This window comes from Sturnira hondurensis, unplaced genomic scaffold (genome assembly GCF_014824575.4).
Source record: "Sturnira hondurensis isolate 20B ecotype Veracruz unplaced genomic scaffold, ASM1482457v3 Scaffold0001304, whole genome shotgun sequence".
In the NCBI taxonomy this organism is placed as follows: domain Eukaryota; kingdom Metazoa; phylum Chordata; class Mammalia; order Chiroptera; family Phyllostomidae; genus Sturnira; species Sturnira hondurensis.
Window position 1 is genome coordinate 3,480,570 of NW_028073935.1, and position 144,179 is coordinate 3,624,748.

Here is a 144,179-nt window from a genome sequence, read left to right on the forward strand (position 1 = left end):
TTTGACTCCCAGTTTCCTTTCCATCACTATTGGTTTCCTGTGCCTTCCTGTCCCTTTATTTCAATTAGTTTAGCCTCCATATGTTCCTCTAATTTGTGGCTAAAATCAACAAGTTCTGTGTGTATCCTGATCCCCAGTGTTTTGACCTGTGCGTCTGAGAGGTTCGCTATTTCTTTTTTGCTTAGAGTTATCGGCTCTCGGGCTTTGATTTCTTCTTGAGCCATATTTTGGACTGTTCCTGCCTGTTATGTATGAGGAGCGTAGCCCTAGGTGTTCACCAGGGCAGGGCAACTCAGTCGCTGGGTTGTGATGCTGTATGTGGGGAGGGAGTCAAAGGAAAGCAATGGCAGTCCCCTTGCTGCCGCCGTGGCCCCACGAGGTCCGTCCCACTGCGCATGACTGTGCAACCATGGTCAGCCCACTGCCTTGCGTCCTCGCTGGTTTCGCCGCTGGGGCCTGCGCGGTCTGACTCATTGCTCACTCCTCTGCTGGCTTATCTGTGTGTGAATGTGTGACCGCCGCCAGCCTGCCACCCTGCGCCTTCACTGGGTCTGCCTCACGCTACCCCAGATGCCTGGGTGCCTGGGGTCTGGGGAATATTTCCTGCCTGTCCCTGCTCTGCTGCTGGCTCCACCCCTCTTACCTGTCCAGTTGAATGGTTGGTTGTTGTTGGACATCCGTATAGTTCAATTTTGTGTTCTTTGGCTGCGTCTATGTTTACTAAACCTTTGTTGTATTCAAACTTGGTTGTGGGAGAAGGCACAGTGTTTCCACCTATGCCTCCATCTTGGCATAAGTCCCAAGTGTCTTGTCTTGGCTCATTCTTCAGATTTTCCTAAATCCTCTCTAACAAGCAGCTTCTGGCTTCAACAAACCACATACAACTTTCTAAGTTGTGCCAGATCCAGTACTAGTATCAGCTGGCTTCCATTCACAGCTTGGCCTCACTTGGGCACCACCAAGGCCAGCATGAGTAGCAACCATCTGCAGATCACTGTAGCTTATGCTGGGTGGCCCCAGACAGAACACAGGTGGTGGCTGATCTTAGACTGCACCTCCTGGGATCCAGTGACCCCACTGGCTACCTATAAATAATGTTGCCGCACCACCACCCAACCACTTCCACAAGTGACAGACTGAAAGGGTATACTCAGCATGTACCAGAGCCTTGCTGAAGTAAGTCCTGTTCTGTGGAATGGGCTATTGTGGAGCTGACCATCCACAGTGGTCAGAGGTGGGTGGTTAGTGGTCACAGACAGTTCTTGCAGTTGTTCAGCATGGAAAATCCCTCCCGTTGACCTGGCAACAGCAATCAAGTCTTAACAACAAGAGGAGGGTGTTCACAGCCCACATGGGTATACCTCAAGTACCCTGATTGGGTAATAGGGGAGGCTGTGCAACTGGATTTTACAGGACATCTACTACATTAGGTCACTCTACCAAGGCAGAGAGTCATAGTAACTCCACCTAATATGTAGAAACAAACACAGGGAGGCTGCCCAAATGGGGAGACAAAGAAACAAGGCCCAAATGAACAGAATACAACTTCAGAAAAAGAACTAAACAAAATGGAGACAAGCAATCTACTAGATGCAGAATTTAAATCATTGGTTACAGGGATGCTCAATGAACTTAGGGGAAGAACAGATGAACTTAGAAGTAACTTCAACAGCATAAAAAAGAACATGGAAACTATATAAGAGAACCAGTTTGAAATAAATTAACCTAATTGAAATGAAGAACAATTTACAGGGAATAAACAGTACAATATATGAAGCCAAGAAGAAAATCAGTGATTTGGAATAAAGGGAAGATAAAACACACAATCAGAACAAGAAGAAGAAAAAAGAATCCCCCAAAATGAGGATACATGTAAGGAGCCTTTGGAACAACTTCAAGCATAGCAACATTTACATCATGAGGGTGCCAGAAAGAGAAGAGAGCAAGAAATAGAATTATGAGGAAGTGATGTTGCAGAAATAATATATAAGAATATAGTAGAAGCCCTGGGTGGTGTAGCTCAGTGGATTGAGCATGGGCTGAGAACCAGAGGGTCACCAGTTTGACAACCAGTAGGGCACATGCCTGGATTGCAGGCCAGGTCCCCACTAGTGGGGGCGTGAGAAGGAACCACACGTTGATATTTCTCTTCCTCTCTTTCTCCTTCTCTTCCCCTCTGTCTAAAAGTACAGTAAATAAAGAAAAAAATGTCCTGGCTGGTGTAGATCAGTGGATTGAGTGCAGGCTTGTGAACCAAAGTGTCACTGGTTTGATCCCCAGCCAGGGCACATGCCTGAGCTGAAGGCCAGGCCCTCAGTAGAGGGTACGCAAGAGGCAACCATACATGTTTCATTTCCCCTCTGCCTCCCTCCCTTCCCCCCTCTCTAAATATAAATGAATAAAATCTTTAAGATATAATATAGCAGAAACAATTGTATGCTAAGGAATAAGATAACAGATGAAATGGATCAATTCTTACAAAGACAAAAATTCCAACCCTTCAGAAGAAACAGAAAATCAAAAGACAAAAAATCTCCACAAAGAAAATCCCTGGCTGGTGTGGTGCAGTTGATTGCAGTGTTATCCCATAACCAAAAGGTTGCAGGTTTGATTTCTGCTCAGAGAATATACCTAGGCTACAGGTTTGATCCCTGGTTTGGGCACAGGTGAGTGTGACCCCTCGTCCAGGTGTACATGAGAAGTAACCAATTGATGGTTCTTTCTCTCTCACATTGGTATTTCTCTCTCACATCAATGTTTCTCTCTCATTTCCTCTCTCTCTAAAAGCAAGGAAAAAAATGTCTTTGTGTGAGGACTTAAAAAGAAAAAGAAAAGGAAAAGGAAATACCAGGACCACATGGTTTTATTGGTGAGTTTTAAGAATGTTAAGTTTTAAAAAACTATATGGCAATAAATCAGACAATCTGTAGGAAATTCCTAGAAACGTACAATTTTCCAAAACTGAATCAAGAAGAAACTGAAAATCTCAACAGAACAATTACAGTTAATGAATTCAAAGCAATAATAGATAAGTAAAAAGTAAATTCCCACCAAACAAAAGTCCTGGACCAGGTGGCTTCACAGGTGAATTTTATTAAAAATTCAAAGAAAAATGAACATCTATTCTTCTCAAATTATTACAAACAAATTAAGAGGGGAAAAGACTCCTATGCCCATTGGATAAGGACAACATTATTCTTATGCAAAAAAAACCAGATAAAGACAGTACAAAGAAAGAAAATTATAGGTCAAAATCCTTGTGCACATAGATGCAAATATCCTCAAAATATTAGGAAACTAAATTTAGCAACACATTACAAAAATCATACACCATGGTCAANGAAAAATGAACATCTATTCTTCTCAAATTATTACAAACAAATTAAGAGGGGAAAAGACTCCCATGCCCATTGGATAAGGACAACATTATTCTTATGCAAAAAAAAAACAGATAAAGACAGTACAAAGAAAGAAAATTATAGGTCAAAATCCTTGTGCACATAGATGCAAATATCCTCAAAATATTAGGAAACTAAATTTAGCAACACATTACAAAAATCATACACCATGGTCAAGAGGGGTTTATTCTTGGAATCCAAGGTTGGGACAATATGTACAAATCAATTAAGTGATACATCACATAAACATAATAAATAAAAATGATATCAAATTGAGTTGAAGAAAAAACATTTGAAATGATAAAACCCATTTATAATAAAACTCTCAGTAAAAGGGAAATAGATGCATCATACCTCAACACAATAAAAGCCATATACAAGAAACTCAAAGCTAACATCATCCTAGATGGGGAAAAAATAAAACTTTTTCCCTTATCAGAAATGACAGAAATGCTCACTTTCACTACTCTAAGTCAACATAGTAGTAGAAGTCCTAGCAACAGCAATCAAACCAGAAGACATAAAAGGAGTCTAAATTGGAATGGAAGAAGCAAAACTGTCATTATGTGCGGGTGGTGTAATATTGAATATAGGGAACCCTGAAGATTCCACTAGAAAATTATTGGAACTGACAAATGAATTCAGTAAAGTAGCAGGATACAAAATACATATCCAGAAATCTGTTGCATTTATACACCAAAAATAAATTGTCAGAAAGGAAAGGCAAAAAAGAAATCTTATTTATAATTGCACCAAACCATAAAATACCTAGGAACAAATTTAACCGAAGAGGTAAGACACCTGGAATCAGACGATAATAAGGCACTGAAGGAAGAAGTTGAGGAATACACAAATAAATGAAAGAATATACTTGTATTTATGGATAGGAACAAAATAGCATCATTAAAATGTCCATGATACCCAAAGCAATATAAAAATTTGATTTGATTTTTATGAAAATATCAATGGCATATTTCACAGGACTAGAACAAGTAACCCACAATTTTATTTATGTTTTAAAGTATACTTTATTGATTATGCTATTACTGTTGTCCCACTTTTTCTCCCCTTTATTCACCTCTATCTGCACTCCCAGACACTATTCTTCTCCCCCTTAGTTCATGTCCAAGGGTTGTATATATATGTTTGTTGGCCTCCATTTCCTATACTATTCTTAACCTCCCCCTGTATATTTTGCACCTATGACTTATGCTTCTTATTCCCTGTACCTTTTCCCCTTCTCTCCCCTCCCTATTCCCCCACTGATAACCCTCCATGTGATCTCCATTTCTGTGATGCTATTCCTGTTCTACTTGTCTGATTAGGGTTTTTTGTTTGTTTGTTTTTGTTTAGGTTCAGATGTTGAGAGTTGTGTTTGTTGTTATTTTACTGTTCATATTTTTTAATCATTTTTTCTCTTAAAATTTTAGATTTATTTAATTATTGCTCAAGTACAGTTTTCTGTCTTATATTCCCAGCCCTGCCCACAACCCCCAGTGCTCCCCACCTCCCTCCCATTTCCACCCCCCACCTTAGTTATTGTCCATGTGTCCTTTATACTTCTTCATGTGAATCCTTCCCCTTTTCCCCTGTGATTCTCTCCACTCTCCCCTCTGGTCCCTGTCAGCCTGTTCTGTATTTCAGTGTCTTTGGTCATATTTTGCTTGCTTGTTTGTTTTGTTGTTTACATTCCTGTGAAACGTGAGATCATACGGTATTTGTCTTTCACTGCCTGGCTTATTTCACTAAGCATAATGCTTTCCAGTTCTCTCCATGATGTTGCAAAGGGTAGGAGCTCCTTCTTTCTTTCTGCTGCATAGAATTCCATTATGTAAACTATGTACCATAGTTTTGGGATCCATTCACTTACTGATGGGCAATTAGGTTGCTTCTAGCACTTGGCTAGTCTAAATTGTGCTGCTATGAACATCGGGGTGCATAGGATTGGTGTGCATAGGATATCCTATGCATCCTATGATATCCTATGCATCGGGGTGCATAGGATAGGATTCTTTTGGATTGGTGTTTCAGGGTTCTTAGGATATAATCCTAACAGTGGAATTGCTGCATCAAAAGGCATGTTCATTTTTAGTTTTCTTAGAAAATTCCATACTGTTTTCCATAGTGGTTGTACCAGTCTGCAATCCCACCAACAGTGGACCAAAGTCCCCTTTTCCCCACACCCTCTCTAACATTTGTTGTGTATTGCTTTGTTTATGATAGCCATTCTCACTGGTGTAAAGTGGTATCTCATTGTGGTTTTAATTTGCATCTCTCTGATAGCTAGCAATATTGAGCATCTCTTCATGTGTCTCTGGACCCTCTGTATGTCCTCCTTGCAGAAGTGTATGTTCAAGTCCTTTCCCCATTTTTTAATTGGGTTAGTTGTCTTCTTAGAGTGAAGTCGTGTCAGTTCTTTGTATATTTTGGAGATTAAACCTTTGTCTGAGGTATCATTGGCAAATGTGTTTTCCCGTACAGGTGGTTGTCTTTTTATTTAAATGCGGGTTTCTTTAGCCATGCAGAAGCTTTTTATTTTGATGAGATTCCATTTGTTTATTCTTTCTTTATATTCCTTGCTCTGGGGGACATATCAGTAAAAATGTTGCTGTGTGAAATATCTGATATATTCCTGACAGTGTTCTCCTCTAGGACTTTAATGCTGTCACGGTTTACATTTAAGTCTTTTATCCACCTTGAATTTATTTTGGTGTTATGATGTAAGTTGGTGCTTGAGTTTCATTTTTTTACATGTATCTGTCCAGTTCTCCCAATACCATTTGTTGAAGAGGATATCTTTACCCCATTTTATGTTACTGCCCCCTTTGTCAAATGTTAATTGACTGTAGAGACATAGGTTTATTTCTGGGTTCTCTATTCTGTTCCATTGGTCTCTGTGTCTGTTTTTATGCCAGTACCAGGCTGTTTTGATTACAGTGGCCTTGTAATACACTTTGGTATCAGGTATTGTGATCCCTCCTCCTTTGTTCTTCTTTCTCAACATTGCAGCTGCTATTTGGGGGTCTCTTAGGGTTCCATATAAATTTTTGAAGTGTTTGTTCTATGTCTGTGAAATATGCCATTGGTACTTTTTTAAAAATATATTTTATTGATTATACCATTACAGTTGTTCTATTCCCCCCTTCATTCCCCTCCACCCGCACACTCCCTCCCCCACCATTCTCCCCCCCTTAGTTTATAAACACGTGTCTCAAGTTCTTTAGATTCTATATTTCCCCTACTATTCTCACCCTCCCCCCTATCTATTTTCTACCTACCATCTATGCTATTTTCTGTGCCTTCTCCCCCCTTCTCCTCCTCCCACCCCCCTGTTTCTAACCCTCCATGTGTTCTTCATTTCTATGGTTCCACTCCTGATCTAGCTGTCCTCTTGGTTTGCTTTTGTTTTAGGTGTGGTTGTTAATAACTGTGTGTTTGCTGTCCTTTCACTGTTCACATTTTTCATCTTCTTTTTCTTATATAAGTCCCTTTAGCATTTCATATAATAAGGGCTTGGTCATGATGAACTCCTTGAACTTGACCTTATCTGAGAAGCACTTTATCTGTCCTTCCATTCTAAATGAAAGTTTTGCTGGATAAAGCAATCTTGGCTGTAGGTCTTTGGATTTCATGACTTGGAATACTTCTTTCCAGCCCAGAAGGGGCATTTCTTCACTCACTTTATTAGGCCACCATTACTTCAATATGAAACTATACAAAGGTACTACAAGAAAAGAAACTACACGTGAAAATCCTTTCTGAATATAGATGCAAATACTTAATAAAATACTAGTAAATCACACTGAGCAATATATCAAAAGGACTATCACATGACCAAGTGGGATTTATTCGTAGAATGGAAGGATGATTCAAAATACTAAAATTAATAAATGTAGTAAATCATATTAGTAAAGGGAAAGAATAAAACCACACAATCACCCAAATGGTAAGGAAGCAGCCTTTCCAAACCCTAAATATAAAAACACTCAATAAACCAGGACTTATAGGGAAATTCTTTAACACAATAAAAAAAGCATGTATGAAAAATCCACAGCTAACATGATACTCAGTGGTGAAAGGCTAAGCATTTTTCTTTTTTTTAAAAAAGATTTTATTTATTTATCTTAGAGGGAAAGGGAAGGAGAGAGAGAGAGAAATATCAATATGTGGTTGCCTCTCGTGCGTCCCCTACTGGGAACTGGCCTGCAACCCAGGCATGTGCCCTGACTGGGAATCAAACCGACATTGTGTGGTTCGCAGGCCTGTGCTCAATCCACTGAGCTACACCAGCCAGGGCTAGGCTAAGCTTTTCTTGTAAGATTAGCAATAAGGCAACAATGCCAGTTTTCACTATTGCTATTCCACATAGTTCTGGATTTTCAAACCACAACAATTAGGCAAGAAAAAGAAATAAAAGGCATCCAAACTGGAAAGGAAGAAGTAAAGTTATCTTTGAATACAGATGACACGATCTAATATGTAAAATCACACATGTTTCCACAAAAAACTGTTAGAGCTACCAATGAATTCAGCAAATCTGTAGGATTCAAAATCATTGCACAGAAATCAGCTGTATTTCTGTACATTTGCAATAAACAATTCAAAGGAAATTTTAAAAAATTGCCATTTACTTCCAGTCAATATGTCAGTGTAGGTAAATGTGGTAATTGAATCCTTATACAACCACATCAAAATTGCAGCAAAACTACGGAATACGCATCATTCAGAACCTTCTGAAATCTAGCTTAATGGAAGTCATGCAACTAATCATTTAAATAAGAAGCCACACTGAACCTGCTTCAAGAAGGGTCAGAGAAGTGGAATAAGCTGATCCCAAACTTATGTGCGGAAGAATTTTGGGAGGGATATCTCAACTGGGGTCCCTGCTTGGGAATGAAGGGTCTCAGCCCCCGTACTAGGATTCCCAGGTCATGGTTTCAGTGCTGGGAAGAAAGCCCACACAACTTCTGTGTGTGTAAGACCCCAAGGACTGAGGCTGAGGGAAATGGAGGCTTCTAGTGTCCCTAGGTAATTCTAAAGGATCAGCATGGACTTACTTGGACTTACTCTCTCTGACTTCCAGTACTGAGGTAGTAGTTTGAAAGGCACCAGGGACATATGGGGAGTAACTGGCCTGCCTGGCATCAAGATGAGAGCCAGGAGGCAGTTTTCTCCCAGAGAGAAGTGCTGGCAGAGGCAATTACTCCTTTTCTGAGCCCCCCTCACACAGAACTGGCAAGTGGATGCCATGTCTGAGTCTCCATCAACCTGACTCACATGGGCTTGCCCTGCTTTGATAATTCTTTGAGACCTTGCCCCTCACAATATTTGGACCCACCCAAGCCATTTCCAGTGGCTTTTCCATACAACTAGGCTCTTTTGCTTCATGCTTCAAACTTACCTAAAATCTCTCAAACAAGCAGTGTCTGGCCTCTGTGTACCCCACACCTCTTGCTAAGTGGCCCCAGGTCCAGTACTAGCAGCAGCCTACCTTGGTTTGTTGTGGGGAACTACATACTGTGGAGCCCTCCCATCCAGCAGCAGGTGAGAGTAAGTTGTCCTGGACCCTAACTGTTGTTCCAGCAGGAAAGAGGGTGGCAATTCCCTCTAGTGGAGAATGCGTGGAGAATGCCTGGAGCCCTCCTCCAAAATGGCTTTTATTAGGATTGGTACACGCAGAGGTATACAGCATGCATGCCTAGCTCATCAATCAATACCCAAAGGCTATAGTTAATAGAAAACATATTATCTATCAATAACAATGGAAGGAACAGAGAGATCTGCCTCAAGTTAGGGTCTGTTAGACGTGCGGACACCAGATAGTCATTGAGGCTTGTTTTATGAGATAAGGAGTTCACTCCTTATGCTTATCTGGTTTATGTCAATAGGGCTATACACAGCAAATCATGCTTCAAAGGGTACAATGCATTCTTTAGGCCTGATTTCCCATAGGAACTCTTGGCGTTAGTATCAGGTCGTTCCTGCCTCCTGCATTCCCAGCATTCTGGTCGAGACTTACAGGCCTCTCTCAAGGCTCATGTGGGTCTACAGTCTCTGATGTCACACAAAGTGGTCCCAACAGTCCACAGCTAGCTCTCTCCTAGGCAACTTCAAGCCTAGCACAAGTAGCAGCCATCTGTAGATTGCTCTGTAGCTCATGCTGCATGGCTCCATGCTGGGCACAGGTGGTGGCTGACCTTGTACCTTCCAGGAGGGTCCAAGAACCAGTGCACCCAGTGGATAGCCTCAGACACCACTGGATTGTTGGGGAGCAAGAGGCGTGCACTCGGAGTGCTCAGTGTGTATGACTAGGAGGCTGCATTACTGAGCCCTACAAAATACCTACTAAACAAGGCCTGTCTACCAAGTCTGGGAGATGCAAAAGCTCTACCTAATACACAGAAGAAAACACAAGGAAGCAGTCAAAATGCAGAGAAAGAGACAAAAAAAAAAAAAGGCCCCAAATGAAGAACAGGGTAAATCTCCAGGAAAAGAACTAAATAAAATGGAGGCAAGCAAATTACCAGATACAGAGGTAAAAAAATGGTTGTAAGAATGTTCAAAGAACTTAGTGAGAAGATCCACAGCACGCAAAAAGACACAGAAACCATAAAAAAAGAACTAGTGAGAAATGAAGGAAACACTAACTGAAATAAATAATTTAGAGGGAATCAACAACAGCAGATGAAGCCAAGAATCAAATCAGCAATTTGGAATACAAGAAAGCAAAACAAAAACAAAAACAAAAAAACAACATCCCCCCTCCAAATATATAAACAAAAAACAAAAAACACACATTCAAACAGAATAGCAAAAAGGAAAAAGAATTCAAAAATATAAAGACAGTGTAAGGAATCTCTGGGACAATTTCAAATGTACCAACATTAACGTCATGGGGTTGTTGGAAGAAGAGAGAGAACAGGAAACTGAAAGTCTGTTTGAAAAATGCCAGAAAACTTCCTTAATCTGCTGAAGGAAATAGATGTACAAGCCCAGGATGCATAAAGAGCCTCAAAAGATATAAACCCAAAAAGGTATACTCTAAGACACAGAATAATTAAAATTGAAATGGTTAAAGACAAAGACAGAATCTTACAAGCAGCAAGAGAAAAGAAATTCTTTACCTACAAGGAGGTCCCATAAGACTTCCAGCTGATTTCTCAACCGAAACTTTGCAGGACAGAAGGGAGTGGCAAAAAATATTCAAAGTGATGAAAAGCAAGGACCTACAATCAAGATTACTCTACCCAGGGATGCTATTATTTAAAATCAAAAGACAGATAAAAAGCTTCCCAGACAAGAAAACGCTAAATGAGTTCAAGCCAATATTACATGAAATGTTAAAGGTTCTTCTTTAAGAATAAACAAATATAAAGATATAAACATTAAAATGGCAGTAAGTACTTATCTATCAACAAGTGAATCTAAAAAAAGCAAAATAAATGAACAAGTAGAAAAGAAACAGATTCATAGATACAGAGATTTTGACAATTGCCAGATGGGAGGGATATTGGGGGGGTGAGTGAAACAGGTGAATAGATTAAGAAGTACAAATTGGCCCTGGCTAGTGTAGCTCAGTGGATTGAGCACGGGCCTGCGAACCACATGATCGCGGTTCGATTCCCAGTCAAGGCACATGCCTGGGTTACAGGCCAGTTCCCGGTTCCTGGCAGGGGATGCACGAGAGGCAACCATACATTGATATTTCTCTCTCTCTCTCCTTCCCTTTCCCTCTAAGATAAATAAATAAAATCTTAAAAAAAAGAAGTACAAATTGGTTGTTGCAGAGTAGTCATGGGGATATAAAGTACAGCATTGGGAATATAGTTGATAATATTGTAATAACTATGTATGGTGTCAGATGGGTATGAGATTTATCAGGATGATTACTAAGTAAGTTATATAATGTTTAATCACTGGAGTGTATACCTGAAAGTAATGTACTATTGTACATCAATTGTAATTAAAAAATAAAAATAATTTAAAAATAACCTGAAAAACAATTCTATTTACAATAGCATAAAAAATAATAATATATTTGGTAATGTAAAATTGTACAGCTGCAATGGAAAATAGTTTGGTGGTTTTCTTTCTCAGAAAACTATACACAAAATTATCACAATTTAGAAAGTTTACTCATATATGCAAAGGAACTAAAACCAGGTAAACAGATAATTATGTGCCAACTATTAATTATAGCATTTTTATAATAGCAAAAAAATATTAACAATTCAAGTGCCACTTAGTTGATAAATGAACAAAATAAAATGTGATATATACATATAAGTAATTTAAAAAAAAGATTTTATTTACTTTAAGAGAGAAAGGAAGCGAGAAAGAGAGAGAAACATTAATATACAGTTTCCTCTCACGTGCCCCCAGCTGGGAACCTGGCCTGCAACTCAGGCATGTGCTCTGACTGAAATTTGAACCCGTGACCTTTTGGTTTACAGGCCGGTGCTCAATTCACTAAGCCACACCAGCCAGGGTACATATAAGTCATTTATTCAGAGAAAAGAGGGAATGAAGTTTTCATTCATGCTACAACCTGGATGAATGTGTAAAAGCTTATGCAAAGTGAAATAATCCAGACACAAAATGACAAATATTGCATGAATCCATTTATGTGTTACCTAAAACAGGCAAATCCATAGAGACAGAAAATGTTTAGAGATTACCAGGGACTGGTTTAGGGAGAATGAAGAATTAATGCTCAATGATTATAAAAGAGTAATAAAAACATTTTGGAAATAGATGATGGTGATATTTGCATAATTTAATGTCATGGAATTGTATCCTTAAAATGGTTAAAATGGCATATTTTGTTATATATTTACTATAATTTGAAAGATTAATAATGTAATATGTAAACATTGAATTATACACTTTAAATAGGTGAATCATATTGAATGTAAATTATATTTCAGTTAAACTGTTTCAAAATAAATAATAAATACTATATTTAAACAATCAATTGTATCTGTATAGTAGTAATGAACATACAAAAAAATGAAGCTAGCCCTGGCCAGTGTGGTTCAGTTGGTTGAAGCATTGTTCCATACACAAAACAGTTAAGGGGGTTTGATTTTTTGGTTAAGGGCGCCTATTTAGGTTGTAAGTTTGACCCCTGGTTGGGTGTGTATGGGAGGGAACCAATATATGTTTCTCTCTCACATCAATATTTCTTTCTCGGGCCTGCGAACCAGAGGATTGCGGTTCGATTCCCAGTCAGGGCACATGCCTGGGTTGCAGGCAGGTTCCCTGCAGGCCAACTCCCAGCAGGGGACCCACGAAAGGCAACCATACATTAATGTTTCTCTCCGTCTCCTTCCCCTCTAAAGATAAATAAATAAGTAAATAAAATAAAAAAAATATTTCTTTTTCTTTCTTCCTCTCTCTTTAAAATCACCAAACCATTATCATATGAAATGTGAAATTATTTAATAAAAAGATCAAAACTATTAACAATAAAATGGCAATAAATATGTATCAACAATGAAATCTAAAAATCAAACTAAGCAAACAAGAAGAACAGAGAAAAAATCATGGATATGGAAAGCATTTTGATGGTTGCCAGATGGGAGTGGGATGTGAGGGAATGGATGAAGAGATGAGGGGATTAAGAAGTACAAGTACAGAATAGCCAAGGGGATATTAAGTACAGTATAGGAAATGGAGTAGCCAAAAACATATATTCATGACCCATGGACATAAACAATGGTGTGGAGATTGTCTGAGGGAGTGGGCGTGGCTGGGTGGAGGGTGACAAAGTGGGAAAAGTTGGGAACAACTGTAATAGCATAATCAATAAATTATAATTAAAAAAATAAATTTAGCCCTGGCTGGTGTAGCTCAGTGGATTGAGCGTGGGCCTGCGAACCAAAGGATCGAGGTTCAATTCCCAGTCAGGGCACATGCCTGGGTTGCGGGCCACTTCCCAGCAGGGGACACATGAGAGGCAACCATATATTGATATTTCTCCCCCTCTCTCCCTTCCCCTCTAAAGATAAATAAATAAAATCTAAAAAAATAAATAAATTTAAAATGAAAGAAACTATTCCATTTACACTAGCATCAAAGTAATAAAAGTTAGGAATGAGTTTAACAAAAAACTTTTACTGTGAATAATACAGAACACGGTTGAAAGAGATTAAATTAGCACTAAATTAATAGAAAGACAAGCTATGATCATGATCAGAATACTGTAAGGTGGCAAAATGTCCCAAATATGTCTATAGACTCTACCTTCCAAATTTCCAATGACTGTTTTTGCAGAAATTGACAGGCAGATCCTAAAATTCACCTGAAAATATAAGAAACCGAGAACAGCTAAAATAACCTTGAATAATAATAACAAAATGCCCAATTTCACAGCTTCAGAGTTTCACCAGATAAGACATTGTGGTAGTGGGCATAAGCTAGACATAGATGACTAGAATAGAACTGAGAGTTCACAAGTTAAGCTTTCCTATACACAACTAACAAACACATGGTCAACAAATTTGCCAGGGCAATTCAATGCTGAAAAAAGTCATTTCAACAAACGGTTATCGGAAAATTGGCTAGTCCCATGCAAATGAGTACAGTTGGATCTTCACATCAGATAGAAAAATTAACTGAAAATAGATTAAACTCCTAAACTGGAGCTATAGTTATAGGGTACAGGGCTTGTTTTGGGGGTCATAAAGTATTTTAAAATTGAATGTGGTGATGGAGGCACAATTCTGAATTTATAAAAATCAAGTAGGCAAATGACATATTATGTGAATTATATCACAATATATCTTTTTAAAATGAGAGGTTGTAACTAGTGACCCCACACACATGAAAAGGATAATACAGAAAAACTATAAACAATTTCATGCCCAGAAGTTTAATAACTTGAATAAAATAGTCAAATTCCTTGAAAGACAGAAAACTACCAAAGCTCACATGAGATAGACAATCCAAATAGACTTACATTTATTTTTTTCTAAAGTAAAAATTCAGTTTGTTCATCTGTTTACGACACAGTACACAAGAGGCAGTGTTTCACATCATAGATTTAACTTCCAACTCCTGGGAATGTTCATTTCTTTGGCTAAAAGGAGAGACTAGCTGGGAAAGCCAGGCAATGCTTGGGCAACTGAAATAAGGGGAGGCAGGAGCAATGCTAACATCACCCTCATGGGGATGAGCACGGGGGGCTATTAGTGGCAAGCAGATTTTCTAGAATCATTAGCTGGAAGCACAGGAGAACCACTCCTGGACATTTGAGCTGTCTCAGGCCTCAGTCATCCCCACCACACAGGTATAGCAGCGCTTTCTGGTAGTCACCCTTGGTGTCTTGTTGGATGTTATAGTACAGGAACTTGCCGTACTTCTTGAATTCAGGCCTGATTTTCAACATGTCCATCTTGCTGCACGAGATCATGATTCTCATCAAGACCTTATCGCGTGTCCCCTTGCCCTTCATTGAGTCATAGTCAGTCAACAAAATACAGGGACTTGTTCTGGATGCACTGCACCAGGTTCAGGAAAGCATTTCCAGGTCCCCCTTGACTTCCTTCTTGATGCTCTCCAACATGTCTTAAGGGCTGTAGCTCTTGTGCCTTTCAAATAGTTTCTGGAGGTGACACCCGCTCCGCTCAGTCATGATGCTGATCCACTTGGAAATGTCAGTTCCTTTCCTCTTCACTCCAGTGTCATAGAGATCCCGGACATCCTGGTCAATCAGTTCATAATCAATGGCAGAGCCATCTTCTGCTCTTCTACCCTTGACGAGGGAAACCATCAGCTTGCGGAAGTCACCAGATGTGTCAGAAATAATGTCCTTCTCCAGGACAGTCTTGTACATTTCCTTGTAGACTCTTAATTTCCTGCAGCTCCTGGTTGGTCCTTGAGCAGATGATCTTAATGAGAGAGTCCTCATCAGCCCCCAGCCCCTTCATGGAGGCCTTCAGCTAGGAAGCATCATACTGAGCAGGTGTTTTCAACAGGCCCAGAATCACCATCTCCAGGTGGCTGGACAAGGCTGACTTCAGTGCTGACGGAAGTTCCTTTCTGGTCCTTCTCTGGTAGGCAAAGGCAATATCCTGTCTCTACTCATTGCTGCAGTTGGTCAGAATGTTGACGATGGTGACCTCATCCACACCTTTGGTCTTGATGGTCGTTTCAATGTTCAGAGCATCCTGGTTGTCATCAAAGCTTTGACTGACCCACATGCATTTGCGGGTGTGGTGTGATCACCCTCCAAGCTGAGCTCTCTCAGAATTTTGCGAACAGTAGACATTTTGAAAGCAGCTGGGCCGGGTACTGAGAGCTGTGAGTGTCCCTAGAAGCAGGGCCGACTTATTTATTTTTAAATTGAATTGATAAACTTTCCAAAACAAAAAGTACTAGATCTAGATATTTTTCACTGCTGAATTTGACCAAATATTTAAGGGAGAAATTGTGCCAATTCCCTACAATCCCTTGTAGAAAATAGAAGTAGAGAGAACCATTTCTAACTCATTCTATGAGGCCAGCATTATCCTGACACTGAAAATAAAGACAAGAAAGAAAAAATGGAGGAATGTTGCTCATAAAATAGATACAACTAAATATTGGCAAACTGAATCTAACAATGGGTAAAAAAAGAATAATACACCATAAACAGTAGGATTTATTCCCATTGTTCTATAACAAAAAAATCAACAAATAAATTCTACCCTATCAACAAGCTAAAGAAAATGATCATATCAGTAATGCAGAAAAAGCACAGTACAAAATCTATCATAAATTCTACAATTAAAAACTCTCTTGCCCTGGCTGGTGTGGCTCAGTGGATTGAGTGTAGGCCTGCAAATCAAACGGTACCAGTTTGATTCCCACTCAGGCCACATGCCTGGGTTGCAGGCCAAGTCCCCACTAGGGGGTGTGTGAGAGGCAATCACACATTGATGTTTCTCTCATTCTCTTTCTCCCTCCCTTCCCCTCTAAAAATAAATAAATAAAATATCAAAAGACACTTTTGGTAAACTAGGAACAGAGAACTTTTTGAACTTCATGAAGAAAATCTTCCCAAAACCCTAATGCTAACATACTTAACGGTGAGAAATTGCACACTTTACCCCTAATATTGGGAATAAGGCAAATATATCCCCCTGTACCATTTCTATTCAACATTTTACTGGAGGGCCTACCTAGTACAATAATAAAGAAAAACAATAAAACTTGTACAGATTGGGAAAGAAGAAATAATGCTGTATTTGTTCACATACGGAATTACTGTTAATGTAGAAAGTTCCAAAGAATCAACAACAAAAACCACAGCCATATCACAGCATATAAAGCTAAGAGTTTATAATGTTGACTGCTTTCCCATTTACTGCCAGTGAAAAATTAGAATTTGAATTGAAATATGTTCAGAATGTATGAGGAAAACTGAAAAACTCTGATGAAAGTCGAAGATGTAAATAAATGGAGAAATAATCTATGTTCTTGGATTAGAACACAAACATTAAGATGTCAATTGTTTCCCAACTTGATCAATAGACTCTATGTAATGCTGGTTAAATTATAGTAAGCTATTATATATATATACACATATACAGATTCTAAATTTATATGAAAAGACAGAAGGCCTAGAATAGCCAACACAATAGTGAAGAAAAAAAGTTAGAGAACTGATACTACTAAAATTCAAGATTCACTATATAAAACTGCAGTAATCAAAACAGAGTGGTATTGGCAAAAGAATAAAGAAGTAGATTGATGGAAAAGAATAGAGAACGCAGAAACAAATATAGGCCCACAAAAATATAGAAAACTGACCTTTGACAAAGAAGCAGAGGCAATTTAATGGAGACTTTTCAATAAATGGTGCTAGACATCCACATGCCAAAAAAAAATCTTTTTTAAAAAATATTTTATTTATTTATCTTTAGAGGGGAAGGGAAGGAGAGAGGGAGAGAAATATCAATGTATGGTTGCCTTTGCCAAGGACACACAATGTATGGTTGCCTTTCCTGTGTCCCTTGCTAGGAACTGGCCTGCAACTCAGGCATGTGCCCTGACTGGGAATCGAACCACGATCCTCTGGTTTGCAGGCCCGTGCTCAATTCACTGAGCCACACCAGCCAGGGCTAAAAAAAAACAAAAAAAAAAAAACAACTTAACACAAACCTTACACTTCCAGAAAAATTACATTAAAATGATCCATTTTATAAAAAACAAAACTATAAAAAGCTTGTATCAAAACATAGGAGAAAATGTAGGTGATCGTGGGTTTGTTACAGTCATTAGACATAATTCAAATGCACAATCCATGAAAGAAAAAAAACTGATGTTGTAGTTTATTAAAAAAAAACAAACAAGAAACTTCTGCCCTGGCTGGTGCGGCTTGGTAGATTGAGTGCTGGCCTGCGAATCAAAGGGTCACTGGTTTGACTCCGAGTCGAGGATGTACGCCTGGGTTGTGGGCTGGATCCCTAAGTGGGGGGCACGTGGGAGGCAACCACATGTTGATGTTTCCCTCTCTCTAAAAAGTAAAATAAAATCTTAAAAAAAAACTTCTGCTTTTCAAAAGGCACTAAATAAAGGGAAAGATAAGCCACAGAATATAAGAAAATATTTACAAAACGCCCATCTGAACAAGACTGATAACCAAAATACACAAAGAACTCTCTTAAAACTGAATTGGAAAACAAACAACATAAATTAAAATATGGGCAAATATCTTAACAAATACCTCATCAAAAACAATATAAAAATGCTTAACATCATGTATCATTAAGGAACTACAAATGAAATCAATGAGATACTATTACACATCTACAAAATACATAAACTACAAAACACTGACGGCATTGAACATTGGGGAGGATGTAGAGCAACAGAAATTCTCATTTAGTGCTGGTGGGAATGTAAAATGATGCAGTCACTTTGGAAGACAGTTTCTTTTAATCTTATGAGCCAGCAATCACTTTCCTAGGTTTTTACCCAACTGATTTGAAGATTTATTTCCACGTAAGAACCTGCAAACAAATGTTTATAATAGCTACATTCACAATAGTCAATAATTGGAAGATGTCCTTTAATAGAGACACGAATAAACGAACTGTTGTATATTCTCACAACACACCACCATTCAGCAATGAAAAAAAATCAACTTATAATACATACAACAAATATCTGAATCTCAAATTATGTTGAGCATAAAAGCCAGACACAAATAAGTACAGACAGTTTAATTCCATTTATATAAGGTTCAACAACCAAGAAATCTGTAACAAATTGGTGTTTACTCTTGTAGGGGTAGAGGTATACTGACTACAAAAGGACACTCTGCAGTTATGGCAATGTTATGTCTCTTTATTCAGATGTTATATATATGTCAAAGTGCATAAAATTGTATAGTTAAGATTTGGGTATTTAATTTTATGTAAATATACTACAGTAAAATAGGTTATTTAAAAGGAGCCAAAGACTATTGGCTATTTTGGACGGATGTAGTGGGTTGTGATTGGGATGGCGCAATTGTGAGACTTCTGAGGTGCCTAGTGTTGGCCCGGAAAATGTACCTGCCAAAAAGGACACCTGTAGTTAATGGGCTTAAATTCCTAACCAGAGCCTAAGATCCCTCACAAATGCTGCATTTCAGGGAAAAGCCAGACTGGGCTGCCAAGCCTCCCGCATTGGGCTCCTGTCCTCTAAACTGACCCTCCTAAGAGAACTCCTAGATGAAATCTGACCAACAGAACTTGGACTTTCCTGTCCAATCAAAGTTGCACAGCTATATTCTCTTTTACATTCAATGGATTGGAGTAGCTTTATTTCTACAAATCAGGACAGTGCTATGTGGAATAATCAAGCTGGAAGATTTGTGGTCCTCATTTGTATAGGAACAGACCAACCTGGGATCTGATTGGGGGTGGAACCAGGGGAAGGCAGGCACATGTGCCACAAAAGTCAGAGAGGGGGAGCTGTTGGACCAAAGAATTCTGTCAATCTAGCCTGGGGAAAAGAAGGGATTATTTGGCGGGGAGGGGGTGGTGGACCCTTTTAGAACATGTGGAAGTTTGGGAAGTTAACTGAGCGTTCTGAAAAGCACCAGTTCCATCCCACCCCCCAAACTAATATAAACCCAAGGAACTCTCTTACCCACCTGGTGAAGATACTAGCTGGTGTATATGTGGGAACTTCTGGCCCCTAAAATCACATGGCTGATGGCAGTACAGGCCACACACACAGGTTCCAGAGGAGAACCTGAAGATGGACAGTATCTGGGAGCAAACTCAGCTGCCTTGAATGACTGCTCAGCAACCGCCTGCATTTCCCAAAGGATGGTACTTTAAATGTGAGAAGGAATTCTGGACACTGCCTTTAGTTTTTTTTGGTCTGGTTGAGGACAACTGGTCTTTCATCCAGTTTTCCAAAGGGATAGGCTTTGAGATGAGTCTGCCATTCTCCCAGATCATGCAGCACTTGAATAACCACCTCTTTCCTTTCTCACCAGCCTCTGCCTCTAGAATTTGCCTATTGGTGGAGACATCAGAGAAACTGCTTACTTGGGTTCTGTACCAGTTTTGCCAAACCCAGAAGGGACAGTATGGACACTGGGAAGTCCTAGAGAGCTTAGGTTTGGTTCCCAGCTGCCTGTGGCAGGCCAGCCCTGAGTGGGACTGCAGCGATTTCCCTATCTCAGGGAATTTCCCTGCACTCCTGTTCAAGGTGTCAGCCACTTGAAACACTTGGCTGATGAAAGGAAATGGTTCTTGGAATGATAGACTCTGAGTCAAACTGTCAGTCCTCTACCTTTGCCATTTGAGCTTTGTGCCACTGGGGTCCAGAGGGGACCATTTGGGCTTTTGTGCTACTGCATGCAGTAATGGTTGGCAGAAGAAAAGACAACTTGCTAGTGAGCATTCATTTGAAACAATGGAATTGTGGATTCAAATTTTGTTTATATGTCCCACTTTGCCTGGGGATTTGTTGTGGTTATAGTTCTGGGTTTGTACTTCTGTGCCATCAGAGGTTGTTCCGTTTTGACTCCTTACGGGAGCCCATTGGGCCAAATTTTCACAGATTGACCCATGTAGTCATTATCCAATGTCTAATGTCTAAGAAAGAATTTACTTTTTATTGTAAAACTGCATGGCCTCTCTATATATTTTAGCATGAGAAAAATGGCTCCTAAATGGTTCCCTAAATTACTACACCATCTGGCAACTGAAATTATTTTGCCAACAACCAGGGAAATGGGATGAAATTCCAATGTCCAGGCTGAAAGACACTATTCTAGTAATCACACTACACACTGGTGCCTAGTAAACAATCAGTATCTTTTAAAGTTGGCTCTATATCCCAATGAAACATTCTAGTGAAACAGCACATTATCCCAAGGACTTTAGCCAAGCTTTGTAGGTCTACGTGTCCTAATCAGAAGAAGGCTGGGGGCCAACTTTGCCTCTTTCTCCTCCAATCTTATACTAGGTGAGAGCTTAACATTCTAATTTAAGGAAGAAGACTGTCTCAGGTGAGCCAGTCTAAACAGAGCTAGTGCACCAGTCCCAAAGACCTGGTCAGAATTGGCACAGACTTTGTCTCAAATCTGTTTAAGTCAGGACAAGGAGAAGAGTGCCAGCCTCAAGTTGGCAACTGGAAACACATTTCTAGGAAGGAGACAAATACATTCTGCAAGAATATCCAGCCAGAAGAGAGAGACATGACTGCTTGTGCCCAGAGGAAGCAAAACTGGGCTATCTACCACTCCAGCAGGTTAATAGGAAGCAAGAGTAACCCCGTGAAGAAAACTCACAGTCCTGAGCACTTCACCCCATGACTGCAGCCTTAGTTGTTCTAAAACTTGACCATTTCTGCCCTGGCTGGTGGAGCTCAGTGGATTGAGGGTGGGCCTGTGAAGCAAAGGATGGTGGTTCGATTCCCAGTCAGGACACATGCCTAGGTTGCAGGCCAGTTCCCAGTTGGGGACACATGAGAGGCAACCACACATTGATATTTCTCTCCCTTTCCCTTCCCCCCTCTCTGAAAATAAATAAATAAAACATTAAAAAAAACTTGATCATTTCTAAATCTGAAATGGGATACAATATAGACTTGTATTTAAGCTAAACAAAAGCCACTGTGGCATCTTCAAAATATCAGCACAAGTGGAACTCTTCAGATAGAATAACAAAACTATAATAGAACAGACTCAGCAATGTGTAAGAAACTCCAGTAGGGTCGACACTCAAGTGATGTTCAGTATAGCAATGGGTAACTTTATAAAATGATGCAAACTGCTGATGTACGAAACTTCTTTGAGTCCTTTATTAAAATTTGGAGATGTGTGGTACATACAATGAACAGCATCACACCAGCTACAGAAGTACAGATGACCAAGGGTGTACTTCAGAACAAGGAACTCAGAGCAATTTATGGTGTTACATACTCTGAGCTTTCACAAAAACCCAACTTTTGATACACACAGGACAGACAATATAATAATTCCATTTTGAAATGGTTCTTAAAACTGACAATTGATAGTTTAAATCCTTTTTGAGTGTGAGATGTGTGCAGGTCTCTGGGTGCCATGGAACTGCTGAAAAAGGCCAGCTCTGGCTTACAGGTCAAAGAGTAGGAACCGATTGGGGTGAGAGGAGAGGTTTGACTTTCAGTGTACAGAGATAACAAGTAGTCCAGGTGGACACTTTCAGTCCAGGCTCAGTCTGGGTCCTAAAGGAATCCGTCAGATACAGTTTATAATCTGGAAAGCTGAAAAATTCCAGCCATCTTTTGTGTCTCTGATTCCAACTGGTAGACAATGATGCATCAGGATGTGTTTATGACACAGTAAACTTAAGAGGGATGTGCCTAAAATTCACTGTGACAGGTCATCTCTGATCCTCTTGGGACACTGGGTGCCATGGGTCCCTCTGCTTCCACATGTGAATTAAGGAACATTTTCTTTATTTCAACCCTCCATTTTGAAAATAACCAATATCCTCTCTCCACTCCCACCATCATTCTTCATAAATTGTGTTTCTAAAGTCCCAATTCTTGATGGTTCTAGACTTTTTCCTTTCGCTTCAATTTTGATACCTTCTTGACAGTTCCATTCTTATTCAGAAGCTTCAGGACACGATCTTTATGATCTAAAACCTTAAGCATGGAGTCTCTGGCCTCACTGATCTGATCCATCACAAGTTTACACCTCTGCATATTCCCCTGAAACAAAAGACGTCATTGTCAATCAGTGATCTTGAGAATAATTTGACTTTTAAGTAACTTCTCATCTTTAAATTGAGACCATTTTGGGGCTTTCACATAGAAAAACGTTTTAGTGTTTCTTGGTAATGCAGGCTGAAGTAAATAAAAGGTTTTATTAAAGATAATGGTAGATGAGAAAGGGAAAGGAAGAAGCAAGAATACAGTAAACGATTCCATAAAGTGGATGATCAGAAAGGAAAGGGCTCATTCAAACCTGTATTAGTTCATTTATTCGGTGTAGATCATCATCAGTTGCTGCTTTTTTCTTTGGGATAATTCCTTCCTGTAGGTTGGTGAGTCTTTCATAAACATCATGTTCTAGATTTGTCTGCAACACATAGTGGGGAGGCGAGCATTGTGACCTCAGAAATATGGTGGGTTTTTTTGGTCAACTTTAGGCAAATAAAGCCACCTGGAATCACCTTTCTAAATCAGTCTGAGAACAGTTTGAGTGATGAAATCTTTTCTCTCAATGACTAAACTGATCATTAACAAGTTATGTTACAATTTGCCATATGAGTAATTCAGAGTCCATCTTCAAGAATAATTTTTAAATACTGCCCTAAATTCAATTCCTCTGGAAAACAAGTCTGTAAGTTTCATAGAAACGTGCTTCTCTGTTAAGTACAGAACTAAACACAGTACTGTTTTTTTTTAAATATACTCATAACAGTATTCTTCATATCACAGCTACTTCGAAGATGGAAAAGTTTTTACTATTATCCCTTCACATCATTGGTGAAGGCAAGATTCCTGCCCTAGAGTTTTGGAGAGAGTTGAAAACGTAAGACTGACTGACACTGGACAGATGAGGTCGATAGCAGTTTACCAGTCAACATACTCACAGGCCAGGGGATGATGACACTGCACACTATGTCAGGCCACAGGGGCCATGATGGGGCTGTATTCAGGAACACAGTGAACAAGCAGGGTTTGAAGGAGGCAGGCTCTGTAGTGTCAAGAGGGAGAGGGACCCCATGGTTCCCACAGGAGGGTGTGACTGGCTTATCTGAATAATCTGCAAGCTGGCAGAGGACTAAAGCCCAATCTTCAGTGAAAAGTGGGAAACATGCCTGGTCCCCACGATAAAAAGCAGAGTGGGGAGGAGGGGCTTACACTGAGGCCATCTGAGGCTCCCTGTCATGGCAACACATAGTACTGAAGTTTAATTGTAGGTCTTACACCATAGGTGCTCAATATAGTTTGGTTCTGGATACCAGAACTAAGATATATTTAGGTCACAATTTTACCTATGAAACATATGATAATTATGTTATATAGCATACATAAAAATTCTATCATGACCCATGTTCATTGCAAATGTTTCAGAATTGCTCAAAAGAAAATGTTCTTTGACTAGACACCTCTAGTATGTGATAAGACTCGACCTACCAGCTGCAGCAACTGGGCGGCACAGAGGTGGACTTTCCAGCCTTGAGCACGACAGGACACTCCTTTCTGATTAGCTATTTCTTGTAGCATAGCTTTCTTCTCCTCTAGAATCATAAAAAAAGTATGCTTCAGTTGTAGAAAGTTAAAATCCTTAATGTTCAAGCCATGCAAGTGCTACTATTTTGTCAGTAATTTCTTCACTTAAGTATCTTTAAATATATCCTTTGTGTTGAAGTCACGAAGAAGTCACAACATAAATAAAAGGACTCTTTTTGCCCATCCCGTAAGAATGCTTTACAGACATGCTCTGCTAGTCTAGTGAGTTCAAAAGAAGGCAAGTTACTATTCTAATCTCTTTAAAGAAGGCAAATGGTCTTTAGTGGGTTGTAGCCTTGCTCATGTGTGCCCGTTGCAAGCATGTGGAGAGCTGGACCTGAAGTCTTAGAAGCTCTTCAGTATTACCTAGATCTTGAAGAAATCACAAGAATCAAATTTAAATAAATTTGGACAGTAAGATATAAATGAAATGTATCATTTGTGCTGGAGAGAGACAAACTAGGATTGAGGGGTGCTCATCAAAGGTGAGTTTAGCTATATCTGGGAATTTTTAATTACTGTGTAAGTAGGATTTAAAATATATTTACACATTATATGGATAATTAAAAATACTTTAAATTAAAAAACTTTATTTTAAAAATTACTCTTAAAAAAAAAAACCAATGTATGTATTTGTCAAAACCCAGAGAATGCACAACACCAACACTGAATCCTAACATAAACAATGGAATTTGGGTGGTTACATGATGGATCAGTATAGGACTATCAGTTGTAACAAATGTACCACTACAGTGGGGATGTTGGTAAGTGGTGAAGGCTGTACATATGGGTGGGGAGCGGGGTGTATGAGAAATCTCTGTGCCTCCTACTCAATTCTGTTGTGCACCTAAAACTGCTCTAAGAAGTTTGTCAATTAAAAAAAAATTGCTTACCTAGCAGGCAAATATTAGCATAAAAACGACTAAACAATTTTTAAACTTTTTGAGATAATTACAGACTCACTTGCAGTTGTACAAACTAATACAGAGAGATGCTGTGTAGTCTTTACCTAGTTTTCCCTAATAGTAGAGTCTTGCAAAACTAGAGTATAATACTACAACCTTGATATAGTGCACAGACCTTATTGTTTTCACATTTTAGATGTACTTGTGGATTTCATTATAAGCATTTAAAAAAACTTTTAAATTTCAAATAAAGATTCACAGTAAGTGACAAAGATGGTATGGAGATATACCTGATGGGGGACTTTTATCTAAAACACACGAAGAACTCTTAAAATTTATCTATTGATCTATCTGCCATTCAACTTTATTAGATCTTTTTTTTCCATCATCATTTATCTCCCCTATATGCTTTTCTACCTTCACCCATTATGGCTCCCATAATCATCACACTGTTGTCCATGTTCCTAAGTTATTTTTTTCTTTTTTGCTCAATCCCTCCAGAATAATTCTTAGAACTCAACAAGACAAACCAATTAAAAATGAAGGTCAAAGATTCCAAACAGACATCTCTCCAAAAGATACATGGATGGTCAACAAATACATGAAGACACTCAACATCTTTAGCATTAGGGAAATGCCAATGAAAACCACATTGAGAGTGACGTCAAAAGAATGGTGGTGTGAGAAATCACCTTGGTCTCTTACACTGAAATTTCAACAATCTGAGCAGCTATAACTCAACAAAGGATTCCCTGTTCAACTCACAGGCACAACTGAGAGATCCACACATTGAAGCATCTAAAAGTGGGCAAATGGGAACAAAAAGGACAGGTGAGAAGGGAGAAGGACTCAAGACTAGCAATGGAGCCAGGAGCTCAAAGTAGGGCTCAGCTCAGAGAGGAGAGGAAGTTGGCTGTGGCTGGCACTTCCTTCAGCTGGGAGGAACAGCGACACATGGTGGGCATTCCTGCGGGAGTGAGCAGTGTGAGCTGTGGCTGAGCTGAAAGACCCTGGCAAGGACACAGCATGATGTATGGCTACAGTTGTTGGGAAGTGGACATTCGAGAAAGAGAAACAAGGCCATGGAGCACTGCTGCCTTGTAGACTCCCAAAACTCACCTTCTGTTGCTCTTGGTATTGGGTTGAGAAGCACACTATTTGCAAACTGGAGAACTGTTACTGCAGAATAATTATTTTCCCTGAATAAAGGGTACATTCTGTGACTGATCCCTGATTAGGATGCATTGCTGGGGGACCCCTGTGGAAGTTTGAGATTGCCATTATAGAAAGGGCAAAACAAAGAAGGTAGCTGGGTTTCCCCAAACAATCCCACCTCCAAGCATCACAGCTACACTGAGGACAGTCAAGGGGTTAGCTCTGAGATTTCACAGAGCTAAAAAAAAAAAAAATGCCCTCCTGATTCAGTGCCACCTACTGGAAAATAATAAAAGATCTCTTTGCACTAAGTGTGACTCATAGATGCCTAGACAACGAAGGAAATCCTCAATACCATGAATAACCAAGGTAGCAAAACAGCTCAGAAGTCAATGAAAAACCTCTAGAAAACAAATCTAAAGACATGGAAATATGTGACATAAGTGACAGAGAATTCAAGAGTGCAATTCTGAAAAGAACTAAAGAAGCAAGAAAATACAGGCAATTTAATGAGCTCAGAAAACAAATCAATGGACAAAATGAGTATTTTACCAAAGAGATTCAAACTTTAAAAAGAATTTTATGTATGTATGTATGTATGTATGTATGTATGTATTTATAGAGGGGAGGTGAGAGAGGGAGAGAAATATCAATGTGTGGTTGCCTCTAATGCACCCCGTGCACTGGGAACTTGGTCCACAACCGAGGGATGTGCCCTGACTGGGAATTGAACCAGGAACCCTTTGGTCCTGAGCACAGGACAGTGCTCAATCCACTGAACCACACCAGCCAGGGTGAGATTGAAACTTTTAAAGAAGAACAAAACACATTCTGAAGATGAAAAATTCAATAAAAGAGATCAAGAATGAACTAGTGAGCATAGGACTATCTGGAGGAAAAAATAAGTGATACTGAAGACAGAAATCTAGAAATGACACAGAGGGAAGAAAAGAGACTGGAGCATAAAAAAAAATAAAAAGCTCTACGTGAACTATCTGACTTCATCAGAAAGAACAAGGCATATCAGAAGAAGAAAGAAAACAAAGAGCCTTTTCAAATAGTTAGGGACCTTCCCAAACACATAGAAAGAGTTAGATGCTTGAATCCAAGAAGCAAACAGAGCCTAGTTACCTCAATCCAACAAGGTTGTGTCCAAGGTACAGTGTATTAAAATTGTCAAAACTTAATGACAAAGAAAGAATTCTCAAGGCAGCCAAAGAGAAAAAGGAAGTAACCTACAAAAGAAAGCCCATTAGGTTATCTTCAGACTTTTAAGCAGAAACTCTACAGGCCAGTAAAGAATGGAACCAAATATTCAAACTACCAAAAGAGAGAAATTACCAGCTGAGAATAATATATCCATCATAGATATCCTTCAGATATAAAGGAGAAATAAAGACTTTTCCAGACACGCAGAAAATAAGGGAATTTATTACTAGAGGACCTCCACTGTAGGAAACACTCAAGATCACAACACTATGAGTAAGATCAACAAACCTAAAGAATAAAGAAGGGCAATTTATGATAACAAAAACATAAAAGGTCCAAATTTGCAATTTGGTGGATGAAGATCAGATGCACTTAAAAGATGAAAAAGTACTGTATTTATGATACTTTCTTTTTCATACACTAATGGTACCATACACACACACAAAACAGACGCAGAGCTTTACAAAGGGAGAAAAGAAGTATGGAATACCACTGGTACTTCTGGTCAAAATGGTGGCAAAGGCAAACATACCGTGCTTCCTTGCACAACAACATCAAAATTAAAATTAAATTATACAACAATCAATACTCAGAAACATCAGAAATCTAGTTGAATGTAAGTCTTGATAACAAAGGAATTAAAAAAAAACACATCCATCTAGACTAGTAGGAGGGGTGCAGATACAGAGTGGGCTGGTCCCACACCCATGTGTGGTGGATAAAAATTTGGATATCTTGGGAGTAAGGAGTCCCAGCCCCATACCAGGCCTCCCAGCCCAGGTTCCAGTGCCAGGAAGATAAGTCCCCATAACTCTAGCTGTAAAAACCAGCAGGGATTAAGTCAGTGGAACAAACTTCTGGAGTCCCAAGCAGTTTCTCTTAAAATCCATACACAATCTTACTCAGATTCACTCCTTCTGAGCTCCAGAACCAGGCCAGTAGCTTGAAAGGCACCAGAGGCATACTAGGCAAGTATGAACTACCTGGCATCAAGTCAAGAGCTGGGCAGCAACTTTTGCCCAAACAGAGAGGTGGGGAGATCCAAAGAGCGGACAGGCGGGCGCCATGTCTAAGACCCCATTGACCTTGCTAACCCTATTCACCCCATCCTGGAGATCCCCTGAGAATCTGTCCCACAAAACTTAGAGCTGTTAACAGTAGCTTTTCCATATGAATGACTGGTCTTGATTCATGATTTGTAACTTCCTAAATCCTTTCAAACAAGCAACAGCTGGCCTCAGTGACACCCCAGGCCCTGCACCTCTTGTGCTCAGTGCCCCCAGGCCCTATACTAGCAGCAGCCAGCCTAGATCACAGCTTGGCTTTGCCCAAGCACAAGTAGCAGCTGTCTCAGACTGGTCCAAAGCTCAGGAAGGGCAGCCCCAGGCAAAACATGGGTGGGGGCTGACCTTGGCCTGCACCATCCAGTGGATAGCTACAGAACATGTTGAAGTACCACCACTCTACTCCTGCACAGTTGATCCTCCATGGAGAACAGAGGTTGGTCGGTCAGTGGTCACAGCCAATCTTTGCGAATGACTGGCCTGGGTAAATTCCTCCCATTGATCTGTCAACAGCAACCAAGGCTCAACTACAAGAGGAGGGGGTACTCAGCCCACATGAAGAGCGTACCTCAAATACCCAGCTTGGGTGATGGGGAGGCTGTGCCACTGGACTCTATAGGACACCTCCTACATTAGGTCATGCTATCAAAACATGGAGTCATAGCAGTTCTGCCTAACACATAGAAACAAACACAGGGAGGCGGCCAAAATGAGGAGACAACTAAACATGGCCCAAATGAAAGAACAGATCAAAACTCCACAAAAAGAACTAAACAAAATGGAGATAAGCAATCTACCAGATGCAGAGTTCAAAACACTGGTTATAAGGACACTCAAGGAGCTTAGTGAGGACCTCAACAGCATAAAAAGGTCCAGTGAGAAATGAAGTACACACTAATCGAAATAAAGAACAATTTACAGGGAAACAACAGTAGAATGGATGAAGCTGAGAATCAAATCAATGATTTGGAACAAAAGGAATAAAAAAACAACCAATCATAAAAACAAAACAAAACAAGAATCCAAAATAAAGAGGGCGATGTGAGGAGCCTCTGGGAAAATTTGAAGTGTTCCAACATTTACATCAGAAAGGTGCCAGAAAAAAAGAAAGTGCAAGAAACTGGTAATCTATTTGAAAAAAATAATGAAAGAATACTTCCCTAATTTGGTGAAGGAAATAGACTTAAGTCCAAAAAGCACAGAGTCCCAAACAAGATGGATTTAAAGAGGCCCACTCCAAAGTACATCATAATTCAAATGCCAGTTGTTAAAGATAAAGAGAGAACCTTAAAAGCACAAACAGAGAAGTTAGTTACACACAGGGGTGTGCCCATAAGACTGGGAGCTGACTTCTGGAAAAAAAAAAAAAAAACTTTGCAGGTTAGAAGGGACTGGCTAGGAATATTCCAAGTCATGAAGAGCAGGAACCTACAGCCGAGATTGCTCTACCTAGAAAAGATATTTAGAATTGAAGGTCAGAGAAAGAACTTCCCAGATAAGAAAATATTAAAGGATTTAACCATCACCAAACTATTATTATATAAAATGTTAAAGGGACTTATTTAAGAAAAAGATAAAAACTATGAACAATAAAATGGCAATAAATATGTATCATTAATTGAATCTGAAAAACAAACGAAGCAAACAAGAACAGAGAAAGAATCATGGCCACAGAGATAATTTTGATGTATGCCAGACAGGAGGGGGGTGTAGGGGAAGGTGTGAGGAGGTGATGGGATTAAGAAGTAGAAATAGATAGTTACAGAATAGCCACGAGGATATAAAAGTACAGCATAGGAAATGGAGTGGTCAATGAACTTATACATATGACCTATGGACATTAATGAAGGTATGGGGACTGCCTGAGAAATGGGGTAGTGCTGGGTAGAGGGGGACAAAGGGGAAAATTGGGACAATAGTAATAGCATAATTAATAAAATATAATTTAAAAAAAGAAATATGGAATGCCACCAAAGAAAAACAACAGACAGAAACACAAAGGGAAAAAAACCAATGTAGGCACAGAGCTACTAGAAAACAAAATATAAAGCTGCCATTAAAAAGTCCTCACACAATAATTACCCTAAATGTAAATGGACTGAATTCACCAATAAAGAGGCACAGAGCAGCAGTTTGGATCAAATAAAACCCCACAGTATGCTGCCTTCAGGAGACACATCTAAGGTGCAAAAAGAGAGGTAGGTTCAAAGAGAGACGGTGGAAAATGATTCTCTAAGTAAACGACATATACAGAAAAGCAGGTATAGCCATATCTGACAAAGTAGATTTCAAGATAATAATGGTAACAAGAGACAAATATGGACACTTTATAATGATAAAGGGGACACTACACCAAGAAGACACAACATATTTTAATATATATACACCCAATCAGAGAATACCAAAATTTATAAAGCATTTACCAACAGAACTGAAGGGAGAAACAGACAAGAACATAATCATAGTTGGGGACTTTAATACTTGAGTGACACCTCCAGATACATCACCCAAACAGAAAATCGATGAAGAAATATCGGCATTAAATAATACTTTAGATCAAATGGACATGATTGACATTTATGGAGAACATCAAGTTATACATTCTTCTGCAGTGCACATGGAACAGTTTCAAGGGTTAAACCATATGTTAAATCACAAAACTAGCCTCAAAAAACCTATAATAAGCACAGTCTCTGACCATAATGCTTTAAAATTAGAAATCAACTGCAAAAAGGGAGTAAAGAAATCCACAAATATGTGGGGATTAAACAACATACTATTAAAAAATGACTGGGTCAAAGAAGAAATAAAGGTGAGATCAAAAGATATATAGAGACAAATGAGAATGATAATACAACGTATATCAAAACTTCTAGGATGCAGTGAAATAGTAAGAGGGAAGTTTATAGCAATATAGGCCTATCTCAAGAAATAAGAGAAACTGCAAGTAAACAATCTAACATTAAATCTTAACTAGAAAAGGAACAAAAGCAACCCAAAGTCAGCAAAAGAAAATAATAAAAATTAGAGTAGAACCAAATGAAATAGATAACAAAAAAAGACTATTCAGAAAATACAATGCAGAACTGGTTCTTTGACCAACCCATGGCTAAACTCATTAAGGAAAAAAGAGAAAAGAACTATATAAACGAAACCAGAGAAACTGCTACAGACCTCACAGAAATACAAAGGATCATAAGAGAATACTATGAAAGACTGTATGTCACCAAATTCGATAACCTAGAAGAAACAGATAATTTCCTAGAAATATATAACTTTCCTATACTGAATCACGAAGAAATGTTAAATCTAAATAGACTGTTCAGCAGTGAAGAAATTGAAACAAGCCAGTAAAAACCTCTCCAAAGCAAAAGTCTAGGACCAGATGACTTTACTAGTGGATTCCACTAAATGTTCAAATATTTGAAACCTGTAAGAAAAGACAAAACACTACCACTGCAACAACTTGGATGAAGCTCAAGAATATTATGTTGAGTGAAGTCAGTCAGCCAGAAAAAACACAGACATATGATTTCACTCATATGTGGATATAAAACTGAGTGTCATAGACACAGACAACAGTGTAGTGGTTACCAGAGGGAAGTGGGTAGAGAGGTTGTGGGGGGAGGTGGAGGGGGCCTAGTGTGTAGTGAGAGAAGATGGTCTGACTTTGGGTGATGAGCACACAGTGTAGGTTACAGATTTTTATAATGGAAATGTGCACCTGAAACCTGTATGTTTCTTTTGACCAATGTTGCCACAATTAATTAAAAACAAACAAAAAGCCAAACTGTGGTACCACTTCCCACCCACCAGCCTGCTATAATAAAAAAGTTAGTAAAATATGGTGAGGATGTTGAGAAACTGGAAGCATCACGCATTGCTGATAGGAAAGGAAAATGTATTTGCTTTGGAAAGCAGTCCAGCAGCCCTCAGAATGTTAGATACAGAGTTACCAAACAACCCAGAAACTCCATTCCTGGGTACATATCCAAGAGAAATGAAAACAGATAGCCACACAAAAATTTGCACAAACATTTGTAGCATCATTTTCATAATAACCAGAAAGTGCAAGCAGCTCAAATGCCCATCAAATGATGAATGGATAAAAGCTAGTATTGGGTAACCAGAATATTTGGCAAGAAAAAAGAATAAAGTATTGACACATGCTACAACATGGATGAATGTTAAAGACATGCTAAGTGAAATAAGCCAGTAACAGAATACTGCATATTATGATTCCATGCACATGAAAGAAAGACAGAAAGTAGATCAGAGTTTGACTAGGGCTGAGGCATATGGAGGAGTGAAGATGGCAGGATTGGAGGTGATGGCTAAGAAGTATGGAGTTTCTTATTGGAATAATGAAAAAATGTTAAACTAACTGCAGTGATAGATGTACAACTCTGTGAATACACTAGAAATCACTAAATTATACATTTTAATGTGTAAATTATCTCTCTCTAAACCTATTAAAGAAGCAGTAGAGAAAAATCATTTATCCCACTGATTACATCTTACATAACTACAGCACAATATCAAACCCAGGAAACTGCCATTGATGTAAAGTGTTAGCATAGTTCTATTCATTTTATCATGTGTGTAGATTTATGTGACCACTACCACAATCAAGATTCAGAACTAGTGCATCAACAGAAAGGTCTCTATCATGCTATATAATTATGATCACACCACCCCTCCCCATCATTAACCTCTAGCATTATTTGTATAATTTTGTCATTTTGAGAATGTTATATAGATGGGAATCACATGGTATGTATCCCTTTAAGAGGTACATGGAAGCTGCTGAATGCTCAATAGTTCCTTCCCTTTTAACCGTAAGTAGTATTTAATAGTACCAGTTTGTTCAACCATTTTCTCATTGACTATCATTTGCCTTGTTTCTAATTTGTGGCTATTACAAAAACAGTTGCTATGAAGATCTGTGTACAAATTTCTCTGTGGACATAGGTTTTCATTCTTTTGGGATAAACGTTCAGGAGTGCAACCGGTGGGTCATACAAATGTCTATTTCATTTTCATGAAATCGCATTTAGCGATTATTTCCTAGAGTAACTCAGTAATATGTAAGCATGCCCTGCTAACCTATTCCCTAGTGAGACTGGTGAAAAATTTTAAAATAACCATTTACAACTCTAAAAAGCTCCTAAGGGCAAACAGCAAATGCAGAAACATCTATTCAAGCACACCTACTAAAATGTGGTAAGAACATCAACCCTGTGGTATTTGAACAGAATGTTCCCTCTCCTTCTTCCCAGTTCAGTGAATGAGGCAGAGACTCCATTTCAGAATGCTGCAAGCTGAACTGTGTTCCCTTTCCTCCAGGTGAAGGGCTTTCTTCCTAAAAGGAGCAGCCACCACCATTTCTCATCCTGCTCTCTGCTATCTATTGCTGAGATTAAGTCACAGATAAGTACCATTGAGACATGGGGGCTCCCTTTTGTTCAACCCCCACTCATGGATAGACTGTATCTCAGGCAAGACATGCTGAGGACAACTGGGGTACTAGGGGCCCTTTTCTCAGCTTGTGAAGTGGGTAGGAAAGGCAAGCCAAGAGGATCTCAAGCTGCTTCTCTCTCTCTCTCTCCCTCTCTCCCCACAGAGTGCTCACCTCTTAAAGAACAGGGTGTTACTCAGAGAGAAAGTTACTAGTATCCCCACCACTATCCTCATAACCCTTGGCTAAGAGATTCTGCTCGGGGGGAGAAACAGTTCATAAAACAGGTAGCTTAATCTCATCCTAAAGGAACTGACTGCTATTTGTAAAAGGGTGAAGTTCAAACATAAAGGTGCTCCCAAGCATAGGGAGGTTGTAGTGAGCGGCAAGTGAGAAGAAATTTGTACATTAATAGAAATTAACAACCTAAAGTGTGAGCTGGTTAGCTTGCAGGAGAAAACAGAGAATGAAAGTCGGGAGAAGCTCTCCTGGTGGCAGAACAAATATCCAACACTGACCTCAGAAACTATTCTAACAAAGAGCTACAACTGGACTGGATTACTTTGCAGAGAAATTTACTTTGTGTTACAGGGCAAATTCCAGTATGTACTGTGTTATAGTAGAGCAAATGGCAAGCAATTCGTGGGGTTTAGCAGCTTGTATAATCAGGAAGAGTGAGAAGGAACCCTACCAAAGCTCTTCTTTCCAAGAATGACTGTGCATCCCTGAGGAGCAACAGCAAATGCTTCGCTCTTGGGGGATAGGATGGGGTGGATGTGGTTAGACTTCATTAAAACAATCCAGCCAATTATTATGCAAAGAAGCAAATAACAGTAACAAACTTGGGATGGAGGTACAATACTCAGAGGCGCTATAATATATATTATATAAGATGTCCAGTTTTCTACAAAAAATTATGAGTTATGCAAAAGAAACAGGAAGTATGAGTCACATACAAGGGATAAGAAGGCAAAAGAAATTGCTTGTGAGAATGATCAGATACAGACTTACTAGAAAAAGCTTTCAAAGTAGCCATTATAAATAAATTCACAGAATGAAAAGAAAGCATGAGCGAAGAAGTTAAAGAAGGTATGATGATCATGTCACATTAAGGGAAGAATGTCAAAGAAAAAAAAAAGAATTAGAAAGAACCAAGTACAAACTCTGGAGTTGAAAAGTGCAATAAATGAAAAGTTTGAAATCCAGTAGAGGGAATCAACAGTAGATCTGAAATGGTACAAAAGAGATTTTGTAAAGTTTAAGACAGATTGATAGAGATTATAGAAGCTGAAGAACTGAGAGAAAAAAAGGAGAAAAATGAACAGGGTGTCAGAAATGTGAGACACTTCATTAAGAGCACCAACATATATGGAACAAGAGTACAATGAAGAAAAGAGAAGAGCGAAAGAGGAATGATCATAAAAAAATGGTTGAACACTTCTCAAGTTTATTGAAAAAACAATAACCTATCTATACAGGAAGCTCAAGAAACTCCAAGCATGATAAATGCAAGGATACCCGCAAACAGATATATCATAGTAAAAATATTAGAAGTCAAAGTTGATAAAATCTTCAAAGTATCATTGCTATTGATATTGACCTTGATCACCTAACTGAGGTGGTGTTTGTCAAGTGTCTCCATTGTAAAATTACCCCTATACCCACATTCTTTTCACATATTACACTTTGGAAGAAAGTCTCTGTGCAGCCCATACTTAAGGATTACAATTCATGTTTCCTTGTACAATCATGTGTTCGTCATCCGTATATCCTCTTTGGGGGACTGCATCTTCATGCCTTTGTCCATTTTGTCAATGGATTATTGGTTTTATTTACTGTTCAGTATTAATGTCTCTTAACATATATGAGTCCTTTATAAGATACAAGGTTTGCTAATATTTCCTCCCAGTTTAAGTCTTGATTTTTCATTCTAACAGGATAATGAAAAACTTTTCACAGATGAAAAGTTTTTATGAGGCCCAATTTTTATTTTCTTTTATATATAAGTGCTTTTAGTGCCATGTGTAAGAACCGTTCACCATTCCTAAGCACAGAAAAATTTCTACCAGGTATTCTAAAAGTTTTATAGTTTTACATTCAAATTTAAATCTATTATCCCTTTTGAGTTAATTTTGTCTAAGGTATGAGAATTAGGTTAAGGCTCTGTGTGTGTTTGTGTTTTACTAATGAATGTCTAGCACTATTTGTTAAAAAGACTCACCTTCTTCCACTGAATTAATATTGCACTTTGGTCAAAAATCTGTTTAGCATAGTTGTGTGGATTTATTTGTTTTCTATTCTATTATAGTCATCTATAGGTCTATCCCTCCACAAATATATACCATTGTTATGATTACTGTAGCTAAATCATAGGCTTTAATATTGCTAAGAATGATTTCTCTTATTATTTTTCATGATTATTTTAGCTATTCTAGCTTCTATGCCTTTCCATATAATAAAGTTTAAAGTAAGCTTTACCATATCTACAAAAGCCTTTCTGTGATTTTGGTAGGAACTTTATCAAACCTAGTGATTAACCTAGGTAGAACTGACATGTTTATACTGAGTTTTATAATCCATGAACATTGTATGTATCTTTTCAGCTTTTGTAAATTCATTATAAGTATCTAAAATATAATGGATTTTTGTGTGTGAATATTGTATCCTGTGACTTTGCTGAACTCACTAGTTCCAGTTTTATTTCATTGAATTCCTTGAAATTTACTCTGTAGATAATGATGTCATCTGCAAATAGGGATAGGATAGTTTTATTTATTCCCAACCTGTATAACCTTGTATTTCTTTTTATTGCCTAAGTTGTGGTTAGATCTTCTATGTTGACTAAAAGTGGTGAAAGAGAACAGCCTTGTCTTTTTGCTAATCTCAGGTAGACAGCATTCAGTCCTTTTACTATTAAGTATAGTGTTAGCTGTAGGTTTTTGTAGACTTTGTTTTCTTAAGGATTTCACTTATTTATTTTTAGACAGAGGGGAGGGAGGGAGAAAGAGAGGGAGAGAACCATCAATGTGTGGTTGCCTCTCACACACCCTGCACTGGGGAACCTGGCCTGCAACCCAGGCTGTGCCCTGACTGGGAATTGAACTGGCGGCCCTTTGGTACACAGGCCGGTGCTTAATCCATAGCCATACAGGGCCAGGGATCTTTGCAGACTTTTTTTTTTTTTTAAATCAAGTTGAGGAAATCTCTTCCCCTATTTTTTAAGTTTTTCTAATAAGAAAGTGTTGAGTTTTGTTAATTTCCCTGCATCAATCAATATGATCATGTAATTTCTCTTTAGTTTTTGTTGTGTTCCCCCAAAAAAGATTAAGTTGAAGTCCTAACCCTTGGTACCTAGTATGTGATGCTATTTGAAAGTAGGGTCTTTGTAGATGTAATCAAGTTAAGAAGTAGTTACACTGAATTAAGGTGGGCCCTATAACCAATGACCAATATCTTATGAGAAGGGAAACAGTTAAGATACACAGGGAAGAACTAACTCTACGTGGATACGGAGGCAGAATTGGAGTGATGCAGTTGCAGGCCAAATGTTATCAAGGATTGCTGGCAACCTTCGCAGAGAGTATATGATCCTGCTGGTACCTTGATTTCAAACTTCTACTCTCCAGAACTATGAGAGATAAACTTCTATTGTTTTAAGCTCTCCAGTTTTTGGTACTTTGTTATGGCACCCCTAGAAAACTAACACAGCTTATTAATAATTGGTGAATTAATAAATTTTCAAGTATTAAATCAGACTTGTATAGCTATAATGAATCCCACTTATCAAGGTGTACAATTCTATTTATGTATTACTGGATTCAATTTACTAACATTTTGTTCAGTATTTTTGTTTCTATATTCATGAAGAATATTGATCTGTAGTTTTCTACATTTATGCTCTCTTTAGCTTTTGTCTTTGTATCAGGGAAAGACTGACTTCATAAAATGAATCTGAAAGTGTTCCATTCTGCATTTTGAAAGAGACTGTGAAGAATTTGTGTTGACTGTTCATATAAACATTTGGTAGAATTTCCCAGTAAATGTATCTTAGCCTAGAAATTTCTGTTTGGAAGCTATTAAATTATAATTTCAACTTACCTAATGGTGTAAGGACTGTTCAGATTGTCTGCTTATGGAGTATTTTGTTAGTTTATATTTTTGAAGGAATGGTTCCATTTTATCTGAGAGACTGACTTTATAAACATAAAGGTGTTCATAGTACTTTCTTATTTTTTTAAAGAAGATTTTATTTAGTTATTTTTAGAGAGAAGGCGGGAAGAAAGGGAAGGAAAGAAATATTGATGATGTTTCAGTCAGAAAAACACTAATCTATTGCCTCTCGCAAGCCCCCAATCAGGGACCTGACCTACAATCCTGGCTTGTGCCCTGACCAAGAATTGAACCTGCAGACCACTACAGGTTTGTGGGACTACTCCCAATCCATTGAGCCACACCAGTCAGGGAGTATTTTCTTTTGCTTTTAGTGGTTGCACAATATGTAATAATATGCTGTTTCATTCCTGATATTCATAATTTGCCTCTTTTATCTTTTTTAAGTCTTGCTAGAGACTTAATTTTATTGATCTTTTTTCAAAGAACCAACTTTTGTTTTATTGATTTTACTCAGTTTTCAATTTCACTGATATCTGCTATCTTTACTTCTTCCCTGTGTTTCCTTTGAGTTTATGCTGCTCTTTTTACAGCTTTGAGGTAGCACCTCTGAGTGAAATATTTCCTCTTTTCTAAAGCAAGCAATTAGTGCTAGAAACGTCTCTGCTGGCAAAAGCTTTATTTGCCTCACACATTTTGTTTTTTTATTTTCATTTTGATTCAGTTTACCTATTTAAAAAAATTCCTCGAGACTTCCTCTTTGACCCATTACATAGAAATGTGTTGTGTAATTTCCATGGTTTGGAGGGTTTTCTTTTTTTTTGTTATCTCTGTTATTGGTTTCTAATTTGATTTTATTATGGAAAATGAAGATACAATTCTTTTAAATCTGAGGTTTGCTTTGTGATCCAAGATACTGTCTGCCTTTACATGTTGTGTACATACTTGAGACAATATATATTTTCTGTTGGTGTTCCACGTGTTGTACAGATGTTTATCAGATGCTGGTTTGTGGTATCAAGTCCTGTATCCTTGCTGATGTTGACAAGCACTTCTATAACTGCTGAGAATGGGGTGTTGAAGCTCTCACTGTCACTGCATATTTGCCTATTTCTTCTTTCACCTCTATTCTTTTTACTTTGTATATTCTGAAGTTCTTGGTTTTTGTTGCCTCTATATTTTTTAACAGTAAGCAATGCCTTTCTTTATCTCTAGTAATGTTCTTTCCTCTGAAGTCTTTTATTTGATGTTAATATAGCTACTCTTTTTAAAATTTTTGCATTGCATATATTTTTCCATCTGTTAATCTACCTATGTCATTGTATTTGATGTGAGTTTCTTACAGATAGAATATAGGTGGATCTTTTTTGTCTATCCACTCATTCTGTGTTTTAATTGGTATGTTTAGACTATTCACATTTAAGGTAATTTAAAAAAAATCCTCACTGGAGGACATGTTCATTGATTTTAGAAAGAGAGGAAGGAAGGGAAAGAGGGGGAAGGAGACGGAGGAGGAAGAAGAGGATGGGAGAGAAAGACAGAAACGGAAAGAGAGAAATATGAATCAGTTGCCTCCAGTATGTACCCTAACTGGGGATCATACCTGCAACCTAGGTCTGTGCCCTGACCAGAATTTGACCCTAAGACCTTTTGGTGTGTGGGACAACACTAACCAACTGAGCCACCAGTCAAGGCTTAAGGTAATTATCTATACATAAGATTAAGTCTGCTGTGTCATTATTTGTTTTGTTTGTTTCCTGTGCCTCTTGATCCTACTTCTCTGTCCTTTCCTACTTGTGAATTACCAGGCCAATTTTTACTACTCCATGTTTATTTATTTTTATGAATAAGATTTTAAAAATTATGCAAAGCAGTTCAACTAAATCTTAATAGTCAAGAGCCTTGGTGCAAAAGTGATCAATATGTATGTATTCATATTCAATAGAAGACTTGAGGAGTCATTAATATTTTCAGCTGTCAAATTATCTTTCTTGATACAGTTACGAAGAGTAAATCCTTATAAACAATAACAATTTTTATGTCACCAGGGAAACCTTTAACTGTTTTACTACTATGATACAGAATCCTGTGGAATTAAGAGATGTTTAGTGAGTACATATCCTGCTTCCACCACAGGCCAGCACTCTCTGATCTTTGGAACTCTCCCACTTTTCAAACCTAAGGGTGTACTCCTGAGGAAGAAAGTTGAAAAGTGTCACCACCTCTGTACTCCCATTCTGAGATGAACTGTAAGGACCTTTACTGCTGCTCACAGAAGTCAGTACCACCTTCTGACTAATCTGGAGGTTACAAAAAAATGCTCAGAGAAGTTTCAAATAGAATTTATATGAAGGAATGGGAAATATGACCAACTCTTTGAAAATGTATACGTCTTTGTGCAATGACTGTATTTGAGATTAATGACAGTCTGCCAGTTCAAATATTTAAAAGTACTACAGCCATTTTTATCACATGTAGTTTTATCAAAATGTTAAGTTCCATCAACAACAAAAATATTTATTGAGGGTTTGCCTTGCACAATTCCAAGAGTTACACATATGTAAATAAAAGCAGTCTTTTGGAAAATAAAACTTCTTGGAGCTTATGCTGTAGGCACATTTGAGCATCCTAGGAGCTATTATGGATTATGTCAAACAATCTAGTACAGCTCCTTCCACAACTACTCTGAGGGCAAAGGAGGTAACTCAAGGAATTGAGTTACATGAATTTTACTTAAAAAAAAAAAGTCATTTATTCATTAGACTGTATTTCCAATAAAGTAGACACAGCTTTCTCAGGCAAAACATAATTTTCCAAATTTTATACTCAAATGTACATCTTGCCTAAGTTAAGCACTAAGTTTTTATTACAAAAATGTAGGGTATTTTAGCAAGGAAAAACTGTGATACTGTCTATTCTACTGTAATCGTCAATATAAGCAAGTAAAAGAACGATTTCATGCATTGACACTAAATGTTTCTTGGGGAAGCTAACCTTTGACCCGGACATCACTGTATCGCTGAAAGTGGTGGTAAGCAGCTTTCCAGGGATTCCGATAGTGACGGAGCAAAGTAATGGGAGGTCTTGGACGCACTGGGACATACCTCACACCTTCTTCATCTATTCAAAAGGAAAGAAAAGGAACATTAAATAGCTTATTATATATTTGCCACAATCCTCAAAGTATAATTCCAGTAAGTGAGCCATAAGTGAAACCTGACTACATAAACAGCTTTAAGGACTGGCCCCTGACTGAAGTGAGAAAGCTTCACATGATAATAGTTAACCCAAATAATCATTACCAATATACTCCTTGGGAGGAGACTTGCGCTTCTCAGCTTTCATCAGAAGACTCTTGGCAGTAGACTTTTCATCGTCAGTGCTATTTGTCTCCATCATATCCCCTTCTTCTGTAGAAATCACATGCTGTTGTTTTCGAGGCTTTTTCCTTGGGGAAGCACCAGGTGGTAGGTCACTGGTGGGCATGGACAGGTTGTTAGCCAGCAATGCAAGAGATGGTGACATAGTGCTGGCAGCCAGTGGAGGAACGGCTGTTGTAGGGAAAAGACCACACATGTGTATGAGAACCCAAGTATAATGGAAAACTTCCCGATTTCCTGAGATTCAATGAGAATGAGTAGGTAGAAAAGAGGAACATTTACGGAACTTTGTGCCCAGCACTGTGCTAAACACTAATTGTGGTGGAAACTGCCAACTGATTCCTAGTAACTCACACTTTCACTTTCCTTAGCACATGGGCCCACTTTTAATGGGCACATTGCCACTAAGCTCAAACATACTATTTACTAGGCTCCTTGACAGGTGTGGCCATATAAAATAAAAATAGAAGTGCTTCGTAGCACTTCTAAGAAGTTATCTTAAAAGAAGAAGGCATGGCTTTTGATTCCTTCTTATTGTGACACTGAAACTGAGATGTGATAGCTACAGTTCTAGCATCTATCTTGAATCAAATTGTATGAGTGGTTGGAACTTGGATCCCTAATGATTTTATGGACTGCCTTTCTCAGGATTTGCTACAAGGGAGACAATAAAATCTTACATGTCCACGCCACTATTTTTCAAGCCTTTGAGCATTAATTCCTAGAAGTTAACCTATTAAAACATATAATCTTAAAAATAATTTAAATTAGTAGGCACTATTTTATTATCCCCAATTTAAAGATGAGAAGATAAGACACAAATCATATAAGTCCAAAGTGGCAGAGCTATGTGAAGACAGGCAGTCTGGCTTCAGAGCTTGTACTATGTAACTATCCCAGCACACCGCCTCCAAATAAGTGGTGACAGAAATATTCATTTGGGCTTTATGCATCATACATCTGGGAACTTAAAAATCATGATAAAAGTTCATTCAACACTGATTTTCACTCTACCATGCCATACTTATGCCATCCTCTTCCTCAACCCTACATTAGCCATGCACTCCAAATACTATCATCTCATCTAAATTTTAAGTGTCAAATTCTCTAGCCAAAACCAACTATCTTTGCAAGTCACTTCTCTTAGAAACCAGTCTTTAACAACCCCTAGTCCCCTATCATTAGCCCTGCCTTTTTTTTTTTTTTTGCTGTCACTTATCCCTCTTCTATCACTGGGTTTTAATTCTACCACCAATTTAATTTACTTTTTCAGTCACTGTCCCTTCTCTCATCTTACTGTACTCAACAAAAGCAAAGGAAGTTAAACTCAACTCTCCAAGTATGCAACCATACAACTCATCTATGCAACTGAATGTTGCTAGAAGACACAAAGTAACACTGACTGTCCCATGCTAGCACGCTCACTAACCTTCCACAGGCACTTACTGCCGTAGGACAATCTTATCATAACTAAGTCCATTTTCTCTACACAGTGTCATTTCACCCTCTCCTCCATTCTAACACTTCCAGCATCTCCTTTACCAGCCTGACTCTAAGCTGATGACCTGGATTTCCATTTTACTTAAAAAAAAGAAAAGAAAGAAAAAAAAGAAGGAAAGGGAACAATTAGAAGAAAATGTCCATAAATTCCCACAACCTCATCTACCTACTTGTGACCATGTATCTCCTTTCTCCTTTCAGGTACATAATAGATCCCACCCACGCTCATCTCCTTAGACAATGCTCCAGGAATTCCCACCTCTTTCCTGCATCATCTATTCTTTCCTCTACTGGAATGATCCTCATGTGGGATCATTCCCACATGAAATTGTTATTTGTCCCATTTTAAAAATAACTTTCTTGGCATTATTTCCCTTCAGATACTGCCCTTCTTTTCTTTCTGTTTATAACAAATTCCTTAAGTATTGTTTCTCATTGTTTCCAATCCAATGCCTCTCTCCAAGCTTTCCTCTTGAACCCACTCCTAATCATACTTTGACCAATATCATTACATAAAAACTGCTCTTCTCAAGATTTCCACAACCTTTAGGTTGCTAAATCCAATGATCATTGCTCAAGTCCTTATTTTTACAGTTTATATTCAGTATTATTTTGTTTTAGTCTTAGGTGTACAACACAGTGGTTAGACAAGCATATACTTTACAAAGTGTTCCCACTGGTATTTCCAGTACTCAATTTACGCTGTGCACAGTTATTACAATATTATCAACTATATTTCCTATGTTGTAATTTATATTCCTGTGACTACTTTGTAACTTCCAATCTGTACTTCTCAGTCCTTTTGCATCCAGTCCCCCAACTCTTTCCCTCTGGCAACCATCAGTCTTTTCTCTCTGTATTTATGAAGCTGTTTCTCTTTTGTTTGTATTGTTCTTTGGATTAAACACTTAAGCAAAATCATACAATATCTGTCTTTCATTGACTTATTTCACTTAGTATAATACCTTCTATCTAGGTCAGAGGTGTCAAACTCGTTTTCACCAGGGGCCACATCAGCCTCACAGTTGCCTTCAAAGGGATGAATGTAATTTTAAGACTGCATAAATGTAACTATCCCATAACTAGGGGCAAGGAGCTCTACATTCGGCCCTCTGAAGGCAACCATGAGGCTGATGTGGCCCCTGGTGAAAATAAGTTTGACACCCTTGCTCTTCTAGGTCCATCCATGAATCATGTTTTTTGGCCTTTTTCTTTTTTTTTCTTGAGAGTGGGTAAGGAGGGAAGACAGGGAGAGAAACACAGATAAGTTGCCTCTCACATGCTCCCTGACCAGGGACCAAACTTGCAACCTAGGCATCTGCCCTTACTGGAAACTGAACCAGTGACCCTTTGTTCTCCAGGATGACGCCCAACCAACTTAAGCCATGCGGTCAGGGCATGATTCCATATCTTTTTTTAAAAGTATGTTTTTATTGATTAAGCTATTACAGTTGTCCCAATTTTTGTTTCTCCCCTTTCTCCCCCATCTGCCTTGCACCTCACCCTCCCACCACCATTCCCACCCCTCCTTAGTTCACGTCCATGGGTTGTAGGTGTAAGTTCTTTGGACTCTCTCTTCACTATATTATTATTAACCTTAATCTCCCCATCTATTTTATGCCTACCAATTATGCTTATTTCCCAAACCTTTCCCCCCTTTCTTTATCCTCCCCATGACCCTCCATGTGATCTCCATTTCTGTGATACTGCTGATATCCTAGTTTGCTTAGTTTTTTATTGTTCATAGTTTTTGATCTTCTATTTCTTAGATAAGTCCCTTTTAACATTTCATATAATAAGAGCTTGGTGATGATGAATTCCTTTAACTTGACTTTACCTGGGAAGCACTTTATCTGCCCTCCCATTCTAAATGATAGCTTTGCAGGATAGAGGAATCTTGGATGCACGTCCTTGCCTTTCATGACTTCAAAAACTTCTTTCAAGACCCTTCTTGCCTGTAAGGTTTCTTCTGAGAAATCAGCTGATAGTCTTATGGGAACTCCTTTGTAGGTAACTGTCTCCTTTCCTCTTGCTGCTTTATGATTCTCTCCTCTTTAATCTTGGGTAATGTGATTATGATGTGCCTTGGTATGTGCCTCGATGGGTACAACTTCTTTGGGACTCTAAACTTCCTGGACTTCCTGGAAGTCCATTTACTCTGCCAGATTGGGGAAGTTCTCCTTTTTTAAATATAGTAAGTTTCAATTTCTTCCTCTTCCTCTTTTCCTTCTGACATGCCTATGATTCAGATGTTTGGATGTTTAGTGTTGTCCCGGAGGATCCTAAGCCTCTCCTCATTTTTTTGAAGTCTTATTTTTTCATCCTGTTCCAGTTGAATGTTTATTTCTTCCTTCTGCTCCATATTATTGATTTGAGTATTGGTTTCCTTCCCATCACTGTTGGTTCTCTAAGTATTTCACTTTGGGTAGTCTTCATTTCTTACTTCATTTTTGTGACCTTGCTCAAGCAATTCTGTGAGCATCCTGATTACTAGTGTTTTGAACTCTGCATCAGACAGGTTGCCTCTCTCCTCATCATTTAGCTCTTTTTCTGGAGTTTTGGTCTGTTATTTCATTGGGGCCATATGTCTTTGTTTTAGAGTACCTGTTACCTTATCAGGGGCAGAGCCTTAGGTATTAACCAGGACAGGACAACCCTCTTTGCTGTGTTGTGATGCTGTCTGTCAGGGTGGTGTCAGAGAGGGAACAATGCGTTTCACTTGCTCCCTCTGTTCTAGCACTACTTTCTGTCATTTCCCTCACTTCCCAAAAGTGGACTGTGCCCTTTCGGGTGCTGATTCCCAGGTGAGTGGGGTTTTGTATGTTTTAGGATTCTGTAGGACTCTCCAACGAACTCTCCTTTGAGACTGGAAGCATCTTCAGCCTTTGCAACTCCAGACTTTTACAGCCAGAAGTTTTGGGTCTTTAGTTTCCTTGTCAGATGGCCCCCACCTCCTGCACCCGCATGATCTGCCCCGTTGCTGCAGATCCNGTGCCCTTTCGGGTGCTGATTCCCAGGTGAGTGGGTTTTGTATGTTTTAGGATTCTGTAGGACTCTCCAACGAACTCTCCTTTGAGACTGGAAGCATCTTCAGCCTTTGCAACTCCAGACTTTTACAGCCAGAAGTTTTGGGTCTTTAGTTTCCTTGTCAGATGGCCCCCACCTCCTGCACCCGCATGATCTGCCCCGTTGCTGCAGATCCTGTCCCACCAGCTGGCCATCTCTGCCCCTCCTCTCAGTCTGGATGAATGTTCTTTACATTGGTGGTTGGAGTTCCATGCAGTTTGATATTCTGGCAGTTCTGGCTGTTTGTTGTTTTTAAACTGGTTGTTGTATTTCTTTTAGTTGTGCAAGGAACCGAAGTATTTCTCCCTACACCACCATCTTGCCTAGAACTCATATGAGTCTTTATCTTAACTGAGCTTTCAACAGCATGTGATCCAGCTGATTACTCCCTTTCCCCTGAAATATTTTTGTCCTGGTTTTCCAGGACATACTCCACATTTTATTTTTACCTTTTATCATTCAGTCTCCTTTGCTTGGTTCTGTTTCCTGTCCATCCTCAGAAAGTGATCTTATCCAGGCCCATGGCTTTAAACATAATATGTATTATTAAATATAACATAAACATTAAGCGTAATTAATGACAACTCCTAATTTATGCCTGTAACTTCCATTTTCTATTCCCAAAGCAAGGCTCATAGATCCAACTACCTACCTGACATCTTCATCTGGAAGTCTAACAGATATCTCAAACTTACCATATCAAAAATGAATTCCTTCTATTGCCCTATAAAATGTGGTCTTCCTACAACTTTCTCTATCTCAGCTGATGGCAACTCCCGGCTTCCACTTACTAACCCCAAAGTGTTGTCATGGACCCTATGATATGCTGCTGTTCTCTCACACTCAACATCTAATCTTGAAAAAAATTCTCACAGTTGTATTTTAAAAACGTTATCTAAAAATTCAATCACTTCATGCCCTGGCTGGTGTGGCTCAGTGGATTGAGTGCAGGCCTGCGAACCAAAGGGTTAATTCAATTGCCAGTCAAGGCATATATCTGAGTTGCAGACCAGGCCCCCAATAGGGGCCACACAAGAGACAATCACAAACTCATGTTTCTCTTCTTCTGTTTCTCACTCCCTTCTTCCCTCAGTCTAAAAATAAATAATAAAATGTTTAAAAAAATAAAAGAAAATAAACCCCAACCAGTTCATATCACTTCTGCTGCGACTACCCTAGTTGAAGTCTTCTTGGTTCCTTGCAATTAATGCAATAGCCTCTAAGTTAGCCTCACCAATTACATCTTTGTTCCCACAGCTTTTTCTATACATAGCAGACAAAGTAATCTGTAAAAAATGAAAGTAACCCAAGTCCCTTGTTGGCTCAAAACCCTCCAACAGGTCCCAACAACGTCCACAAAGACCATGTTCTCACAATGGCCCATAAGCTCTCATAGTCTTGATCCTGTTTCTCTGACCCTATCTTCTACCACTTCCTCAGGCACTTACCTCCATCTTCTTGTGCCACTGCTATTCTTTGAGCACAGCAGGCACGCTGCTGTTTCAGGGTTCTTACTCTTGGTCTGAAATGCTCTTTTCCCCTTCCAAGAACTTACCTGTTTAATGTTTCTACTCAAAGATAACTTTCTTAGTAGGTCTTTCCTTTAGAAGTCTTTTAAAACTCACAGCTCCAGCCCTCACATTCCCTTATATTTTTGTCCCTGCTTTATTTTACTGTTCATTAGCCCTGCTGGAGTGTAACCTCCCAGATATTGGAATTGTACTTTTTCTACTTTGTATTTTATAAATTTCTGATACTGAATGTTACTTCTGTAGTTATAAAAATCAAGATCCACAATAAATTATTTTTAAAAAACCCTCCAAAGTGACCTGCCCCTCACAAATTGGAAGTTAACAGTCAAGAAGAGGAAAAGGAGTGAAGAATATTTTTATGATTTTACTAATCACATATAAGTTTATCAATAAGAGTATTTTCAGCAACATAAATCTTACTTTATCGCATAATAAAGTAACAAAAAGTGGGAAGGAATAAATTGTAAATAACCAGTACTTAGTTATGATTGTATCTTGACATTTCTTACATGGCAATATTTTCTGAATACAAAGCAGCTATATTAAAGGATATATAAATAGCCTTGGAGGAAAATTAATTTTGTTCATTATATTGGTAAGAAGTAAAATTAACAATAAAAATAAATGTTAACCTTTTGCATGATTTTGTAAAAATTTATTTATTTTTAGACAGAGGGGAAGTGAGGGTGAGAGAGAAACATCAATGTATGGTTGTCTCTCACATGTCCCCTACTGGGGACCTGGTCCACAACTCAGGCATGTACCCTGACTGGGAATTGAACTGGCCACTCTCTGGTTTGCAGGCTGTACTCAACACACTGAGCTATACCAGCCAGGGCACAACCTTTTGCTTGATTTTGATTAAGAAATAAAATTAATTGTAAAACCAGCAAAACAGTTTTAGTTTTCAAAAGGACCTTCCATTTATTAAAAAAGCTAATAAAATGCAAATTTAAAATGGCAATGGAGAAGTCAGTATTTCTCAGGAGAAACAGTTTTGGCTCTCAGGAGAGTTAAGAAAGAGGAAGAAGGAGCTGCCAATAAAAAGTATTTTGGTCCTGACTGGGTGGCTCAGTTGGCTGGGCATCATCTTGCAAAGCAAAAGGTTAGTGCTTGGTTTTCAGGTCAGGGCACATGCGTGGGTTGTGGATTTGATCCCTGGTAGGGGTGCACACAACAGGCAACCAATTGATGTTTCTCTCTTACATTGACATTTCTCTCCTTTCTCCTCCCTTCCCCTCTCTAAAAATCAATGAATGAATAAAAAAAATATCTATTAAGAAAAAAGAGTATTCTGTGAGTGAACTTACCAGAAACTGGCCTCATAATGTCCACTGGTTCCACTTCTTCTTTAACTTTTATCTCAGGCACAGGAGGAACCAAAATTGAGGAGGGACTGCCACCCACACCTGCTGATGGCAGAGTGGCAGCAGCAATGGTAGTGATGGGAGGAGTGATGGGAACTGCTCCAGGATTGGTTGAGAGGGCTACTGCTGGTTGTGATGGGGGACTAGCTGCAGCAATCATGGTTGGAATGGTTGGTGGAGGCTGCTGAGTTGTGGGAGGAACTGCAATGGTAGGCTGATCATTATTTTGATTGGACACAGTCTCCATGGACACAGTGGCTGGAGTGGCCATGGATACGTGGATTTCTGACTTAGGTTTGGCACTGAAACACAAAAGCAAAGATAATGTAGCAAACAACAGAAAACTGACTTAACCTGCAATACCTCAAAGGATAGGTATTTGTCCAATTCTTTCTGTAAAATATAGCAAAAGTAAAATAAGTATTTGTTGATTCTAAAAGTTGAATTTTTTTTAGAGGAACCTATATAAAGGATACATGGACAACAACTGAGAAGGGTGGAAATGGGAGGGAGGGGGGAGGATGGGGGGTGGGACGGGATGGGAGTAATAGACAGAAAACTGTACTTGAAAAATAATTAAATAAAAAAATTAAAAAAAAAAAAAAAAAAATAAAAGTTGAATTTTAAAGTTTTTTAAAAAATCATAATTTTTAAAATATGCCCTCCTTGGCGCTCTCCCTCTTAGGAGACCATGTGCTTAACTGTTTTCCCTATTCTTCCTCCCAGGTGTGTAACCTTCACCTTCCCTCTCCTAAGCTCCCAGGGCCCTTCTTTTGCTTCTGTAGCTTGTTTTCTGAGCACACATGGCCCAGCTGGCTCAAATGTATTGCCTTGTAATTTTCTAAATAAACTTTCTCTTATAATAAGAAAAAAATGCCCCCTTTGCCCCAACTCACCATGTTTTTATAAGCAGTAATAAAATTAATTTAGAAAACCAAGCATATTTTTTAAAAAATCAAAGTCACGTCATCAAAAAAAATCAATTTTCATTATGTTTTGCACTTTCCTTCCAGAATTCCTTAACACCTATGTTGTCTTAGGTTTTTTATTGACTACAACTGTATCCATATTTCATATGTAGTGTCTTTATACCTATTTGATGTAAAAGAGGAAACTCATGCACATGGCAAAGATACAAAAGGATACAAATGAAAAATAATTTCCCTCCACTTCCCACATCCAACCTACTAAACCAGCAACACCACCCCTGTAATTTTCCAGTATATTTTACAAGAGATACTTCTGGAATCTAAAGTAGCTACAAATGCAATGTTTACAAATGTGTATCCTTAGCCCTGGCTGGTGTGGCTCAGTGGACTGAGTGCCAGCCCGCAAACCAAAGGGCCACTGGTTCGATTCCTAGTCAGGGCCCTCGCCTGGGTTGCAGGCCAGGTCCCAAGTGGGAGCGTGTGAGGTGACCACACATTGATATTTCTCTCCCACTCCTTCTCCTTCCCTTCTTCTCTAAAAATAAATAAGTAAAATCTTAACAAAGATAACTTAAAAAAGAGAATGCTGTAAGATGAAAGTTGATGTCACCTAGAAAGCAAAAGAGATTTTCAACCTAAAATTCTCCTAGCCATTATATCATTTAAGAGTGTGGGTAGGACTTGTTTATAGAAAAAAATGGCATAGACATTTTTGCCTATTCCTCCTAAGTATAGCTAAAAATAGTGAGTACTGATTATGAGTACTATATATAAAACAAACAAATAAGCTGGGGAAAGATGAAGAGTAGACATACTTGGCTAGGAATCTCAGGACCCAAGGAATGATACAGAAGTAAGTTCCCTGTGTTTCTTTTCTGCCTCTTATGTCCCAGAATGTGTGCCAATAAGCTGGCAAACCAGAAATGTCAAAGGACACTGAGGAAATAAGCCTCAACAAAAGTCTTTTCTCTCTAGCCAAGGAGTCCAGAAAGATCATTAAGGTAAAAAATTTGTAGATAATAACTATTATACTCTAGTGAAACACCACACTGCCTTTGTAACCCCATCCCCATACCCTCTAGCTTTGAAGAATCAAGACCTTCACACTTGCCAGGTGGTAATGAGGGACTAAATCCTCTCTCCTCCATCCCACTACTAAAGAGGTATGAAAAGAGGCCAAGAAGGGAACCCGAACTTCAATCCCCAATTGGCAGTAAGAAGGCAATGTTCTCCCTTCCTCAGCTGGGTAGCTGAGTGTGGGACCACTCTCAAAAGGTATATAAATAAATTCCAGTCTCCTAATACTAAAATGTCCAGGTACAAATAGAAAATCACTCATCTAATCAAGAGTCAGAAAAAACACAACTTGAAGAAACCATGTAAGAATTAGCTGACCTGGACTTTAATGCAGATATCATAAAAAAGCTTCAATAAACAAGTATAAATTCACTTAATCTTAACAACAGTGAGAAAATAGATTGAAAAGGGTAAAATACATTTTTCTTATATAAGAAGTGTCAAATACTGGCACTGTAGTGCTTTTTCTTTGTTATGAAGGGTGCTCTAAAAAAGCAAGAAAGTAAGTCAAGAAAAACAAAGTGAATGGGCTCCAGGTGATTAGCTGAAGGGACATAGAGCATGATGAAGAAAGGAATCAGCAGGAATAGTAGCTGGGCATCAAGTCCGAAGCAACCAATGCAGAATGGAGTAGGGAGAAGAAAGGCTTCAAGGAGGAATCTCGTCCAGGAAAAAGAGATCTGATAAGGTCTGCCTGTATTTAGAATGCCATAGGTTTGGTGGTGTTTGAGAATAAATTAGTGATTGCCAGAGAAAACCTAAGCAAACATTAGCAGTAGCCTTGTAGAACTATGTAACTTCCTTTCAACTCAACTTTTAAATTTATCTTCACAGCTTTCGGATTCATTTTTCAAGTTCTCACCTGAGAATGTGCCTATATATGTGAAAGGGAAACACTGATTGGTTGCCCTGACAGGGGATCAAACCTGCCAACTTTTGATGTATGGGACAATGTTCTAACTAACTGAGCCACCCTGCCAGGGAAGATCCACTTTTTAATTTTAGTTTTCTGTTTAAAACACTTATCCTTTATTGCTTGTTTTGAATTAGTAATATTTTCACATTTCAAAAGATATACTAATAAGTCTCCTCCCCCCGTGAGCCTATCTACCACCAGCTCGACACAACACTACTCTATTTCCATATTTTACTGAATCTAAGTTGCCAGCATTATAGAACACACCAATATTTTGTGTACTAGTAAAGGATCCATTAGTTAATGACAGAATATTAACATGCTATCAATTTTAAATTATGTTGATTTCAGAGATGTTGGTATGTCTATGTTGATCTTGTATCATACTAAATTCTATATGGTTTTTATCTTTCTTTTTAAAATGTTCTTCACTGTTTTCATTTCTATCCTCTATGTCTACATTATTTTCTTTTTTAATTTTGGTTTAATTCTGTGATGGTTTCTTCTAGATCTTGAATGAACTGTGTCAACTCATATCTCTTTATGTTTTATGATTTCCTCTTGGTAGTTTTCTCATCTTTGTGTTTTCCCTCATTGGGCTGTGGTCATGTCAAACATTCTGTTACAGATTTCATCTGATCCATGTACACAATAAATATATTAGTACATTTCGTTGCTCTTTCTGGGGCGTGAGACAGACTGTGCAACCCAGGGTTCTAGTGTGGGGAAATAAAGCCTCAAAAGCTCTGACTTCAGGCAGTGGGAGAAACTCCCAGCCTCACAGGAGACTTCGATGCAGAAACCCACAGGGTCAAAGAATGTATACAAACCCATCCAGCTTGGAATCAGAACCAGAAAAGCCCAATTTACTTGTGCATAACAGGGGACTTGACTGAAAGCCAGCCAAGAGCCAAGCAAGTGGCACTGTTTCCTCTCTGACCCCTCCCCAACATACAGCAGCAACACCATGTAGCCAAGTGGGCTGCCCTGCCCTGGTGAATATCCAAGGCTCTGCCTCCTACTACGTAACAGGAAGGCCCAGACCAAAAAAAAAATGTAGCCCAAATGAACGAACAGAGCAGAGCTCTGAAAATACAACTAACCGATGAAGAGATAGCCAACCTATCAGACGCAGAGTTCAAAACACTGGTAATCAGGATGCTCACAGAAAGGTTAAGTATGGTCACAAAATAGAGGAAGAAGTGAAGGCTATGCAAAGTGAAATAAAGGAAAATGTATAGGGAACCAACAGTGAAGAGAAGGAAACCAGGACTCAAATAAACAATTTGGAGCAGAAGAAAGAAATTAACATTTAATCAGAACAGAATGAAGAAAGAAGAATTAAAAAAAATGAGGAGAGGCTTAGGGACCTCCAGAACATCTTTAAACATTCCAACATCCGAATTATAGGGGTGCCAGAAGGAGAAGTAGAAGAGCAAGAAATTGAACACTTATTTGAACCAATAATGGAGAAATTCCCTAATCTGGCAAAGAAAATAGACTTCTAGGAAGTCCGGGAAGCTCAGAGAGTCCCAAAAAAGTTGGACCCAAGAATGCACACACCCAGGATTAAAGAGAAGAGAATCTTGAAAGCTGCAAGAGAAAGGGAGACAGTTACCTACAAAGGAGTTCCCACAAGACTATCAGCAGATTTCTCAAAAGAGACCTTACAGGCAAGAAGGGGCTGAAAAGAAGTATTCAAAGGCAAGGATCTACATCCAAGATTACTCTATCCAGCAAAGGCTATCATTTAGAACCGAAGAGCAAATAGAGTGCTTCCCTGATAAGGTCAAGTTAAAGGAGTTGATCATCTACAAGCCCTTGTTATATGAAATGTCAAAGGGACTTATCTAAGGAAAAGAAGATGATCAAAAATATAATCAGTAAAATGAAAACAGACACATGATTATCAACAACTGAACCTAAAAACAAAACAAACTAAGCAAACCACTGGAACAGAATCACAGATGGAGATCACAGGGGGGGTTATCACTGGGGAAGTGGAGCAGGAGAATTAGGGGAAAAGGTACAGGGAATAAGTAGCATAAATGGTAGGCAAAATACAGACGGGGAGGTTAAGAATAGTATGGGAAATGGAGAAGGAAAGGATCTTGTATGTATGATCCATGGACATGAACTAAGTTAGGGGAATGCTGGTGGCAGGTGGGGTACAGGGCAAAGGAGAATGAAGGGGAGGAAAACAATGGGACAAGTGTAATAACATAATCAATAAACTATATTTTTAAAAGAGAAGCATCTAATGCTCAAATAAAGAAAAACAGAAACCTCTGGGATAACAACATCAAATGGTCTAACATTTACATCACAGGGATTCCAGAAACATTTTAAAAAAAGGAGGGCAGGGGCAGAAAACATATTTGAGAAAAATAAGGCTATAAACTTTTGCAGTCTGGGGAAGAGAACAGATATCCAGGTTCAATAAGCACAGAGAATTCCAAACAAGATGAACTCAAAGAGGCCCACACCAAGAAAGAAGAAATTAAAATGGCAAAGTTAAGGAAATAATCATAAAGGAAGCAAGAAAGAAACAAGTCACATACAAAGAAAACCCCATAAGGCCATGAGCTAATTTCTCAGCAGCAATTTTTCAGGCCAGTGGACAGTGGCAGGAAATATTTGAAATGCTGAAAGAAATGAACCTATAACCTAAAATATCCTACTTGGCAAGGTTATCATTCAGAACTGAAAAAGAGATGAAGTTTCCCAGACAAGAAAGAAATTAAGTTCACCATCACTAAACCAGCATTACAATAAAATGTCAAGAGGTCTTCTTTATGTAGAAAAGGACATAACCAGAAATAAGAAAATATAGGAAAATTTTTACTAGTAAAAGCAAATAAATATATAGTAAATAAGGTTAATCCAAAAGCTAATATGCAGGGATCAAGACAAAAGTAGCAAAGTTAACTATAACTACAAGAAACATGTGACATAGAGAACAAAAAGACACAAGAGAGAGGTCAAAACATAAAGCATGGAGAGGGTAGAAAAATGTAGTAATTTTAGAATGTGTTTGAAACTTAAATGCTTAGCAGCTTAAAACAAATTGCTATAGATATAGGTGGATACACATGAACCTCATGTAACCACAAACCTACAAAAATGAAGAGAAAGGAACCCAGACGAAACATTATAGAAAATCAGCATATCAAAAGGAAAGAGAGGAACAGAAAAAAGAAAGGGACAGAGGAGAACAAAAACAATCAGAAAACAACAAATGGCAATCAATAAATACTTTAAATGTGGATGAATGTATAAAACTATGAGACAAATCTGTATGTTGTCTGTAAGAGACTCACTAGATCAAAATATACAAATGAAAAGGGATAGAAAAAGGTATTTCATACAAATAGAAACAAAATCACAGTTGTGGTAGCTAGCTATACTCAGACAAAACAGACCTGAAAACAAAGACTGTGAAAAGAAACAAAGAAGGATATTACATAATGATAAATGGGTCAATCCAAGAAGATATAATACTTATAAATACATACACACCGAACACAGATATACCAAAGAATATAAAGCTAATATTAATGGGTATAAGACAGAAGTTAACAGTTGAGGAATTTAATACCTTACCACAATGCATAGATCTCCACAGACAATCAATAAGGGAACCATGGTTTTAATGTCATATTAGAGCAGATCACATAATAAACATTTACAGAATACTTAATTCCCAAACTGCAGACACATATTTTTTTCATGTACATATGGACCATTGTGCAGGATAGACCACATAAGGCCATTAAATCAGCCTCAATAAATTCAAGATTCAAATTACATAAAGCCTATTTTCTGCCCTCAATAGCATAAAACTAGAAATCAAATGCAGGAAGAAAACTACAAAAAATACAACCATGTGGAGATTAAACAGCATGCTACTGAACAGCCAATGGATCAAAGAGGTAATCAAACAGAAAATCTAAAAATACCTTGAAAAAAATGAAAACACAAACTTACAAAATTTACGGGATGCAGCAAACATAGTTCTGAGAAAGTTCATACCTATACAAGCCTACGAAGGCCTACAGGCCTATGAAGAAGAAAAATCCCACCTGAAACTAATTCTGAATGTCATCTGTAATGGAAAAAAAAACAAGCAAAAAAGATCTCAAATAACTTCACGTATGTAGGTTCTACACAAAGAAGGAAAAACTAACACCAAAGTAAGCAAGAGGAAGGAAACAGTGAAGATCAGAGTAGAAATAAATAAAATGGAGACTGAAAAAAGAAATAAGAAAGATCAATGACAGCAAGAGTTGGTTTTGAAAGAATGAATAAAATTGACAAACCTTTAGCCAGGCTCATCAATAAAAAAGGGAGAGAACCCAAATCGAAAAAAAGAAAATCAGAAACGAAACAGGAGAGATTACAACTGACACCACGGAAATACAAAGAACTGTTAATGAATACTATGAACAATTATATGCCAACAAACTGGACCACCTGGAAAAAATGGAAGTTTCCAGAAACACACCACCTTTGAATACTAAACCAGGAAGAAACAGAAAATCTGAACAGACTATTAGCAATGAAGTTGAAGCAGTAATCAGTATCTCCCAACAAACAAAAGCTCAGGAGTATTCACAGGTGAAGTCTAACAACTATTTAAAGAAAAATTAGTATCAATGCTTTCAAACTATTCCAAACAATTGAAGAGGAAGGGATGTTTCCAAACTCATTCTACAAGGCCAGCCTTACCATGATGCCAAAACAAGACAAAGATACTACAAAAAAGAGTACAGGCCAATATCCCTGATGAACACAGATTTAAAAATTGCCAACAAAGTACCTACAAACTAAACTCAACAGTACAGTAAAAAGATTATACACCACGACAAAGTGGATTTATCCCAGGGATGCAGGAATGCTTTAATATTCCCAAAGCAATTAAGGTGATACATTGTGGCAACAAAACCAAGGATATCAAAATCCTATGATCTCAAGGATTTGAAGGTATAGAAGGATCCTACCTCCAGACAATAAAGGCCATGACAAGCCCACAGCTAACATTATACTCAATTAGTGAAAAGCTGAAAGCTTTTCCTCTAAGATCAGGAACACGACAAAGATGCTTACTCTCACTGCAATGTTCAATATAGCACTGGAAGTCTTAGTCACAGCAATCAGACAAGATAAGACATAAAAGGCATCCCAACTGGAAAGGAAAAAGTTAAAATGTCACTATTTTCAGATAACATACTGTATAAAAAGCCCTACCAAAAATATGTAGGACACATCACCAAAAATTACTAGAATTAAGAAATGAATTGAGTAAAGTAGCAGGATACATAATTAACACACAGAAATGTCACATTTCTGTACACCAGTAATGAATGATCAGAAGTTAAGAAAATCCCACTTACAACTGCATCATATAATACCTAGGAATAAATTTAACAAAGGAGGTGAAAGATCTATATTCTGAAAACTTTAACATACTGAAAAAAGAAATTGAAGAAGACAAAAATAAATGAAAGACTATACTGGGCTCATGAATTGGAAGGATTAATATTGTTAAAATGTCCATTCTACCCAAGCAATCTACAAATTCAATGCAATCCCTATCAAAATACCAAGGATATTCTTCGCAGATCTAGAAAAAGTAGTTCAAAATTTATACAGAACCACAAAAGACCATAAATAGCCAAAGCATTCTTTAGAAAGAACAAAGCTAGAAGTATGTGCCATGATCTCAAACTATACTATAAAGTTATAATAGTCAAAACAGTATGGTACTGGCATAAAAACAGACACATAGATCACTAGAAGAGAAAAGTCCATAAATAAACTCTCATTTATATGGACACAGGAGGCAAGAATACATAATGGAGAAATGACAATGTCTTTGAAAAGTAGTGTTGAAAAGGAAAGATATATGCAAAAAAAAAAAGAAACTGGACTACTCTTTTACACTATATACAAAAATAAACTCAAAATGAATTGAAAACTGAAATTAAATGAAACAATAAAACTCCTAAAATAGATAGCAACCTGTTTGACATCAATCTTAGTAACATCTTTTTACATAGTCCCCTTGAGCAAAGGAAACAAAAGCAAAAATAAAGAAATGGGAAAAAAGAAAAGAAAAGAAATGGGACTACATAAAACAAAAGCTTCTCCAGTGTGAGAAATCTTCCATGAAATGGAAGACAACCTATTGAATGGGAGAATGCAAATGATATGTGCAATATGGGGTTAATATCTAAAATATATTAGAAACTCATATCTTAATGACAAAAAATAAGTATTTGATTAAAAACCAGGCAGAGGAAATGAAGAGCTATATTTTCAAGGAAGACATACAGATGTCAACTGACATATGAAAAGATGCTTAGCATCAGTAATTATTAGGGAAATGCAACCAGGAGATAACATCTAACACCTGTCATAATGGCTATTATGAAAGTTAATAAATAATAAGTATGGGTGAAGATGTGGAGAAATCCACTTCTGGGTATTTATTTGAAGGAAATGAAAACACAAACTCGAAAAAATATATGCTCTGCTCCCCAGGCCTCAGACACCACAATATCCCTTTGCTTGTGATGCAGGGAGACCATATATTCCAGTTGAATGGGTGCAAGAGCTTTGTTTCTGCCTGGAGAGAGGGCTTGGACAATGAGGCATTCTCCCCTCTTGCTGCCCTAATTCCTTTCCACTGAGATCCAGAGCTGGTAGGAGATGAGTGCTGATGGCATTCTGTACTGCTTTGCATTTTGGTTTGTGTGTGTTTCTTCCCACTCACTCCACCCTCCTTTGGACATCTTAGCTGGTCTATGAGCTCTTTTACCAGACTATGCTGTGGAACTGCCATGGCATTTAGTTCAAAATTAAGGGGTGTTGGCCTGAAATAAAATTCACTTATTAAAAAAAAAGTTCATTGCAGCATTACTTTAAATAGCCAAGAAATGGAAGTAACCTAGGTATCCACTGATAGATGAATGGATAAGGAAAATTTGGTATATATATACAATGAAATATTATTCAGAAATAGAAACAAAATCCTGCTATGTACAACATGGACCTAAAGGGTAATACACTAAGTGAAATAAGTCAGAGAAAGACAAATACTGCACGATTTCAGTTATATGTGGCATTAAACAAAATCAAAACAAACAAACAAACAAATAAAACACAGAGACTTACAGAAACAGGACTTCCAGCCAAGATGGAGGCATAGGTAGACACACTGTGCCTCCTTGCACACCCAAAGGGACAACAAAAAATTTAAAAACAAAAAACCACCAGAACTGCCAGAAAATAAAACTATATGGAAGTTCAACAACCAAGGAGTTGAAGAAGAAACACTCACCCAGACTGGTAGCAGGGGCAGAGATGGGCAGTTGGGTGGAGAGGATGTGCATTGAGGTGGTGGCTGGAGGACCAGGCGAGGCAGTGGCTTGCAGACTGGGTAGTCCCACATTTGCATGCAGATAAACTGGGAGAAACAACTGGAGCTCGAGACAGACCCACAACCTAGGGTCCCAGCATCAGGAAATAAAGCCTCAAACTTCTAACTGAAAACATCTGTGGGGGTTGCGGCAGCGGGAAAAACTCCCAGCCTCACAGTACAGCTTGTTGCCCTTCCCCACATACAAAGTCATAACCCAGCAACAAGGGTTGCCCCACACTGGTGAACACCTAAGGCTCTGCCCCTTATTATGTAAGAGACCCGTCAAAAAAAAAAAAAACCAAAAAAAAAATCAACAAAAGTTCCAAGTTAAAGAACAGATCAAAACTCCAGAAAAAATACAACTAAGCGACAAAGAGACAGCCAACCTATCAGATGCATAGTTCAAAATACTGGTAATCAGGATGCTCACAGAACTGCTTGAGATTGGTCGCAAAATGAAGGAACAAATTAAGGCTACCCAAAGTGAAATAAAGCAAAATATACAAGGAACCAACAGTGACAAGAAGGAAACTGGGACTCAAATCAATAGTGTGGAGAAGGAAGAAACATTCAACCAGAACAGAATGAAGAAAGAAGAATTCAAAAAAATGAGAAGAGGATTAGGAACCTCTGGGTCAACATTAAATGTTTCAATATCTGAATCATAGGGGTGCCAGAAAAAGAAGAGGAAGAGCAAGAACTAAAAACTTATTTCAAAAAATAATGAAGGAGAACTTCCCCAATCTGGCAAAGGAAATAGACTTCCAGGAAGTCCAGGAAGCTCAGAGAATCCCAAAGAAGGTGGACCCAAGGCACATCCCAAAGAAGGTGGACACCAAGGCACATCATAATTACATTAGTCAAGATGAAAATGAAGGAGAGAATCCTAGAAGGAGCAAGAGACAAGGGGACGGTCACCTACAAAGGAGTTTCCATCAGACTATCAGCTGATTTCTCAAGAGACCTTACAGGCAAGAAGGGGCTGGAAAGAAGTATTCTAAGTCATGAAATCCAAAGACCTACATCCAAGATTGCTCTATTCAGCAAAGCTCTCATTTAGAATGGAAGGGGAGATAAAGTGTTTCCCAGATAAAGTCAAGTTAAAGGAGTTCATCATGGCCAAGCCCTCATTATATGAAATGTTAAAGGGACTTATCTAAGAAAAAGAAGATAAAAAATACGAACAGTGAAAGGACAGCAAACACAGTCATTAACATCCACATCTAAAACAAAAGCAAACTAAGCAAACAACTAGAACAGGAACAGAACCACAGAAATGGAGATCATATGGAGGGTTATCAGCAGAGGAGTGGGAGGGGGAGAATGTGGGAAAAGGTACAGAGAATAAGTAGCATAAATGGTAGGTAGAAAATAGATGGGGAGGTTAAGAATAGTATGGGAAATGTAGAAGCCAAAGAACTTATGTGTACAACCCACGGACATGAACTGAAAGGGGGGAATTTGGGTGGGAGGGGGTGTGCAGGGTGGAGGGGAATAAAGTGGGGGAAATGGAACAAATGTAATAGCATAATCAATGAAATATATTTAAAAAAATTAATCAACCCCCCCCAAACTGATGGCTGCCAGAAAGGATGGGTAAGAAAGGTAAAGGGGTATGTAACAAATATGTGGTAAGCACAGTATAAGATATATAAACATCTAATCACTGTTGCACACCTGGAACTAACATAGTATTGTATGCCAACTATACTTTAATAAAAACTAAATGTCAGAAGTAGATCCAAACTTAGGAGTACGAGAGTACCTCAAGGCATAAATGGGCTCTTGATTCGCCTTATAAGTTATACACTGTGAAGGTTAGCTCTATTCCAACTACTCTCTAATCAGTTTAAGAAAGAAAATATTTGAATTTTCAACACTTCTAATGTTCTGAATTAGAGTGTACTAAGTAAATATTAATTTCACTATTTTTTCATTGCCTTATAAAACTGACAGACAGTTGTTAATATTCTCACAAATGTTTTTAAAGTTCACATAATAATCCTATATTCCTCCACTGAATAATTCCTCCACTTTGCACAATTTTAGCTTCCATGTTTTTTTTTTCTCCACATTCCTGCATTAATGTGCAAAGTTATGTCTCCAACTACTCCTACATTAAAGTCTTGGTTCCTACCCTTTCCTTTGTCTGATACTATAAAAGATCAGGGAGCATCTGGCTTACTCCTTCATTCTCTTAAACCTTTGTGAGATTAAACATCATCTCTTCCATATCACTTTCATTTTTATCATTTAACATATTTTTAAAGATTTTACTTATTTAGTTTTAGAGAGGGGAAAGGGAGGGAGAAAGAGAAGAAGAGAAACATCAATGTGCGGTTGCCTCTTGATAGCCCCCTACTGGGGGCCTAGCCTGCAACCCAGGGCCCCAGGCCTGCAACCCTGGGCCTCCAACCCATGTCCCTGACTGAGAATAGCACTGATGACCTTTTGGTTCATGGGCCAGTACTCAACCCACTGAGCCACATCAGCTAGGGTACTTCCCCCATTACTTTATATTCACTTTACACTGCTTTTTTCCTTCACATATTTATTAATTCTTTAAAAAGTATTTTATTCTTTATGCTATTATAGTAGTCCATTATTTTTTTGCACTCACTAGAAAGTAAGCTAAGAACAGTTTGCCTGTTTTAGTCACTCTTACGTACCCCCAGATTCTACAATGACACTTGGCACATGCTAGGCATTCATAATTCTTTTTTGAATAAAGTTTTATGAAGTATACCTAAATATATTAACATGGCAAGCTATTACTGACATTAAGTTAAAAAAATCAATCAGCAAGATCCCGTTTTTAAGGGTCTGTCAATCTATATATATGTGTGCATATATGTAGAAAAAGATGTGGAAAGACACTTAACAAAACTGTTACCAATCAACCCTGGCTGGTGTAGCTCAGTGGACTGAGCAAGGGCCTGTGAAGCAAAGAGTCGCTGGTTCGATTCCCAGTCAGGGCACATGCCTGGGTTGCAGGCCAGGTCCCAAAAAAGGGACACATGAGAGGCAACCACACATTGATGTTTCTCTCCCACTCTTTGTCCCTTCCCTTCCCCTCTCTCTAAAAATAAAAAACAACAACTTTTATACCAATCAATGATATTCTGGGGAGTGAGACTGACAAAGAGTAGAAAAGTGATTTTCACTTTAGACTTTAAATATTTTTATAATGTCTCATTTTTATCCAAAATAATTTCACTTTTTGAATTAAGATGATATAGAATAAAGAAAAAAGCATGTATTAACTATTGCCATGCCATTTATAACAGCAAAAATAACTGGGTGTTTACTACAACAGAGGTTCTATTCTAAGCCCTTTTGTTGAGTCATTTCATTTGAATACATAGGAATCTGATTAAATAAATGTTATACATGTGCTCATTTCATAAATGAGGCAATGAGGGTCAGAGAAGTTGAAAAATGTGTGGTCATGTAGATAAGAATAGCATATAAAAACTGCACATAAGCTAATTATGTGAAATTGGTCATGTTCATTAGACTCTTTCTTCCCCAATTATGTACAGTTGGAGGCAAGAGTAGTAACAGGTTTGTGCTCACCCTGCTGGCCTAGGTGACCCAGATGTACTCCGCAGAGAGCTTTCCACTCGAGGGCTAGACACTTCAGGAGGCTGAGGAGGAATGAGGGTTTTTCGAACTGCAATTCTGAAAGAGATGAAAGACAAACCAAAACACCTCAGCAGTCTAAGGGTATTAAAAGATAAGAAGTACAAGATACACATTTCCTAGGCATACCTATAGCACAATGAAAGCATCGCACTGGCTAAGTATTTTTAATGATTTTTAAAAATATTATTAAAGTGATATAGGCACAATATTTAAAAAATAAAATAGTACTAAAAGGCTTTTAATAAAATGCAGAAGGTCCCTTCCCTATTCCTCCCCACTTCTTGCCCATCACTCTCCAGGAAGCAACCACTGTGACTCTACTTGCTTTTTCTGGCATGCTTTATCACCTTTCTACTTAATATTAAAATTTAAGCCTATATTAAGTGTTTGCAATCATTATGATGTCTATGCATTTATACTGACTCGAGCCAATTACTAGCAACCAAGTGAAAAATGTTGGTCAAGGCCGTTAGTGACCAACTGTGCCATAAAGTAGGGACCACGTATGGCTCAGACTGAGAATTAACCATTGGGTTTAGCAATGTAGAAGTCATGAGTGATCTTGACATGTTTAGTTTTGGCAGAGGGGGAACAAATGTCAGACAAGAGTGGATTTGAGAGAAAATGGCTAGAACCAGAATGTACCATGTTACAATGCCCAATGATTAATGAATCTAGACACTGAACCTCAAGACAGCTAGCATCTCAAAAAGGGTGACCACCAGACATGTCTCCTGGTAAAGTAATAAATAAACGATGGACTTATAAAGTATTCATGAGAAAAGAAAAAAAAGTGAATCTAATCAAGCCTTTAAGATTCAAGTAACAGCATAGAGAAAACATGGAGAGAAGAACAAGTGAAACTACACTAAGGGGGAAGTGGGTTGAATTGTGCTCCCTAAAAAGATATAGCTAAGTCCTAATCCCTGGCATCTGTGAATGTAAAAAAAAATAGGGTCTTTGTAAATGCAATTAAGGTAAGGATCTTGAGATTATTCTAGATTTACAGTATGCCCTAAATCCAGTAACTGGTAGTTACAAAACAGAAAGAGGGAAATTTGAGACACAAACATAGAAGGAAGGTCATGTGAGCACTGGAGTGAGGAGTCCACAAGCCAGGAAATGCAAAGGATTACCAATAGCTGCCAGAAGGTAGAAGAGAGGCATGGAATGGCTTCTCCCAGAGAGCATTCAGAAGGAACCAACCCTGACAACACCTCAATTTCAGATTTCTAGCCACCAGAACTGTGAGAATAAGTGTTGTTCTTAGCCACTAAATCTGTGGTAACTTGTTCTAGCAGCCCTAGGAAACTAATATAAGGGAGATGCAATCAACAAAATCCAGGGAGAGAGAGAGGGAGAAAGAGGAAAAATTATAGGACCAAAGACCAAGTTTCTTCAACAAATACATTTTAATAAAAAAAAAGAGTCTTAGGATACATATCCACTAATCATAATGTGTACATCTTATCAGAAAACTAGTTCAATTAAATAATATAAAACAAAATGTGTGACATTTGAGATCACTGGAAATTTGAATAATGATTAAGTAATTGATGGCATTAAGTGGATATTGTATTTTATGGTATATGTCTCTCAATAGACACATGCTGAAATACATACAAATCAAACAATGTGCTGTTTGGAATTTGCTTCAAAATAACATGATGGAAAAGGGTGGGTTGGCATCTAGATAAAATTGACCATGAGATGGTAAGTTGATAATTAAAACTGAATAATGGGTACACAATGATATGTACCAAATTTTATTATATTTAAACTTTCCCATAAGAAACAAAAAAGACGAACTCCACTATACACCCCTCAGAAGCAAAGCAAAACAAAACAAAACAAACCCTGACCTCCCACACTAATGGGATATACCACTATAAACACAGAATGACTAAACTTAAAAAATGTGCCAGTAACAAGAGTTGGTAATGATGAATGCATTCATCCCCACAGGTGGTCAGGATTTAAGTGGATATAAGCACTTGGAAAAACTACTGGCATAATCTACTACGGTTGAACATAAGTAGTGCCTAACCCAATTAAACCAACTATATTTAGAACCAGCAGTTTCATTTGGTACCACTGGGTCTACTCACCCATCTGTGGCAGGTTTCTTCCGAAGTATGCTTGGCCGGGGGGATGAGCCCTGGGCTGGAACATTGGTGCTAGCACTCTGGCTGTGGGTCTGTACCACAGTTGTTGCTGCTGGAGAAGCACTGAATGGGTTGCTAATAGGGTTGGCTACAATTGTGGCTCCATCAGCCAACACCACTGCTGGAGGACAGGATGGGGTCAGAAAAGATCAACAAAAAGAGGGGAAGGCAAGAAACATTACTAAAATGTCTTATAAAACAAGAATTATCCTATCCAGGTTGTGTCTATCCAATTTCAAGAAGATAAGAAATGGGAACATAACGTTCTTTTGTCTAAAAGATAAAAGGCAAAGTAGCAAAGGTTAGTTACTAAGTCTACTGATGCATGATCAATAACCATTTTCTTTGCTCTATAATCATAATTACTAAAATGAGGTAAGATATATAAAGTACATGGTATACTTTAAGAAATCTCCCCGTTTTTGTAAAATAAAACCACTTTCAATCTTAAAAATGGTTCCAAGATTCCAGTTTACCTTAATTTTACAGGTTTACATAAAATCATCCCCAAAATCTTCACTAGAATAAGAAAACGCCTATTATAGGGTGAATTTGCTCTTTCAACTAAGAGTTTTAATTTACAGAATGCTTCTCACCATGTGCAAATGGCTATAAGGCTGTGTATGTATGCACTTTTAATGAGTCTAACAGGTAAGTTCTAAGCATCTCATGTTACAAAGCAGAAATGAAAGCTTAGAGGAATTAATTACCTGAGACCACAAGCCAGTAAGTGGCAGATCCAGGATTTAAACCCATTATTATCTCTTTTCTCCACACCAACTTACACGCAAAAAAGGAAAATTACCTGAAGTCTTTCCTTCAGTTGGAGGCTGCTGAGTACCCACTGATGCAGGCTGAAGTCCTTGGGCACTGATTGGGGTTGCTGAGTGAATTCCCTGTGTGCCAATTGGTGCTGGCTGTATTCCTGGGGTCCCAATGGGGGCTGGCTGTATCCCCTGTGTACTGATGGGAGCAGGCTGGATCCCTTGAATGTGTCGAGCATGAGATGCATCCACTGTCATCAACTGCATGGGGTTCAGGTGAACTGTAGAAGCCACCCCGACACCAGTCTGAGCTGTTATGGCAGAATTTGGAGCTTGAGCTGAAACTAAAAAGGATACAAAAACTGACTATAAGAATATTAGCTTTGATTAGACACAGTTCACATAAGGAAAACACTAAAATGAAAACAGAATTTTCCCACTAAATGAGATCTTTTATTTAAAACTATATATTGAGGTTCCCCCTTACTTCCTACCAATTAGATATGATCTTTTTGCAGATTACTAAAAATAGCATTAGAACAAGAAAAAAGCAAACTATGTATTAAATTCCAAATGTGAGCCAAGCAACTGTGCTAAATAATTGATATAAAATTTTTAGGATACACCCATAGTTTCCAAGTCAAGAATATTTTGCTTTAATTTATAGAACGACTATCATAAGCACTTCTGAAAATGCAGTGCTTACAAATTATAAATTCTATATATCCATAAAAATAGAGAACAAGCAAGTTTCCCTTTTCTTATACAACAAACATATCTATCATCTATGTGCATATTAAAAACAACAAAATAAAAAACAAAACAGTTGGCCAGTGACCAGTGACCAGCCCTGACCAGTTGGCTTAGTTGGGTGGGTTTGCCCCACAAAGCAAAAGGTTGCCAGTTTGGGACTTCCGCCAAGATGGAGGCATAGGTGGAAACACTGTGCCTTCTCCCACAACCAAGTTTGAACACAACAAAGGTTTGGAGAACTAGGACACACCCAAAGACCAGAAAACGGAATTATACAGAAGTCAGACAACTACGAACGGTTCAACCTGGATGGTAAGAGGGGCGGAGCCAGCAGCGGAGCTGGGTCGGGCAGGACAGATCCCCCGACCTAGGTGCACAGGCAGCCCGGAACCAGTTGGGGTGTGGGGCAGACTGACCGTGGTCGCACATTCGCGCACAGTGAGACGGACCACGCAGGCCCCAGGGGGCGGACCCAGTGGTGGAGGGCTGACGGTGGTGGCACACTCACGTGCAGTGGAACACAACACGTGGGCCTAGGGACGGTGGTGACTGCAGTGCCAGCGGGGGCCGTGGCAGCAGTCGGCAAAGGGAAGCCATTGTCCCTCTTTGACCCCGCCCCCACATACAACGTCACAACCCAGAGACTTAGTTGCCCTGCTCTAGTGAACACTTTAGGGCTCTGATCCAGCTACGGAGCAGGCACAAACAGACCAAAAGATGGCGCAAGAAGAACTCAAAGTCCCAGAGCTGATAACTCTCAGCAACCGAGAAATTGCCGGTCTCTCAGAAGCACAATTCAAGACACTATTCATCAGGATGCTCACAGAACTGGTTGATTATAGTCACAAATTAGAGGAACCTATGAAGGCTAAACTAATTGAAATGAAGGGAGATGTCCAGGAAACCAATAGCGATGGAAAGGAAACTGGAACTCAAATCAATGGAATGGACCAGAAGGAAGAACGAAACATCCGACCAGAAAGGAATGAAGAAATGAGAATTCAAAAAAATGAGGAGAGGCTTAGGAACCTCCAGGACATCTTTAAACGTTCCAACATCCGGATTATAGGGGTACCAGAAGGGGGAAAGAAACAGCCACGAGTGGAAAACGTATTTGAACAAATAATAAAGGAGAACTTCCCCAGTCTGGCAAAGGAAATAGACTTCCAGGAAATCCAGGAAGCTCAGAGAGTCCCAAAGAAGTTGGACCCAAGAAGGAACACACCAAGGCACATCATAATTACATTAGCCAAGACTAAAATGAAGGAGAGAATCCTAGAAGCAGCAAGGGATAAGGGGACAGTCACCTACAAAGGAGTACCCATCAGACTGTCAGCGGATTTCTCAAAAGAGACCTTACAGGCAAGAAGGGGCTGGAAAGAAGTATTCCAAGTCATGAAATCCAAAGACCTACAGCCAAGATTGCTTTATCCAGCAAAACTTTCATTTAGAATGGAAGGACAGATAAAGTGCTTCTCAGATAAGGTCAAGTTCAAGGAGTTCATCATCACCAAGCCCTTATTATATGAAATGTTAAAGGGACTTATCTAAGAAAAAGAAGATGATCAAAAATATGAACAGTGAAAGGACAGCAAACTCACAGTTACTAACAACCACACCTAAAACAGAAGCAAACCAAGAGGACAGCTAGATCAGGAGTGGAACCATAGAAATGAAGAACACATGGGGGGTTAGCAACAGGGGAGTGGGAAGAGGAGAAGGCACAGAAAATAGCATAGATGGTAGGTAGAAAATAGATAGGGGGGAGGGCAAGAATAGTGGGGGAAATATAGAATCTAAAGAACTTGAGACACGTGGTTATAAACTAAGGGGGGAGAATGGTGAGGGAGGGAGTGTGCGGGTGGAGGGGAATGAAGGGGGGGAATAGAACAACTGTAATGGTATAATCAATAAAATCTATTAAAAAATAAATAAAAAAATAATGCTCTATAATGCTTTAATCTAAAAAAACCCCAAAAAACAAAGAGCAGAATCTAATTTCAACTGCTTAACAGTTAAAGAGTAGTTACATTTACACAGTCCTAAAATTATTTTGACCCTTTGATGGCAACCACAAGGCTGATGTAGCCCCCAGGGAAAATTTCTGGAGTTTGACACTTCTGAGATAGATAATCTGGGTTTCTTACATTTAAAGTGAGCTGAGAGTCCCACAGGAAAATGTTACACAAACACTCTAGTTTAAGAATTGTTTTGTTTTTCTGGGTTATCAAAAATAATTCTATTTATAAGAAAGAATGTTGAATATTTAGCATAAATGGACTAATATTAAAAATACAACAGCTATCCAACAAAACAATAGAAGCTCTATAAGAGCACAGCTTTATTCATTTTAACTTGTACTATAATTTTAAGGTATAACAAAAATTGTTCACATAATTATCCTCAGGGTAGAACAAGTGATAATAATAATATTAATAAAAATAACCTTTTTACACAAAACAAAGAAATAGTGATTTAAAACCTTAAAGCCTCAGATTTTGGGCTTATCTGAATTTGAACACAGAAGATGGAGTGATTAAATCCATCCCAAGCACTCACTGATTGACTTCTATCTCTATTTTAACCAAAACGTTAAAAGTTATCTTAACAGTGGAGTTCATACCTGGATACTGTCGAATGGTGGACACAGAGCTCGTGATTGGGGTGTATGTGTGTGCAGTCAGTGGGTATGCAGAAGGCGGGTATGTTGGTAAAAAGTACTGGAACTGAACAGGAACAGACGGTCTACAGATGGAACACAAATAATAATGAGCCAAAATGATCTATTTTCTTCTTTACCTTCAAATGATCCTATCACCCAGATCCTCTTCATACTCTTAACTGCCATACCAACATTTCCCATTGTCTCAAACAATTAGATAAAAGGAAATAAATCTACAGAGTAACACTTTAAATAAATGAATACTAATAAATACTAACTATACCAATAAATGTAAAACATATATGGAATAATTAGCAAAACTGACTTTAATCGAAGGGTCTTCCCTGCTCAATTCCACTTGAAAGACTCTAAGCTCAGATTGTTTATACTTACAAATTCTATCAAACATACATAAAACAGATAATCCCAAGCTTATACAAACTGATTCAGAGACCAGAAGAAGTGACCTAAGTTATTTTTTGAGCTTAATATAGCCTTGATATCAAAACTCAATAGGGAGAGTATGAGAAAAGATTATAAACAAATTTTACTCTGACACCAAAATTTCTAAATAAAACTGAATTAAGTACTATATAAAATTAAGTATATCAGGAGCAAATATGGTTTATCACAGGTAGATAGGAATGACTCAACATCAGAATTTCTATTAATGGTTCAGATCATATTACAAATTATAAAATAATCATTTGAAACTTTAAAAAGATTTACAAAAAATTTAATAGTGTTCATACTTATTTATGATATAAAGTCTAAGAAAACAGGAAGAGAAACAAACTTTGTACCTCAAACTGCAAACACTATCTATAAAAATTTATAATGAGCCCTGGCTGGTGTGGCTCAGTGGATTGAGCACGGGCCTGCAAACCAAAGGATTGCGGTTCAATTCCTGGTCGGGGAACATGCCTGGGTTGCAGGCCAGGTCCCCAGTAAGCTGGGGAAATACCATTGATGTTTCTCTCCCTCTCTCCTTCCCTTCCCCTCTAAAGATAAATAAAATCTTTAAAAAAAAATGTATAACGAAATTTCAGAAGAATTCCCATTCAGGTCAGGAACAAGACAAAGACTCTCATTATCACAGCTATATTCCACATTATATTAGAAGCTCTATCGAACAAGAAAAACATAAATGGAAATGAAAAAATCAAAATGGAAATGAAAAAACTCTTGTCTCTCAAAAAACTGTCCTATTTGTAGATGAAATAAACATCTACATGGGAAATCTGGAAGAATTTACAAACTTTTAGAGCTATTAGTCATGTTTGGCAAAAATGATGGACACACTATATTAAAACCTATATATATCCTTATACACCATAATAATCAAACAAGATCATTTAAAAATGACCTAATCTTGAAAAGACTTCATATGCACTGTACCATGTGCTCACTGTGGGAAGAAGGGAAATGCAAATATGGAATAAGGGAGGTAATGTGGCTGAACTAGAGGTATAAGGGTGTACTAAAGAGTTTTTAAAATGTTACATACCATATTTTTCAAACTATAAGACGCACCCCTTCCCAAATTTTGGAGGAAAAGGGGTGCACCTTATAGTCCGAATGTAGTTTACCTGGCTTGCTGTGGGGTAGGGGGCAATGGCAGTGGAGCAGGTTATTAAATATTTTCCTACATTTTTTTGCTTCAAAACTTTTTCCCTATTTTCCTCCTCTAAAACCCAGGTGCATCTTATGGTCTGGTGTGTCTTATAGTCCTAAAAATATGGCACTTCTTACCTCTGCTTCCTCAAAGAGCCTAGAAGAAATGACAATCCAGTAATAATTAACACAGCTAACTGTCTATACCTCAGTTTCTAAATGATGAAAAGGAACCAGGGCTCTTTAGAGAAATGGCAGATTCCAGAAATAAGACAGACAAAATTCAGCAGGTGGCGAATTTTGTGATGGTGGGAAGTGCTAGAATGACCAGGACATGGCAAGAGTATAGGAACTAGCCAGAAGGGGCTCTCAAAGACCAATCCAGAAACAATTTGAGCATAAAAACGAGATGACATTAACAGATTTTAGTAATGAATAAAACCAAATCCATAAGCCTATACACAATAAATAAATGGGGATAAAATTTCTTTACATCAAAATGCCAACTGATAAATGTGAAAGAAATGCTAAACAGAAAAAGTCACTATGTTTGCAACTCTCCAATTGCAATCCTCAATTGATTCAGTGAAGAATCATCAACAGACAAACTACTGTGTGAAAGTTTATTGGGGAAAGTTTCTTGGGGCTATTTGTAACCTCAAAGTATTCCCACACAAATTATTTATTTACAAAAAAGATACCCCTTTACAGTTGAAAAATCTGGCAAGCGTCATCTTCATTGATTAATGCTGACATAAGTAACAGTGGGACAAAAAAATAGCATAAGCTCTCTGATGTATAAGTGAGAATTCATCACTCAAGTGGTATTCACTCAAAAAATACAACTTCAGTACCACTATAACCAAACAACCTGACAAGTCCAAATTGAAGAATATTCTACAGATCTGGTCTATCTGTATCCTTAAAAAAATGTCAAATTGTGAAAGAAAGTAGAAAGCTAAAAAAAATCATTTCAGGGATAATAGTGTTGTGGTTAAGAAAGAGAATGTCTTTGTTCTTCAGAGATGAAAATGGAGGGATGAAAATTAGGGATAAAGGGTCATAATACTGTAACTTTCATACTCTCAAAATAAACAAGTACACAAAATAAAAGAATGCATACTAAGAAAACATCAAAAAAAAGGAGAATGGCTGAGTAAATACGGACATTTTTCATAAAACTGAGACAAATAACACAATTATTTTCAGGGGGAAATTTGAAAGTAAGAATAAGTAAAATATATGCTGTATTTGTGGGACATTTTGTTTTATTGAAAATTCAAAACAATTAATGACACAATGAGGCAGTATAACTGGCAATTCCCTCCTACCTGTTGTCATTGCGAGTTTCCATGGCCACAGGATTTGGAGAAGCCCGATGCCCTGAGATGGGGATCAGGCTGCTCCTCTCTGTGGGGTAGTCAGGCTGGATCCTAGGGGAAGTGTGTGTGATCTGCTGAGGCACCACCTTAGCTACAAAAGTAAATCAATTATATTACTGCTTACATGCTTCTATTGGCAAGCCACAGCATTCTTGGCCAGCAATAATGTTAAGAATGCAAATCATAAGAAAGTCTGGATTTTTAGTTTTAATCAAAATAAAAAATGAAAGACGAGTACATAACATTAAACTAATCATTTCAGTCTAATAATCCACTAATGTATTCAACCTGTTATTTGTTAATGCAGGGTTCAACATTAATACTTTAACAAAAATGTCACCAACCACACCTCTTTCTCCTTACCTGAATTCTTTGAGCCTGTCCCTTTTTTTTAAAAATTTTTTTTATATTCAACAAAAATATAAATAAAGAAATGACAAAGACCTTAGATTCTGCTCTGTAAGTAATTGGGTCCATAACTAATTAGTAACATTAGTAACTAATGATATACTCATGATATACATGAGTATATCATTTAAATTTTGAAGTCTCATTTTCCTCATATATAAAGCCTTCTCTAGAAAAATCACTTAATTTTAATATCCTTATGATTTTATCTAACACTTTATAAAAAAATCAAAATAAACAATTTTCAAGTTTAATATAACACTCAAAATTTGCTTACCTCTACAATTTCTAATCAAATTTTGTTTGGATGGTATAGCTGAACTGGGACATACTTTATAGTTCCTATAGACCTATCTGTTAACTCTATACCTGGGAATTTGCACAGAAAAGCTGTGACTTCAGAGATACAGAGGGACCAAGTTTCCATGTGTGTAAAGACTCAAGTTAAACCAGTGGCAGGCACATAACCACTAGAAACTAGGATGATGCCACCACATTACCCAAAGCGCTATGCACGAAAAACCAAAAATAAGAAGCACAAACCCACCATGATGCCTAGCTATTTCTTTAGGGAAGAAGCTAGAGAAGTTTCTACAGGATGATGGTTGACATGCCCTATTTGACCACTGATGACAGCATCTATTAACTAACACAGAATTTTCCATTAGTAGTAGTAGGTAGGGCATTGAGTAAAAAGAAACTAAACCTTATTTTTCACTGTGCCCATAAAAAGCAACAGAAAATAATACTGGCAATAGGAATGCAACGGTCATTTGGCAGGGTAACTAACCAGTGGCTGGTAACTGTAAATAAACCCCACAATTTACCTTTACTTTTTTTCTAGTTAAAAAAGCCATATTCTCAATTATTAAAAATAAATCTTAACAAAAAATGTAATGCAGAAATCACAAGTTGGCCATAATGCTGTCTCCAAAGATAATCTCATTTTCTGCATGCTGTGACTGCTTTTTATAGTTCGAAGGCCATCATCATGTGTGGGCTAGAGCAAAAAGAAAATCAGGATGGTATTCTATTGGAAGTGAGTACCCATTAGAAGAGAAAACTATGTTCACCATTAATCAGTCTTTTTTCCCCTGATCCAATACATTCTTATTAGTAACAATGGCTGCATCCAATATTTAATCTCACCTGGAAAAAGCAAGTGTCACCTGGAAAAACCCCCTTAGGTGATTTTAATATATCTCCAATACCCAAACTTGAAGATCAGTGCTGCAGGGTTAATGTCAAGTCTCCCTTCTCAATTGAGGTACTTTTTCTACAGGGATCCTATTATGATGTAACAAAAGAGTAGGATACTATAAAAGAGGAAAACAAAACTAGAGCATAAACCTGATAGAATTTAGATGAAACTAATCACAGTAAGTGGCAGATGTTAAATCTGTTTGGACATTTTTATCAAATGATTTTCATATCTAGAATTCAGTAAATGGCTAAAATTCAAAGATAAATGAGCTGGGGAGATAGAGAATACAGTAACTTAGGACAAGTAAAAAGTTGGTGGTTCTAGGCGAAATGAATGAACAGAGTTCAGTCTCCTGGTACTTTTAGTGAGTTGACTTCCACAGTGCGATCTCTTAAGAAGATACAGTGACATTAACAAGAACTAATCTCAAAACAGTTTTTCACAGAGAGGCAAAACCACAGAGCCCCTATAGGGTACACTCCCCCCTCTTAAATGTTTTGATTTTTTTCATAGCTGTAGATTCCCTAGTGAGAGTCTAGAATGTAACAATTAAAAGAGTGGGCTTGGCTCTGATGTCATAGCACTGACAATAACTGATGACAATGCTAAGGATAGCCAGAAACTGGTCTGACATGACATCATGGAATAATCAATAAAAAAGAGCATTTCAGTAAGAGTGGTACAACAAAAATGCACTACTGCTCAAACCACACACAGATACAACAAACTTCTTTTTATGGAAGTGAAATTAACTTCCTAGGCATATGAGAGATGTTTGGTGCCAAGCTGTAGTGAGCAGTAACATGCAAAAGACAGTAGCAGTGTCCTCTCCGCTAAAAGTTTTTTGTGGGGCTGAATACCAATTTAAAGGCTAGTATAACACGGTTATCTAAAAGAGGAGTAAAAGTTTCCTGGAACCAACCATTATTGTGCAAATGGTCCTCAAAGTTCAGTAAGAGGGCTATTAAGGTGCAGTCTACCTAACAAGTAATGAAAGCAAGTAAGAAGAGACCACCCCAGGGCTGGAACATGGCAGGTAGGGAATCTGTGCCTGGTCACCAGATTCTGATAATTCAGTATGTAGTGCGTCATCGGACAAAAAGCAGTCTTACTTCTAAAAAGTACAATATATTAAAAATATGGCAGCTATCCCAGATCTTTGGGAGTGAAGAACAGTAAGATGACATGCTCATCATTACAGAACTGAGGCAAAGGTAAAAACTAAAACTCATGGCTGGTAGATTAAACAGAGCAGTCTCATAGGGTGTGGTCTCTGTCCTGGAAGCTATGAAATATCAGCTGCTATAGCAGACCTTGGTAACCTGTGGTCTGTGAGACAAATCCTTCCTGATATCTGTTTCTGTGAGCTAATAAACACTGTGACACATAAAATTACATGAAATTAAAATTTTGGTGTCCTTGAAATCTTAATGAAACATAGGCATGCCCAATTGTTTACGTATTATCCACTGGTGAGTAGTTGTGGCACAGACTTATGAAGCCTGAAAAACCTAAAACATTTACTATCTGGTCCTGTGGAAAGTTTGCCAATACCTGCTCCTGATGACTAAAGTTCGGCTACCAGAAACCTTTCAAAAATTATTTACTGACTGACTGACTTTTAGAGGGGTGGTGGAGGGAGAGAGAGAAGTACAGACAGAAAGACACTAATTTCTTGTTCCACTTATTTATGCATTCATCAGTTGCTTCTTGTATGTGTCCTGACTGAGAATCAATCCACAACCTTGGTAGTATTGGGATGATGCTCTAAACAACCAAGCTACCCATCCAGGGCCAAAGATTTTTTTAAATATTCAAAGTATACACATATTTAAAGGGGGAATAAACAAATTTTAGAAGAAGTTTTGAAGTATCTTGAGGCAGGACTCAGATGAAAACCTAGGTAATCAACTTGAGGTTTGGCTATCTTCCCACTTTTATATCACCCGAAGATTTTTCCTAAACAATCTATCTGTATACAAATTCTCTTCATTCCATTATCTTTGCTTCTTTCTTTTCCTGTTGATCTTGTGTAGCTATGTCAGTAAAGTTAATTTACTTCTTTAAAGAGGTACACATAAAAGAAGTAAAGATTGATAAATGAGGAAGTTAAAAGTATACTTAAAATAAAGTTTACTTTAAGCTCTTTAAGATTACTTTCCTCTTTTCTCCTACCTTCAATGGCAAATCTGTATGACAAATAATATTAAAAGGTAAATTCACTGTTACTCTGAAAATCAACAACAATAAAAAAATGAATATTATCCATCTATAAGAAAAGCTGGTCAGAGGGGCTGAAAAATTCCTTTTAAGCTTCTATCTGAAGGGTGTTCAATACTTACCAACTGGGATGTTTGAGGTGGTCACAGCAGTAGCATGGGATGAATGTGAGGGCATTGTCATAGTAACAATTGTACTTGTGGGAGCTTGTGTGTGTGACACAGTTCCTAAAATGGGAGGGAAAAAGAAAATTCAACAATGGCTGCTCTGGACACATTACAGGTTGTCAAAAACCTGAGAAAAGCTCTTGGGAAAAGTTAACAGAATTTTTATAGCCTATTCTTTTTCTCTGACTGAAGCTGAGAAATAAAAAATTAACCTACCACTTATGCTTCATTTTTTCCATGACAGAAAGAGCGAGAACAGTGGTTGACTTACCAGCTGTGGTTGCAGAAGAAATGGTGTTTGTTGCCAAAATAGGTGCGACTGTTGCCGCAGCCACTGGTGTGCCAGTACTGAAGATAGTTTTCTGTGGCAGAAAAACCCAGAACACAAGTATAAATAAGAACAGTTCCCACTCAATCCAGTTAAAAGCAATCACTGCCACCAACATGGTCAGGTTCTTAGCATGTTCTACATAATTCTGGTTTTAACCCACAGAAGAACCATACAGTTCTTCACCTCTGGTTATACCTGAGCCATGGTATGAAGCTGCTGTTTTGGTGTCCCTAACCCAGGGTGAGAAGGCAGTGTGATTCTTGTTGTTACATCCCGTGACTGAGCAGGACGCTGAATACTAATTGCTGCAGATGGTGGATGCTGAATAGATAATGTCGGTCGACTGAAAAGATAGAAAAGACATGATTTATAATCTGCCTCCAGACACAATGCAGGCATCAAGGCCACTTACCACCTTGTACTAGATCTGACTCATAGAGCTGTATCTTTTTCCAGAGTTCTGTGAGGTCTGCTGGTGAATCAGTGGAGTAAATGGCTCATCAAGTTTCTCTTTTGAAACTGCCAAGAGCTTAGTTTAAAAAAAGCAATTAACACGTACCATGAACCGAAAAAATTAAACCCAGGTCATTCTCAGTATACTCTATATAGTTAATCAGTGCTCTACAATAATCTCAAGTAAGTATTATTGTAATAAAGACACTTCACTCTATGATCAAAGCTCAAATCACACACCAAGGTTCTTAGTGGTAGGAGTAAAGACTACAGACAACCTTGATTAACAGCAGGATAACCCATGAACCTTAAAATACTGACTCTCTCCCACCTCACAATTTTATACCATTTATTATGAAATGATAAAAAGTTAGTTACGACTGTCTAATAACTGAAAAGGTTATCAGCACAGACAGCATGTCAAAATAACCAGCAGCAAGCTACTGAAACTCAACAAGAGAAACAACACTTGACAGTAAAACAAAATTGGCATCTCAAGCCAGGGGTGAAGACTGACTAATAGATACTGTTGGGAACATTATGTAGCTATTTGGAAAAAAGCAAAATTGGATCCATATATCACACAGTATATCAGGATAAATATGAAAATGATCAAAGAGTTAACAGAAAATTTAAAAGTACAGGGAAAAAGATAAGAAAATTCTTTTATAATCTTAGAGTAGGGAAGTGTTTTCTAAGGAATAAAGATTTATAAATCTACAAGTTATAGACTTCTGGCCAAGATGGAGGCATAGGTGGAAACACTGTACCTCCTCGCACAACCAAATTTAAAGACAACAAAGATTTAATAACAAAAGCACACCCCAAAACAGACAGAGAAGTGAACCGTATTGAAGTCTGACAACAATGAACCATTCATCCAGACCAGTATGAGAGGTGGAGTTGGCGGCTGGCAGAGAGGGGTTCCGGCAGGAAGAGGCTGTGGTTGGCAGACCGGGTGGGTGCGGGACAAAAACCCAGTAAGGCTTCCAAGGTGGCTGGCTGACCGCAGACACATTTGTGTGCAGAGAAACCAGGCAGGTTTAAAAACTGTGAGATAGACCGTGCAACCCAGGGCCCCAGCGACAGGAAATAAAGCCTAAAAGCACTGATTGAAAAAAACTTTTGGGGGTTGAGGTGCCGGGAGGGGCTTCTACCCCCACAGGAGAGTTTGTTGGGGAGACGCACCGGGTCCTAGAATGAACACAAGCCCACCGACCCAGGAACCAGCACCAGAAGAGCCCAATATGCTTGTGGGAAGCGGCAGAGGGGACTGAAACCCAAGAGAGCCCGGGAGAAACACCACGGCTCTGACCCAGCCCTCAGTCACAACCCAGCAAACTGGACTGACCCGCCCCGATGAACACCTAAGCTTTTGTCCTTCATACATAACAGGTGTGAATAGACCAAAACATTATAGCACAAGAAGAAGAAGAGCTCACACCCTGGCTGGTGTAGCTCAGTGGATTGCGTACGGGCCTGTGAAACAAAGGGTCGCTGGTTCGATGCCCAGTCAGGGCGCATGCTTGGGTTGCAGGCCGCATCCCCAGTAGGGAACACATGAGAGGCAACCAAACACTGATGTTTCTCTCCCACTCTTTCTCCTTCCCTTCCCCTCTCTCTAAAAATAAATAAATAAAATATTTAAAGAAGAAGAACAGCTCAAAGCCCCAAAGCCAATACTTCTAAGCGACCAAGAGATAGCCAGCCTATCAAATGCACAGTTTAAAACACTGGTGATCAGGATGCTCACTGAACTGGTCGATTTTAGTCGCAAATTAGATGAACAAATGAAGTCTACAATAAATGAAGCAAATTGCACAGGGAACCAATAGTGATGGAAAGGAAACTGGGATGCAAATCAATGGAATGGACCAGAAGGAAAAAAGAAACATCCAACCAGAAAAAAGAAACAAGAATTCAGAAAAATGAGTAGCGACTTAGGAACTTCCAGGACATCTTTAAACATTCCACCATCTGAATCACAGGGGTACCGGAAGGAGAAGAGGAACAGCAACAAGCAGAAAACTTATTTGAACAAATAATAAAGGAGAACTTCCTCAGTCTGGCAAAGGAAATAGACTTCCAGGAAATCCAGGAAGCTCAGAGTCCCAAAGAAGCTGGACCCAAGAAGGAACACACCAAGGCACATCATAATTACATTAGCCAAGATGAAAATGAAGGCAAGAATCCTAGAAGCAGCAAGAGATAAGGGGACAGTCACCTACAAAGGACTTCCCATCAGACTGTCACCTAATTTCTCAAAAGAGACCTTACAGACAAGAAGGGGCTGGAAAGAAGAATTCCAAGTCATGAAATCCAAAGACCTACATCCAAGATTGCTCTATCCAGCAAAGTTTTCATTTAGAATGGAAGGACAGATAAAGTGCTTCTCAGATAAGGTCAAATTCAAGGAGTTCATCATGACCAAGCCCTTATTATATGAAATGTTAAAGGGAGTTATCTAAGAAAAAGAAGATAAAAAATATTAACAGTGAAAGGACAGCAAACTTACAGTTCTTAACAAGTACACCTAAAACAAAAGCAAACTTAAGAGGACAGCTAGATCAGGAGTGGAACCATAGGAATGGAGATCACAAAGAGGGTTAACAAAAGGGGTGTGGGGGGAGGAGGAGAAGAGGGGAGAAGGTACAGAAAATAAGTAGCATAGCCAGTAGGTAGAAAATAGACAGGGAGGGCAAGAATAGTATGGGAAATGTAGAAGCTAAAGGACTTGTGACACATGGACATGAACTAAAGGGGGGGAATGTGGGGGAGGGGGTGTGCAGGGTGGAGGGTAATGAAGGGGGGAATTGGACAACTGTAATGGCATAATCTATAAAATATATTAAAAAAACTATTACTCATAGCACAAAATTATCTGGAGCAACTACTTAAGCTAACTGCTTTCTGTTAAGCTGTCTTCTTTCATAAATAATAATAGAAACATGACAGAAATATAACTAAAAAAACCCATACAAGCTATAAAAAAATCTGTAAAGCTGATTGTGTAAATAAATAAGCAAACCTCCTACATAGCAAATTATACAAAGTATAATCTTCTGAATACACTAAGAACTCCTAGAAATCAAAAATAGCAGCCCAATAAAAAATAGGCAGAAAAATACAAATGGTCCCTTGACAAAGAAAAGATACTCACTTTGAGTATCTTTGTTTAAATGCAATTTAAAACAATCTGAGATATCATCATTCACCTATCACCTTGGCAAAAATACCTTCCCCAAATTGACATCATTCTCTCCTATTCAATTTGTATGGAAATAGGCAATTTTAAACATTCTGCTGGGAGTATAAATGGTATAAACCTCAGTGAAGGCAATTAGACAGTAGATACTGTCTGATCACTGAGAATTCATCCTATAGATATTCTTGTACACATGTATAATGACCTACATAAATGTATAAGATTATTCACTGCAATATTATTTATGATAGTAAAGTACTGGAAAGAGCCCTAAATTCATTTACACAATAGATCATTATTGTTTCAACTAAAAGAACACTAAAATTATGTATTAAAATGAAAAGCTCTTGATATATGCTGTTTTATGAAAAAGAATAAAGAGGAATATAGAAATAAAACATTTTTGTGTGAAAAGCGAAAACGAAGAATTGCATCTGAATTTAGCTGTATTTAAGAAACATTGGAAGGATATGTAAAAAAGCTATTACCATTCAGACTTCTAGTCAAGATGGTGGTTTAGGTAGATATGGCTTACCTCTTTGCACAACCACACCAAAATTACAACTAAAACACAGAAAGATCATCACTCAGAAACGTCAGAAATCAGGTTGAATGGAAATCTGACAACCACAGAATTAAAGAAACCACATCCATCCAGACTGGTAGGAGGCGTGTAGACGTAGAAGGGGCTGGTCTCTCACCCACATGTGGTAGATAAAAATTTGGATATTTGGAAGGGATATCTCAGGAGTGAGGCATCCCAGCCCAACACCAGGCCCCCAGGTCCAGGGTTACCATGCTAGGGAAATAACTCCCCACAACGTCTGGCTGCAAAAACCAGTGGGGATTGAGTTGGTGGCAGAGACTGCTGGAACCCCAAGCAGTTCCTCTTAAATAATCCACACACAATCTTAGACTCACTCCTTCTGCGCTCCAGGACAGAGACAGCAGCTTGAAAGGCACCAGCGGCATACTGGGTGATTATTAAGTGTCTGGCAACTAGGCAAGCAGAGGCCATTATCCCTTTTCTAAACCCTCCCCACAGAGCTAGCAAGCTGGGACCACATCTCAGACTCCATTAACCTGGCTAACACCATTTTACCCACCTTGGAGATCCCCAGAGACACAACCCTACCCATCTTACAGGACCACCTAAGCTGCTTCTCTATATCAATGGCTGATCTTAGCTCATGCTTCACAACTCCTAGATCCTATCAAACAAGCTTGATAGGATAGTTGATAGTTGGCTTGATAGTTGGCGTCAGTGAACCTCAGACCCAGCACTAGCAGCAACTTACCTAGATTCACAGCTTGGCTTCACCTGGGAATCTCCAAGCCCAATGCAAGTAGCAGCTATCTGAGATTGCTTTATAGCTCAGAAAGGGTGGCCCCCAGCAAAATGTAGGTGGTGGCTGACCTTGGCCTGCACCACCCATGAAACCCCAAGGCCAGCGCCACCCAGGGGACAGCTACAGACCACATCAGAGTACCATCACCCTGCCCTGGCACAGATGATGCCCCCTCCAGAATGGAAGTTGATACTAATTGGTCATAGCCAATCCTGCAGCTGACAGGCCTGGATAAACCCGTCCCACTGATCTGCCAACAGCAACCAAGGCTCAACTACAAGAGCAGGCTGTCCTTAGCCCAATTAACGGCACGCCTCAAGTACACAGCTTGGGTGACAGGGAAGTATGTGCCACACTAGCAAGATACAGAGTCAAAGCACCTCTACCTAATACATACACATAAACATAGAGAGGCTTCCAAAATGAAGAAACAAAGAAACATGGCCCAGAGGAAAAAACTCATGAGTAAACAAAAAGAGGTAAACAAAATGGAGATAAGCAATCTATCAGATGCAGAGTTCAAAACACTGGTTATAAGTATGCTCAAAGAACTTAGTGAGGACCTCAACATAATAAAAAAGATCCACTCAGAAATGAAGGATACACCAATTAAAATAAAGAATAATTCACACGGAAACAACAGTAAAGTAGATGAAGCCAAGAATCAAATCAATGATTTCGAACACAGGTAAGCAAAAACAACCAATCAGAACAAGAAGAAAAAAGAATCCCCCCAAAAAGAATCCAGCAACTGATGAATGAAAGTATAAGAAGCTTCTGGGACAACATCAAGAAGCCCAACACTTGCATCATAAGGGTGCTAGAAGGAGAAGAGAAAGAGGAAATTTGGAAATCTATTTAAAAAAATAATGAAAGAAAACCTACCTAATTTAGTGAAGGAAATAAACATACAAGTCCATGAAGCACAGAGAGTCCCAAACAAGATGGTTGTAAAGAGGCCCACTCCAAGACACATCATAATTAAAATGGCAAATGTTAAAAGATAAAAATTTGAGAATCTTAAAAGCAGCAAGAGAAAAAGAAGTTAGTTACCTACAAGGGAGTTCCCATAGACTATTAGCTAATTTCTCAAAAGAAACTTTATAGGCTGAAGGAACCTGCAAGAAATATTCAGAGCCATGAAAAGAAGGGAACAAGGTTGGCCAAGACTGCTCTACCCAACAAAAATATCATTTAAAAATAGAAGGGCAGATAAAGAGCTTCCCAGATAAGGAAAAACTAAAGGAGTCATCATCAACAAACCATTATTATTTTAAATGTTAAAGGGACTTATTTAAGAAAAAGAAGACGATCAAAACTATGAACAATAAAATTGCAGAAAAATATAAATCAACAATTGAATCTAAAAAACAAACTATGCAAACAAAAAGAACAGAGACAGAATCATGGATACAGAGGGCATTTTGATGGCTGCCAGATGGGAGTGGGCTGTGGAGGAAAGAGTGAAGAGGCAACGGGATTAGAATCACAAATAGATAGTTACAGAATAGCCACAAGGATGTAAAATACAGTATAAGAAACGGAGTAGCCAAAGAACTTATACACATGACCCATGGACATGAACAATGGTGTGCTGACTGCCTGAGGAAGTGGGGATTGCTAGGCGCAGGGGACTAATGGGGAAAAAAATCAGGATGACAGTAATAGAATAATCAATAAAATATTTTTAAAAAACCCTATTTCCAGGTTGCCTTAAAAAGGGAAAGGAACATAGACATCTCATAGATGGGGGACAGAGAAGAGTGATACTCCTTACTGTATACCTTTTTATGCTTTTATATTTGGAACCATGTGAATATAAAGTAGGTATAAGAAACTGTGATCAACTGAGTTGTAAAGGTAAAAACGTGACCAAGATTTCACGTGTCCAAACTAAGCAATGGTTTTCAACAATAAAGTTCCCTTCTCAAAATCCTATAAAATCAGACCATGAGATATCAGAGAATAAAGTTTATAATGGCTGGCTTTCTCCCTGCAAAACTAAATGGCATATATCATTTGAGTTCATAGGAAAGCAGAATCCTGGACACCAATGCAACTGTGGAACTTGAAGCTCACTGAGTTAGACAGCATATTATAGCATACTGGATGCTTAATAGTTGATGACATAGGGCGCTAAGCACAGTGTCAAAAAGGCCAGGCCCTACTTGTATTTGAAATTAAAACACTAAGAGAGATGCATGTATACATAAATCAAATACTGACAAATCTTAGGATAAATAAACCTAATTATAGAAACAGTTTTAAGCAAAGAACAATGCCAGTAGTATCACCTGGAAAGGAGGAAGGAAGGAAGGAAGGAAGGAAGGAAGGAAGGAAGGAAGGAAGGAAAGAAAAGAAAGAAAGAAAGGAAAGAAAGAAAGGAAAGAAAGAAAGGAAAAGAAAGAGAAAGAGAAAGAGAAAGAGAGAGAAACAAAAGGCACGCACTCCTTAATTTGAACTTCAACACATTTATATTTTGAGAGGTACAGCTCATACAAAAACATACGCCAAAGGAGTATTTATATATGGTGGGACAAAAGTAGGTTTACAGTTGTGAGTATGCAAAACAGAAAGAATTTATTCTTGTATTATTATTTACTAATTATTGTGTTATTTCCATATGAACAACTATAAACCTACATTTGCCCTAACCTGTATTAAGTATTTACATGTTTTTGAATTTTTTTCAAAATTCAGACTATAGTTGTCTTGGATTTTCATTTACTCTAATAAAAAAAGTTATTGTCCTGACTGGTGTGGCTCAATTGGTTGAGCATTGTCGTGTAAAGCAAAAAGTCACCAGTTCAACTCCTGGTCAGAGCACATGCCTGGGTTGTAGGTTTGGTCCCTAATCCAGGCACATATGAGAGGATACTTACTGTTCAATGTTTATCTCTCACACAGATGTTTTTCTTCCTTGCTTTCTCCCTGCTTCTTCCCCCTCTCTAAAATAAGTATGTAAATAAATAAAATCTTTAAAAGATGTATTAATATATAGGGTTGGGCAAAAGTAGCTTTACAGTTGTGACTATGCAAATAATTAACACTTATTAATTACTGTATTATTTACTTCTATTATTTCCATAGTCACAATTGTAAACCTGCCCACCTCATACATATAATGCACATTATATGCCAGGTATGCTTTAAGTGCTTTTCATATAGTTTATCATTACTCCTCATAATGATCTCTGAAGTAGGTAATATTATTGCCATTTTTTAGGTGAGAAAATTGAGCCATTTACTCTTTGACCTAGCCCTACCACTTCCACAAATACACCTTCAAGGTACAACATCACAAACATAGTGGTCATCTATAGAAGATATTGTTAAGAGAAAAATGCAAGGTAAGAAACTGTATATATAAATATAACATGCCGTAACAAAGGGATAGAAAAAGGAAAATATATGTGTTTATCTATGTGTATACTTATTTTTAGGAAAAGAAATTGAGAGCACAAATAAGAGAATAATAAAATGGCAGTGTACCTAGAGTAAAAGGTAACTTGGAAAGGAAAAGGGGTACCTGTGAATCCATCTTTACATTAGCTTTGATTTTTAAGCAAAATCAATATTTTCAATGTTTAAATAATTCAAAAAGCAAATACTAAAATTAAAAACAAATTTAAACAAATAATTCTAACAACAGAATTGTAATAAACATTGACTGGAAACATAATAAAAATTAACAGGTTAATTTATTTTTTAAAAAATAATTATTTATTTATGTATCTTTAGAGGGGAAGGGAAGGAGGGAGAGAAATATCAATGTATGGTTGCCTCTCGTGCATCCCTTGCTGGGAACTGGCCTGCAACCCAGGCATGTGCCCTGACTGGGAGTTGAACCACGATCGTGTGGTTCCCAGGCCCGTGCTCAATCCACTGAGCTATACCAGCCAGGGCTAGGTTAATTTATTTTTAAAAGATTTAATTTATTTCTTTTTAGACAGAGGGAAAGAGGTAAAGAGGGGGAGAGAAACATCAATTGGCTGCTTCTTTCATGTCCCTAACCAGGGACCAGGCCTACAACCCAGGCATGTGTTCTGACTGGTAATCAAATCAGTAACCTTTCACTTTGTGAGACTATGCCCAACCCATGTCCAGTGAACTGTGCTGGTCAGGGGTTAACAGGTTACTTTAGAAAGCAAAGGACAGGAACATGGGTAATTGGTATCTGTGAGATGGAGATGAGAGTGACACTCCTCACTGTATATATTTTTCAAGTTACATTTTGGAAATGTGAATATAAATTAGGAAAAAGAAGATGATATGTCACACTTCACAGGGAAAAAAATCACTTCAAGTGACTTCTGAACACATTTTCCCTCTATTTACTGGAATCTAGCCTTAGAACAAAAAGAATGTAAAGAAATCTTTTTTCTTCCTTTTTTAAAAGATTTCATTTATTTATTTTAGAGACTTGAGTCGGGGGAGGGGGAGAGGGGGAGAGGGGGAGAGAAACATCAGTGTGTGGCTGCCTCTCACGAACCCTCAACCAGGGACCTGGTCTGAAACCCAGGCGTGTGCCCTGACTGGGATTCAAACCAGTGACCTTTTGGTTCACAGGCTGGCATTCAACCCACTGAGCCATACCAGCCAGGGCAGAATGTGAAGAAATCTTAAACTTTACTCAGTAGTCTTGCTGCTAGTAGTAATCTAGAGAAATTGAGGGGTTAAATTTATGCCAGGTGGACTTGGGACTCTGCATTCTTACTGTTAAATGTTAAACTCCTTTTTAAAAATATTCTGGGTGATAAAAACCCAAGTAGTTATATATTAATGTCTTTAGGAAACAAGGTTTTCAATGTAAGAGATAAGATACACAAATAGAAAACCTAAGAAAGGAAGAAAAAACCTGTAATGTTACCTGACTATCTTTACTATACTGACTACCTCTGTCCACAGAAACAGCCTGAAGGCTGAGACACCTCAGAAGCAACATGTTTCCTTAGTACCCAAGTCTTGGGTTCTAAGTATTATTCCTACTACATGAACTAAGAATCCCTGGAGAAATGGCTGATTAAGATTGGGGAAGTAGGAAAAGTAAAAAAAGAGCCTGATTCATTCTGTACTAAAAACAAGAAAGTACTCAAAGACTACCAGGAGTGAGCAAAAGGATCTGAGCCAATTTGATGGGGTCCTCAGCCAAATTTGGAGCAACTGTGAGAAAAAGAAAGGGATTTTTTTTTAAATATTTTATTTATTTATTTATCTTTAGAGGGGAAGGAGAGAGGGAGAGAAACAACAATGTATGGTTGCCTTTTGTGCGTCCCCTGCTGGGAGTTGGCCTGCAGGGAACTGGCCTGCAACCCAGGCATGTGCCCTGACTGGGAATCGAACCACGATCCTCTGGTTCGCAGGCCCGCGCTCAATCCACTGAGCTACACCAGCCAGGGCCAAGAAAGGGATTTTAAACAAATCAAACATCTTTAGTCCCTAGTGGAAACTCAACCCCCCTCCCCAAAAGGTCAAAAAGATGAAGTGAGGTCAGCCAGCTAGAAAGTGCTCCCAAGTATATTATCTTAATCATGATCCTATTTCTCATTAATCATTTGTTTTTAATTGACTCAAAGGGATACAGACCCACTTTAGAAGCTGGACATATACATAAAATAAGGGGTTAATTTACTACAAGTGGACTGTGACCACCTCCAGTGTTCAGCCAGGTTATTGTTTGACCTTTTTGGAGTGACAACAAGAAGTACTACAGGCAGAGACTACCTGTTTGATATTTTTTCCTTCTCCTTTTAGAGAATGGCAGCCTCCATCTTTGGCAAAACTCAACCCACACAATAGATAGACTGCCAAAGGTAGTAATAACTAAATGACACAGGAGGCAATGGAGAGAGGATTTCTGTAGCTATAATTTAAGGGGTAAAATTCAGTTAAGTATAATTCTCCAAAGTAAGGAGCATACTCTGACATAGGAGACTAAAATCATGTTATGATAGTGCCTGCTGACCGTGAAACAGGACCCAGACTGATTTCAAGACCCAAGATGCAATGCATGACTGCTTCCACGATATGAAAATACAAAATAACAATGTAAGAGTTCACTGTGAGTTATGACAACAATAGAAGACGAAATAAATGCCCAGAGATCAAAAGAGAAACAAAAGAAGATAACTCAGCTGTTTCAGGAGTGAAGGCAAAGCTAAAAGGAGAACTTGAGAAACAATGCTAAAAACTCAATAGGGACCAGAGAAAACTGTGAAAAAAAGAGTAAGCAGAAAAGGGAAAGACAATTTAAAAGGATTAAATAAGCAAGTCATGAAAAAAGAGCCAAGAAACACATAATTGGATGCCCCTGGAAATGGAATAAACACATAAATATAAAATTCAAGCAAACTTTTAATAAATATAGTTATATCTGCACATTAAAAAGGCACACCGTGTTACAGAACAAAATGTTACATACTGGTCACTACAATACACATCCAAGCAATCCTGTTGAAATTCAATGATAAAGAATCTTAGGCCAAGGGGCAAAAATATCAAGATCCTTCAAAGGGGTTTAAAAAATAAATCAGACCTCAGACTTCTGTACAACATTATCTAGCCCTAGAAGGCAGAGAAAAAAATACCTACAAAGTACTCAAAGAAAGAATACAGAAACCAAATTCTTTATCAGCCAAACTACTGCTTAAGTATAAGATATCTGGGAAATGGTTTTAAGCATGTGAAAATTGAAAATATTACTCCTGTCAGCCCCTATTAAAGAAAGTCATAGAGAACTTCGTTCCACTAAGTAATGAGGAAAAAAAAATGATTCAAAGAACTGGCAGAAAGAATTGAATCTATTTAACAGAAACTTCCACTTAAAATTTTTTTTGAATTTCCCTTCTTTTTCTATGCCTTGAGTCAATTTAAGTATCATTGGTTTATCTGGTCTTTGGGAGTTTGATAGAATTCAATAAAATATTCTGGGTTTTCCAGAAGAGGGCACTTTGAAATTTTTTTCTACTGAATATTTCTTCTACAGAAAACGGACTGTTTAAATGTTCTAACTCCAAAATTCAAAAGGAGTTAGATATCAGGAATTTATCATAGTTACATAAGTAGGAAAAATCATCTGATCATTAGGGCTTTTGTCTGTTTAATTCACTAACATATTTCTAGTGTCTAGAGCATTCACCGGCACACAAGTACATACATATTTGCTGTATGAGTGAATGCTGAAACTATTTTTGACAAAATTTAAATGTCCATTTTAGTTTTAAAACTCAGTATTATATTGGAAAAGATAGATACTCCAATAACATGGTTAAAAAAACCAATCTAACCCTACCTTTCATTGTATACACACTTATATCTTTTGAATTTCATCATACCATCTGAATCTACTAGCTTTTAAAAGATAATTTAAAGTTAAAATGACAACACAGTCTATTTTATGTTTGGAAGTTATGTCTCCTTGGATATCAGACAATATATTCAATTACCAAAATGTAAAGTATCCTCATTTTATTGAAGAGGGGACTAAGAATCAGGGAAGTTGAGAAACTTGCTTAATGCCACACAGCTAGTAAATAATAGAGCTAATGGTTAAAGGTAAGTCCTAGGTACTATTCTGCATTTAAATGTTATTTTCTTCAGCATTTCGTTCTAGGCCCTCTCTTGATGCTATTCATTTCCCCTGGAATTAGATACCTCAGAGATTTCATTGTAGGCCATCTGCCAATGACTTCCAAACCCATGATCTCTTTTAACCACCTGTTAACCACAGCCATTTGATAGTTCGAGAGAAACTCAGTATCCAAAAAAACACTACCTTCTTTCTAAAACACTCTTTCTTTCCCTTCTGTACTTTCAATGCACTTGGTCCAGTAAGGAAGAAATCAAGGCCGCATCTCAGATATCCTCCCTCTTCTACTCTGCCCTGCCTCCAACTGGTGAGCAAGTCTTGCAGAGGGTCTCTGGTTTCTGACGGCTCTATTTTCCCATACCTACTGGTCCTTGTTTTACTTAATGAATCTTTTCTTGTTTCTATTGACAAATGTTTTCTCTGGCATCCACATAACCAATGGCAGAATCAAGAAAGACCACCAGAAAACTGTGTGCTCCTGGAAAGACTCATTATCCCACTGCCTTCCCCAACCACAATTTCATAGCCTCACCTCCACTATGGCTGGGGGATCATGAAGACATATACTACCATGTCTTCATCCATAATAGTGTCACTCATAAGCATCATCGGAGACCATCCCTCAGCAATAAGACTTTATCCCTGATTTTAGAAAAAACTCTTAATTATACTATCTTCCCATTTGAAACACCCAAACCTTCTACTGTACCCACTGGATTTACAATTCATCAATCCCCTGTATCCTCAACATATTTTCTGAATATATCCTTACCTTCATGTCTTAATGAATTTTAGTTCTCCTAGGAACATTGCTTCTCCTACTGGGAGCCATTTTCTTCCTCATACATCTCTTCCCCATCTGTATTGTTTTCCTAAATTATCTCCTCCAGAATTCTTCCCTGAACTGCAGACTCATATATTAGCCTATCTCAACTTGGGTACCTGAAAGTCTGAAAAAGCTTAAAATACCCAGAATCGAAGTCTGGACTTTCTCCCACTCTTCTACACCTCAAGTTAATGCAATTCCACCTTCCTAGCTGCACAGCCCAACTCGTGATACCATAATCCTGACTCTTTTCTTTCTCCCATAGTACCGGAATGCAATTCTTCCAAAATCCCCAACTATCTTCAAAATTCTATTCAGAATACAACCATGTCTTTCCACCTCTGACAATCGTCTCTCCTGGACTTTTGCCATGCCCTTCTGAACACCTTCTGTTTCCAACTCTGCCTCTCCACAACCTATTCTACCCAGCAACCAGGATGATCAAACTAAATGTTCAGATCATTGCATGGCCCTGCTCAAACTTTACCAAGGCTCCCACTGTACCTCAGTGAAGACAAATTCCTAAGTTTGGTCCATAAAGCCTCACGTGATCTGGGGACCCTGTAAACTCCTAAAATAATCTCCTGCTCCTTTTATGTGCCAAATATTATCCTGTCTCAGGCTGTTTGCACTTACTATTCTCACTGTGGAATACTCTTATCTCAGATAACCATATGGCTCACTTAATCATGTCTTCCAATATTGGAGTGTACGTATTCTTATCAACAAAGCCCTCCCTGATCACCTTAATACAAAAAAAATGTAAGTCCCTTGGCACTGCCTACCCTGCCATTCCAAATCCCATTCATCCTATCTGATTTCCCCCCAAAATGCTTTTCATCATTTAAAAGAGTGTGTGTATGTGTATATGTGTATGTATGTATGTATATATGTGTTTTCCATATATACACACATATATATTTCCTGTATGTCACCAGACCTTGAAAATAGAAATTCTGAGGCAGAAATGTTTGTTTTATCCTCAGTATCTAGAACACCACATAGTGCACTTAAAAAAGAACTCAGTAAGTAGTTGAGTTAAATGAAGGAATAAAGGAAGGAAAGAAAAAGGAAAAGATGGGAGGATAGCAGGATGGCTTCATCATCAAACCCCCAAACATACCTAAGTGTTGAATCAGTGGCATGTGCTGCTGTTGTAGTGATGACTGGAGACTGAGCTCTAGTGGCTGAGACAGTCGCTACCACAGCAGGAGGGATGGTGTTAGAGGTGGTCACAGGTGGACGAGACTACCAAGAGAAGAGAAAAAATATTAATTTAAAGCAAAAAGCAAAATAGAGTAAGCCAATCACTAAAAGTAAAATTTGAAAATGTGGGTCTTCAGAGAAGTATGTTAATGTCCAGGATAGTAAATTCTTGCCATTCTTAGTAAGGAATTTTCTCTTTGGATAGGTTGTTTTAAAAACAAGAGTAAGAATTATAAAACAATCTAATTTTGAATGAATAACACACAGGTCCCTTCTTTCCAAATATAACTGGATGCAAAATTGTATTCTACTGTTAGTACAAACTGGGATCTCCCCATTCAAATTTAGAATTCCCACAGATAGGCTGTCGGTCCTGGTGTAGATGTTTTATATTACCACACAACCAGTGTTTTAGAAAGGGCCTACTCGGCCACTACTACAGATGTTAACTCTCAGGCCATCTAGGTCAGCATACTAAAGGCAAACACATGCTAATAGTATTCTTTGCTAACAGAAGACTAAGGGTGTCCGGGATGGTTTTCAGATGGAAATATTTCCCTTACCACTATAACTGTGTAAATCTTCACCTGATAAACGAATTTCACACTGGGCTTCACCTGCTTGTACACTGTCAATTCTAGTCATCTGAGTTCTTAGTAGTTCCTCTTTTCTGACCTTGTTACATGTGTTAAATCTGCAAACTGCCCATTCTTGATCTCTTTGTTTTTCACTTTTCAACCCCTTAAACCTTTTGTGTTTACTGTTACAACTTGTCTCACTCCAGGACTTTTGTACTATTTTCTTCACTACTGAGGCTCCTTGTCTTGGGGGGCCTAATCAGTTTCCAAATGTGTTGTGTTAGCCAGAAGGTGCTTTTGTTTTGTTTTATTTTGAAAGTTCTAGATTGGACATGTACTACCCACTGTACTAATCAGTACTTTCCTTAACGTAAACTCAGCTGTTTCATACGTATCTGGTCTCCAAAGGTATCTGCATTTCTACCTCCTACATGTAATTCAGTTAAGTTCATCTTTCAAAGCTCTTTCTATGATCATACATTACTACATTCAAAAACTTATTAGCTCTCTGCAATATACAAAATCAAGTTTACATTCCATATCTTAAGAGTTCTGAATTTATAGACACCACAGTATCACTGAGTAATAACATTATACTTCAGTAGTACTGAGGCCAGAAATTTACCTGAAACAAAGTTGAAAGGCATGGACCGTCTTCCTCAAAGTAAACATATGTGCATAAAATATTTAGGGGTTTATAAACCACCATCCAAATTAGAACCCCTCAGTTCAAACTAGACTTTACTAAACATTGTATATAACCATCACTGTCTCCCTTGTCACCGTTTATAGTATTGGTCCCCTCACTACCTCTTCACTTTCTCTGAATCCCCATTACCATGCTCATCCTAACAAAAAAGCCTTCCCTTACTATGTCTTCTAAATTCCTAGAGTGGATCACATGACACTGTATACAATTCAACCTTCTCAACATCTTGCCAACTAGACTGAAAGTCACTTGAAGTCACAGGACTTTCACAGTGCCTATCAGAATGAATGACTAAGTAGGTATGAAGTCATAGGTACTAAGTAGGTCCTTACTGGCTGACTGCCCAGTAAATGCTAGATGTACCTGGATTGGCTGGTGAATAATGTGCTGGACTGCTGGCTGAGCTGTAGCAGTATTTGGCAACTGGGAAGTCGGTCTCAGGACTGTGGTTACTTTAGAACTAGACATCACAGCAGCAGCAGCTGCACCTGGAAAAATAAGTTTTTCATTACTACACTCAAAATTTAAATAGTTCTCATTACATTCCCTGGAAAAATGATCAGAATTTCTAAAACTCAGTGTCAGTATTCAGTGGAAATGTTTTTTGTGCATCTCCTCATTTCATCACATAGACTATTAAGAAAACATGCACTGAAGGATTGAGACTTATTAAGTTTATTAGTCTGTACTGCTTCTTCAAAAATATTCAATAAAACTAGCTGTTTTTTATTTTTGTAAGTATGTATCAGTAGAGCACACGATGAACAGCCTGGTGTGGTGTCACTGTCCTGGTTCAGGCCAAGGCTCCAGCAGATTAACTTCCAAACAGACAGTGAGAGGGCACCTGAACCACCACTGTCTCCATCTGTGCAAATGTCAACATTGTGAAAAAGGCAAAAGATGTCTTGGTATACATAAAAAATGGTTTTCCTCTCACACAAACCCCTTCTGTCTGTGAACCTCACTGTGAGACCAAGTAAACCTGGTTCTGTATTTGTTAATTTAATTTTATAAGTGATGATTTTATACTCTCCAAGAGAAGGTAACAATTTTTGACCAAGCAGTTGAGAAAACTTGTGAAACTTAATACCACACAGTCTATTAGAACTTAATTGTAAGAAAAAACTTATCTTACTGCTATGTGAGTAAAAACATTTTGAGTAGCTGTTATCACTTAACTTTAAACATACTGAGTATTAATAGTTGCAGCTTATTTATTAAAAATGAAGACAGCTCTGGGTGGTGTTAGGTGGTAAAGGGATCAAGCAAAACAGAGAAAGAACTTATGGATATGGACAACAGTGTGATGATTGGGGGGTGGAGGGGGAAATAGGTGGAGATGAAGAGGGTACAGGGAGATAAATGGTAATAAAAAAAGTTCAATAAAAATTTTTTTTAGATGAAGACCATGTTTAGACTACCATAGCCTTGAGGAGTTCCTCATTAAAAAGAATTTTTAGACACACTAGAACTTTGAACTGCTTTCAGTTTACATACATATATGCAAACTTGTTGTACAGTGCTAAAAATGTACACTGCTCTTATTTCTGCTGTCCTTGAACTTTAATAAGCTGATTCTGGATATATTTTGTGCAACTCAATCTTCTACCAAATGTATATTGCATCTCAAGAGTTTGAACAAAATGTGTGGTCTTTACCTCGAGGTAAATGAGAAGCTCCGATGTGAAGAGGAGGCCCAGGAGCGCTGCTGCGGATAATAGACATCTGTACATTTGTAGTCATGATATGATGCAGGTTGCTGGGATGGCCCTGCAACAAACAGGATGCAATGTTGTCTTATGTGTTTAGTCTTAGCCACTGGTACTTAGATGCTACTTCTAGAAGTCAGCTGCCTCCAAATGTGGGTCAAGTTGTTCCTTTCAGATGGTGAATAACCCAAGGGGAAGGACATTTCCCCTTTCTTCCACAGCATACTGCATGATGATCTGTGCCAGCAAGCATATGGTAAATGACTGAAGACATATCAGCTACCTAGATGCTAGATCCCTGTAACATGACACAACTGACTTTCAGGTACTGTCATCTTCACTATTAGTCTTCTACTTGTTCTCTATCTTAGCCAGAAGCTTATTTTTTCCTATTCTCACTATTTTGTTTGCATGCCACTGCAGTCTTCCATTACTTTTTTCCCCCCTCCCCCTCATCCAAGGATTTTTTTTTTTTTTTTTTTTTTTTTTTTTTTAAGGAGAGAGGAAGGGAAGGACACATCAGTGTGAGAGGGAAACATTGATTGGTTACCTCCCGTACCAGCCCCAATCAGCAACTAAACCCATAACCCAGGCATGAATGCAGACTGGGAATCAAACCCACAACCTTTCAGTTTACAGGATGATGCTCTAACCAGAATTTTGAAGCTATAACCAAGCACAACTGCACTCAAACTTAAGGACATAGGCTTTCTTATCTAGATTTGTATCTCACACAAAGGGTAGTTCCTCATACACAGCAGACACTCAATACCTACTGGCTAAATGACAAAGACCACTGAGCATATTAGTTTTACTTCCTGTCTTTCTCTCTCAAATTTACTGTCTTACCCTTGCATATACAAATGATATGAATGATGGTTTAATTTATTTAGTATGGAACAGAGGGGTCAGGTCAAATTGCTGAGAGAGAAGGCAGGGAGCAGGGAAAAAACCCCAAGGCAAAATTGAAGGTTAGAATAGGCTTGCTCTCCCTATGAAGGGAGGGGCTGCTGGAGAAGGGAGCTTGTACAGAACATGTGTGACAGGAGACTTTGCCCCCTTGCTAAACATGGCGGCCAGAAGAGGAGCAAAGCCAAATAGGGCCGACACTGGCCCTCATTGGCTGGAAAGCTGGACACTCCCAGTGGCTTTTTGCATACAGAGGATTCTAAGAGAAGACTTTTATTTTTTTTATTTTTAATAAAGATTTTATTTATTTTTAGAGAGAGGGGAAAAGAAGGAGAAAGAGAGGGAGAGAAATATCAATGTGTGGTTGCCTCTCCAGGTGTGCTTCCCACTGGACACCTTGCCTGTAACCTAGGCATGATCCCTGACTGGGAATCAAACCAGTGACCCTCTGGTTTGCAGCCCGCACTCAGTCCACTGAGCTACACCAGCAAGGGCTCTGATAGGAGACTTTTAAATAGAGCACACCAGGAAGGAAAAAGTTGGTTGGTTCTTTCCCCTCCCCCACTGGCGGGAGGGCATATCAATGGTTGCCAGCGTGGGTCTGTGAGGGGAGACCTGCAGGCACAGATTCCAAAAGATTTCTGGAACTAGACAGTGACTGGAGACTAGCTAAGCTACCTACATGGTGATACTTTGGGGTGGGAAAAGAGGTTCCTGTTGTAACCTGGAACTGAGCTGGCAGAGACTTTCATGATAAGAGTTGGCACTGTGAATAGATTTTTGTTCTTGTGTTACTTTCAGTTCTTGAACTTATGTAGCAGTTGTAATGACAAATATTTAAATCACTATTTTTGATGTCATACTCTTTTTCTTTCCCCATTCATTACCCAGATATTTTAGGAAGAATCTTGCCATTATTTCAAATTATATGATTGTTAAATAAAAGATTCCTTTCTTTTTCACCCAACTCCATCTTTGGAGATTTGCCTGATAGGTGGTGAGTGGTAGGATCCACCCCCACTAAATGGGTTGGGTAACAAGTACAGTGCCTAATGTACTGCTGGCATTCAATAAATAACAACGGTTTAGCAACTCAGTTTGAAAATCAGCAAATTGAGAGAAAAAGAAAAACCTGTTGTCCACTGATTGTTGCCACAGGAATGGCTGAAGCTTGAGGGATGCTACTCTCCATGGTAACGGTAACCTGCCCTGGAACCTTGGGGGAAAGTGACAAGGTAGAAGGTGGAGCAGGAGCAATGGGACGGCTAGGCATGGTGGGCTTCGGAGGCGGCTGCAAACAGAAAACCACATGAAACATAGCAATAGCTTTTCACCAGTGATGCATTTTATTCTGAGGTTAAAAGTATGCAAACCAACCCTGGAGAGTACCAGGAAAGATGTCAGAAGCCTTATTTGTTTTATTCCTCATCACCACAGCTTTTCCATTAAAGTATTAGCATTTCCATTGTACAGATGAGGAAAAATGCAAAACAAGTCCAAGTCACCTACTCAAAACCACACAAACAGTAACAACTAGAACTAAGAATAAAGCTCAGATCTGTATGCCTCACAAGCAACATACTTCTGTACAATGCTGCCTCTCTGAAATTTGGGCAGAAGTAAAAAAATCTCCCAATAACTGAAATATAACCACAATACACAAGGCAATAATCAAAAATACCCCCAAATCAGGAAACTATAAAAATAAAACCTTAGAGATGAGTACCACCCCAAGATAAAAACTGACTCAGCAGGCTCATTACTTTATCAATGCCAAATGACTATTAGAAAAGACCCTGTGATTACCAACTGCCCAGTAGCATAAGACTAGGCACTGCAGAATGGCAGACCTCTGAATTACAGAGAAGAGCTGAACTGATAGATCAAAACAAAAGAAACTATGATCCTAGAATACAGCCTAAGACTTTGTGAAAATTGTCAAAAATATTACAGCCAGTCTTTAGCTGTGGTTCAATGTGGATTTTAAACCTCTCCATTACCTTCATAAGTCCCTCCGAAAATGAGAGTGGCACTGCAGGTGTCAGATGTGCTGGGGAGGCTGTCACAGCAACAGGGGTGCCCGATGCAACAGCATGGTGTGTAGACAACATCTGCACCTGTGGATAAGGCCTTACAACAACAGGCTCTTGCTTCTCTTCACGAGACTGGAGGGAGCTGCTGGAACCAATGTGCTCCCTGGCAGTAACTTCAACATCCCGACTAGGTTCATCATTGACTAGTTAAGACATTAAGGGTAAAAGAGCATGTCATATCCTTCCAATATTAATTAACAATACATACAAGAGTAGTATTTGCAGCTAAGTTTCAGAGTTAATAAACTCACCATTTCCTTCAAGATTTTCTAAACAAAGAGAATTTAGGCATTAGATTTCCTGATGGGTATCAAATCCAAGAGTCACACCTGTGAAATCCAGGATCTGTTTTAGATACTGCGGCTTTCCCTCTCCTATAAATAAAGGACCTGACCACTATCTAAAATGAGCTCAAACTGAAAGTGCAATACAAGATATAAGACAATTTCATTTGAAATATATATATATTTAAAAGGTTATAAAAAAACTAACATTAAAACGATAACCTAAGTATAGTTCTTAAGTCTAAGAACATATTTTTCAAAACAAACTTTAGTCCAAATCCTTATTGGGTGAACAAGGCAATTACTATCATTATTACAAAGCACACACCCTTTGAGGTTCAACAATTCAACTTGTATGGGTGTATACCATAGATAAATAGCATATGTGTAAAATGACTTATGTACAAGGTTTTTGTTTCTACATTTTTATACCAGTAAAGAAACTGAAAAAAACCTATATGTCCATCAACAGAAGGGCTATATACATTATGGTATATTCCCACAATAGACTACCATGCAAGTACAAAATAAAACAAGAAAATCTTTTAGACACTTTCATTGAAAAATCTGTAACATATATTATGAAAAATACAGGTTAAAAAAAGCAGATAGATAACAGCGAAAAAGTACATAACATATACATATACATATACATATAGGTATTTATATTTGTATATGGATAACGTATTTCCAAAAGTACCCTGCTTGCCTGAAGGGAAAAAAAGTGAAGGACTGGGGAACAGGGATGAGAGAGAGACTTCTCACTGTATATTCTTTTCATAACTTATTTAAAAATTAAGGCCCTTGCTAGTGTGGCTCAGTGGATGGAGCGCCAGCCTGTGAACCAAAGGGTCATCAGTTCCACTCCCAGTCAGGGGCACATGCCTGGGTTGCAGGCCAGGTCCCCAGTGGGGGCCACGTAAGAGGCAACCGTATATTGATGTTTCTCTCCCTCTTTCTCACCCCTTTTCCTTCTGTCTAAAAAAATAAGTAAAAAATAAGAAGTTAAAAAAGAAACTAATGTGCCCTGGCTGGTGTAACTCAGTGGATTGAGCGCGGGCCTGCGAACCAGAGGATTGCGGTTCGATTCCCAGTCAGGGCACGCGCCTGGGTTGCAGCCAGTTCCTTGCAGGCTAACTACCAGCAGGGGATGCACGGAAGGCAACCATACATTGATGTTTCTCTCCCTCTCTCCTTCCCCTCTAAAGATAAATAAATAAACAAAATCTTTATAAAAAAGAAACTAATGTAATGAAAGAAGTTTGTAAAAATGTTACTTCAGTCTTATCAATCATTTTCCAAACTAATACTAACATTCTTTTTCTGAGAATAAAGATTATATTTGTGAAATAAATTTTTAATTATTTGGAAAACTATAAAGAAAGTAAAACTACTCCCAAAGGCACAAGCAGTTAATAGTTTGGCAAAACCTTCAGATGCTTCTCATTTTTAATTTGAATGGGCTTTTATTTATTTAACTTAGCTACAACCTTCATAAAAATGAGCACACAAATGTTGATTGTAGAGTTCAATGAACTTTCACAAACTGAATACAGCTGCGTAACTAGCACCCAGGTCAAGAAGCAACACATTCCTGGTTCCCCAAAAACCCTCTGTTCAGCCTGATTCCAGTCCCTAACCCTCCCAAGTATATTCACTAACTTCTAATAGTACACATTACTACAGTCTATTTTTTTTTTTTTTAAATATTTTATTTATTTATCTTTAGAGGGGAAGGGAAGAAGAGAGGAAGGAAACATCAATGTATGGTTGCTTCTGGTATATCCCCTGCAGGGAACTGGCCCCTGCCGGAAACTGGCCTGCAACCCAAGCATGTGCCCTGACTAGGAATCGAACCGCGATCGTCTCGTTCACAGGCCCGCGCTCAATCCACTGAGCTACACCAGCCAGGGCACTACAGTCTATTTTTGAACTTTATATAAACAGACTCATAAGAAATGTTATCTTCCTGTTATGTCTTGCTGTTTTCACCTACGGGTATGAGATTCATCCATGTTATTGCAGGTAGCTTTTGAGCTTTCAAACACAGTATAGTTTGCCATAGCATAAATAAACCAAAATTATTCATTTTACTGTTAATATGCATTTAGCTAGTTTTCGGTTTTTGCTATTGTGAATGATTATCACTAATAAATACTCTTGCATAAGTCTTTAGTAAACATATGACCCATTTATGTTGAATATATACCTAGGAGTAAAACTGCTCAGTGATATACAACATATACTACATCATTCAAAATGCTAAATGGAATCCCACTGCATAGATATGGTATTGCTTTTTATGCCATTGATGAGCTTTTGGATTATTTCCGAACTTTTGCTTAACAAAATCTCTGGGATGAATATCCATATGTACTTTGAGTCCTTATTCAATGATCTCAAGAAAAAAGTCCCCAAAGTACAAGTGCTAGGTGAAAAGATTAATGTATACTTAATATTCTCCTATATATATTGACTTTTCTCCCAGATCATTCATTTTTTTAAAATTTTGATTTTCAAAACTAATTTATTGAGTTATAAATAAATTTACATACAATAAAATGGCTACTCTAAGAGTAGAGAGCACAATTTTTTTCATTACAAATATTCTCACTAACAACCTAGAAGCAGGTTGGGTAAATGTTTAATTTTCTTTCTTCCTTTTATTAAAAAAGATTTTATTTATACATTTTTAGAGAGGGGAAAGGAGGAAGAGACGGTAAGAAACATCAATGGGTGATTGCTCTCACATGCCCCCTAATGGGGACCTGACACAGACAAATGGCCTAGATCAGGAATCCAAAAGGTGATCCTTTGGTTTGCAAGGTGGCACTCAATCCGAGTCACAACAGCCAGGGCTAAATGTTTACTTTTTTATAAAACTTCCAGAATACTTTTCAAAGTAGTTATATGATATTTTGTTCACACCAGAGTCTCAGTTGCTCTTCATCTTCACAATTCTTGATACACAGACATTCTAGGTGGTATGTACTTGGGTATCTCATTGTGGATTTAATGAGCATTTCCATAATGATTAGAAATGTTGAACTTTTTAATGTGATCATAAGCTATTCATACATATCTTCCCCTGTGAAGTATGTTCATATCTTTTATCCACTTTTTAATCAGCTTTACTGAGTTTCAATTTACACATAAAATCTACAAGTCCTTCCATAAAATTAAATTTTCGTAAGAGTACACAGACCACACCTCAATCATGATACAGAACATTGTTTTCCTTTACTCTAACACATACATTCATGACCCTTTGCAGTGAATTCCCTTCCTCCCACACCTGCTCCTTAGAAACCACTGATCTGCTTTCTATCATTATAGCGTTGTCTTTTCTGGAATTTCATATAAATAGAATCATACAATATGTGGTCCCATGTATCTGAGCTTTCTCTTAGTATGTTTCAGAGGTTCATCCATGTTGCTGTATATATTGGTAAATTTGTTCTCTTTCATTGCTTAGTATTCCATTGTATGGATAAACCAAACTGCTTATATTTTTTCCAGTTTTTCACTATTATGAATAATGGTGAAGGATCTTTGTATATAAGACATATTTTCATTTTCTTGGGTAAATACCTATGAATGAGATTACCGAGTTGTATGATAAATTTGTGGATTATTTTGCATTTCTACCAACAATGTATGAGTTCTACTTGCTCCACAGACACATCAAACCTTGGTATTGTTGGTCTTTTAATTTTATTCATTCCAGTGGATGTGTAGTAGTTTTTCTCTGTGGTTTTAATTTGAACTGCCCTAGGATTAATTCTGTTGAGTGTGTTTTATGTGCTTACTTGGCATTTAAATAGGGTCTTTGGTGAAGTGTCTATGCCATATTTTGCCCATTACAAAAATATCGGGCTGTCTTTTTATTATTGAGTTAGAAGATTTTTTATATATAAAGATTATAAGCCTTTTACAGATACATTTATTACAAATGACTTCTCTTAGTCTGTGACCTGCCTTTCCATTTCTTTTTACTTTTTAAAAGATTTTATTTACTTATATTTAGAAAGAGATGAGGGGAAGGAGAAAGAGATGGACAGAAACATCCACGTGTGGTTGCCTCTCATGCATTCCCTACTGGGGAACTGGCCCACAACCCAAGCATGTGCTGACTGGGAATCGGACCTGTTAGTTCATAGGCCGGCACTCAATGCACTGAGCACACCAGCCAGGGATGCCCTTGTATTTTTTTAATGGTGTCTTGACAAGCAGTCATTTTTAATGTATCAGTGCTTCTTCATAATTCCTATTTTTTTTGTGACTCAGGCAACTTGTTTTCTCTAAGGCTGCGAACAGTTTTTCCAAATTTTTTAACATTTTTAAAAATCATTGTTCAAGTACAGTTTTCTACCCTTTCCCCCAACCCCTCCCAACCATCCCAGCCCTCTTCAATGTTTTGTTTTAGAAGTTTTAATTTTTATGTTAGGCCTATGATGACACATTTTGAGTTAACTTTATGTATGATGAAGGTAAAGGTCAAGGTTCACTTTTTTCTATATGGATATTCTCATGTTTTAGCACTATTCTGTAGAAAAGACTATCAGTTCCCTACTGAATTACCTATATACTTTTGTCAAAAAATCAATTGATCATTATGTGTAGGTCTACTTCTGGATCCTCTACTTTGTTCCAATGATCTATATTTCTATACTTATGCCAAAATCACACTGTCTTGATTAGTGTAGCTTTATACCAAGTCCTGAAGTAAGGCAGCAGAGTCCTCTAAATATCTTTTTTTGGGGGGGGGGGGGTGTCAAAATTCCTTTGGCTATTCCAGGTCCTTTGGCTTCCGCATTAATTTTAGATTTAGGCTGTCAATTTTTATAGGAGCCTGATGAGATTCTGATTAGAATTTCTTTGAATCTATAGATCCCATTAGTAAAACTGATTATCTAAAAAAAAACCAAAAAACCAAAAACAAACAAAAAACAACACCTGAGTTTTTGCCCTGGCTGATGTGGCTCTGTGGATTGAGCACCAGACTGTGAACCAAAGGACTGTCAATTCAATCCCCAGTCAGGGCACATGCCTAAGCTTCGAGCCAGATGTACAGTAGGGGGCGCTCAATCGGCAACCACACATTGATGTTTCTCTCCCTTTCTTTCTCCCTCCCTTCCCCTCTCTAAAAATAAATAAATAAAATCATTTTGTAAAAAACCCTGAGTTTTCCAATCCTTGAACTTGACAGATCTTTTCATTTATCTAGGTTAACTTCTCTCAGTAATACTTTACATAACTTTCTAATCCTAGGTCTTACACATATTTTGTTACTATGTCCCTAAGTTTTATATGGGCCATTTTTTTATGCCACTGTAACAGACATTTTTAAAATTTCATTTTTTGCCCTGGCTGGTGTGGCTCAGTGCACTGATTGTGGGCCTGCAAATCAAAGGGTCGCCGGTTTGATTTCCAGTCAGGGAACACGACTGGTTTGCTGGCCAGGCCACCAGTAGGGGACATGTGAGAGGCAAGCACACATTGATGTTTCTCTCCTCTCGTTCTCCTCCCTATCCCCTCGCTCTAAAAATAAATAAAATCTTTAAATAAATTCATTTTCATTGCTAGTAAACAGAATTCATTTTTGCATATTAAACCATTATCCTGCAACCATTACTGATTTCATTTATTCTAACAGCTTTTTATAAAAATTTTCACGATGTTCTACACACATGAACATGTTGTTTATGAATAAAAAGTTTTACATCTGTTTTTCTTTTTTTAAAAACATATTTTATTGATTATACCATTACAGTTGTTCTTCTATTCCCCCCTTCATTCCCCTCCACCCGCACACTCCCTCCCCCACCATTCTCCCCCCCTTAGTTTATAACCATGTGTCTCAAGTTCTTTAGATTCTATATTTCCCCCACTATTCTTGCCCTCCCCCTATCTATTTTCTACCTACCATCTATGCTATTTTCTGTACCTTCTCCCCCCTTCTCCTCCTCCCACTCCTCTGTTGCTAACCCTCCATGTGTTCTTCATTTCTATGGTTCCACTCCTGATCTAGCTGTCCTCTTGGTTTGCTTTTGTTTTAGGTGTGCTTGTTAATAGCTGTGTGTTTGCTGTCCTTTCACTGTTCATATTTTTCATCTTCTTTTTCTTATAAGTCCCTTTAGCATTTCATATAATAAGGGCTTGGTGATGATGAACTCCTTGAGCTTGACCTTATCTGAGAAGCACTTTACCTGCCCTTCCATTCTAAATGAAAGTTTTGCTGGATAAAGCAATCTTGGATGTAGGTCTTTGGATTTCATGACTTGGAATTCTTCTTTCCAGCCCCTTCTTGCCTGGAAGGTCTCTTTTGAGAAATCAGCTGACAGTCTGATGGGAAGTCCTTTGTAGGTGACTGTCCCCTTATCTCTTGCTGCTTCTAGGATTCTCTCCTTCATTTTAGTCTTGGCTAATGTAATTATGATGTGCCTTGGTGTGTTCCTTCTTGGCTCCAACTTCTTTGGCACTCTCTGAGCTTCCTGGATTTCCTGGAAGTCTATTTCCTTTGCCAGACGGGGGAAGTTCTCCTTTACTATTTGTTCAAATACGTTTTCCACTCGTGGCTGTTTCTTTCCCCCTTCTGGTACCCCTATAATCCAGATGTTGGAACGTTTAAAGATGTCCTGGAGGTTCCTAAGCCTCTCCTCATTTTTTTGAATTCTCATTTCTTCATTCCTTTCTGGTCGGATGTTTCGTTCTTCCTTCTGGTCCATTCCATTGATTTGAGTTCCAGTTTCCTTTCCATCGCTATTGGTTTCCTGGACATCTCCCTTCATTTCAATTAGTTTAGCCTCTATATGTTCCTCTAATTTGTGACTATAATCAACCAGTTCTGTGAGCATCCTGATAAATAGTGTCTTGAATTGTGCTTCTGAGAGACCGGCAATTTCTCGGTCGCTGAGAGTTATCAGCTCTGGGACTTTGAGTTCTTCTTGCGCCATCTTTTGGGCTGTTCGTGCCTGTTCCGTAGCTGGATCAGAGCCCTAAAGTGTTCACTAGAGCAGGGCAACTAAGTCTCTGGGTTGTGACGTTGTATGTGGGGGCAGGGTCGAAGAGGAACAATTGTGTCCCATCTGCTGCCTGCCGCTGCGGCCCCCACCAGCGCCGCAGCCACCACCATCACCAGGCCCACGCGTTTTGTTCCACTGCCCGCGAGTGTGCCACCGCTGTCAGCCCTCCACCACTGGGTCCGCCCCCTGGGGCCTGCGTGGTCCATCTCACTGTGCGCGAAAGTGCGACCACGGTCAGTCTGCCCCACACCCCGACTGGTTCCGGGCTGCCTGTGCACCTAGGTCGGGGAATCTGTCCTGCCGGACCCAGCTCTGCTGCTGGCTCCACCTCTCTTATCGTCCCCATTGAATGGTTCGTAGTTGTCGGACTTCCGTTTAATTCAATTTTCTGGTCTTTCGGGGTGTCCTTGTTCTCCAAACCTTTGCTGTATTCAAACTTGGCTGTGGGAGAAGTCACAGTGTTTCCACCTATGCCTCCATCTTGGCGGAAGTCCTCTACATCTGTTTTTCTGTTATCAATGAACTTTTAACCATCCCCATTGTCCAAACAGAATTTCCCCTAATTATAATTTAAGGGAAATGAAGACTTCATAACTTTCCCCAAAACCTATTTGCTCAGGAAGATTTTGATTTTTGACAATTTCATTAAGTTATTGTATAATGTTGTGCCCTAGCTGGGCACTGTTGTTTGGAATGTCATCCCGTACACCAAAACGATTACAGGTTCAATTCCTGGCCAGGGCACATATCCAGACTGCAGGTTCAATTTCTATTTGGGGTGCAAGTGAGAAGCAAGCAATCGATGTTTCTCTCTCAGACTGAAATTTCTTTCTCTTTCTCTCTCCCCCTTCCTCTATCCCCTTCCTCTCTCAAATCAATAAACAGGTTCTTTCTGCACACACTGAGGCCTGGCAGAGGGAGCTACAAGCTATGGATCACTAACAACTCCAAAAAGGTTGCCCACCAACAGTCACGGGTAGCATTTGACATGAGTTTGCACCAGAGATTTTGCCAATCCACATAATACACACAAACAAATACAAAAAGGTAGCCAAAATGGGAAAACAAAGAAACAGGCCCCAAATAAAAGAATAAGAGAATTATCTAGAAGTAGAACAAAATGAAATGGAGGCAAGCAATTTATGAGATACAGTTTAGAGCAAGGATTATGAGACTACTCGACAGCATGAAAAAGACATAGGAACAAGAAAAAAAAGGACCAGACATAAATAAATATAATATCTGAAACAAATAATACACTGGATATAATTAAGAATAATTAGATAATGCAGAGGAATGAATCAGCAATTTGGAAGACCAAGTTAAAAAAAAAACCAAAGCAGAGGATCAAAAAGAAAATAAAAAAGAATGAAAAAAAATGAGTTTAAGAAACATTTGGGACAACATAAAGGATAACAACAACTGCATCATGGAAATACCAGAGGGGAGGAGTGAGCAAGGGATCGAGAACCTATCTGAAGAAATAATGACTAAATCTTCCCTAACTTGGTGAAGGAAAAAGACACACAAGTCCAGGAAGTGCAGAGTCTCAAAGATGGACCCAAAGAGGCCCAAACCAAGATACATCATAATTAAATGGCAAAGTTTAAAGATAAGGAGAGAATTCTAAAAGCCACAAGAAAGAAAAGTTAGTTATGTATAAAGTAGCTCCCATCAAACTGTCATCTGATTTATCAGGAGACACATTTCAGGATAGAAGGGATTATATATGAAGGTGATGAAAAGCAAAGACCTACAACCAAGGCTGCTTTACCCGGCAAGTCTAACATTTAAAATTGAAGAAGTAAAGAGCATCTCAGACAAGAAAAAACTAAAGGGGTTTGTTATCACCAAAACAGTATTGCAACAAATGTTAAAGAACTTGCTTTAAGAAAGGAAAATAGTTAAAAATAAAATGATAATAGACTTCTGTCAAGATAGAGGCTTAAGTGGAAACACTGTGCATTCTCCCACAACCAAGTTTAAAGACAGCGAAGTTTTAGAAACAAAAACACAGCCAAAAGAGTGAAAATTGAACTGTACAGAAGTTTGACAACAACGAACCACTCAGCCAGACCAGTAAGAGGGGCGGAGTCAGCAGCGGAGCAGGGTCAGGTTGGAAAGATCATTTGGTCCCGGTGACCCAGGAGTGGAGGCGCAGGCAATTGGTGGATCCCAGGCGTGGGGTGGCGACAGGAGGACCCAATGAGGGCGCAGGGCGGCTGGCTGGCTGTGGTCACACATTTGCGCACAGATAAACCAAGTAAAGGAGTGAACAGTGAGACAGACCACTCAGGCCAGGGCCCCAGCGATGGGAATTGGAGCCTGAAGGCACCAACTGGAAAGACTTTCTTGGGGTCGAGGGGCCAGGAGAGGCTCCCAGGCTCACAGAGTTGGTTGGAGAGACCCACAGGGTCCTGGAGAGTACACAGGCCCACACACCCGGGAACCAGCACCAAAGGGGACCAATTTGCTTGTGGGAAGCTGCAGAGGGGACAGAAATCTGAGAGAGAGCAGAGTGGAGCAAAGCACCATTTTTTTTCCCCCTCTCCAACTCCACCCTCACATACAGCATCACAACCCAGTGACCTGGGTCACCAGGCCCTGAAAAACAGCTAAGGCTCCGCCCCTCATACATAACAGGTGGGAACAGACCAAAATATGGCTCAAGAAGAGCTCAAAGCCCCAGAGCCTATCATTCTAAGTGACCAAGAAATAGCCAGCCTTTCAGAGGCATAGTTTAAAACACTGTTTATCAGGATGCTCACAGAATTGGTTGATTTTAGCCACAAATTAGAGGAACATATGAAGGCTAAACTAATTGAAATGAAGGGAAATGCACAGGAAACCAATTGTGATGGAAAGGAAACTGGGAATCAAATCAAGGAAGTGGACCAGAAGTAAGAAAGAAACGACCAAACAGAAAAGAAGGAGAAACAAGAATTCAAACAAATGAGGAGAGGCTTAGGAAGCTCCAGGACATCTTTAAACATCCAACATCCGAATTTTAAGGGTACCAGAAGGGGAAGAGGAACAGCCATGAGTGGAAAACTTATTTGAACAAATAATAAAGGAGAACTTCCTCAGTCTGGCAAAGGAAATAGACTTCCAGGAAGTCCAGGAAGCTCAGAGAGTCCCAAAGAAGTTGGACCCAAGAAGGAACACACCAAGGCACATCATCATTACATTAGCCAAGATGAAAATGAAGGCAACAATCCTAGAAGCAGCAAGAGATAAGGGGACAGTCACCTACAAAGGACTTCCCATCAGACTGTCAGCTGATTTCTCAAAAGAGACCTTACAGGCAAGAAGGGGCTGGAAAGAAGAATTCCAAGTCATGAAATCCAAAGACCTACATCCAAGATTGCTTTATCCAGCAAAACTTTCATTTAGAATGGAAGGGCAGGTAAAGTGCTTCTCAGATAAGGTCAAGCTCAAGGAGTTCATCATCACCAAGCCCTTATTATATGAAATGCTAAAGGGACTTATATAAGAAAAAGAAGACGAAAAATATGTGAAAGGACAGCAAACTCACAGTTATTAACAAGCACACCTAAAACAAAAGCAAACCAAGAGGACAGCTAGATCAGGAGTGGAACCATAGAAATGAAGAACACATGGAGGGTTAGCAACAGAGGAGTGGGAGGAGGTGAAGGGGGGAGAACGTACAGAAAATAGCACAGACAGTAGGTAGAAAATAGATAGGGGGAGGGTAAGAATAGTGGGGGAATATAGAGTCTAAAGAACTTGAGACACATGGTTATAAACTAAGGGGGGAGAATAGTGGGGGAGGGAGTGTGCGGGTGGAGGGGAATGAAGGGGGGGAATAGAACAACTGTAATGGTATAATCAATAAAATATATTAAAAAAATACAAGAATGGGATACTACCTCACACCAGTCACAATGGTTATCTTCAGTAAATCAACAAACAACAAATGCTGGCAAGGATGTAGTAAAAGGGGAACCGTTGTGCACTGTTGGTGAGAGTGGAGATTGCTGCAGCCATTGTGGAACGCAGTATGGAGGTACTTCAAAAAATGAAAAATGAAACTTCCTTATGACTCAGCAATTCCACTTCTGGGAATTTATTCAAAGAAACCCAAAACACTAAATTGGAAGTCTATATGTACCTGTATATTTGCTGCAGTGTTATTTATCACAGTCAAGATATGGAAGTATCCCAAGTGTCCATCAGTACATGAGTGGATAAAACTATGGGACATTTACACAATGGAATACGACTCAGTCATAAAATAAAGAAGAAAATTTTACCCTTTGCAACAGCATGGATGGATGTGGAGAACACTATGAGAAACGAAATAAGCCAGTTAGTGAAATACAAATATATGATTTCACTCATATGTGGAGTCTATGAATACACTGAACTAACAAGTGGAAACAGACTCATAGAGTAGGTGGAGAGCTCTGGGCAGGGCAGTGCAGGGATAAGGAGTAGAGGGATTGAACAAAAAGGAAAAAGGACTCATGGACAACAGTATGGTGACTGTGGGGGTGTGGAGTGTATAAGGGGGATAAATGAAAATGGAAAGAAATACAATAAAAATAACTTTAAAAAACTTTCTCCAAAATAATAAATAAAATCAATAAACATATCCTCTGTGGGGATTTTAAAAAAATCATATAATGTAATATGTCCCATTAAGCTGCTCTTAGGACCATTTATTATTTCCTTCTAGACATCTGGAGTTCTCAGTTTCAGTTTATTTTTATTAGAGAACTGTTGTAATCTTTACTTCTGAACTTGGATCATGTATTTGAAGTCCTGATATGCTCAAGCTCCTAAATTACTTCTTCTGATAAGAGCAATAGAAAGTATTGCTTACAGGGGCTTTTTTTTTTTAAATAGTAACTGAGGAGAAAACACTGTATCAAAAGTGTAATTATAGACAATTCTGGTCTTAGTCAATGATTTTCTTCTCAACAAAATTTGAGGGCAATTATTGCTGACCACCTTTAAAATAAGCAATATAATTCCTTGTAAAGAGGAGATGTTCAAAAATATTTTTCTTAGCTATGCTCTTTTAAAATTATTTTGTTGTGAATTTATACCAAAGACAAAATATTGTCAAAATTATTTAAGGAGTAAGGTACTTTTAAGTGGCTCTACAAGAACATGTTGACCACTACTTTATGCCTTGCACTACAGCAAGTATAAAACATACAAAGTGTTTAAGATAGACATGATCCTGGCTTTCATTCTACAATGTCCTACTCTCAATTGGGATGATGGGAGTCAGCAAAGGCTTCCTAGAGAAGTGACTTCTGACTTGAAACCTTAAGAATAACAGGAATTACCCAGATGAATGAGTGTGGAAAGATAGAAGGAAGATTTTAGCAAAAGGAACACAATGTGTATATAAATTCTCAAGGACAAGAGAGGTGAGTACTTGTTATCATGGCTTTGGAAATTATAAGTAACTACTATTATACAGGAGGCATAGAGTAGCTTAAAGTTACTTCAAGACTGAACATAACTGAAATATATTTATAACAAAAACTGAGTTGGCAGAAGGGAAGAAAAGCAATGGAAAATGAGGCTGGAACAGTAGAAAAAGGGTCACAGCTCACAGGCAAGAGACAAAGAGAGGGTAATTAAAGATGATGCCTGAGTTCCTGGTTTGGGCAATGAGTATACAGTGTTACCATTTACCATGATAATGAACGTAGCAATATGACAGTAAAGAAAGAGAAAAGAGAGCACTTTTTTCCACTTTGCAGTGTTTTCTTTTTGTTTTTTGGATATCTAGAGAGAATGAAACCATTCAGAGTTCTTCAACTTCACCGTTAATCCAACTGGATTCTTTGTTGTGAGGAACTGTCCTGCATATTTTAAGTAGGACGTTTAGCAGCTTCCCTGATCTCTAAAGCAAGTTCTATGCCTTACACACCATTGGCTCTTAATTACCATATCTCTGGGCCTTAACTAAATGAGAAGACATTAATACATTTAAAAAATAATTCCTGTAGGCATGCTTTACTATAACTTTCATTTACACTTTTAATCATTTCATGTGAATGAAATGATTAAAACAGGAAGAAAAAAGTGTTGTTTAAACTTAAAATTATAATATATATTTTCTTTAAATTTGATAACCTATTATTTATTAAAATCCTAGAAGGAATTTGCTAATTAGAAAACTGGCAATATTCTTAAATCAGGAAGCAACACAGAAGAATATCACAGATCTCACCTGCAGCTGCTGGGTTTATCAATCCTGCAGAACCACTGTTTGCAATCTGTGAAGAAGCCTGGCTTAGCCCAGTGGAAGGAGTTCCTAACCGAGGAAACTGTTGAGAACTCATTTCCACCTGCAATGCATATAGTCACTGAGTTATTACTGGATTCTGAGATTAAAATCTATAATGAAAAATTAAAGCATCTTTAGTGCTTCTATTTTTCCTCAGAAGCAAAAAGCAGCATCATTTATCTAAATTACTGGTGATCAATATACAGTGCACAAATGAACTCAATTTTGTAACTTCTGGAAGTACATAAGTTCAATTAATAGTAAAATCGTTCATTTGGTGTTGGGGGATACTGACCCTCCATAACTACTCGTGGGTTGCCACACCAGAAGTCAACATTGAATCCTGTACAACAGCTATAATACATGAACACAATAAATACATATTTGTATACAATTTTATGAAAAATGTTCAAATCTCTGTGAAAGGCTTAACCCTCACTCCAAGGTGAAAAGCACTGTCATCAGTATGTCTTAGGAGGAATCAGAAGAGATGTCCTGTGCTAAAAATCAGAAATCTTACATTAAGAATCCAAAAGGAATTCTCAAATGCTCTTTTCTGCACAGGTCTCCATTACGGATTCCCTTCCCTTCCCTTCCCTTCCCTTCAGACCCTCCACTGAGCCAAAGGGACCCGACCTTCACCGCCTTCTCTGAAATCGACCCCTACTTTCCCCTCTTAAACACAGCCCCATTCGTGGCAACCCCACCCGACCCCAAAGCGCCTCACCCCCGAGATCAAAAAATAGGTTTCCAGTCACCTCGGGTCTGAGAGTACGTCTGGGGCGGGGAAGAGACGTTCTTGGGAGCCCCAGAACAAACTGTGGGCCTCTTTACCTGCCGCCACCGCCCACCGCTCCCATCTCCTGGCTGGAGTTGCCACGGAGGGCGCATCTCGGTGGCGGTGGGGGATTCCGGAAGTATAGGACAGTACTCGGAGGGCGCCACAGTTCAGCCTTTCGCCACCTCACCTGTACCCCCGGACCCCGCTGGGTACGAACCTGCCCCTACTTCCCCCGCCCGCCCATTGGTCCCACGACGGAGCATCACTGTAAGACTAGCCCCAATACGCCTCAACCCGCGCGCTCTGATCCCGCCCCACCCTCCTGCTGACTGCCAGCCAAACGAGCGCGAACCTCACCGTGACAGTTCCAACCCTCTCGGGAAGGAGCCAATAGCAGTAAAAGACTAATGTTCCAGGAGGATGGGCGGAGAGCCGGCAGGCCACGCCTCTGCCGGGGTCTAAAAGATGCGGGCGCAGGGCCCGGATGTGGAGAGTCACTTTAAACTGCTTAAAGAGCCAAACTATCTCGTTGTCTGCCTGCCTCCCGCTCCGCTTCCCCGCGAAGGCCCACACCTTATTGAATCAACCTAGCGTCTCTCCCTTCCTTGCTGCAGGACACCTGGCCCCTGCTGCCAGCCCAAACGCCATGCCCAGCTCGCCAAAGAGCCTGTAGCTGAGGCGCGAAAGATGTGGCACAGCCGGTCCTTCCCAGGGAACACACAGCCGGAGGGACCTTGCAGCCCGACTCTACTGCCCCGCCCCCTCGTCTCCTCCCCTCCACTCCCAGGGTCCTGTCCCGCCATTACCTGGGCGCTGCGCCGAGTAGAACCCGCGCCGCCTCGAGCTCGTTTCCTTGCGCTCTCAGCCTGTGAGGCCAACGTTCTCGGATCCGGACCCCTGCCACCACCGCCGCCGCCGCCGCCGCCGCCACCAGGCTGCGACCACTCTGCTCTCCACTACTCTGCCCAGCGCCGCGGCTTCCGCCGCCGTAACGAGCCCCTCCTCTATTGGCTGGGGCAAACCCCGCCCTCCTCCGGAAAGCCAGTCACCGCCAATGTAAGAGGGCGAGCGGAGGGGTCTGTCCCTCGGAGTCGCGGAGTTCTTCAGGAAATGTAGTCCGTGGTGCTTGGAGGCGGGCTTGGGCGGGGCCTTCTGGCGAGTCCGCGAGGCAGCTGGTCTGTACTGTCGAGACGCAGCTCACCTTTTTAGCTTTGTGTTGTAGAAAGAGTGGGTCACGTCCCTTTGCTTCAGCTAAACACAATAGCTTTCATTTTCCCGATGGAAGTACGGCGCGGAAATAGAGTAATGCAGGCCTGCTACTGCAGGCGAAGAGGTCATATGGGTGAAAGTTTTCCCGACGAGGCTTCTTGATTCCCCGCGCTGCAAGTGGGACTTGATGTCGTCACCGAGGGCCGCAGAAAGCAAAGCCCGACCCTTGTGGGAGGACCAGGGCGTCGATCTGGGGAAACTGCCGAGTTTGCGAGCCCCAGAACCCAGCACCCCCGGTTAAAGCAGGCCAGCTCTAAGACCGGTTCCTGGCACTGGACTTGGGGCCTGTGGACCTGCTCAGTTTTTCCAGATTGCAAAGAAGCGAACGGGGATGGTGTTGTTTTGTTGGGGAAGTAGGTAAGGAGTGGAAAGTCAGAGTTTATACACTTGTAGAGTGTACAGTTTATACACTTGTAGAGTGTACTCTGTTTATACAGAGTGTATACACTTGTTTATACACTTGATGTCTTACGCAAAGCTGCTGGAGCAAAATTTGGGTCTGATAATAAACATGTATCCTGCACCCCCTCACCCCCTCCCCCCCGTGGTAATTTAAACCTGGAGATTTGTGAGTAGTTAAGAAATAAACACGGCTCAATTGTCTCCTTCCTATGATAGAAAGCTGTGTAAGAACTACTTGCTAGGATGAGTATTAAATACCCTTTTCTTTTCTCAAGGATTTTTCCTTTCTCACTTTCTTCCCTTGTCAAATCCTCTAAAAGTACTGCTGTAATATGCTTCAGCCTTCTCTCTCCTCTAGGCAGTCTCCACACTTGATGGTTTCTGCTCCTGCCATAGAAATTGTTGGTGACTTACACAACTTCCCCCAATGGTCCTTCATTTGTTCTCATCTTGTCTAGCTTATTGATAATTCCTCTTTAAAACGTTCTTCCCTTGGCCTCTATAACCACCTTCTTTCCTGGTTATACTCATCCTTATCAATCTCCACTATATCCCCTGCTTCACAAATACTGTATACCACTTGCTGAGGCTCCAACCCTCTTTTAATGCTATACTATCTTCCTAACTGGTTAAAAGTACTCTCAGTTTTAATTATCATTCTTGAAAGAATCAATTTTATCTGCATGGTAGCTAGCTCTCGTGGAGTGGTACACTTGCAGTTGTACCTACTATTATACCAGCCAACATAGATTCCTTACAGGCCCCTGAAATTTAACATTTTGAACATCTGTATTGATTTGCCTAATCTCTGTTCCAACTGGTTTTTGGGGTTGGTTAATATCATCACCATCCTCTCTGCCTTTAGTTTTTTAAAAAATACATATTTTATTGATTATACTATTACAGTTGTCCCAGCTTTTCCCTTTGCTTGGTCCTGTACCCCCCTTTTTTCAGCAATCCCCTCCCTTAGTTCACATGCATGGGTCATGCATATAAGTTCTATGGCTACTTCATTTCCTACACTATGCTTAACATCCTCCTGTCTATTTTGTACCTACCAATTTGTACTTCTTAATCCCTGCACCTTTCTTCCCACCCCACCCCTGTTCTCCCACTTCCCCATACAAGCTGATAACCCTCCAAATCATCTCCATATCTATGATTCTGTCCCTCTTGTGCTTGTTTGCTCAGTTTATTTTTAGATTTAGTTGTTGATAGGATAGTTGTGAATTTGTTGCCATTTTAATGTTCATAGTTTGGATCTTCTTTTCTTTGTATAGTCCACTTTAACATTTAATAATGGTTTGGTGATGATGAATGTTAGATCCACCAATCACGAGAACAAATGTCGGAGACTTTCAGGGATTCAAAGATGTTAATTTATTGGCCAAGTTTAACCTGCGCAGGGGCGATCCCTCCAGAGACACTGTGCCCACTGGGGGCTCGTCTGGGATTCGCGCCTAGCGCTTACAGCTAAGTCTTTATATACAGGTCATCAAGCAGGCGTTTTTGCACAGAGGCAGATTATTGGCTTACAGGGTCCACACTCGAGAAAAAGGGTGGGGTCTGACGCAACTGGAAGGCAAATTTTGAAACTAAACAGATGGCAATCAACTCACAGGGTCTCTGCTAGGGTTTCAGGCTCCTTGGGGCCGAGGCCATTGTTCTTGTTCCCAACAATGAACTCCTTTAGTTTTACCTTGTCTGGGAAGCACTTTATCTGCCCTTCCATTCTACAAGATAGCTTTGCTGGATAGAGTAATCTAGGTTGTAGTTCATGGCTTTTCATCACTTTGAATGCTTCTTACCACTGCCTGTTAGCCTGCCTGCAAAGTATCTTTTGAGAAATTATCTGACAGTTTATGGGAACTCCTTTTTAGGTTACTCTCTGCTTTTTCTCTTGCTGCTTTTAAGATTCTCTCTATATCTTTAAACTGGGGAGTTTCAATTACGATGTGTCTTGGTGTGGTCATCTTTGGGTCTAACTCGTTTAGGTCTCTCTGTGTTTCCTGGACTTATATGTCTATTTCCTTCACAAAATTAGGGAAGTTTTCTTTCATTATTTTTTCAAATAAGTTTTCAATTTCTTGTTCTTTCTCTTTTCTCTCTGGTATCCCTATAATTCAGATGTTGGTACATTTAAAGATGTCCCAGAGGTTCCTAAGCCTATCCTCATTTTTTTTAAATTCTTTTTTTCCTCTTACTGTTGAATGTTTTTTCTTCCTTATGTTCCAAATCATTGATTTGATTCTTAGCTTCATCCCCTGCACTGTTGGTTCCCTATAGTTTTTTTTATTTCACTTAATGCCTGGGTCTTTTTTTTTATGCTGTTGCAGTACCAAATGATTTCTGTGAGCACCCTGCTAACCAGTGTTTTGAACTCTGCATCTCTTAGGTTGCTTATCACGATTTCATTTAATTCTTTTCCTGGAGTTTTTCCTCTGTTCTTTCATGTGGGCCACGCTTCTTTGTCTCCTCAATTTGGCAGCCTCCCTGTGTTTGTTTCTGTGTTTAGGTAGAGCTGCTTTTACTTTCTGACTTAGTAGAGTGGTCTGTTGTAGAAAAGATACCTATAAATTGTGTGGTGCAGAGTCTTAGGTAATCACCAGGGTGGGCCAACCTCTTTCACTTCTTTGTGGCTCTGTGTGTGGGAGGCTCAGAGAGGGGACAGTGCTACTGCCTGGCCTATGCAGACTTCCTGGGAGGAAGCTGTCTCTTGGCACTCACCCTGTCTCCAGGCACTTCACTCTCTCCCCTTCTTCACATGACACTTGTACCCTTCAAACTGTTGCCCTGGTGCTGAATCCCAGAGGCAGTGGGTCTGCATAAGTCCTGAGACCTTTGCAGGCCCTTTTAAGAGGAATGTCTTGAGAAACCTGCAGTTTCTTCCACTGTCCCAACTTCCACGGCTTTTTATAGCCAGAAGTAATAGAGACTTACCTTTGTGGTGCTGGAACCCTGGTCTAGGTAGTCTAATCTGGGCCTGTGATCACTTGCTTCTGAAGTATTCTTCATGATTTTATCCACCACGCATAAATGTGGGACTGCCTGTTCCACCATGTGTCTGTGTCACTGTGTTTCTGCCCCTCTTACCCATCTGGATGAATGTGGCTTCTTTAAATCCTTGGTTGTTAGACTTCATACAACTTTATTTTCTGATAAAGCTGGGTGATATTTATATTGTGTCTACTTGTAATTTTTGCTTAGTTGTATGGAGATGAAGTATGTCTACCTATGCCTCCATCTTGACGGGAAGTCTACTTTTCTCTGCTTTTTAGTTTTATTTTTGTTTCCACTCTTCCACATTCCAGTCACCATGCATATCTCTCTATCCCCTTTCCAGTCCCTTCCATAGCCTTTGATCAGGCTTTCATTATTTCTTTTATGAATTAGAGTAGTGTTGCTACCACTCTCCACCCCCAATCTGTCCTCTACACTTTTTCTAAAGCATTAATCTGAGTGCTTCCCATGCACAATGTTCTAATAATCTTACAATATACTCCAGACCTCTAATTGCAGTACTCAAAGGCCCTAATAATTTAGTCCCTCTGACTTCTCCAAACATTGGATCTTCTTTTAACAATACTGCCACCAATTCTCCACAAGGTTTGGCCCCAGGGTTTTTGCCCAAGCCTGAACTGCCTTCTATAGGCCTCAACCTTCAGCAATCACCTGGTGGAGTGCTACCAATTCCACAATGCCCACCTGGAAATTGGCAATCAATGGCCATTGGTGACAATTCAGTGCCAACAGGAATCCCCAATTTGCGGTGTGGTGAAAAGGAAAGTTTATTCAGTGCAAAACAGCTCAATTGTGACACAGCAGGGCTGTGGAAACAGCATGGCTATAGAACAACTCTAGGACCAGGCACCTTGGGTCCAGGCCTTCTCCAGTTAGACAGTTCTGCTCCATGCTGGTCTGTTCCTCTCTGTTCCATTCTGTGCCAGTCTGCTCTGGTTTGGGCTGGTCTGCTCAAACAAAATATCTTAGGTATTTTAGCTCAGCCAGAAAATCATAGTCTTCCAGAGGAAAGGGAAAGTGTGCTCTGAAAGCCAGAGGGGAGCTGGCTTATATAGATGAAAGTCCACACCCCTGGTCCCTAATTGGTCCACTCTCATGCAAAATAAGACTCCAAATTCTCACAGTTTGGTCTAAAAGGCACTGTCCTGGTTGGTTAGAAATGAGCAGCTCTGATTGGTTGATAAAGATATTGATGGGGATGTAGCTGTGCAGCTCCATTTACATAGGTAAAGCCTCATTCCTAAATGTTTGAAATATTTAGGAATCCAGGAACTCCTTAATGAGGGCTGACTCAGGTGGCAGGCAGGCAGGCAGCATAGTGCTGAAGCAGATAATTCAGTGTAGGCCTCTACCTGAAGTGTGTGAGAGGCCCAGTATAGAAGTGGCTACTAAGCTTTGTTTTTATTCTGTTTTGTTTTTTATTTTTGAAATTGAGTCTAGCTGGCCAAGAGGAGCCCTTCTTAGTAGGTATCTTTCAGGGTCTACAAAAGAAAATAATTTATACTTTTATAGAAACCTTCCTTGTCCTCTCCTTTACACACTCTTCAGGATAATTCCAGGGAACTTCTTCAGCATCTCTGTTATAGCATTACTTTGTCTAGTTTGTAGTAGGTGGAGAGATAACTCATCTTTATATTTCCAATCAACAGGAAGGATTCAATAAATATTTACTGAGTGTAATTACAAACACATCATAGCCAATGGACAAAATTTGAGTTTGTCTTAGTTACTAGGGACGGATAGCCTCTATTGCTATATTCATCCAAGTGTCCAGTTCCTCACACTTGAAGGAAAATAGATGTTTCACCCATGGTTGTGTTGCTAGGTCTTAGAATCCCCATCCACTGAACTTGGTGTTCTGAAGAACAGCCTCCTTGTGCTTTGGCCAGGATGAACCTTCTACACTTCTCAAATATTCAAGCCTCCAGCCGGTTTCAGGGGCTTTCAAATGTTGTGATATCTTGAAAATGATGTTGTACACACAACATTGAGCAAAGACACCAAAAGACACCATCTGTTGGGTGGTTACCTACAGAAAGGAAATTAACTTTTTGTGGTTTTTTTTAGGTCCAGTTACTCCCCTTGGCCAACTTCCTAGCCAGGGAAATCTTAGTGTCTTCCTGTTCACTCATTAATAAAATGAGAATAACATTACTTATATCAATCTGATTGTATAGATTAAATGAGCTACACATAAGGGATATGAAGCTTTGAACTTGCTTATATCTGCTGTGTTCATAACCTTCATCTATTTATTACCCAGGCCAAACTGAACATCGTTCTCCTCCAGTCACCACATTCTGTACCACTCTCCCTACCCTAGATGCACCTATGTTAGCTGTGGCAGACAGACTGTAGGATGACCTCTCATTACCCATCTCCTGGTGTTCATGCCCTGTACAATTCCTTTTCCTTGAATGTGGGTAGAACCTGTGATTTTCTTCTGAGACATGCCAGTAAGCCATGACTAGTGAAATAGGGAATCTAAGACAGATAGCTGAACTGGCTAGGCAATTTACAGAGATATAGAAGGTCACCTTCCTAGAGATAACATCCAGGTCTCAGTTGTTTTTCAGCTCCCAACCCAGAAGCAACAAAATTAGGTGGGCAACAGCAGGGCCAGCTATAATGACTAATGACCTCCTGCCCTGTTACTGACCAATCAGTAGAGACCATGGACCTGAAAAACCACACCTGGAAAACCAATGAATATTCTGCTGAAACCCTCCACTGAGAACTCCCCCAAGATTCCCACCTGCAAGATACACATGGAAGGACCTAGTGCATGTGCTCCTCAGGTGAGCAGCCAGCGCCATTCCCTGACTCCTTTCCTTTCTCTTCCTCTTCACCCACAGGCACACAACTCCTACATTATAAGGGTCCCCACAAGCCTTGCAACCAAGGGAGCAATTGTTTGGTCCCAGGCAATTCCCTGAACTTGTTCCCAAGGCCCTTTTCTTTCACTTCCCATTGAACTAAGGCAGCCCAGCTTAGACTCTCCCTTGTTTCTTCTACCCTAAACCCTTCTTTCACTGTCCCCAGCTTCAATAAATATACACTCACAGGCACCTGAACTTGTGAAATTTTTGTTACATGAAGTCAAGAACCCAGACACTACAGACTGGCCCTAGGCAGACCCACTCAGGGCCAGATCTCTGTTAACACTTCTAACCAATAGAATGCAGCAAAAATGATGGGATATCACTTCTTCTTTGACTATGTAACATTACATTAGACTCTGTTGTGCTGCCAGACTCACTCTAGAGACATCTCTAGTTGGCCTGATGAAACATCTATGTGACTTACATGGCAAGGAACTGCAGATGGCCTGAGGGAACTGTAAGAAACCTCCAGGAGTTGAAGGTGACCTCCAGCTAAACACCTGCAAGAGGCTGGATCCTCAGTTTTCCACGTTAAGGAAATTGATTCTGCCAACAATTTGAGTGAGCTTGGAACTTGATTCTTCCTCAGTCAAGCTTCCAGAAGAGAACCTAGTCTATCTGACACCATAACTGCAGCCTGTGATACCTGAGCAGAGGACTGAGCTGTGATATGCCTGAATTCCAGAGCCCCAGAATATGTGAGATAAAAGTGTTTTGTTCTGAGTTGCTAAGTTTGTGGTGGTTTGCTATATAGCAATAGCTAAAGAATATACCAGGTGAAGGATAGCATCTGATCCTAGAGCAGCTATTCTGTAGACTGAAAGTTCTATACGCATTAGAAGGAAAGCCGCTAACCAACCTTTTCAATTCTGTCCAGACTTTGAAAGTGATGTAGACAGTTTTAAAAAAGTAGAAGCTAAAATGCCTCAGCCTCATGAAAGCCATAAAAAAAGCTGCTGAAGTCATAGGACCAAAAGGTGCAGCTGGTGACAATGGGCAGCTAGTAACAGCATGTAGAAGCAGGAACGACAAGGGACCAATTCAATACGCAGTGGGTGAGGGATGGACAAACATGTCTGTGTAAGTAAACACAGCTTGTCTCCTTCCACAACCACATCAAAATGATAACTATAGAACAACCATCATTCTGAACCATCAAAAATTGAGCTGAATAGAAGTCCTACAATTACGGAATTAAAGACAAACTACATCATGACTGGTAGGAGGCGTGGAGATATGGAACAGGCTGGTTCCACACCCACATGTGGTAGATAAAACTCAGCAGGGATATGTCAGGAGAAGAGGGTCCCAGCTCCACAACAAGTGCCCCAGCTGAGGGTCCTGGGGCCAAGAAGAAAATTCTCCATAACTTCTGGCTGTAAAAACCAGTAGGGAGTGAGGCTTTGGAAGACAGAAATTGCTGGAGTCCCTGGAATTTTCTCTTAAATGGTTCATGCACAGACTTACTCAGACTCACTTGCTTTGAGATCCAACACAGGGGCAGCAGGTTGAAAGACATATGAGAAGGAATTGAATTGCCTGGCATCAGGGCGAGATCTGGGGAGCAGCTTTCTGAGCCCTCCTCCAACAGAGCCTCAGAGCCAGCAGTGGGGCTCCATATCCGAGATTCCACCTTCCTAGCTCACACTGTTTGGCCCACCTGATAATTTCCTGAGGCCCTGACCCACCCAACATGTGGGCCAACTGAAGTTGTTTCCAGTGCCTTTTGTACACAAATGGCTTGTCTTGACCGTTGCTTCAAATTCCAAGAAATTCTCTCTAACAAGCAGCATCTGGCTTCAGCAGACCCATACTTCTCATGAAGTTGCCCCAGGCCAGGCACTAGCAGCAACTGGCCTTGGTTCACAACTTGGCCTTACCTGGGCATCTCCAAGCCCAGCACAAGAAACAGTCATTTGAAGATCACTTTGTAGCTTATGCTGTGTGATCCTGGACAGAACACAGGTGTGGCTAACCTTGGATGTGCTAAGAGCAATCAAGTCTCAACTTGAGTAAAGAAGAGACTATGCCTTAGGGCCCTATAGGACACTTACTATGTTAGGCCAGTCTACCAAACTTGGGAGATGTAGGAGCTCTACCTAATGCATAGAAACAAACACAGGGAGGCTGCCAAAATGAAGAGACAAAGAAACATGGCCAAAATGAAAGAACTGAACAAAATACCAGAAAAATACCTAAACAAAATGGAGACAAGCAAGCCACTTGATGCAGAGTTCGAAACACTGGTTATAAGGATACTCCATGAACTAAGGGGAAGAGCACATGAACTCAGAACTTCAATAGCATAAAAATAGACATGGAAACCATAAAAAGCAACCAGTTAGAAATGAAGGACACACTAACTGAAATGAAGAACAGTTTAAAGAATCAACAGTAGAGTGGATGAAGCTGAGAAATAAATCAACGATTTGGAATCTAAGGTAGCAAAAAACAACCAATCAGAAAAGCAAGTAGAAAAAAGAATTTTAAAAAGTGAGGTTATTGTAAGGAGACTCTAAGACAACTTCAAGCATACCAATATTTGCATCATGGGATGCTGGAAGGAGAAGAGAGCAAGAAATTGGGAACCTATTTGAAAAAATAATGGAAGAAAACTTCCCTAACTTGTTGAAGGAAATAGACATAGAAGTTCAGGAGATGCAGAGTATCCCAAATAAGATGAACTCAAAGAGGCCCAACCCCCAACACGCATAATTAAAATTTTAACAGTTAAAGACAGAATCTTAAAAGCAACAAGAGAAATGTAATTACTTACCTACAAGGAAATCCCTATAGATGGTCAGGTGACTTCTCAAACAAAACTTTGCAGGCTAGAGGGAATGGCAAGAAATATTCAAAGTGGTGAAAAGCAAATACCTACAATCAAAATTATTCTACCCAGCAAACCTATCATTTAGAATCAAAAGACAGATAGAGCTTCCCATACAAGAAAAAACTAAAGGAATACATCACCACCAAACCAGTATTATATAAATGTTAAGTGGCCTACTTTAAGAAGAAGAAAATAAAAATGTAGTGAGAAGATGGCAGCGAGGTAGGTGGGAATGGAGCCCAGTTCTTCCTGTGCCAAGCTGGAACACCTAGCCGATCTTCTGAGGAACAGCATGAACAGCCAACAGAATCCCAGCTTATATGAAGTTTGGAGGCAAAAAATTGCAGAGGACATTGAAAAACAGACAGTGAGGAGATTCCACTGGGACAGAAAGGTCCCTGGAATCAGTGCTGCTGTGGCCCCTGGCCCAGCACCTGCCACAGGATACAGGGAAGAGAGTTAGAGCACCAGCTCCCTCTGCTACCAGAGCAGGGAGTGCAGCCCACTACCAGGAGGGATCTGGATGCTGAAAGTCTCTGGCGGAATAAAGAGGAAGTTGGAGACACACAGAGGTGGTAAACATCTGGTGGGACTGTGGATGCTGACACCAGAGGAATTGGGGTGCCAAGCAACACCTGGAGAAGGGAGGAGGTGGGCCATGTCAGACGCTGACTGGGATAGTCTTTCTACTAGTTGGAAAGTTGGGTTGTGTGAAAAGCCATGGGCATGTTAAGAACTGTGGGCAGCTAGTTTGTACGGAACTCTCCAGCAGTGGCTGGTTCGCCCCAAGGGTAATTTCAGTTGTGTGTGCCAGAGTGAGTGGCTGAGCAAAACTGTGCACCCACTTGTCTTGCACGGTGCACCCAGAAACATAGCTGAGCAGAACTGTGAGCCCTGCTTCTCTGGCACTGTGCACCCAGAGTGAGTGGCTGAGCAAACCCATGAGCCCCACTTGTTTCGGGCTCCGTGCAGGATATTGACTTATGCTGTGATCAGATGAGTGGCTGATTTGAGCTTGGCAGCTCATGAAGTACCTGGGCCAGAGGCCAGGAAACTGGGAATATTGCAACGCAGACTTGGTCTCTATCCTCTCAAAATCATAGGAAGGGTGAAAACAAACCCCATGCCCCTCTTCCTGTGGTATCTAGGAAGACCAACAGAACTCATTGAACAGGTTTAAAGTGAGTGGAAGGCTTATTATTATTCGTTTTTCCTTTTTTAATCCTCTCACTTATTTTCCCTTTTTTTCCTTTCCCCAAGTGAGACAGTAAGACTTAGAGTTACAAAGTTCCAGAGACAGATCAAAAGGGGCAGCAGAAGGCTAAAACCAAAAATTTAGAAACTGGGACAAATGTCAGTTTGTCATCTGAAAGAGCTGGCATTTTATTGTTTATCTGTATTATATTTATCTTGGCATTATTTTTACCACTTTTATTAGTATTTTTTTCTTTTTTTAATTGTTGTTAAAGTAGTTTTCTGCCTTTTCCCCCCAACCCCTCCCCAGCACTCGAGCCCTCCCCACCTCCCTCCTTGATTTACACCTCACATTGTTCTTGACCATATCTCCTTTATAATTGTTCCTGTAAACCCTTCAAACTTTCCCCCCATTATCCCTGCCCATCTCCCATCTGGTCACTGTCAGCCTGTTCTCTATTTCAATATATTTGACTATACTTTGCTTGCTTCTTCATTTCATTTATTAGGTTCCTGTTAATTGTGAGATCATATGGTATTTGTCTTTCAACACCTGTCTTATTGCACTTAGCATAATGCTTTCCACTTCCATCCATGCTGTCCCAAAGGGTGGTAGCTCCTTCATTCTTTCTGCTGCATAGAATTCCATTATGTAAATGTACCACATTTTTTTTATTGATTCATTTACTAATGGGCACTTCGGTTGCTTCCAGCATTTGGCTATTGTAAATTGTGCTGCTGTGAACACTGGAGTACATGGGTTCTTTCAATTGGTGTTTCAGAGTTCTTAGGATGTAATTCTAGCAGTGGAATTACTAAGTCAAAAGGCAGGTCCATTTTTAGTTTTCTGAGGAAATTCAGTACTATTTTCCATAGTGGTTGCATCAGTCTGAATTCCCACCAACAGTGCACTAGGGTTCCCTTATCTCCACAACCCCTCCAACACTTGTTGTTTGTTGTTTTGTTTGTGATGGCCATTCCGAGTAGTGTGAAGTGGTATCTCATTGTGGTTTTAATTTGCATCTCTCTGATCACTAGAGATACTGAGCATCCCTTCATATGTTTCTGGGCCCTCTGTAAGTCCTCTTCTGGAAGTGTCTGTTCAAATCCTTTGCCCATATTCTAATTGGGTTGCTTGTCCTCTGAGAGTGAAGTCATGTGAGTTCTTTATATATTTTGGAGATCAAACCCTTGTCTGAGGTATCATTGGCAAATATGTTTTCCCACACGGTTGGTTCCCTTTTCATTTTAATGCTGTTTTGTTTAACTGTGCAGAAGCTTTGTATTCTGATGAGGTCCTGTTTATTTATTCTTTCCTTTATGTCCCTTGTTCTAGGGGTCATATCAGTGAAAATATTGCTGCGTGGAATATGTGAGATTTTCCTGCCTATGTTCTTTTATTGGTGCCATGACTTATATTTGAATGTTTTATCCACCTTGAATTTATTTTTATGCATGGTGTAAGTTGGTGGTCAAGTCTCATTTTTTTTGCATGTAGCTCTCCAGTTCTCGAAACAGCATTTGTTGAAGAGGCTATCTTTGATTCATTTTATGCTGCTGCTCACTTTGTAAAGTATTAATTGACCATAGAGACTTGGATTTATTTCTAGGCTCTCTATTCTGTTCCATTGGTCCATATGTCTGTTTTTATGCTGTTTAGATAACAGTGGCCTTGTAATCCAGTTTGATATTAGGTATTGTGATTTCTCCTACTTTGCTGTTTTTTTTTTCTCTCATAATTGCTGCAGCTATTTGGGTTCATTTATGGTTCTATATAAATTTTTGAAGTGTTTGTTCTATATCTGTGAAGTGTGACATTAGTACTTGAATAGGGATTGTCTATAAATTCCTTTGGGTAGTATGGACATTTTGATGATGTTAATTTTCCAATCAATGAACATGTTATATATTTCCACTTGTTTGTGTCCTCCTTAATTATTTTCTTCAGTGGTGTGTAGTTTTCTGAGTATAGGTCTTTTATCTCCTTGGTAAGGTTTATTCCTAGGTAATTTACTTTTTTGTTGCTATAACAAATGGGATTTTTTACTGATTTTTGTTGCTGATATTTCATTGTTTGTGTACAAAACATACCTTTGATTTCTAGATATTGACTACGTAACCTGCTGTTTTGCCAAATTCATTTATTAGGTCAGTAGTTTCTTGATGGAGTCTATAGGGTTTTCTATGTACACTATCATACCATCTGCAAACACTGAGAATTTTGTTTTCTCTTGTCCCATCTGGATGCCTTTTATTTATTTTTATTGTCTGATTGCTGTGGTTAGGACTTCCAATCCTATGTTGAATTAGAGTGGTGAATATGGGCAACCTTGTCTTGCTCCTGATCTTAGTGAGAAAGCTTTTAGTTTTTGTCCATTGAGTATGATGTTGGCTGTAGATCTCTTGTATATGGTCTTTAAAAAAGGAATGCTCCCTCTATTCCCAGTTTGCTAAGTGTTTTTATCATAAATCAGTGCCATACCTTATCAAATGGTTTTTCTGCATCTATTGATATGATATTTTTGTCTTTGCTTTTGTTTATGTGATGTATTACATTTATTGATTTGTGGATATTGTACTATCCTTGCATCCCTGGGATGACTCCCACTTGGTCATGGTGTATGAACTTTTTAATATATTGCTGGATATGGTTTGCCAATATTTTGTTGAGGATTTTAGTGTCTATGTTCATCAGGGATATCAGCCTATTGTTTTCTTTCTTTGTTGTGTCTTTATCTGGTTTTTAGATTAGGATGATGCTGGCTTCATAAAAATAGTTTGGGCATCTTCCATCTTCTTTGATTTTTTGAAATAGTCTGTGAAAGTTACAGGTTAGCTCATTTTTAAATGCTTTGTAGAATTCTCCTGTGAAAATGTCCAGTCCAGGGCTTTTGTATACTGGGAGGTGTTTTTTTTTTTATTGCCGCTTCAATTTTTTCACCTGTTATTGTTCTGTTTGGACTTTCTGTTTCTTCTTCACTGAGTGTTGGAAGATTATATTTTTTCTAGAAATTTGTACATTTCACCTACATTTTCAAATTTTATGGCATACAGTTCTTTGTACTAATTTCTTACACTCCTTTGTATTTCTGTGGTGTCAGTTGTAATCTCTCCTCTTTCATTTCTGATTGTGTTTATTTGGGTCCTCTTTTTTTTCTTGATGAACCTGCATAAAGGCTTGTGAGTTTTGTTTATCTTTTCAAAGAACCAGCTCTTGGATTTATTGATCCTTAGAATTGTGCTTTTAGTCTCTATGTCATTTAATTCTGCTCTGATCTTGGTTATTTTCTTCCTTCCACTTGCTCAGGAATGACTTTGTTCATGTTCCTCAAATTCTTGTAGGCATAGGGTTAGGTTGTTTATTTGAAATGCTTCTATGTTTTTTTAGATAGGCCTGTATAGCTATGAATTTCCCTCTCAGGACTGCCTTCACTATGTCCCATAAGTTTTGGATTTGTTGTGAGTTCATTTTCATTAGTTTTCAGGAGTTTTTTAATTTCCACCTTGTTCTCCTTCTTGACCCATTCATTGTTTAATAGCATGCTATGTAATCTCCATGAGTTTGAGGGTTTTGAGTTTTTTTCCTTGAGGTTGGTTTCTAGTTTCAAGTCTCTTGTGATCAGAGAAAATTCTTGTTCTGATTTCAATTGTCTTGTACTTCTTGGGGCTTGTTGTGTGGCCCATGATGTGGTCTATGTTTGAAAATTTTCCATGTGCATTTGAAAGGAATGTGTTTTTTGCTTCTTTGGAATGAAAGGCTCAATATATATTAGTTAAGTTAATTTGATTTAAAACATTTTTCAATGCCACAATATTTTTGTTGACATATTGTTTGGAAGAGCTATTGATTTTAAACAGTAGGGTGTTGAAATCCCCTTCTATAACTGTGTTGCTGTCAATATCTTTCTTGAAGTCCTCCAAGATTTTCTTTTTTTTTTTTTTTTACTTTTTTAAAGATTTTGTTTATTTATCTTTAGAGAGGAAAGGAAGGAGAGAAGGAGAGAAACATCTGTATGGTTGCCTGTCATGAGTCCCCTGCTGGGAACTGGCCTGCAACCCAGGCATGTGCCCTAACTGGGAATCGAACTGCGATTGTGTGGTTCGCAGGCCCATGCTCAATCCACTGAGCTACACCAGCAAGGGCAGATTTTCTTTATGTATTTGGATACTCCTGTGTTGAGTGCATATATATTTACAATGTTTATGTCTTCTTGATGCATTCTTCCCTAGAGTATTAAGAAATGACCTCCTGGGCCCTGGCTGGTGTAGCTCAGTGGATTGAGCACGGGCCTTTGAACAAAGGGATTTCAGTTCGATTCCCAGTCAGGGCACGTGCCTGGACTGCAGGCCAGTTCCCAGTGGGGGAAACACGGGGGCCAACCATACATTGATATTTCTCTCCCTCTTTCCTTCTGTTCCCCTCTAAAGACAAATGAATAAAATCTTTAAAAAAAAGAAAGAAATGACCTTCTGGATCTCTTTTTATGAATCTTTTTTTGAAGTCTATTTTGTCTAGTATGAGTATTGCTATCCTGGCTTTCTTTTTGCCCCTGTCCATTTGCTTGGAATATTTGTTTCCAGCCCTTCATTTTTAGTCTATGTAGGTCTTAGGTTCTAAGGTGGGTCTCATGTAGGTAGCACATGTGTGGGTCATGCTTTCTTATCCATTTAGTTATTCTATGTCTTTTGACTAGGGCAATTAATCCAACATTTAAGGTTATTATTATTTTTTAAATATATTTTGTTGATTGTGCTATTATAGTTTTTCCATTCTCCCCCCTTCACTCCCCTTCACCCTGCACATCCTTTCCCACCCACATCCCCCCCTCTAGTTCATGTCCATGTGTCATAATTATAAGTTCTTGGCTTCTACATTTCCCATACAATTCTTACTCTTCCCCTGTCTATTTTTCACCTACCGTCTATGCTACTTATTTTCTGTATTTTCCCCCCGCTCTGCTCCTCCCACTCCCCTGTTGATAACCCTTCATGTCTTCTTTATTTCTGTGGTTCTGTTCCTGTTCTAGTCATTTGCTCAGTTTGTTTGTTTTTTAGGTGTGGTTCTTAATTATCGTGAGTTTGCTGTAATTTTACTGTACATGCTTTTTATCTTCTTTTTGCTAGATAAGTCTCTTTAACATTTCATATAATAAAGGCTTGATGATGATGAATTCCTTGAAATTTACCTTATCTGAGAAGCACTTTATCTGCCCTTCTGTTCTAAATGAAAGCTTTGCTGGTAAAGTAATGTCGGATGTAGATATTTGAATTTCATGTATTGGAATAATTGTTCCAGTCTCTTCGTGCCTGTAAGGTCTGTTTTGAAAAATCAGCTGACAGTCTTATGGGCACTCCTCTGTAGGTAACTCTCTCAGTTTGTCTTCCTGCTTTTAAGATTCTCTCCTTCATTTTAATCTTGGCTAATGTAATTATGATGTGCCTTGGTGTGCTCTGCCTTGGACCTAACTTCTTTGGGACTCTCTGAGCTTCCTGAACATCCTGGAATTCTATTTCCTTGGCCAGAATGAGGAAGTTCTCCTTTGTTATTTTTTCAAATAAGTTTTCCACTTGTTGGTCTTCCTCTTCTCCTTCTGGTACCCCTATAATTTGTATGTTAGAAAGTTTAAAGATGTTCTAAAGGTTCCTCAGCCTCTGTACATGTTTTTTTGAATTCTTGTTTCTTCATTCTGTTCTGATTGGATGTTTCTTCCTTATGGTCCACTCCATTGATCTGAGTCCCAGTTTCCTTCCCATAACTATTGGTTTCCTGTATGTTTTCCTTTATTTCACTTAGCATAACCTTCATTTTTTCATCTAATTTGCAACCAAATTCAAACAATTCTGTGAGCATCCTAATCACCAGTGTTTGTAACTGTGCATCTGATAGGTTGGCTCTCTCTTCATGACTTAGTTGTATGTTTCCTGGAGCTTTGATCTGTTCTTTCATTTGTGTTGCATCCACCAACCACGAGAACAAATGTCGGAGACTTTCAGGGTTTCAAAGATGTTACTTTATTGGCCAAGTTTAACCTGCGTAGGGGCGAACTCTCAAAGTGTCCAGAGACACGGTGCCCACAGGGGCTGCAAAAGAGAGTCACGCATAGCGCTTACAGCTAAGTCCTTATATAGAGGCAGGCAAGCAAGCGTTGCACAGAAGCAGATGTGGCGGTTAGCTGTTGGCTTACAGAGCCCGCGCATTGGAACAGGGTGGGGTCTGACTCAACTGAGAGGAAAATTTTGAAACTGAACAGATGGCAATCAACTTACAGGATGTTTGCTAGGGACGCAGGCTCCTTGGGGCTGAGACTATTTTTCTTGTTCCCAACATTTGGACCATTTTTTTGTCTTGACATGCCTGTTACATAGTGTGGAGCAGAGCCGTAGGTGTTCACCAGGGTTGGGCAACCCAGTTGCTGGGTAGTGAGGCTATATGTGGGGCAGGGGTCTGAGAGGGAACAGTGGCATTTGTTCTGCTGTCTGCTGGATTTCTGTCATTTCCCCTGCTTTCCACAAGCAAATTGGATGCTGCTGGTACTGATTCCTGGTAGTGTGGGTTTTTGTATGTTCTAGGACCCTGTGGGTCTCTCCAACAAACTCTCCTATGAAACTGGGAGTTTCTCCTGGCACCTCAACCCCCACAGGTGTTTTCAGGTGGTGTTTTGAGGCTTTCTTTTTCTTAGCTGGGACCCTGGTTGTGAGGTCTGTCTTGCTTCCCAGTTTTACCTGGTTTATTTGCACGTGAATGTGAGAACACATGATCCAACAGCTGCCTTGTGTGCTGCGCCCCTACAGAATCTGCTGCCTCACTGTGTTCACCTAGTTCTACCTTGCAAGCCTGGGGTCTGCCAGCAGCTCTGCCACAAAGTCCTTTCCATCCCAGCTCCCTGATTCTGCCCCTCCTACTGGTCTGGATGAATGTGTCTACTTTAACTCCTTGGTTGTCGGACTTCCTTACACTTAAATTTTCTGTCAGCACTGGTTGTTTTTTCTTTTTAAATTGTTGTTGTCCTTATTTTGGTTTTGTGAGGAGGCACATTTTGTCTACCTATGCCTCCATCTTAGCTGGAAGTCTTAAGGTTTTTATTAATAGATACTTATACATTGACATTTTTTCATACCTGTGTTGCTCTCTCTCTCCCTCTTTTCTGCACTCTTTTTCTTCCTTTTCTTAAAGTGGTCCCTTTAGCATGTCTTTCAGAACTGGTTTGGTTGAGGTGTATTCTTTTATACTTCTTTTGCCTGGGAAACTCCTTATTTGGACATCCATTTTATTTTTATGTATTTATTTATTTTTTAAAATTTAATTCTTGTTCAAGTACAGTTTTCTGTCTTATATTCCCACCCCTTCCTGCCCCCCAGTGCTCCCCACCTCCCTCCCATTTCCACCCCCACCTTAATTATTCTCCATGTGTCCTTTATACTTGTTCATGTGAGTCCTTCCGCTTTTCCCCTGTGATTCTCTCCACTCTCCCCTCTGGTACCTGTCAGCTGTTCCGTATTTCAGTGTCTTTGGTCATATTTTGCTTGCTTGTTTGTTTTGTTGTTTACATTCCTGTGAAACGTGAGATCATATGCTATTTGTCTTTCACCGCCTAGCTTATTTCACTCAGCATAATGCTCTCCAGTTCCATCCATGTTGTTGCAAATGGTAGGAGCTCCTTCTTCCTTTCTGCTGCATAGAATTCCATCGTGTAAATGTACCATAGCTTTTTCATCCAATCATTTACTGATGGGCATCTAGGTTGCTTCCAACTCTTGGCTATCATAAATTGTGCTGCTATGGACATCGGGGTGCATAGGTTCTTTTGGACTGGTGTTTCAGGGTTCTTAGGATATAATCCTAACACTGGAAATGCTGGGTCAAAAGGCGCGTTCATTTTTAGTTTTCTTAGAAAATTCCATACTGTTTTCCATAGTGGTTGTACCAGCCTGCAATCCCACCAACAGTGAACTGGGTCCCCCTTTCCCCACAACCTCTCCAGCACTTGTTGTTTGTTGATTTGTTTATGATGGCCCTTCTGACTGGTGTAAAGTGGTATCTCACTGTGGATTTAATTTGCATTTCTCTGATAGCTAGGGATATTGAGCATCTTTTCATGTGTCTCTGCATCTTCTGTATGTCCTCCTTGGAAAAGTGTCTGTTCAAATCCTTTGCCCATTTTTTAATTGGGTTGCTTGTCTTCTTTGTGTGGAGTCGTGTGAGTTCTTTGTATATTTTGGAGATTAAACCTTTGTCTGAGGTATCATTGGCAGATATGTTTTGCCAAACAGTTGGTTCTCTTTTTATCTTGATACTGTTTTTCTTAGCCATGCAGAAGCTTTTAATTTTGATGAGATCCCACTTGTTTATTCTTTCCTTTATGTCCCTTGCTCTAGGGGATGTATCAGTAAAAATATTGCTGCGTGGAATATCTGAGATTTTCCTGCCAATGCTCTCCTCTAGGGTTTTAATGGTTTCCCAGCTTATAATTAAGTCTTTTATCCACCTTGAATTTATTTTGGTGTATGGTGTAAGTTGGTGCTCGAGTTTCATTTTTTTGCACATAGCTGTCCAGTTCTCCCAACATCATTTGTTGAAGAGGCTATCTTTACTCCATTTTATGTTACTGCCCCCTTTGTCGAATATTAATTGTCTTTAGAGATTTGGGTTTATTTCTGGGCTCTCTGTTCTGTTCCATTGGTCTATGTGCCTGTTTTTATGCCAGTACCATGCTGTTTTGATTACAGTGGTCTTATAATACAGTTTGATATCAGATATTGTGATACCTCCTACTTTGTTCTTCTTTCTCAAATTTGTGGCTGCTATTCAGGGTCTTTTATGGTTCCATATAAATTTTTGAAGTGTTTGTTCTATGTCTGTGAAATATGCCATTGGTAGTTTAATAGGTATTGCATGGAATCTATAAATTGCTTTGGGTAATATGGACATTTTGATTATGTTAATTCTTCCAATCCATGAACATGGTATTTGTTTCCATTAGTTTGTGTCTTCCTTGATTTCTTTCTTCAGTGTTGTGTAGTTTTCTTCATACAGGTCCTTAACCTCCTTAGTTAGGTTTATTCCCAGATATTTTATTTTTGTTTTTGCTATATTGAATGTGATTTTTTTCTTGATTTCTGCGTCTGCTGTTTCATTGTTGGTATACAAAAATGCCTTTGATTTCTGGATATTGACTTTGTAACCTGGTGTTTTGCCAAATTCATTTATTAGTTCGAGCAGTTTTTTGGTAGAGGCTATAGGGTTTTCCATGTACACTATCATGTCATCTGCAAACAATGCCAGTTTTGTTTCCTCCTTTCCGATTTGGATGCCTTCTATTTCCTTTTCTTGTCTGATCGCTGTGGCTATAAATTCCAGTACTATATTGAATACAAGTGGTAAAAGTGGATAACCTTGTCTTGTTCCTGATCTTAGTGGAAAAGCTTTTAGATTTTGTCCATTGAGTAGGATGTTAGCTGTAGGTCTCTCATATATGGCCTTTATTATATTGAGGAATGTTCCCTCTATTCCCATTTTTCTGAGTGCCTTTATCATAAATGGGTATTGTACCTTATCAAAAGCTTTTTCTGCGTCTATTGACATGACCTTGTGGTTTTTGTCCTTGCTTTTGTTTATGTGGTGTATTACATTTACCGATTTTCGGATATTGAACCATCCCTGCATCCCTGGGATGAATCCCACTTGGTTGTGGTGTATGATCTTTTTGATGTATTGTTGGATGCAATTTGCCAATATTTTATTGAGGATTTTAGCATCTATGTTCATCAGCAATATTGGCTTGAAGTTTTCTTTCTTTGTGGTGTCTCTATCTGGCTTTGGAATTAGGATGATGCTGACTTCATAAAAAGAGTTGGGCAGTTTTCCCTCCTTTTGGATTTTTTGGAATAGTCTGTGAAGAATAGGGATTAGCTCTCCCTTAAAAGCTTTGTAGAATGCTCCTGTGAAATCATCTGGTCCAGGGCTTTTGTGTGATGGGAGTTTTTTGATTACTGCTTCAATTTCATCAGCTGTTATTGGCCTGTTCAGGTTTTCTGCTTCTTTTTCATTGAGTGTCAGAAGATTATATTTTTCTAGAAATTTGTCCATTTCACCTAGGTTTTCAGATTTCTTGGCATACAGTTCTGCATAGTAATTTCTTACAATCCCTACTATTTCTGTGGTATCAGTTGTAATCTCTCCTCTTTCATTTCTGATTGTGTTTATTTGGGTCCTCTCTCTTCTTTTCTTGATGAGCCTACTGAAAGGCTTGTCTATTTTGTTTATCTTTTCAAAAAACAAATTTTTTGAAGAAAAAACAAACCCCTGGATTCATTGATCCTTAAAATTGTGCTTTTGGTGTCTATATCATTTAATTCTGCTCTGATCTTGGTTATTTCCTTCCTTCTACTTGCTCTGGGCTATCACTGTTGTTGTTCCTCGAGTTCTTGCAGGCATCGGGTTAGGTTGTTTGTTTGAAATGTTTCTATCTTCTTTAGGTAAGCCTGTATTGTTATGAACTTCCCTCTCAGGGATGCCTTCACGGTGTCCCATAAATTTTGGCTTGTTGTGCGTTCATTTTCATTTGTTTCCAGACACTTTTTGACTTCTTCCCTAATTTCAATCTGGACCCAATGGTTGTTTAATAACATACCATTCAGTCTCCATGATTTTGGGTGTTTTGGGTTTTTTCCTGTGGGGTTAGTTTCCAGTTTCAGTCCCTTTGATCAGAGAAAATGTTTGGTATGATTTCTATTTTCCTGAATTTGTTGGGACTCGTTGTGTGTCCTATCATGTTGTCTCTCTTTGAAAATTTTCCATGTGCATTTGAAAAGAATGTGTATTTAGCTTCTTTGGGATGAAGGGCTCTCTATATATCAGTTAAGTTTATTTCATCTTGGGTGTTATTAAATGCCACAGTATCTTTGTTGATATTTTGTTTGGAATGTCTGTCCATCTTTGACAGTACTGTGTGAAAATTCCCTACTATAATTGTGTTGCTATCAATATCTGTCCTGAGGTCCTCTAAAATTTTCTTTATGTATTTGTGTGCTCCTCTGTTGGGTGCATAGATATTTACGATGTTAATGTCTTCTTGGTGGATTCTTCCCTTGAGTAATATGAAGTGACCTTCTGGGTCTCTCTTTATGGCCCTGTTTTTGAAGTCTATTTTGTCTGATATGGGAATTGCTACCCCGACTTTTTTTTCTTGTTTGTTTGCTTGGAAAATTTGTTTCCAGCCCCTCACTTTTACTCTGTGTAGGTCTTTTGTACTGAGGTGGGTCTCTTGTAGGCAGCAAATGTGTGGGTCATGCTTTCTTATCCATTCAGCTATTCTGTGTCTTTTGATTGGAACATTTAATCCATTTACATTTAAGGTTATTATTGATAGGTACTTATTCATTGTCACTTTTATACCTGTGCTTCTCATTGTCGCTTTCTTTTTTTTTCCTTTACTTAAAGCAGACTTTTTAGTATTTCTTCCAGAGCTGGTTTCGTGGAGGAGTATTCTTTTAGACTTCTTTTGTCTTGGAAGCTCTTTATTTGGTCTTCTATCTTGATTAAGAGCCTTGCTGGGTAAAGTAGCCTTGGTTATAGGCCTCTGTTTCTCATTACTTGCAATATTTCTTGCCATTCTCTTCTTGCTTGGAATGTTTCCATTGAGAAGTCAGTAGCCAACCTTATTGGGACTCCTTTGTATGTTACTTCCTTTTTCTCCCTTGCTGGCTTTAGGATTCTCTCTTTGTCTTGGAGTTTTGCCACTTTAATGATGATGTGTCTTGCAGTAGACCTCTTTGGGTTCCACCTGATTGGGACTCTCTGCGATGCCTGGATTCGTGTGACTTTTTCTCTCATCACACTAGGAAAATTTTCAGTTATTACTCTTTAAAATAGGTTTTGTATCCCTTGTTCTTCTTCTCCTTCTGGTATCTCTATTATTTCGATATTATTACATTTCTTATTGTCTTGCATTTCTCTTAATCCCTCCTCATTCTTTCTGATTCTCTTTTCCTTTACTTGCTCCATCTGTGAGATCTTTCTACTCTGTCCTTTAGCTCACTTATGTAGTCTTTTGCCTCATCAATCCTAGTTTTCATACCTTCTACTGTGTTCTTCAGTTCAGAAATTGTATTCTTCATTTCCTCTTGGCCTTTACTGATGGTTTCTATTTTCTTTTTCATGTTAGTATAGTTTGCAGAGAGTTCCTTGTAGCTCCCCTGTAGTTTCTGGTAGCTCGTTGTAAGCTCTTTGAATTTCCTGGTAACCAGTGCTTTGAATTCAATATCTGATAGTTGACATGCCTCTATTTCATCTAACATTCTCTCTGAGACTTCCTCCTTTTCTTTCATTTGGGAATTGTTTCTTTGTCTTCCCATTGTTTGTGATACTCTTCTTGTTGGCCTCAGCTTCTTAAATTGATCTGTTCTGGTTCCCTGGGTTTATGGTGTGAACTTCTGTAGTAAGATACCTTTGAAATTTAGTGGTGCAGTCTCCTGTAGGTATCTTGGTGTTCTCTGTTTCCACTTACTCCTTTGGTTTTTTTTGGTTTTTTTTTTTGTGCATGTGTGATCAGTTGGATGGGGAAGCAAAATGGTTTATGATAGTAGAAGAGTATTTTATGTTATTTACAGTCACAGTTGGTAGAGAAGAAATAGACAATCTTTAGGCTATGTGTAGTGTTAACCGTGTTCTTCGACCCAGCTTGCCACTTTTAAGAAAGGATGGACATAGGTTAAGTCTCTGTTGGGAAGGGCAGGCTTGTGAGTTGTATCTAGAAAGTGGTGTGGCTGTGGGTGGTCAGATTTTGAGGTAAGGTGAGAGTAAAGGTTAGTAACTAGGTGTTGCATGTGAGCAAATAGAGTTAATAACTACAGTAATAGAATTCAGGAACCTGTAAGGTGGTCTAAGGTCCAAGAGATGTGTTGTGAAGTATTAACCGTTGTATAGAACAGCTGTTATTTACAATAATATTAAAGCAACATTCACATGACAGAGTCTCTGTGACCTATCTGAATGGGGGTTATAGAGCTTGCGTAGTATGCCAAAGGAAAGGAAGTGGCGTGAAGTATCGAAAATTAGCAATACACTGTGGTGGAAAGAGCAGTGGAAACCTGTCAAATAGTACAATATAACCAGCCAGGACTAAGAAACCTGTACAGAAAGAAGAGGAATACAAAGATATTATTAAAATAAGAAAGTGAGAATAATGCAAAAAATAATAATTCACCTAAAAGAAAACTAAGCAACAAACAATCCAACACACACACACACACACACACACACACACACATACAAAGTCCGGAGAAAGGAGGAATAAGCGAAAAGTTTGGGAAGAAAGGAAGAAGGACTAAAACCAGCCAAAAGAAAAATAAGGGACAAAGTATTGAAAGATAGAGCAACAATACAGTTTAAAAAATATAAGATTACTTAGAAAAGAAGTTGCAAAAACACCCCAAAAAAACAAAAAAACAAAAACCTTTCTTTGTGCGTTTCAAACTGTCCAAACCGGTTTTTCTGGTTGCAGCAGGACATTTCTATGGGCTGGTATGCAGTGCACACGTGTGCCAGGCTACTGGAATGGGATGTGGGTGCCCGCATCCCCGGCAGGTTGCCTGGGTCCCGCCGTACCTGGCACTGTCCTCAGTCCCCTGGCCGGAACCAGGTGCTCCTGCCCCTCCCCTGGATGGCTGCTGGGCGGTTGGGCCATGTGGCAAGTTGCAGAACACCTCAGTTCACTTTCCAACACAGACTTCTCCAAAAAGCCTGCCTCTCAGCCCAGCCCAGTCCCCAAAAGACGGGCAAGGACAGTGTCCTTCTCAATTCCCCCGGGGCTGGCGGGCTAGTGGGCTGGCGGGTTGGTGACCACAGAGTACTCAGTTGAACAGGGTTCTCCGTCCCTGCCACCCTTTATGTAAAATTAAGCCCACAGGTCTCTGCCCGGTATTGCCCAGCCTTGCCTAGACGGGGAGGGAGGGAGTCAGTTCTCTCCCAGGGACCCTGTAGCAGGCCCACGACTCCCACGGAGTCTGTGGTAGACCCATCGGGTGCCGGGCTTTTGGAGTTCTCTCTGCCATAGGAGCCCCAGCACTGGACCCAGACTGGGGCCTCTGTTTCCCAGCCCCGATGCCACTAGGCGCTGGCCCAGATCATCCACTGCTTCTTGTCAGTACTCAGGCACTGGCTAAGGTCACCTGCCGCCTCCTATTGTTTGCACTCAAGTATCTGTCCGTGGGCGAAGCCACTTTTGTCCTCACTCACCTTCCAGAGTCCTCATCAACCTGCAGCTGGCTGGTTCCTCTGTCACACTCTCTGGTCTGTTATTTTCATAAATGCTGGGGAATTGTTGGTTGATTATGCTGTTCTTCAGTAGATCCGCCTGGATTTTCTACCAGGTGCATGGGAGCTGGGTTCCCTCGGTGCTACTGTCACCATCTTAATCTCCTCTGGCCTTCCATTTTAATGGAGAGTCTTACTGGGTAGAGTAATTTTGGTTGCAGGCCTCTGGTTTTCATTACTTGGAGTATTTCTTGCCATCCTCTTCTGGTTTGGAGCATTTTCATTGAGAATTCAGCCGCTAGTCTTATCTGAGCTCCCTTGTTTGTTTCTTCATGTTTCTCCCTTGCTGCCTTAAGATTCTCTGTTTGTCTCAGCATTTTCCTATTTCAATTATGATGTCTTGAAGTGAGCCTCTTTGTGTTCCTCTGTGTTTCCTGGATTTGTGTATCTTTTTCTCTCATCAGATTACCAAAATTTTCCATCATTACTTTTGTGAGTGGATTTTCTATCCCTTGCTCTCCTTCTTCTCCTTCTGGTATCCTTGTTATACAGATATTGTTATGTTTTATGTTGCCTGCAGCTCCCTTGGCACCTGTTTTTTTCGTTCTGAGTCTTTTTTCCTTTTCTTGCTCCATCTGGGTGCTTTTGTCTACTTTGTCCTTCAACTTGCGGATTGGATCCTCTACTTCATCCAGCCTGCTTTCAGTTCCTTCTAGTGTGTTTTTAGTATCTGAGATTTTATTGTTCAGTTCTTCCTGGTTTTTGTTTTGAGTTTCTATTTCCTTTTTCAGTCTGATGTAGTTCTCATGCAGTTCCTTGTAGTTGTCTCTGAGTTCCTTGAGCATCTTTATAACCATTAATTTGAATTCTATATCTGATAGTTTGGTTACCTCCACTTCATTTAGCTCTTTTAGGGGGGAGTCTTCCATTCCTTTTGATGGCATGTTCTTTTTTTGTCTCCCCATTTTAGGTGACTCTTTTTCTTTGTTTCTGCATTTCCTAATGTTTTGCTGTGCTAGCTGTTTTTGTAGGGTGAACTTCTATGGTTAGAATTCCATGGGTTTCAGTGATGTGGTCTCTGACCTCCTTGACTGGATGCTCTAGGTTTGCCCTTTCTTCTGATTGCGTGGACTCTGTTCTTGCACTATTTGGCAAAGTGAGCAGCAGCCTAAAATGGATCAAAGATAGCCTCTTCAACAAATGCTGTTGCGAGAGCTGGAGTGCTACATGCAAAAAAAATGAGACTTGACCACCAACTTACACCATACACAAAAATAAATTCAAGGTGGATAAAACATTCAAATATAAGTCATGGCACCAATAAAGTCCTGCAGGAGAACATAGGCAGGAAAATCTCACATATTCCATGCAGCAATATTTTCACTGATATGACCCCTAGAACAAGGGACATAAAGGAAAGAATAAATAAACAGGACCTCATCAGAATACAAAGCTTCTGCACAGTTAAACAAAACAGCATTAAAATGAAAAGGGAACCAACCGTGTGGGAAAACATATTTGCCAATGATACCTCAGACAAGGGTTTGATCTCCAAAATATATAAAGAACTCACATGACTTCACTCTCAGAGGACAAGCAACCCAATTAGAATATGGGCAAAGGATTTGAACAGACACTTCCAGAAGAGGACTTACAGAGGGCCCAGAAACATATGAAGGGATGCTCAGTATCTCTAGTGATCAGAGAGATGCAAATTAAAACCACAATGAGATACCACTTCACACTACTCGGAATGGCCATCACAAACAAAACAACAAACAACAAGTGTTGGAGGGGTTGTGGAGATAAGGGAACCCTCGTGCATTGTTGGTGGGAATTCAGACTAATGCAACCACTATGGAAAACAGTATGGAATTTTCTAGGAAAAGTAATAATGGACCTGCCTTTTGATCCAGCAATTCCACTGCTAGGAGTATATCCTAAGAACCCTGAAACATCAATTGAAAGAACCCATGTACTCCAGTGTCACAGCAGCACAATTTACAATAGCCAAGTGCTGGAAGCAACCTATGTTGCTTAATAAATGAATGTATCGAAAAACTGTGGTACATTTACACAATGGAATTCTATGCAGCAGAAAGAAAGAAGGAGCTACCACCCTTTGGGAGAGCATGGATGGAACTGGAAAGCTTTATGCTAAGCACTGAATTTGTCTTTCAGCCAGGTGTTGAAAGACAAATACCATATGATCTCACAATTAACAGGAACCTAATAAATGAAATGAAGAAGCAAGCAAAGTATAGTCAAATATATTGAAATTGAGAACAAGCTGACAGTGACCAGATGGGAGATGGGCAAGGATAATGGGGGCAAAAAGTGAAGGGTTTACAAGAACAGTTATAAAGAACACATGGAGAATAACCAAGGGAGGCATGGAAACAGGGGAGGGAGATGGGGAGATCTAGGGTTTTGTGGAGGGATGGGGGGAAAACACAGAAAACTGTACTTGAACAGCAATAAAAATATTTAAAAAGATCAAATAAGATAATAAATATACCTAGCACCTTAAAAAAGAAAATAAAAATATGAACAGTAAACAGCAAATACATATCTATCAACTACAGAATCTAAGAAAAAAATGAAATCATCAGAACAGAAAGAGAGTCATAGATACAGAAAACATTTTGATGATTGCCAGATGGGAGAGAGTGGGGGAGTTGGGCCAAAATTGTGAGGGATTAAGAGGTTCAAACTGATAGTTACAGAATATTCATGGGAATATAAACTACAGTATTGGGGACCACTTTGTGTGGTTTCAGAGACTGTAGCCCCAAGCAAGCCAGGTCTTCAGAGAGGCCTGTAAGGCTCAACTGGAATGCTGGGAATGCAGGTGGCAGGTAGGACCCAGTACTAACACCAAGGGTTCCCATGGGAAATCAGGCCTGAAGAATTCATTGTATCCTTTGAATCTTGCTTATAGCCATGTTGATATAAGCCAGATGTTTAAGTTGAAAGCATAAGGAGTGAAATCCTTTTCTCATGAAATATGCCCTAACAATCATCTGGCGTCAGCATGTCTAAGAAACCCTGACCTGAGGCAGATCTCTATGTTTCTTCAATTGTCATGTTTAAATAATATCTGTTTTTATAACTACAGACTTTGGACATTGATCAATGAACTATGCATATATGCTGTGTATACCTGCACTTACAGATCTGAATTAAAGCTGATTTGGCGGAGGGCTCAGGACATTCTCTAATAGAGGGAGTCACCACCACCACCTTTCCTGCTGGAACAGCAGATTGTGTCCGGGACTACTTATTTTCATTCTTGGTGGTAGAGAGAGCTTAGCTGGATGGAGTGCCCTACAAAATCCCTTTGTGTAATTGTAACATTGTCTTTTTGATCCACTCAATTCCTGATAGGAACTTAGGTTGATTCTAACAATTAGCTATTGTAAATAGCTTTGGTATAAACATTGGGATGCATAGGTTCTTTTCAATTTGTGTTGCAGGATTCATGGGGTATAATCCCAGCAGTGGAAGTGCCGGGTCAAAATGCAGTTTCATTTTTAGTTTTTCTCAGGAAATTCCATACTGTTTTCCACAGTGGCTGCACCAGTCTGCATTCCCATCAACAGTGCACTAGGATTCCCTTTTCTCCACACCTTCAAGAGCAGTTGTTGTTTGTTACTTTGTTTATGATGGCCATTCTGCCCAGAATAAAGTGGAATCTCACTGTATTTTTAATTTGCATCTCTTTGATGTCTAGTTGTTGTAGTCCGCTCTGCCTGGTTTTAGGCATTGTATCTGTACCCCTTGTGGCTAAGGTCGAGGGACGACCTTTGGAGTGCCAGCCGCAGGAGACAAAGCCTGTCTCTGTTAGCAAATGCTGCCTCAGTTTCCTCTCCCTGCCCCCAAAGCTTGGTCAGAAGTCAATGATGAGTAAGACCCCTCACAGCGGGGGTCAACCTAAGCCAGACTCGATCACTTGGGAGGCCTTCATGGAAGGTCGGGGGGGGGGGGACAGGGAGGGCGGTGGGGCGCACTGNCCTCCCCCCCCCCCCCCCCCCGACAAAGCCCGAGTCCCCTTGTTCCCTGGGAGAAGTGCTTCTTGGCTCTAATCCCCTTAAGCCTGAATACCTGATGGGGAAGGGTGCAGCTCCTTGCCTTGCTAGAGCATGTCCTGGAGAAAAATCTGGCATCACAAAGACTTGCTGATAAACCTGTGAAATCTGCTCTGCTAAGAGTGCTTTCATTCAGAGGACTTCCGCCAAGATGGAGGCATAGGTGGAAACACTGTGCCTTCTCCCACAACCAAGTTTGAATAAAACAAAGGTTTGGAGAAACAAAGACACAACCAAAGGACAGAAAATTGAATTATACGGAAGTCCGACTACATCTAACCGTTCAACGGGGACGGGCTCTGATCCTGCTATGGAACAGGCAGGAACAACCCGAAAGATGGCACAAGAAGAACTCAAAGTCCAAGAGCCAATAACTCTCAGCGACCAAGAAATTGCCAGCCTCTCAGAAGCACAATTCAGGACACTATTTATCAGGATGCTCACAGAACTGGTAGATTATAGTCACAAATTAGAGGAACACAGTCACAAATTAGAGGAATATATGAAGGCTAAACTAATTGAAATGAAGGGAGATGCACAGGAAACCAATAGTGATGGAAAGGAAACGGGGACTCAAATCAATGGAATGGACCAGAAGGAAGAACAAAACATCCCACCAGAAAGGAATGAAGAAATGAGAATTCAAAAAAATGAGGAGAGGCTTAGGAACCTCCAGGACATCTTTAAACGTTCCAACATCCGAATTATAGGGGTACCAGAAGGGGGAAAGAAACAGCCACGAGTGGAAAACGTATTTGAACAAATAATAAAGGAGAACTTCCCCAGTCTGGCAAAGGAAATAGACTTCCAGGAAATCCAGGAAGCTCAGAGAGTGCCAAAGAAGTTGGACCCAAGAAGGAACACACCAAGGCACATCATAATTACATTAGCCAAGACCAAAATGAAGGAGAGAATCCTAGAAGCATCAAGGGATAAGGGGACAGTCACCTACAAAGGAGTACCCATCAGACTGTCAGCGGATTTCTCAAAAGAGACCTTACAGGCAAGAAGGGGCTGGAAAGAAGTATTCCAAGTCATGAAATCCAAAGACCTACAGCCAAGATTGCTTTATCCAGCAAAGCTTTCATTTAGAATGGAAGGACAGATAAAGTGCTTCTCAGATAAGGTCAAGTTCAAGGAGTTCATCATTACTAAGCCCTTATTATATGAAATGTTAAAGGGACTTATATAAGAAAAAGAAGATGAAAAATATTAACAGTGAAAGGACAGCAAACACACAGCTATTAACAAGCACACCTAAAACAAAAGCAAACCAAGAGGACAGCTAGATCAGGAGTGGAACCATAGAAATGAAGAACACATGGAGGGTTAGAAACAGGGGGGTGGGAGGGGGAGAAGGGGGGAGAAGGCACAGAAAATAGCACAGATGGTAGGTAGAAAATAGAAGGGGGGAGGGCGAGAATAGTGGGGGAAATATAGAATCCAAAGAACTTGAGACACGTGGTTATAAACTAAGGGGGGCAGAATGGTGGGGGAGGGAGGGTGCGGGTGGAAGGGATTGAAGCGGGGGAATAGAACAACTGTAATGGTATAATCAATAAAATATATTAAAAAAATAAAGATAAATAAATAAATACTAAAACAAGATGCTCCCTCCCTTAAAAAAAATGGGTGTAGTTGTATAGACATTTCCAAAGAAGATATACATAGAAATGGCCCACAAGCACATGAATAAAGATGCTCAACATCACCAATCATCAGGGAAATGCAAATTGAAACCACAATGAGATACTACCTTATGCCTATTAGAATGACTATTATTTAAAAAAACAAACAGGACATAACAAGTGTTGACAGGGATGTAGAGAAACTGGAGCTCTTGTGCATTGTTCATGGAAATGTAAAATGGTATAGCTACTATGGAAAATAGCATGGTAGTCCATAAAAAAATTAAACATAGGTTTACCATATGACCCAGCAATTCCACTTCTGGGTATATACCCAAAAGAATTCAAAGAGGATCTTAAAGACATATTTGTACACCTAGGTTCATAGCAGCATTATTCACAATAGTCAAAAGTGGAAGCAATCCAACTCTCTCTTAATTTTTTAAAAATTGATTCCAGAGAGAGGAGATGGTTGGGAGAAAAAAAAAAAAGAGTGCTTTCATTCATATGATAAGGGTCCAAGAGGAAATGAGTATGTCTCCCAAAGTTTCTACAATTCTCTTCCTGACAGACACTGACTCAGACTCTGAAGCTCTCAGATTTCTTTGAAATGTTATCTACTGTTTGATCCTTGCCATCCTGTATTCCTGTGTATTACAACCCAATAAAAGACTATGGAGGAAGGCGCTCGGAGCCTTTTTCTCCTCAGAGAAACTGGCCACTGCTGGCCTTTGTCTCCCCTGAGAAACTGGCCATCCCTAACCCCCAAGCAGATCACGTCATATCTCTGTCATATTCACTTTCGTCTGTGGCACCCAGGGGATCTCGAGTGAAGCCGCTCCCACAGCTAGTGACATAGAGTATCCATTCAGATGTCTCTAGGCCCTCTGTGAGAAGGGCCTGTTCATGTCCTTTGTCCATTTTTTAGCTGGGTTGTTTGGCTCCCTGGTGGGGCGATGTGAGTTCGTTATATATTTTGAAGGTCCAACCCTTGTCCAAGGCATCATTGGTAAGTATATTTTCCCATACAGATGGTTCTCTTTTCATTTTGCTAATGTTTTCTTTAGCCATGCAAAAGCTTTTTATTTTGATGTAATCCC

General features: G+C 39.2%; 1 protein-coding gene and 1 pseudogene across 5 annotated transcripts; both read right to left on the reverse strand.

The window, feature by feature from the left end:
* Positions 1 to 14,369: 14,369 nt before the first annotated feature.
* Positions 14,370 to 15,717, reverse strand: LOC119003618 (annexin A2-like; annotated as a pseudogene).
* Positions 15,718 to 21,662: 5,945 nt separating this feature from the next.
* Positions 21,663 to 112,396, reverse strand: SAP130 (Sin3A associated protein 130). Of its 5 annotated transcripts, none has more exons than XM_037070089.1 (21): positions 111,562 to 111,744; positions 110,671 to 110,788; positions 97,055 to 97,290; positions 96,187 to 96,345; positions 94,095 to 94,206; positions 92,800 to 92,924; positions 91,067 to 91,191; positions 76,718 to 76,865; positions 76,463 to 76,553; positions 76,147 to 76,251; positions 72,142 to 72,283; positions 69,158 to 69,279; positions 65,823 to 66,125; positions 64,961 to 65,138; positions 62,784 to 62,888; positions 48,806 to 49,164; positions 41,320 to 41,568; positions 41,012 to 41,137; positions 24,021 to 24,124; positions 22,843 to 22,956; positions 21,663 to 22,586 (listed from the first exon to the last, which is right to left on the reverse strand). In XM_037070089.1, exons 1-21 carry the CDS (start codon positions 111,616 to 111,618, stop codon positions 22,428 to 22,430), a joined length of 3,237 nt encoding a protein of 1,078 aa, XP_036925984.1. In that variant the 5' UTR covers positions 111,619 to 111,744; the 3' UTR covers positions 21,663 to 22,427. The 5 variants fall into 5 exon arrangements, with proteins under 5 accessions (XP_036925984.1, XP_036926001.1, XP_036926020.1 ...); XM_037070106.1 differs by lacking the exon at positions 111,562 to 111,744 and adding an exon at positions 112,315 to 112,396 and having other exon boundaries at positions 22,428 to 22,586; XM_037070125.1 differs by lacking the exon at positions 111,562 to 111,744 and adding an exon at positions 111,866 to 112,012 and having other exon boundaries at positions 22,428 to 22,586.
* Positions 112,397 to 144,179: the final 31,783 nt, after the last annotated feature.

Excerpts from the sequence above, each read along its gene's own strand:
- SAP130 (XM_037070089.1), bottom strand. The coding sequence starts at position 111,618 with ATGCGCCCTCCGTGGCAACTCCAGCCAGGAGATGGGAGCGGTGGGCGG. Across the intron at positions 97,291-110,670 it reads GATAAACCCAGCAGCTGCAG|TCAATGATGAACCTAGTCGG; the intron begins GTGAGATCTGTG and ends TGTCTTAACTAG. Across the intron at positions 76,252-76,462 it reads TTCTTCTGCAACCACAGCTG|GAACTGTGTCACACACACAA; the intron begins GTAAGTCAACCA and ends CTCCCATTTTAG.